Genomic DNA, 144,179 nt, shown 5'->3' with positions numbered 1-144,179 from the left:
ATACAACCTTTAGAGCTATCACTCACTGTTGAGATTTAATTAAAGAATAGGCAATGCAGCTAGTCCCAGAGTGTTGGATTTAATTTATAGTTCATATTTGAAAATCCCAGCTGATCATGATGCTCAATCAGGATTTAGATCAGGGGTCTCCAAACCGGTCCTGGAGGGCCGGATCCATGCCAGAATTTTAAAATAACTACATGTATCTCAATGGGGATATCCAAAAAATCTGTCATGAATCCGGCCCTCCAGGACCGGTTTGGAGACCCCTGATTTAGATGTTTAATAGCCTCTTGAATCTGGGTATCAGTCAGCATTCCTTTCACAAAGTCTTGGGGACATCCTGTTGGTGGTACCAAAGGATATTCAATACTTGAAATTGCATTCATTTGCACCACAAGGGATTCCCAATTACTGTCAGTAATCATTGGCATGTTCTTGATTGATTATTTACAAATTTTCATGACGTCTTTTTTTATAATAGCCCTTTCCATGATTATTCAGACCTAACTTTTGGTTTTTTCTTCTTACCATTTACTTAATTTCTTTCTGCTTTTTATGCCAACATATCTCAATTTTGCTTTTGTTTAAGGATTTTCTTAGCATATTTCGTTTACCTCTACATTCAAAGTGAAAGCTATTTTTATTTAACCTGGGAACCCCAAACTTTACGGGAACTTTGACTAATTCAAGAATCTATTTTATTCTTTCCTCATAATCAAGCACTATCCGAAGGAGGTTTCTGCCTGCGCAAGTTACATTATTCTGTACGAAGAATTAAACAATCTCCGAATTGCTCACTTTGTCACCACAAGATTTTAAATTGGAAGGCTCTACTCTAAGAGGCTGGTAGAAAGTGAAAGGGGGGAAACAGTTTAGCTATGGCAGTGATTTTCACAATCCCTAGTAAGGACATCAAAACGTTTTACATGACAAGAGGCCACCCACATTTGTATAAACTAAAGTGTGCCTTATTTTTCTCCTCATAGATGTTAGGGATTAATTCTCAGGAAAGTGGTCATCTAACATATTAAGTCCCAGTTTATTAGGACAATAATTATACAGTATTTTGAAATGCAGTGTTTTTTTTCTTTAGTATCTCCATCAGAGTTTTCCAGATCATCATACATATATGCACTTTCAATAATTTTAGCATTTATATTGCAATCCAAAATAAGTACAGCTTCAAGAAGCATATCATCAGGATTGTTTGTATAATAAATATAACTGGCAGTTTATTTAACACAAAGCATTTCTTTTTTTTAATCACCACAATTAGTACACTATGGGAACCTGTTCCTGATTTGTAGGATTCACATTTTAGTCATTACTAATAATTGTTGAGATGGCCCAGAAGACCTTCTTTTTGAATTATGTTGTGTAATTCGAGAACTCTGTTTAGCTTGTTAATCTCCTTTAACATTAGTAGTAAATGGTTTCTAATGGCCTGCTACTCTTAGACTGCTGATTTCACCTATTGAAACCAAAAATGTTGCATGAGACTATGCTGAGCATTACCTCCCATATGTTCTCTTATGGGTTGTGACCCACTATTTCAGATTTACTCTTTTCCCAGTCAATGGTGCCCCTTTAATTTTCATGTGTGGCTATGATATCATTCCTTGTTCTGGGAGACCGGTATCGGGTAAATAGGGTGCCCTCTTTAGGTTCTTTCGCCACAAAAGAGATCGTACAAAGTGTTTGAGTAATAGAAAGGCCCCAGTATCATCACCAAGCCACTCCAGTTCATATACGAATGGCACCTTTGAAGATAGCAAGTCACTCCATCTGCCCTAGACTTCTTCCTTTTAACAAGGAACTTGTCAATCTTCGGCTGGAGAGTTTGATCCATTGAGAATGCCACCTGTACCTGAATTCCTTTGGCGGTGCCTGTGACTCAAATACAGTAACATACGGCAATGTCTCAACAGGAATCAATGAGGGGATGTGATTCAAGGAGTAAATTAAGTTGTGTACTAAATGAAAAGGTGAACACTTTGTGCTTGTGAAGAAATTGTAAAACGGCCCACGTGAAACAAGACAAGAAAAAAAAGAATGCTACAGAGTATTGGACAAGAATTCAAAACAAAGTTATGCATGAGTCAATACATTTATGGAAGAATTTATTAAATCATGTCATAATTCATATTCCAAATTTAGCTTGTGCAAGTCTTGACTCCTTGCATTCTTTTTTTTCTTCACTTGTTTCAATTGCGTCGTTTTAATATTTCTTCACAAGCACAAAGTGTTCCCCTTTTCCCTTAGTACGCAGCTTTAAAGCATGGTTGATGCTGCATTTTGATTTGTAAAGTCCAATTTGTATGCCTTTGTTGACAATATAATTGCATTCAATCGTCTTACTGTTACTATTTGTCCTTATTTAATGTATGTATTGTAATTCATTTACTCCTTGAATCACATCCCTTATTGATTCGTGTTGAGGCATTGTCGCATGTTACTACATTTACCCAGGTCTCTAATGAGATCCAAAGGTAACAGGGTTGATCTCATGTAGAAAATACTGTTAAATTGAAATGAATAAACTTGCCTTAAGGAGACAGTTGAAATTAGAGCTCTTCTATGCCAGATATATTGTGCATTATCTGTACATTGGGGATACTGCTGTTGTATAGAAATGACATATGTGATTTCTATAAGTTTATAATGTATTTATTGGAAGTTATGATGTAAATGTTTTGCCATTGGTGATCTGTTATCTCTTATGAGTTGCACTGGTGTGTAACTCTGGTTTTGCATCTAGTTTATCTGACTTGTATTGTTTTAGTACAGGGTAAGTTCAAATTATGGCCCATTCCCCACATCACAAAAGAAGCTCTAGAACAGGACCTCTCCAGATTGACAAATATGGGAGTTACACAACCCATTGAGTGTTCAGAGTGTTTAGTTTGTTATACTCTGGCTACCTAGCACAGTCCCTTAGTATAGAATGTACAATTCTCTCTCCCTTGTCCCCCCTCCCCTTTCTTGGTCTTGCCCAGGGGCAACCAGTTTAGAATGTTGATAATATTATCATTTGAGGAAAGCTTGAAAATGGTAATAAAGCATGTGTTTTACCTTTATCGACTATGTGTGTATTTGCTTCATTCCTGCTATAGTCAGTCCCCATCCATGCAGTAATTAGCCATGTCGTGTTATCCCAGTGCTGTTGCTCAGCCGTCGAAGTTTCCAGTTCCCTGTCTGAATATGATGATTATGAGATGGATGCAAGGGTTAGCATGGCAATGCTATTAATGTTTATTAGGGGTTCAGATTTTTCCCAACTTGAAAATATGTCCCTCTGATCCCTTCCCTCTTCGCTCTTGGACTGAAATCCTTTTTCTTGATTTCAGGTAGTTTTTATTTTATGAAAAGGGAACATAAAAAAAAACATGCAACAGAGGAATACCAAACATATAAAGTACAAGAAACAAAGAATAAGTACAATGGGCTGTACATTCCAGGGATCCACGAAGCTGGGCGTCATGAGCAGCAATGTATTGGTACAGGCTATGTGACTCGTTAAATAGAAGAAGGAGGGGGTGCCAAATAGGGTACATTGCAGAGGAACGGTAAGTAGATGGGTGGATCAGAGTTTAAATACAACTGCCAGGCGATAAGTTACAAACCTATGGGATGGATTGTACTGCAGGTAACAGTCCGCTGGTCGGAGAAGTACAGAGAAGAAGAGCAAGGAAGGAAAGAGTAAGAGATTGAAAGAACAGCAGAGATGAGGTGGCTTCTCTGGGCATCAGTGAACTAATCACTTGATATGGCACCGGGCAAGATCCTAAGTGGGGTTGTGATGGTGGGGCGGGCCTATGGGGGTTTGTGTTCCTGTAGAAAAGTGTCAAATGTAACTCAGAACTGTCTTGGACTTGAGAAGCCGTGTATTTTGGAATATAGTGCGTTGTCCACATTCCTAATTGCACAAAGTAAGTTCCACCACTTGTCTTAGGCACTAACAGAAGTTGATTTCCAATTTGAAAGTACCGTTTTTGTTCCCAGGGACAAGAGGAGGTCAACTAACAAGGCTATGAGCGGGTCTAAGAGCAGTGCGTTCTGGTTAGCGTGAAGTCCTAGCGCGGCTGTAAGGAAGTCAATAACTAATGGGCTCTTTGTGAGCTGCTGTATTAGCTTTTGGATTTTTGTCCAGAGTGGGCATGATGAGTTGCATGTGAATAACATGTGAGGTCACCTCCATGTCAGCACAGGGCAGAATCCTTCAGTCCCTGTTGTGTTATCTATCTAGGGTCCAGTAGTTTTTATGGATAGACCAGAATCTGGCTTGTGCTATGGCAAAAGAGGTTTTTCAAGTCAAAGGGGGGTTTCTAAATGTTTTGCCAGCACGTGTCATTAGCATGCAGGTTGTTGGGTGGCAAACTGTGGTTCCCAATTTTTTTTAAATAGTTCCAACGATTGCCCATTGTAAGTGTCAAAACATTTGTATAAGTGGTAGGCAGTTGTCAGGAATGTCATATCTAGTGTTCTTTCCAAGAAAATAAACTTTAAGTTTGAAAGGCTTAGTTGGTATCCACAGTGGTTAAGGCATAGATGTTTATCTAATATTCAATTAGGCATTTCTTGCAGCCTTTTTTAGGGTTCAGATATTCAAAGCATCTGAGAGTGCGGACGTCATCTTGGGAATATCTAAGGGAGCGCTCTAGTTGTTTCTTTGCGCGTGCAGTGGACGAACTGCATGACGCATGTGTGTTAGAATCTAATGGTGCACTTCAACTGAATAATTCAAGGCTGTTAGCCGTGTTTCATGTAGCGCTGACTTTGAAGAAGTTTTTTGTAAATATTGAATCTCTCTCTACAGAGAGAAATCGGAGTCTGAGTCCAGAAGAAGTTGAAAGAGAGCTGCATCTCAATCTCACGCATACTCATACTCTCAATCCAAAGGAGGTGTCTAAATCCGGATGAAGTTGTGTGAGAGCACAGTGTCGTTATCTCACGCATGCTAAAAAAACACAGAAGAGATTGAAAACGTTTCGTGATTGTGAGGCTGTCGGAGGAACTTGCAAGTAGTGAGGACCGACGGAGGAGTGGAACTTCCCAACTGGCAGACGAGAAGGCACATCTCTGCCTACACAGTATCTTCGTTTGGCAAAAATTCAAAAGCTGCTGCAAGAGTAAGAATAGAACAAGAACCATAAGAATAAGCAGAGCTCTGCAGTGATCTGATACATAGAATGAACTAGATGCTTTGAGACTATTTTCTTTAAAAAGAAAGACCAAAATTAGAAGTTAAAGGTAGAATTTGTGTTAATTTTGTTCCCACTGCAGGTGCTGACCGGTTCCAAGGTTCAGTAGCAAAACTAAACAAGAAGAGTAGAAAGCTGAACAGAGGAGGTAGAGGAACCCAAGAGGCAGTCTCTCTTTTCTTATCCACTATGATGAGGACCAGAAAAGGCCATAGAACACGCACCACCAGTTGAGGAACCCTAAGACAAACAGGGAAGACTGGAGGGGACTCGAAGACGGAGAGCATCGGAAGAGTGGGAGGGGGACTCGACCACAGTAACCAATAAAGAACAGCATATACACACATTGATAGATTTTAAGTGACCTGCAGTGTGGGCACGGCAGGGGGGAGGTGTGAGAGGTTCAGTATTTCAGGAATAGATGTATGACTAATAGATAATACACTAATTAAACCGAACAATGGCTATACAAACGAACGGTGGAAGGCCAGCAAAACAAATGTATAAGTAAATGGACAAGTGTTATCATGAAAATGAAAATAAAATGTTTTTAAAAAAAATAATCAGACTAAAAGAACTCAAACGTTCTATTCAGAACCTAAATAGCCAACTCAATGCTTCTTCCCAAACTCTGTTTGACACAATATGAATATAATCAAATTCAGTGTCAGAGAACGCAAACGTGGATTGACGTAACCAAAGCAGGCCGATTGTGTTACAACAACAAACCTGGTAAAGCTTTAGCTAGCAATCTGAAATATACGAAAAACAAATCAATCATAACAGTCATAAAAATACCAAATGGTGATATCACAACATCCACCTCTGACATCATAGGTTGAACAGATAAAATGACATGGAGGGTTGTTCTCTGTACCTAGTAGAGTAGGCAATGTTACAGGGAAGATTTGTCTTTATGGTCAGCAAGGGCATCATTAAGGAAGGTGTGATTTTTTAGTAGCACAACGGATACTCATATAGATCCTATAACGTAGACAGTCACCTATAACTTATGATTTTTTTCTAAGGTCCTGAAGATTCGTGAGTCACTGCACAATTAAACGAGAAACATGTTGACCATTATGATCACACACTAACTGAGACTCATGTAGGAAACATTGTATTCCAACGAGTACCGGCTAGTTTTTTCATTTTAACTAGAGAAGGAGACCCCCAGAATAAACTTGACACTGGTACTCCCAGCTTTATTTTAACTCACCTACACGTCTATGATGGAGCAAGGATTCGCACGTCACGCGACTTGCTTGTATTCATGAACCTCGAATAACGTTAACGTCATAACCAACAAGTTTGTCTTCTTAATATTGCACTTTTACACTACACAGGGGTGTCCCAGTGACGCTTGCCTATGTGTTTACTAATCCTAACTACGCTTGCATATTACATGGTCGCTGCTTTGCAGGAATACAGTCTGCTCATGCGTCGGTCATACCCATGTGATGTGACGCACTCGCAGTTCTGGAGGGAACTTGTCGCTCATGCGCAGTACTGCTAAAGATGGCCGCTTTGTTTCTCACATGCTCTTCGCTTGAACTGCTGCTTTAGCCCAACTGTTTTACTCTGCTTAACTCCTAATGCTATAGTTATTATAAAGTAAGGGGTGTAGTATAGCCAATCATGGTATACAGTGTATTAATTTTTTCTGTGTTTCTAAATTGTTTTCGCTTACTTTTCAAGTATCGATCCTTGTGGGCCTGGGAGAGGAGTTCAACTCCATCTTTGAAGCCTGTGTGGTACTAATCACGTGATGGAGGAAAAGAGAGTCTTGCAGCAGTGGAAACCTGCCAGCTGGCTGCCGAAGCTGAGATGCTCATGGGAACCTGAACCATGCCCCAGCGAGAAGACTCAAACTCATACCTGCATTCGTTACATTGTAATGTTGTACTGTGTGCTCTATTGTATTCTATAAATCTTATTCCATGGGAACTGGAATGTAGAGGGTGGGTTCAAAATATTGAATATTAATTATGAGAATGTCTTAAATCAGGAGGTACAATGACCTAACCACCTCCCGTGTTCAATCAGAAGTTGGGGATCCTTACACTGGCAACATTGGTGGGTGGTACACTGACCCGAAAACAGTATAACTAGCCTAGGTTTAGCTAGAGAAATTGTCAGACTTGTCCGAATAGCTGACCTGTCACTGACCCTACGAACTCTATAGGTGATTGATACAGAGAGCTGCGGAGCACTCTGTCCGTAATTTCCACAAACTCAATCGGAGTTTGGAAACCTTAAGTGCTGGCGAAGCACTTTGCTGGGAGATTCGAGAACCCAATCGGGGTTATTAGCAGATTCCTTGCAGAGAGGGAGTAGCGCAGGCGTTGCATCCCTAGCTGCAGGTGTTGGTCGTACCCTTTGGTGAGCCTGGTCCTGATCCAAATCCTGGGGTTATCCTGTCCTGACTGTCCATGAGCTGTACCTGCTTGCCTACTGGCATCCTAAGTCCTTGAGGGTCCTTTTCCGCCTTTCCCAACTGACCCTTGGCCAGGGTTAGTCTCCATCCTGTTCTAGGTAATTATATTCTGTGTGGGTGTTTGTCTTTCTGAACTTTTCTCTCTCTCATCTTAAATAAAGCAAACTTGCCTATGTTATTTTCCCTATCTTTATATAAATTCTGACTTTCATGCAAACATTTACTAGCATGTTCCATATTTTCTCCCTACCTTTAGTCAAGCACTGAACTGTTTACACATATATGTTCCATTCTTACCCTCCCTATAGGAAATAAGCATTTGTTGATGTAGAAACGTTCATGAGTTTCATTTTTCCCTAACCGTTACCATATTGTGAAAGCTTGCTTGATTAGTATGTTCCCTTTCTTTACCCACCTTTAGTGAAGTTGTGAAAGTCCTGTTAGACTAAATAGCGTGTTCCTTATTTTTCCCTCCTTTTATTCTTCAAATCTTAGATGATTCTTACCTTGATTCATAGCTACACTATATTCCTGATCTTAGTCATTGATAGTCTGATCTGTGTAAATTTCATTCTCATGGCATATGAAGAAAAGGATGATTAGATAAAGGTTTTGAAAACTTCTTGCGTTTGTGGTTATTAGAAGAGTACAAACATTATTCAAATGTATATGGTATTTGTTTTGTGTTATCTTCCTACCCTCTGATAGCTCCTGGTCCATTGTGATCTTAGGTACCTGTGACAAGGAGTGGTAAGTCAGGTACACAGAAGTAAATAGAAAGCGACACATTGTCAGTGTCACTGTACTAACAGACCAGTGGTATCCCTTTTTTAGGTCTCGTCTAAAGACGCGCGGAAGAGCGTCTCCGCCGAGTTAGGTCTCGGCTAAAGACACGCGGAAGCGCGTCTCCGCCGAGATCTTTTGTCAGCGACTGTGCTTCCCAGGAGACAGTCTCGGCCACGCGCATCCTTGGAGGCGATTTGAAACGTGACCGCGCGCTGTGGCCAGGCGCTGTCTCCTGGGAAGCTCAAGCACCACACACGCATGCGCATACACACACAAGCGCCCATGCACGCACGCACATACATACATACATACAGAGACACCCCCCCTGACACATACACACACACGCGCACACACACAAGTGCACCGAGGCCCCCCCTCCCCCGCCGTCACCGTCGCACACATACATACACACACACACACGAGCATACACACACACACGTGCACCAATCCGGCCCCAGCCTTTTGGAACTTACCTTACCTCAGCACGCGGCGCCCAACCTCCTGCTGGCGCGGCCCCGGGGCTCTACACCGCTCACAGGAGCCCCGGGTCGCGAGACGCAACGACTCCGCCTGCCTCCTCTTCCGGTCTGAACGTGGCCCCGCCCCCGTCACAGGCGACCGTGCCTGACTTCCGGGGCGGCCGCGATACTAAGAGACTGCATATTTCCCACTTAGAGGTTCTCCTTTTGATGCGTATTTCCATGTAGACAGGGATGAGGAGTTTAAGGTAGGTCATACCAGGCCAGACCAGTCACATTTTCAGAGTAGCAATGAAAGGAAAATGTACACCGCATTAGAAAACAACACAACACGATGGAATGAATATCAACGACTATACCCGGTAACTACCATAAAGTCTGGCCTGGCATCAGCGGCGGCCACAACAGCTACTCGGGTTTCACCGTATTTGTTACTTATATAAACTCACCTCCGTATTGCCACGCTAAGACCAAGGGGATATTACCGCCTGCAGAATGTAACTATTCATTGTAGCTTATCCTAAAGCATTGCAACTCAGATAGTATGAGTTCATACAAAGTCCCTCACAGCGGATGGCAGTAGTGCACTAAGCCCCCCTACACAGAGTAATCTGCACGCGCCGCCGAACAATGTATTAGTTGCTCCATAATGCTTCTAAGAGCATTTAGTACACTCACCATTCCAGGGCCGAGCACGCGGGACTGCAGCATTCGGCGTTGGTCCAACTGTGATACCCCCGGCCGGACCGTATGAAGACAGCAGGATTCTAGGCTCGCACAACCTCGGCCAATAAACTGTTGCTGCCCGGAGCATTGCGCCCCCAACGTGAACCGCCTATGTTGCTCTGCAGCTCATCGCTGATCCAGTCCCCTGGTCCCACAGCAGAGTGGTGAGTGGTGAGTGCAGAGTGGTGAGTGCAGAGTGGTGAGTGGTGAGTGCAGAGTGGTGAGTGGTGAGTGCAGAGTGCAGAGTGGTGAGTGCAGAGTGGTGAGTGGTGAGTGCAGAGTGGTGAGTGCAGAGTGGTGAGTGCAGAGTGCAGAGTGGTGAGTGCAGAGTGGTGAGTGGTGAGTGCAGAGTGGTGAGTGCAGAGTGGTGAGTGCAGAGTGGTGAGTGGTGAGTGCAGAGTGGTGAGTGCAGAGTGGTGAGTGCAGAGTGGTGAGTGCAGAGTGGTGAGTGCAGAGTGGTGAGTGCAGAGTGCAGAGTGGTGAGTGCAGAGTGGTGAGTGCAGAGTGGTGAGTGGTGAGGGCAGAGTGGTGAGGGCAGAGTGGTGAGTGCAGAGTGGTGAGTGCAGAGTGGTGAGTGCAGAGTGGTGAGTGCAGAGTGGTGAGTGCAGAGTGGTGAGTGGTGAGTGCAGAGTGGTGAGTGCAGAGTGGTGAGTGCAGAGTGGTGAGTGCAGAGTGGTGAGTGCAGAGTGATGAGTGCAGATTGGTGAGTGCAGAGTGCAGAGTGGTGAGTGCAGAGTGGTGAGTGCAGAGTGGTGAGTGCAGAGTGGTGAGTGCAGAGTGGTGAGGGCAGAGTGGTGAGGGCAGAGTGGTGAGTGCAGAGTGGTGAGTGCAGAGTGGTGAGTGCAGAGTGGTGAGGGCAGAGTGGTGAGGGCAGAGTGGTGAGTGCAGAGTGGTGAGTGCAGAGTGGTGAGGGCAGAGTGGTGAGGGCAGAGTGGTGAGTGCAGAGTGGTGATTGCAGAGTGGTGAGTGCAGAGTGGTGAGTGGTGAGTGCAGAGTGGTGAGTGTAGAGTGGTGAGTGGTGAGGGCAGAGTGGTGAGGGCAGAGTGGTGAGTGCAGAGTGGTGAGGGCAGAGTGGTGAGGGCAGAGTGGTGAGGGCAGAGTGGTGAGGGCAGAGTGGTGAGGGCAGAGTGGTGAGTGCAGAGTGGTGAGGGCAGAGTGGTGAGTGCAGAGTGGTGAGTGCAGAGTGGTGAGTGGTGAGGGCAGAGTGGTGAGGGCAGAGTGGTGAGGGCAGAGTGGTGAGGGCAGAGTGGTGAGTGCAGAGTGGTGAGTGCAGAGTGGTGAGTGGTGAGTGCAGAGTGGTGAGTGCAGAGTGGTGAGTGGTGAGGGCAGAGTGGTGAGGGCAGAGTGGTGAGGGCAGAGTGGTGAGTGCAGAGTGGTGAGTGCAGAGTGGTGAGTGCAGAGTGGTGAGTGCAGAGTGGTGAGTGCAGAGTGGTGAGTGCTGAGTGGTGAGTGCAGAGTAGTGAGTGTGCAGAGTAGTGAGTGTGCAGAGTATTGAGTTTGCAGAGCAGTGAGTGTGCAGAGTAGTGAGTGTGCAGAGTAGTGAGTGTGAGTGCAGAGTGGTGAGTGCAGAGTGGTGAGTGCAGAGTGGTGAGTGCAGAGTGGTGAGTGCAGAGTGCAGAGTGGTGAGTGCAGAGTGGTGAGTGCAGAGTGGTGAGTGGTGAGGGCAGAGTGGTGAGGGCAGAGTGGTGAGTGCAGAGTGGTGAGTGCAGAGTGGTGAGTGCAGAGTGGTGAGTGCAGAGTGGTGAGTGCAGAGTGGTGAGTGGTGAGTGCAGAGTGGTGAGTGCAGAGTGGTGAGTGCAGAGTGGTGAGTGCAGAGTGGTGAGTGCAGAGTGATGAGTGCAGATTGGTGAGTGCATAGTGCAGAGTGGTGAGTGCAGAGTGGTGAGTGCAGAGTGGTGAGTGCAGAGTGGTGAGTGCAGAGTGGTGAGGGCAGAGTGGTGAGGGCAGAGTGGTGAGTGCAGAGTGGTGAGTGCAGAGTGGTGAGTGCAGAGTGGTGAGGGCAGAGTGGTGAGGGCAGAGTGGTGAGTGCAGAGTGGTGAGTGCAGAGTGGTGAGGGCAGAGTGGTGAGGGCAGAGTGGTGAGTGCAGAGTGGTGATTGCAGAGTGGTGAGTGCAGAGTGGTGAGTGGTGAGTGCAGAGTGGTGAGTGTAGAGTGGTGAGTGGTGAGGGCAGAGTGGTGAGGGCAGAGTGGTGAGTGCAGAGTGGTGAGGGCAGAGTGGTGAGGGCAGAGTGGTGAGGGCAGAGTGGTGAGTGCAGAGTGGTGAGGGCAGAGTGGTGAGTGCAGAGTGGTGAGTGCAGAGTGGTGAGTGGTGAGGGCAGAGTGGTGAGGGCAGAGTGGTGAGGGCAGAGTGGTGAGGGCAGAGTGGTGAGTGCAGAGTGGTGAGTGCAGAGTGGTGAGTGCAGAGTGGTGAGTGGTGAGTGCAGAGTGGTGAGTGCAGAGTGGTGAGTGGTGAGGGCAGAGTGGTGAGGGCAGAGTGGTGAGGGCAGAGTGGTGAGTGCAGAGTGGTGAGTGCAGAGTGGTGAGTGCAGAGTGGTGAGTGCAGAGTGGTGAGTGCAGAGTGGTGAGTGCTGAGTGGTGAGTGCAGAGTAGTGAGTGTGCAGAGTAGTGAGTGTGCAGAGTATTGAGTTTGCAGAGCAGTGAGTGTGCAGAGTAGTGAGTGTGCAGAGTAGTGAGTGTGCAGAGTGAGTGTGCAGAGTGAGTGTGCAGAGTGAGTGTGCAGAGCAGTGAGTGCAGAGTGAGTGTGCAGAGCAGTGAGTGCAGAGTGAGTGTGCAGAGCATTGTGTGCTGTTGAGTGCAGAGTGCTGTGTATTGGCAATGTTAATGACAATGCCCATTTATTTTTGATTTAAAGAAAAAAAATGTCATGAGCAATGCCAATAGCTCTACCTTTAATGATGCTGAGACCATTGCATTGCAAATGCTTGTGTTGTGATATGCTTTCAGATTATCGACATGGTCGCTGTAGCTTACTTTAAAGGTTATGTGTTCAAACACAGGTATTTCAAAGGTTGTATTCTCTAGTTTTAAAATCATGCCAGTGGGCAGTCAGGGCAGGCCGTTGGTTCCTTTCGCAGGAAGGCAGCGACAAGGCCAGAAAGCAAGCAGAGCTGTAGCAGACGTAGTAATTCTCTGCAGTGTTCTGTCAGAACTCGCTGTAGCAAAAGGGAGGGCGCGGAGGGGCCCGGAGGGGCCTTGCTGAGGGAGGGGTCAAAAGTAGACGAGATTCCACACCCCCCTTCTCACTCTGGGGAACCATGGGCCCCTCCTGCTGTCAACAGCAGAATTGCCAGCCCATACGTGCATCGAATCACTGCCAGTGTTTTCGGGGTAATAATCCTACACAGGTGAGATCAGCCTGCAGTGACAGCCCCTGGGCACAGATCTGTGCGGGCAGCGGGGAGGCTCATTGAGTTACATGGAGGCTGGTACCTGTAGCGCTCTAGTGCTCCGAGGGTCTCAGGTTGAGCCCCCGGAAGCACTCCGCACAATGTATCACTTTCTGGCCAGGCGTGGCTAGAAAGCTTTAAATAAAGGGACCGAAGTGGCACGGCACTTCCGGTCCACACCAGAGCTATAACTGTGTGTGTGTCAATTTATTGCGCTCAACAAGCGGCGCAGCGCTGCAGGCCCAGCTCGGCCCTTGGGGGCCTCACACTGGCGACGAGGATGGGATGCCCATAAGTTAAACGGCGCCAGCCAGCGGCATTTACCTGCCCGATCACCAGCCGACTTGATCGCCCAGCCGCGGCACCGGAGAAGAACATCAGCGACGGCGGCCACCACCGAGAGCGGAAGCTACATCCCAGAAGCTACACACACCGGTAAGCAGCGTGAGCAAGGAGCTGCGTGTGGCACCGGCGGCAGCGACGGCAGGAAGGCCCAAGACAGAGACGCGCGCCGAAGGAAGCGACCCGGCGGCAGGCCCAGCGGTGCCGTCACCAGAGAAAGAAACCCGGGGAGAGCGCGAGGCCGGAAAGGCGCCTCGAACAAAATCGAGCGCGAGGCCCCGTAGACGCGAGGAAGACCCAGCGAGGCCAACCACACCACGTGGCGACACAGCCAAACCCAAGTGCGCGCAGGCAGCGCCCCATCACAAAAAGAACAAAAGAAGAACAAGCACAAGCAAAGACAATCAGCCGTCTGTTGCACACCGGTCTGAACAAACACAAACAAGCACAAGCAAGTGCAACCAACAACCTGATAAGCAGTGGGTCACACAGGCACCAACAAGCACGAGCAAGTGCAACCAGGGATACAAAAAGCAGTGGGTCACACAGGCACCAACAAGCACGAGCAAGTGCAACCAGGGATACAATAAAGAGAGGCCCAAGAGGCAAGCGCCCAACCACAGCCCAGCACCAAGATGACCACAAACCCAGGAGGAGCATCTGGGGGAGCCGGCCAAGCTCAGCAAGCAGCGCCACCAGCACCAGCAGTAAATCTCGGAACACAGCCACCAATGCCATCAGCCCACTCACAGATCCAGGCACTACCACCTTTCAGCGAGCTGATAGACCACGGGACAGCGGCCCCCAGATGGGCTGTGTGGTTAGGACAACTCAACAACTACTTCACTGCCACCAGGGAGAAAGATAACGAAGTCAAGAGGTCCCTGCTGTTACACTTTGGAGGCACGGAACTATACAAGCTATTCAAACATCTCCCAGACACAGGAGATGACGATGACTATGACGCTGCAGTCAATGCGCTGAACGCACATTTCGACCCCCAGCTGAACCCGCACTATGAGCGATTCAAGTTTCGCCAATCCAGACAAAGGGAAGGAGAAACCATGGATGCGTTCCATGCGCGATTGAGGGATCTCATAAGCACGTGCACGGACGATGACGAAAAGAAAGAAGTAACCGCACAACTCATTCAAGGTTGCCGCAACAAACACCTAAGAACACTCATCCTAAGGCAACCGCGCATCACACTTGAAGAAATATTGATCCTGGCCAGATCCCACGAACTATCAGATGCCCGTGCAACAGTGATGGAAGCAGCCCTGAACCCGCGGGCAGAAGCAGGAACCGTGGTGAAGACGGAAAGGGTGGATGCAATCCGCAACACCAGTCGGGGAAGTAGAGGAAGATGGCCGACCAGGACGCCGCGCCGAGCATCATGCGGATACTGCGGCCGAGACGAACACAACCAAGATGGCTGCCCAGCACGTGGCAAGACATGCTCAAAATGCGGAATACCCAACCATTTCGCAAGCGTGTGCAGGGGTGGCTCCCGTGGAAGAGGGGCGTCCGGGAGAAAATCAATCACAGGAGCGGTGAAACAGCTATCGCTAGACGACGCAACGTCGTCTCGTTCACACAAATCGCCGAGGCAATCCCAATTCGACGAGTCCTCCACAGAGGATGAAGACGAATGCTACTATGTATCATTCGTAAGTGAGCTAAAGAAGCGGCGGAGACCACAGCCAAAGTGCCAAATACACATCGACGGATCCCCAGCAACTGGCGTCATCGACACGGGAGCCACCGTGAACGTCATGGGAATCCAGCACTATAAAGCACTGAAGCCAAGACCCAAGCTGGTCCCCTCGAAGGCGCGCATACTAACATACGGCAGCCAGGAACCTCTCCCACTACGAGGGAAAATGACGGTCCAAGTAAAGGCAGAAGACAATGAGGTGACGACAACGTTCCACGTAATAGACAAGGAAGCAGACCTGCTCGTAGGCAGCAACACAGCGGAAGACCTCCGCCTCATTGCGTTTGCAAACGCCATCAAAGCGCTACAAACAGAAGACATCCTGGAAATGTTCCCCACACTATTCGAGGGCCTCGGCACAATCAAACGACCACCGATCAAATTGCACATCGACCCCGCCATCCAGCCGATAGCCCTGAGGCACAGAAGGATACCTTTTCACTTGCACGCAGCCGTAGAGAAGGAACTTAACCAACTTGAAGCACAAGGGGTAATTGAGAAAGTATCGGGACCGACGCCGTGGGTATCCCCAATGGTGATAGCCGAGAAGCCGCGCCAGCCAGGCAAAATCCGCATCTGCATAGACATGAGGGTCCCCAACAAAGCCATTCGTCGGGAACGGCACCTCACCCCAACAGTAGATGACATCCTGACGGACCTGAACGGGGCCCAATGGTTCTCTAAGTTGGACCTCAATGCAGGATATCACCAGCTCAGGATAGCGGAGGAGAGCCGCTACATCACAACATTCTCAACACACCTGGGGCTGAGGCGATACAAGCGACTAAATTTTGGCATCTCATCCGCAGCCGAAATCTTCCAAAACACAATCAAGGAGATCTTAACAGGACTTGACGGAGTGCTGAATGTCAGCGATGATATCTTAATTCACGCCAAAACAAGTGAAGAGCACCACCGAAGACTGAAGGCCACCCGACAGAGACTCGCACAGTATGGCGTCACTCTCCACAAGGACAAATGCCAGTTCTTCAGGAAATCAATTGAGTTCTTCGGATACGTATTTGACTCAGACGGAGTGAGGGTAGACCCCCGCAAATCACACGCCATCAAGAACGCTCCAGCACCGTCAACCGCATCTGAAGTAAGGAGTTTCTTGGGAATGGCACAATACTGTGCCAGATTCATACCCAATCTGGCCACAATCGCAGAGCCTCTAAGAAACCTGACGAAGAAAGACAGCTCGTGGAAATGGACGGCAACAGAGGACAAAACATTCCACCGAATCAAAGAAGCACTACTGGACAGCACAACAATGGCATACTTCAACACTGCAAGACCCACCGAAGTACTAGTGGATGCCAGCCCAGTGGGCCTAGGAGCTCTCCTGTCGCAAGAATCCGAACCAGGGGTGTGGGCCCCACTGGCCTTCGCAAGCAAGGCCCTGACAGCGACAGAGTCGCGGTACTCGCAAATTGAGAGGGAGGCGCTGGCAGTAAAATGGGCGTGCGCCCATTTTCACCTCTACATATCTGGTCACCCATTCAGAATGGTGACAGACCACCAACCGCTAATTCCCTTATTCCGGGGTACCGCTCCACACCCACCGCCAAGGATTGAACGCTGGGCGATCCAAGTTCAACAGTACCAAATGGACCTAGTGTACCGACCAGGGGTGAAAAACCCGGCGGACTTCCTGTCTCGCCATCCCCCCGCGGAAGAGTCCAGCAATACAGATCCGGAAGTCCAGACCGAAGAATTCATCAACATGCTAGCAACAGGCGCATGCCCCTGCGCGCTGACCGCCAATGTCATCATCTCCCACTATGACAACGATGCAGTCGTCAAGAGAGTAAAGGAAGCAATACAATCCGGAACGTCGGTAAACTTCCTGAAGGATACCCATGGGTGGAACGAAGCAGACAGGACACGCCTGCAACAGTACTGGAAGGTTCACGATGACCTCAGCTGCGCTGACAATGGCCTCCTACTGAGAGGAACCCGCGTGGTCATCCCCAAAGCGTTGCAAGAGAGAGCAACCACCCTGGCACACGAAGGACACCAAGGCACCCGCAGAATGAAAGCGAGGATGCGAGAGAAGATATGGTTCCCCAACATGGAGGAGGACATCGAAGCCTGCGTGCGAGAATGTCGGGCATGCCAGATCACAAGCAGCCCCGAAGTACCAGCCCCAATAATCACGGAGGAACACGCCCCATCGCCATGGGCATGGCTAAGCCTGGACTTTGGCAGCTTCCCAGACGGGAGAGTCACAGTAGTACTAGTGGACAACTACACTAAATACCCCATAGTGGAAACGGCAGCATCAACCAGCTTCGCGAACATTCGCCCCATCCTCAGCAAAACCTTTGCTCTGTTCGGCATCCCGATGGTCATCAAGACGGACAATGGGCCCCCGTTCCAGGGGAGTGAGTTTAAAGAATTTCTGAACAACCTTGGAATAAAACATCACCGAATCACCCCGCAATGGCCACAAGCTAACGGTGAGGTTGAACGCTTTATGAGGACAATAAACAAAGTACTGCGGATATCCTCCGCGGAAGGGAGTGACCCGGAAGAAGCACTGCAAGCCTTCTTAAGGGAGTACCGCAGCACACCACACAGCACCACCATGCAGTCACCATGGGCGTTGATGCTAGCCGGACCTCGGAGAGACTTATTACCCATGGCTGACAGTTGGGCTCCCGCACCGTACTCACCAGCAGACACCCAAGAAAGGAGAAGGAGGACAAACGAGAAGGCAAGCTGCAAGAGGAGGGCCCAAACAAAGACCCTGAATCCGGGAGAGACTGTGCTAATCCGAACACGGAGGCCAGGAGGAAAATTCAAGACTCCATTCGAACCGGAACCCTGGGTCATCAAGGAAACCCACGGAACAGCAGTCACAGTCAGCCGAGACGGAGAAGAGGTGACTTGCAACGTATCGTGGTTCAAGCAGATACCCGCTCCGAAAGGACAGAGCTCAAGTGGTGGCATACCAGTAGCGAGGGAAGAGGGAGAGGATACAGCCACGAACGATAATTCGCGCCTGCCCCCGGACACCGCAGAACAACCATCTCTGCCATCACCGGGACCTCCTCGAGACCAGATCCCTCCGAGGGGCAAGTGGCAATATAATCAGACTGGCGGATTTCGCATGTTGAACTGACTGTTATAGTTGTTTTGAAAAATCCAAGTTGGGAAGGGATGTAGCGCTCTAGTGCTCTGAGGGTCTCAGGTTGAGCCCCCGGAAGCACTCCGCACAATGTATCACTTTCTGGCCAGGCGTGGCCAGAAAGCTTTAAATAAAGGGACCGAAGTGGCACGGCACTTCCGGTCCACACCAGAGCTATAACTGTGTGTGTGTCAATTTATTGCGCTCAACAAGCGGCGCAGCGCTGCAGGCCCAGCTCGGCCCTTGGGGGCCTCACAGTACCCTCCCTATCCATCAGGTCCATCGTTCGTGGGCCTTTGATTAATGTGGTTTTGTTACGACCTCACAGGCGCTCACGTGTCTCCCTGATTGGAGAAACGTGTTTAATTATCTTACATGTTTTAGTCACGACATAATTTCATCGTCCATGCTCCTTTGAGAATGGGCACTCCTGCCCTCCCGATCAATTTTCGTTTGTCTCATTTACAGTCCGGGGGTACGGTCATCGGCACTATGCAGCCCCCCCCCCCCTTTTCATTAATAATACAAAAATAATTATAATTATAATGAATGAAACCTGGGCTGGCTGTGGCTATCAGGGCTGGGGCAGGTAGAAGCACTTTTCGGAGGGGCAGCTGAGTGCTGGGCGGGTAAAACTATCCCAGCAAGTTATACGTTCCTCGACACATCGATAGATTGGACTCGGTTCGAGATCATTTAATTGTTGCGAAAAGTCAACCTCGAGCAGGTGGATTCACCTCTTTCCACCATATTCGTGCTTCAATACTTATCAGCTTGGGCGTATAAACAGCTCACGAGTTTGTTGTCCTTCACAAGGGTCGAGCACAGCATTGTCGCCTCGAGCTATGTAGGCCACCTGGTGGCGCTGCAGCACCGTTTTACCAGTACTAGGCCGGAAAGAACACTGCAGCACAGAGATTTTCAGAGAATATGGCCAAGGCACGCTAAAGGCCAGGTGAGCGGAGAGCCCTGATTATTTCAATACACACTAGGCCATTCTTATAGCTTTCCCATCCAGAAATCAGACACCACACACTACTGGCTCGCACATGATCTGAGATAGTGAAGCAGTCACTATATCCACAATTTCCTTACTGTTTCAGACCAGGAAACTCCTGTCACACTCTTCCCTCCCCCCTCCATCCTTCTCTTTGCTACAGTCTTTTCTCTAGCTTTGTTGCATGCTTCCACTATACTTTGCTTCCCCCTTCTTTCTTTTATCTCTCGCCTTTTCTTAGTCTTGACCTCGGCTCCTACCTTTCCTCTCTTCATGAGCTACCTCTCACCTTTATGTTCTCTCTGCCGCCATCTCTCTGCTTCTCTAGGTATTCTTGCCTCCATTTGCTTGGTGTTTCCTCTTTTTTCCCTCCTACTTCCCCCCTCTTGTCATTGTTTTTGACTTTATCCACCTGTCTCCCAGTTATTCTTTTGACTTTCTCACTGCTTGTTTTCTCTCTCTTCCCTCCTGTCTCCTTCTATGTCCCCATCCCATGCTCAATAAAGGATAACCCCTAATAAACCAGGGATGCGAAGTATTTTGCTAATTAAACCTGCTATTGTTATATTTAACAGTCAGGCAAGTTTACAGTGTATGATGAAAACTTTGACATTTCCAAAGTAAAATAAGTGTTTACTGAGCTGGCGTCCCCTTATCAGCAGGAAACAAGAGGATTTTGTTGGGCCAACACTGCCATTTTCAACTTTGCATCTAAGTTGGGCAATAGACCCATTGGGGCCCTCTTGTAGGTCTAAAAGGCCAAGTGTATTATTAAGGTGGCATATGGTAGCGAGATTTGGGGCTATATGGAACACGAGGAACCCCAAATTGTCAAAAACATATTTTTAAAACACCTAATATGCTTCCCACAGAGTATTCCCTCTATTGAAGTCCACAAAGAACTGGAGAGGGTTTTTCTTCCTGACCTGCTCTCTTACCCTCCCCTATCACTGTGGATGAACTTGTGGCTCAGGAAGGGAATTGCCCTAGGTAAAGATATTTTAAACGACTGCCTCTGTTTGGATTGTTGTCACCATGTTCCCTGGCACAAGTACATCAGGGATTGCCTTACAGATTTGGGAAGGGATGATCTATTTCCCAACCCAGAGAATATGTGTAGAAGAGATCAGTGTTGGGTGAAAGAGAACTTCTTTAAAAAATGTCAGCTGGATAGGGAACAAGGAGAGCTGAGGAAGGCCAGAGTGTGGAGGTATCTTTTATAGAAAACTGTGCCATTGACTGAGCCCTATCTTTTTTGGCTTAAAAGTACCCACGATCGATTTTTACTGACTAGGTTCCAATTGGACTTTTTTCATTATCTTCTGGCCCATCCGGTGGGGCATATAGGAGTCGGAGTCTCCCTCCCTGTGGCTTCAACAGGAAGCCTCCACAGACCATGATACATTTTTTAATGTTCTGCAGTTTATATGAGGTACCAAGAAGACTTACCTCATTCCCATTTTAAAGAAGGCAAATTTCAGGCTGGTTAGAACTGCTTTTATTATTTTACAAATGCTTCCCAGTAATTAAGTGCTATATGTCCTTAGCTTCTTGAAGTCTGTGGTTAGGCTTATATCTAGTTGTGATTAACTTATATAACTGTGGCTACCAAGGAATGTTGTGACTGTTATATACAATTTTTCATAGCCTGTTTTATTATTCTTGCAATTTAGGGGGCTGGTGTCTATTATCTGTACCGTTAAAGGCATTGAGAACTTAAAACATCCTCATTTTGACCTTTTGGATATAGCCCGTTCCATCATTTTGTAAATCATGGAACAGGGTAAGTGACCTGTACCACTACTAGTCCCGTATATGTTGTACACTGTGTGGCTTTAACTTAACTTATTTTTGTTTTCCCTTACTCCGTAAACACTCTACATAGTTTTACATGAAATTTGACGATCTCAAGAGAAATGTAGGCGGCGGTATTGCATAGCGGACCCCTAGTCGAGGTTTTTGCATTTTCCCCCTTCATTCTGATCTTAGCTCTAAATGTAACAAGCATTTACAATGCAATGGTCTCGGCATTATTAAAGGTAGAGCTATTGGCATTGCTCATGACATTTTTTTATTATTTTTTTTTTAAAATCATAAATAAATAGCATTGTCATTTACATTGCCAATAGCTTAATCGTTAAATAAATGGCATTGTCATTTACAATGCCAATAGCTTAGTCGCTCGCATATGCATAACCTATTGCATTTACACCCACACAGAGCCACACACACATACACACAGAGCCACCCACACAGAGTCATTCCCATAGAGCCACCCACAGACACAGAGCCACCTACAAAGAGCCACCCTCACACACACAGAGCCACCTACACAGATCCACGCTCACACACACAGAGCCACCCACACAGAGCCACCCACACAGAGCCACCCTCACACAGACAGAGCCACCCACACGTAGAGCCACCTACAAAAAAATCTACCCACACAGAGCCATCCACACACAGAGCCCCACACACACAGACCCACCCACACACAGACAGAGCCACCCACACACAGACAGAGCCACCCACACACAGACAGAGCCACCCACACACAGACAGAGCCACCCACACACAGACAGAGCCACCCACACACATACAGAGCCACCCACACACAGAGATCCCCACACACACAGAGATCCCCCCACACACACACAGATCCCCCCTACACACACACACAGATCCCCACACACACACACAGATCCCCCCTCACACACACACAGATCCCCACACACACAGAGAGATAGATCTCCACACACACACAGAGATAGATCCCCACACACAGAGATCCCCACACACACACATTGATCCCCACACACACAGAGATCCCCACACACACACATAGATCCCCACACACACACACAGATCCCCACACACACACAGAGATCCCCACTCGCACACAGAGATCCCCACAAACACACAGAGAGATCCCCACACACACAGAGCCACCCTCACACAGACAGAGCCACCCACACGTAGAGCCACCTACAAAAAAATCTACCCACACAGAGCCACCCACACACAGAGCCCCACACACACAGAGCCACCCACACACAGACAGAGCCACCCACACACAGACAGAGCCACCCACACACAGACAGAGCCACCCACACACATACAGAGCCACCCACACACAGAGATCCCCACACACACACAGATCCCCCCCACACACACACAGATCCCCACACACACACACACACAGATCCCCCCCCACACACACAGATCCCCCCTCACACACACACAGATCCCCACACACACACAGAGATAGATCTCCACACACACACAGAGATAGATCCCCACGCACAGAGATCCCCACACACACACATTGATCCCCACACACACACAGAGATCCCCACACACACACATAGATCCCCACACACACACAGAGATCCCCACACACACACAGAGATCCCCACACGCACACAGAGATCCCCACACACACACAGAGAGATCCCCACACACACAGACGATGGGCAAAGCCAGGGAGACGTTTTCATTTTCTACATTCATTCCTCTGTATTTTCACCGTCTAATGTGTAAAGAAAAACCTGGAGAATAATTTTGTACATTCAATTTGAACAACCAACACACAGGGCCACTGACACTATGCAACAACGGAAGATTTAATTATGTGGCATCTTCTACCTACAGCAAGGCAAAGCAAGCTGCGCATCTGCTACCTACAGCAAGGCAAAGCAAGCTACGCATCTGCTACCTACAGCAAGGCAAAGCAAGCTATGGATCTGCTAGCTACAGAAAACAAAGTAGGCAACACTACTCAGACAGGCTCAAGACATCTTGCTTGTGGAAAATTCAAACTATAAACATGATCAAAATACAATGATAAAAAAGTGAAGACCACGGAGACAGGAGAATATACAATGCATAATATAGAGAGCAAAGAATAGCTGTACAACATATCACCCAATGTAACGAAGAAAAGGTGCATACCTTGATGAAAATATTCCTAGCGCTGACAATGGAGGAGACATTCCAAAGGTTCCTAGAAGATATGGAACACATTCAAGTGCTAGAACCCAAAGATGTTCTAAATGACAAATAAGTGCAGAGTGATTGCTGCTGGATTGTAATCTCACAGAAATTGTAGTATTCAACCTAATGTTATGACAGTCCATCAGGGCACATATTATATACAGTGACCATTCAGTGCATGAGTAGTCTCAGATGCCAGAGATAACCATTGCCCAGACACTACCTGTCTAGCAAACAATGCTCAACGGTGCTAGCTGGAATCACTTTGACTAGGTCAGAAACCTTTTGGTGAGCAAAATGAACCTCATCCTTCCTTGGTCCTCATTTCAAAGATCTCCGGTTGGTCAGTGTTGGGCATTATAGTCTGCTTAGTCCTTTGTTTATTTCATTTGTGCTATTTGTAGTTTTGTATTTTCCATTTCGAGCTCAGGGCTACAATTACCAGCAAGAATAGTAAAAAAACAACAACAACTGTGCTAAATAAAGGAGCTGCTTTCAGCTGACATGAGAAATTTTACCAATACATATGCGGAAAAGTAAGAATCGACTGCCATTTTTATGAAGCAATTGAAATATGTGGCCTAACTTATTTCACTGTATGGAGCCTTAATTAGTGCTTGTCCTGCAGTCGGTTTCAGTGCAGCAAATGTGCCATTGAGACATATCTAGAGTCAGAGCTAAGGAGCGCCCTGCAAGGGATGCTCGCTCGTGTTGGAATAGTGGCGCCTGCTGCCCTGGCTGGCTGCCCTTGCGGCTCCCTTGCCTGGCATGTTATTCCTGGCTCCTTCTGCGAGCTGTGAATAAACACAACAGTTTCTCTGGCAATGTTTGCCTGGAGCCTCGCCTAAACTTTAAAACTTCACATTGGGTGGGCCAAATCTGTAATAAAAAGCTAGAGTCTGCAAAGAAGCGCTAAAAAAAAAAATCTCCCTGCATTGCGAGGAGGACTAACAGGAAAACAACCACCCGGGAGGGGCATACATTTTCCGTTATTACATACAGGCTTTTGGCTCGTATGCTAAGACGCCGTATGAGTAATGTGAAGGACCCTTCTTTGTGGACATTTTAAAAAGTAACCTTATTCGGGAGTTTTGAAGATAGTTTAATAAAATGGTTACCTGTCGAGAAATAAACTAGCTATAAGAATGCGCGTGATGTCAGTAAGAAATCTAAACAAGAACAAAGACTAAAAACAAACATGACTTCCATTAGTAAACTAGATGCAATGTTTACAGTATCCACAACAACAGACCATACACCCTCCTGAGAGCGGAGCGCGGGGGTGGACTGCCAGAGAGCTGGAGCAAGACTGAAGGAAGTATAACATTTCCAAGTGACTGGGGGCTAGCCCCAGAGTCTATGACCAGAGCACCCAACATCTGTATTAAGACTACATCTCATAAACAGGGATGGCGGAGCCTGTGGGACACCAACTGACTTATTAAATCACATGAACATGCAAGACGGATCCTGTGGGACACCAATAACTTATCAACACAAGCTATGCAAGGTAACAGAGACGATCACACAGTAAAAAGCTCCCCAGCGAGGTAAAGCAACCACTACAACTGAAAGGATCGAACAACGGGAACCCACCACAGGCACGCAGCTGGTGGAAAGCAGTGCCCTCCGATGGGCTGCTGAGAACGGCACCACATAGCAAGCGCCGTAGGGGCTTGTCGCAAGTGCGAAAAACACGGAGAAATGCGGGGAGTAGCACAGGCGGTTAAAGTGGGAGGGAGTAACGGACTCTCGGGGCGGGGCAGATGTACCTGGGAAACCCGCGAACAAACTCCGCGCCCAGGAGGCGCCAAACACAGAACACCTTGCTAAGTGAGAAGGGGCATGCAGTCCTCCATAGGTACACCCGCCACAACCTTTGATCTGAGACAACCACCCGCCATGGGATCCGAATACATGGGGGAGTCCCGAATAGACACACCCCCATCAGATAGAATTACCAAACAATAAAAGCAGCCTTCGTAGCACATTCACATGGGACACTTATTTTTGCTGACAGCTGTAATCCCTTTTGCAGACCTGTGGAATGGTGTCTAGATTACTAGAATCCACCACAGAGCAAAACAAGAAGAAAAAAAACAGCACAAAAAAAGAATGGCGGCTGCAAAAATCCAAAAATTTCGGATTCGGGGGCGTATTTTTGGCGTTCTGAGTGACGGGTGACGTCACAGTCGAAAGAACGCAGAAAACACGCCCCCGAATCCGAAAGAGACGGGGCTTTATTGGAGTGAATGCCCTCTCCTCCAATGGCTGGCCTCCGTTTAGGAAGCCAGCCAATGGAGGAGAATGGAGGAGAGAGGCGGGTTCAAGCCACCATACTCCAAAACATTAAATCTCCTCCCGGAGACTGCGCAAGCGCAGCCTACGGTCCTCGACCTAAAAATATCACTAGGATGTTTTAGATTTTAGACTTGGGTTTGATGATAAGCCACACTGTCACCATTTTATGAACCTTTTTTATAACTTACTGGAAATCATACCGTTGTCTATTTATTGTACTGTAATATTGTTCTCCTCTTTGTACTTTTATGGTCTAGTTTTAGATCAAATAAAGTTTATTATGATGATGAAGTGTTTACTGTTTGCACGCCATCATTTTATGAAGAATATCATTTAACAATTCAGCAAAATGTCCTTCTTTTATTTGCTAGGGAACCCCATACAATAATTAAGCATGATGGAAGCTTTTCATTCTTGTGATGTAATCTCGCGAGAGAGTACTTGTGGTAGTTGGGAAGGGCAGATTTGCATCTGTGCTCTTTTTCCTCTTGCACGTTTCTCTGTCTGCTTCACTATCTCTCAAAAGCAAACAGCACCAATATAATTATAGCCAGTTAAGGAGAAAGGTTTATCCAGGGATCCTTAACTTACATTTAGGATTTCAGTCTACACCATGGTAACCTTGCTGATATAGCCTGAAATACATCCCCTAGTGCATGGATTGCAGATCAGATCACCCATATTGATTTCCTCCTCACCATGAGGAGCAAAGCACAAAACAGCTAATCTCTTGTCTACTAAATGTTTGGTGCATTTGTGTATGCTTTTGGGCCTAGATAATTTGCTGCCCACAGTAATAGTTGTGTCCACCTCTCTGTGTTTAAAAAGTGAGGTGTTTGGTACAGAAAGGATGCTGCTACTCCTCAGCCCGGGCTTATCAACATTCACCAGCTTTACAGTGTAAATATAGCCAGATTAAGACCAAAAGTATTTTTATATCTACGAGTTTTACTTTACGAGTTTCAAATGTCACACAAACAATGCCACAACACACACATCCATGCTCCATAATTCCGCTACACATAAATCCTCTAAACATCACACTATTCCACACTACACAATGCCACAACAAACAATTCCACCCCAACCCACTTAATTCCACTCCACACCACATACATTTACTCCACCCCATAACACATAGCTAAAAGACAACGCCTATAGCTCTCAGATTGCTGAGACACACAGGCTTTGCTAATTGATTTTGTGAGAAAATAGGCCACTCCCATCTTGAGCCCAAGCACTTTCAAAAGTTGTCAACTAAATTCTTTGCAAAAATTATTAAAAATAAACCTTTGATATACCTTGACTAGGCTTCATGTGCTCGCTACAACGTTGCCTGGCTACCTATATCCCACCTTCAACTGCCTGGATACCAATGTGTTAGAATTAATAATCTGGACCGCAAATACATATATTTGTGCCATTCCAATAAAAATAAAGGTGGTGCAGTAACTTTATTCATATTGTATTGTATATAACTTTTTTCAAAATTAGTGTAAAAACAATCACACATGCATACATTTATTATTATGGTGCAAATGTCAAAGTCCATTTTAGTACCACAGTTCATAGAAATCGATGTGAAAAAACGTTGTTTACTGCCTGTCGGATTGCATGTTAAAATGACGTCACAAAACCGGCTAAGCTAATAGTTATGTGGCCTCTTCAATATGATTTTATCACTTTGCTCAGATGTAAAGCCTTGTATACTGATTATGTTTAAATATCTTTTTAAATAACTGATACATCCAAAACTGCAGGTCTTAAACCATATATGCAGATGTGCATTGGGAAATATGCCAATTCTCCAGATGGGGAGGGGCAGATTGACACGCTCAAGGCTTTAACTTGTATGAGCCATCCTCCGTCCCCATATTCAACAATAAGAACAATAAACAGCATACTAGAGCTTTTGCTTCTTCATATTACATATATACTTGTATTAATCACTAGTGATGTTCTGGAATAAAAACATAACTAGTGTTTTTGATCAGGAGCTTCGCGGACAGAGTACTCATGGCATTTGTAATGAAGTTCCCTGTCTGCCAAACACTAAATCAGCCCTCACATTTCCTCACACGTCTGTTGTTAACTGCGTGTCTTACCTATTACTACCATGCATCTAACAACAATAACTACCATGCATCTAATATACAAAAACATGTGTTACCACCCAAACTGCATGAGTTGATATATGGTGGCTCTTTTGCTAGGTACAGCATTCCTGGTCTAACTACGTATTTCCGGATCAATACTGAAACGTATCAACATTTTTGTACACAATTATTACACAATTTGGGAAAGCAGTAAGAATGCAGTCATAAGTGGAGATTGTGAAGATTTGGTGCAATGTTTGAATGTAATCTGACAATTTATCCCGTGGCAATGGAAGTGATAAGCCTTAGTCTGTGGGGTCACCAACAATTTGATTTTGAACTATCACTAGCTTGTAGGCTACCTCTGAACATGATCATTTCATGTGAACTGTTTTTAGAATGTACAGTTGCCCAAATGCTAAGGTAAACATTTTGTGCCTGGTTCTGTGAGCCTTGGGAAGCTGACAGTGCAGGTCCATGCAGCCCACTCTCTTCTTAACAATTCTTTAGCTTTCATTCTTTCCCTACTTTCGTTTTCTGGCATACTCTTCTTTCTCTTTTCTAACCCTCTTTATTTTTCTTTCTCACCTTTTTGCATTTTACATTAATTATTTCTCTTCATTTTTCCTGTATTGCTTTATCTGGTACATCACTTTCTCTTTTCTTACCCTGTCTTTCTTTTCTTCTTAAATCTTTTTATTGGTTTTTAAACACTTACAAAGTCAAACCAGTGTAATACAAAACAAACATAGCAGCTCACTTTCAATGCGGATTCAATTGTTATGACAGTTTCCTTGTCATGATATAATCTGTCTCAAGATTGGTATGACCATTTGCTCCCACTTCCTTCACACTCTCAACACTGAGTGCGTACAGTTAGAAAGTGACTCCACTGCACTTCTACTGTGCTTCCAAGGACACCCCTTTGTCTTCTATACCATTTCCTATATCACATCGCAGATGTCTATACCTTCAAGCCATTTGATGATGGGTGGGGTGACAGTTGACCTCAAATAACGCACAATGTCTCTTTTGTCCAGTAGTTGACCTAGAAACACCCTAAACCCTCTTCCCACTCTGACATTATTCCCAATAGTGCTACTCTGAGTTCTCTCATCAGTGGTGTGCCAGTCACCTTTTCTTTTTTTTTCAGTTTAGTAAAGTTTTATTTTGTTTAAGAAAAAAGTACAGCATAATATAACAGTATATAAAAAATCAGAACCAATATGAAAGGACAATGAGAAAGAGATGGAGAGGAAAAATGGTTCAGATGGAGTATGAAAAGAAAGAAAACGGAAGAAAGAAAGTAAGAGAAGAAAAGAAAAGAAAAGAAAAAAGAGGGGGAGAGAGAGAGAAGAAGGGAAGGTTAGGGAGGGGAATGAGAAGATGAGAAGGTAGAGAAAGGCAGCCAGATAAGATCGGATTTAATTTTTAAAGTGACAGAAGAAGAAGAAGCAATTGCAATTCTATGCTCATCACATATGAAATTCCACCATGTATGCACAGACAGTTTAGAATTATCCTTCCAACATGACAAAATTACTTTGAAAGCAGTTGCAATGAAAAGATCAAATAATTTAGCATTATATGAATGTAAGTCTAAAACATCAGATAGGGAACCTAAAAAAACGTGCAGCGATGAGAATGGTTCAGAAAGATGAAAAATACGCATGCAATAATCCCAAACTGAGCTCCAAAAAGCAAGAACAGAGGGGCAATCAAACAAGAGGTGTTTGAGTGTGCCGGGGTGAGAGGTACAGGACCAACAAAGGGGGGAGGAAGAGGAGGAGAATTTTGTTATGCTAACAGGGGTAATAAGAGCTCTATGGTATATAAAAAAAGTGATTGAGTAATTCGAGCTGAGATCGAAGTCTTAAACAATTTACACCATAAGTGGTCCCAAACATCAACAGATAACGAGAAAGATAAATCAGTTTCCCAAACAGTTTCAGTAATAGTTTTAGGTCTATGACCAACATTATCTAATAACAGTTTATAAATTAGAGCGGCTTTGGGGATTTGTTGGGTAAACAAAGGATATAGAGGAGTGGAGGGAGTAAGGGAAGGAAGGAAATCAAAAGTAGGAAGGGTAGATAAATTAGATAAAATGGCGGAAGTAATAATGTCATATTCTTTGCGAAAATGGACAGGTAAATCAAACATGGTTTGCATTACAGAAAATGAAATAATGGAGGAATCAGAGAAAAATTGATATACAAATATAATATCCTTTTCTTTCCAATACTTGAAATAAAAAGATTTACCCTTATACTTAAGATATTTGTTGTACCACACACTAGATGAGAGAAAACATTGTAAGGGGGATGAATCTTTCGAGAAAACAGTGTGCAGCAGAGTATGTGAGTATTTCAGTACAGGGTGGTTAGTCAGAAATGAACAATTTGACATAAAAAGAGATTGTTGGACAGTGAAATCTTTTAACAAGGACCGTTCAATTTCAATCCATCTGGGCATAGGAGTATCATTGAAATTGAAAGCCAATGAGAAAGCTTGCTTTATTAAAAAGGCAGAGTGGTATGTTTGAAAGTCAGGAAAGCGAACTCCACCTTCAGATTTCGGGCGTATAAGTTTATGTAAAGCAATACGGGGTCTTTTATTATTCCACAGAAATTTGGAGCAGATGGAGTTGAGCCGTTTGAAATATAATTTAGGGATGTTCACAGGAAGCATGGAAACAGTGTACAAAATATGTGGGGAAATCATCATTTTAATGGTGTCTAATCGACCCCACCATGAAAGGAAAAGGGGAGACCATGATTGAAGGAGAGATTGAATTTTTTGGGTAAGAGAAGTAAAGGTCAATTTAAGTGTTTCACGTAAGGAAGAGGAGAACCAAATACCTAAGTATTTGATCTTGAAAGGACACCAGGCAAAATCAGTTGATGCAAACATATATTGGTAGCAGGATGAAGTTAGGGGTAGAACCTCAGTTTTAGAGAGATTAAGCTTATAGCCAGAGACAGAGGAGTATAAGCGGACTTCTTCTAAAAATGGAGGAAGGGAAGAAACAGGGATAGCCATGTAAACCAGGACGTCATCGGCATATGCCGAAATTTTCGTCTCAATCGACGACAGTCTGAACCCATTAATTAGGGGGTTAGAGCGGATTTTAATGAGAAAGGGTTCAAGGCAAAGAATAAATAGTAAAGGGGAAAGAGGGCAACCTTGTCTTGTTCCTCTAGATAAAGGGAAAAATTTTGAGAATTGATTATTGACAAAAACGCTGGCACGAGGAGCTGAATAAAGGAGTTTAACTAAAGAGATAAAAGAGGAGCCAAAGCCAAACCATTGTAATGATTTAAACATGAAATTCCAATTAATATGGTCAAAAGCTTTCTCAGCATCCAAGGATAGGGCAGCTAGGGGGGCTTTAAATCGTTTACTGTGTGAAATAATATTGGCAAAAACACGGGCATTGTCAGCAGCAAGTCTACCTTTCACAAAACCAACTTGATCCGTGCTGATTAACAAAGGGATAAGGGTTTCAAGGCGGGCAGCTAAAATTCTGGCAAAAATCTTACAATCGTAATTAATCAGTGAGATGGGGCAAAAGTTTTTACAAAGAGAATGGTCTTTGTCAGGCTTGGGGATTATGATTATTAGGGCATCCAAAAAGGAGCCAGAGGCTTTGGCATTTGCAATAAAGGAGTTGAAAAGTTGTAAAAGATGGGGGACAAAAATAGAATGCATGGTGGAGTAAAATTCAATTGGGAGACCATCTGGGCCAGGGGCTTTCGATTTCTTTAGGGAGGTAATTGCCTTGAGAATTTCCTGAGGGGTAATTTCAGTCTCTAGTTGATGGAATTCGGTAGGGAGAGATGGGGGAGGGGGTAGGTCTTTGAAAAAACGGGAGAGGTCATCATCATCAGGATGAGTATCATCAGTATATAAGAGTTTATAATAGTTATGGAAGACTTGTGCAATATCCTCGTCGGAAGAGACTAGTGTGTTGGTTGCTTCATTGAGAATAGGGCCAATTGATTTTCGTTCAGATTTAATTTTGAGATAATTTGCTAGCATTTTGCCAGCTTTATTCTGACCCCCGTGAAATTTAGATTTAATCTTCAAAAGGGTGTTACAGGCTTCAACTGTGGCAATTTGATTGAGGTCAGATTTGGCTTTGATAAGTTGGAGGAGAGCGTCAGGATTCTTGGAAGAAAAGTAAGAGTGTTCTAGAGTCTTGATGTTGGAGAGTTGGGCGGTATATTTAGCCCGGTTGAGTTTCTTTTTTTTAGATACATAAGAAATTGTGAAGCCTCGTAAGGCAGCTTTAAAGGCATCCCAATTATTCGAAACTGACGTGTCATGAGGTAAATTGAGGGGAAAGTATTCAGAGATAAAATCCTTAACTTTAGACATAAAAACAGAATCGGAGAGGAGGAAAGTGTTAAATTTCCATCGATTAAAAGAGGAGGAGGTTTGGGTTAGGTCAAAAGTGGCATAAACAGGTGCATGATCCGACAAAAAAATAGAACCAATTTCGGACTTCTGAATCGCAGGGAGAAGGGATTTGCTGACTAGAATATAATCGATTCTGGACCGGGTGTGGTGAACATTGGAGTAAAATGTATATTCGAGTGAGTTCGGATTGCATGTTTTCCACACATCGAAAAGGGGATGTGAGGCAATGGCTGATTGAAAGGATTTGTGTGTCTTATCAGGCTGGAATTTGGAGGAAGATAATCTATCTGAAAAGGGATCTAACCATTGGTTAAGGTCACCAGCTATGATAATGTTAGGGCAGTCAATGGAGGAGATGAGGATTTTGATGTCAGACCAAAATTTAGGATCTGGTCGGACAGGCCCATAAATATTCAGGAGCACCATAGTTTTGTTTTGTATAATCACTTTGGACATAACCCAGCGACCTCCATCATCCGCTTGAGAAGAGAGAATTTGAACATTCAAACCTTTACGAAATAGTATAGCAACACCACCTTTTTTATCAACAGCAGGAGAAAATACAACTTGACCCACCCAAGCCCTCTTAAGTTTCAACGATTCAACATCTGTACAATGAGTCTCTTGGAGAAAAGCAATCTGAGCATTTAACTTGGATAAATGGGACAGTACCTTTTGACGTTTAACAGGGTTGCCAAGACCACGAACATTCCACGTTACAAAATTACACATGATGGAAGGCAAGAGAGGAGGGTAACATCTGGGTCCAATACACTGCGGGTGAACAACTACAAGGAAAGACGATGGAGACAAACATGTTAGAAATGAGAATCAAATACAAAATATGAACAAAGGCAAGGAAAATCAGGTAAATATAGAGAGACAGTAGACGAATGAGCATCTCAAGCATAAGGAAAAGAGAAGGGGAGCAATGAAAAGTACGGGAGGAAACAATAAGTAAAGAAGAGAGGTACACAAGAAAGAGAACGAAACATAAATGAACAAGGGGAAAACATGCATGGCCTGTGAAAAGAAGAAGAAGAGAAGAAAGAAAGAGAAGGAGAAAGATAACAAACAGATCAGGGCAAAGAAGCCAGATCTGGGAGAAAAGAGAATACCAAGACATTTGGAGCATGGAGACGCCGGCGAAGGCGCCAACCCCACAGAGCGAGGGAAACGCGGGAATATAGATAGGAGATAAACAAAAATAAGAGAAGTCGTAGTAAAGAATTACAAGGAAGAGACCAGGACAAGGCCACAACAGTCGTCAAGACATAAGATAAGTGAATGCAAGAAATAGAAAAGAATTATTTTCAGTCATTAGTGCCCATAATGGAAGCAGAAGCAGATACAGTTTGGAGATACTCTCGAAGCTTCAGAGGATCATCAAATGTACGGGAACGACCGTTGTGAGTTATTTTGCAGAGACAAGGATGTAGGATTCCATACTGAATGTTCAAGTCCCTGATACGTGGTCGTAGATTGAGGAACTCCTTGCGACGTGCATTCGTAGCATTTGATAAGTCCTGGGCAATAAAGATGGTATGGCCCGACCATATGAGGCGACGTTTTAGTCTTGCAGCTTTAAGAACAGTCATCAATACGGTGAACTCAAGAAAAAGCAGGATAATACCTCTAGGTTTGGTTGGGTTGGACGTGAGACGGCCCAGACGATGAGCACGCTGTATGTTTAGAGGAGTAGATTCTGGTTGGAGTTCCAAAAGTTCATAGAGGAATTTGCGGATGAAGGACACCATGTCGGCCCCCTCAAGGGACTCCGGAACACCATAAATACGGAGGTTATTCCTCCTGTTACGATTTTCAAGGTCCTCTGTGTGTAGTTTCAACTGCTGAATCTCCTTTTCAAGAATAGGAATTTTAGTAGATACATCCTGGACATCACTGATGCGTTGTTCTAGTTGCAGAACCTTGCCCTCCATGACAACCCATCTATCTTCTATCTGCTTGAGCTTCTCGTTAGTTGCAGACATAAAAGGTTGTAAGCCACAAACCTCTTCTAAGATGGAATCCAGCACAGGGTTCGGAGAGGTGCGAATTGGAGATGGAGGATCATTCTTAGGGCGTTTTTGTTTGGTACCAGTGACAGACGATCTCGCATGACCCGCGTCCTGAGACATTATGCCAACAGAGGGACACACTAGAAGGACCGCAGGGATGGAAGCCACACCACAAGAACTAAAAAGCTGAGACCCTATATGTGGAGCTAGGAGAGGCACTGGAAGGAAGAGAACATGTATGAGGTAAAGAGGAGCAATGGAGAAGCAAAACCTCAAACCCACAGAGCATGCGTCGAAATGGAGTGAAAATTAGTTCAATATGCAGGGAAAAAACCATCCAGTAATAGGGCAGTAGAAAAACAGCAAAGCGTTCATAATATATAAGACCCAGGGGGGTCAATTGACATTCCACAGAGGATTATAAGCATGTGAGAGGAAGATATTGAGCATTGCGCAGGAAACACCACAAAATGGCCGCCGCTATGCAGTAACAATGTAGTCAGAAGCTATGAAGAGAGTTGTGGCGCAAAAAGTCATAAAGGTGGAGCAGAGTAGTATGCTGTGTTTCCCCTCGAACATACCTTGTAGCAATGTGCCCACATGCTGAAGCAGGAGGATTACAGGCTGTTGAGGAGGCAGAGTCGAGAGGAAAAACGGGACGCGAGCTCAGCGGCACAAAATGGCGGCCGCTCGCGTCCCACAACAGCTGGAAAATAAAGATCGGCAAAACCTGACAAAAGCGGCAATTAGAACAGCCGCCGCATCTCGCAACACACAGGGACCATGTTCCGCCGTGCGGGGATGCGTGTAGCAGGTCTCCGAACTCGGCGAAAGTATCGGGAAAACCTTGGAAAGTCCCACGTCGCCTCGGAGCTCACGGAGGCAGCGCCATCACTCGCCGGCGCGTAAGCCACGCCCCCCGCCAGTCACCTTTTCTAATGTCGTGGGAATCCTGTTCTAGCAGGTTTGAATACCTACTTCAAAAAAGGTCCACTTCTTTCATATATATTTTTGGATCAGCATCCTTTTATCATTTGATATAGGCAATCGACTGAATACATGAGAATAAAGGGTGAATTTTTGTATACATTGATCCATAGTCAATGGGAGAGGTGTGGCACAGCAGCCAGAGCGGCTTGCTCCGGAGCGCAGGGTTCAGGGTTCGATTGCCAGTGGCAGCTCAGCTCAGCATCATGTGACTCTGGGCTATAGCTCACTTAATCTCCCTGATGACCCCCAGCGCCTTGAAACACTTAAGGGGCTGATGTGTTTGTAATTTACAAATAGGAATTATTATGGTTTTGAAAATGTAATTTTATTCAGACATCCACTTGATAGTTGTATTTTGTTGGTTTATTTGTTGATGTACCCTATGCTTCTCACGATTCACAATATAAAACAATCTTATTTCTTAATATTCATCATAGTTGACGCTTGCTCTTTCTCACAATTGATTCTTATGATGATATGATTTCCACAGATTCATTCCTTTATGATTCATTTGAATTGTCACCTCTAGGGCTCACACAATTCATTTTACTCATTTTTTTTGTATAAATGATCCCCAAGTTCACAAGGGGTGATTGGGTTGTCCATATTTTTTGCTATGTGTAGTTCCCTGCACACCAGCGAGTCGAGGTAGATATATATGCCTAGATATTTAAATGAGGTGCTCTCATATTGGATTTACTTGTCACTTCAACAGCACGGTTCTATCTTACCCCTCCGCAGACCTAGTGTGATTTCCCCTGCTTTACTCTAAAGCCTGAAGATTCACCACAGACCCTAAGTATATGCATAAGACATGCACTGAATTGTCCCAGGCGCTGCACATATAACAGGTCATACTCTGATCACTTTGCTCTTCATACCCTTCAGCAGTGCTTAATTTGTGCCGGTGCTTTCCGGTGCTTAGCACCGGCACTCAAATGTCAGGGCCGGGTCTACGGCGCGTACACCCACATAGATGAAAGTTTTGTATAAATAAATATATGGTATCAGTATAAACCTTTTTATTCTCTTGTACTTTACTATCTGAAGCCCCAGGCCTGGCCGGCGGCTGCAGCGTGTTTTTTCATGTCATCATGATCATAGCAGTGTGTGTGCGTGTCTGTCATAACCACCGGCGTCACGTCACTCTCTCAGGGTGTTTATTTTCGGTTTTGCGAGTCGAGTGAGTGCCCCGGCCCCCCCCCAACCCCCTCCCCCCCTCGGCCAAACTCACATTTCTTCTGCACGTGAGCCATGAGGTGGTGGTAGTACTGGCCCCTCCCTGCTGCCGATTCCTGCCCAGGCTAAGAGAGTGGAATAATAGTATTCAGTTAGGCGAAATATAAAATATGTGCCAGGCAGCAAGTTTCGTTTCATAATGGCAACTTGTTGACAGTTTCTGTTTGAGTTCAGTTTGCCAATGGGTGGGCGGGCCGCAGAACTTCAGAACGCGCACAAATGTATTTGGGCGAACTGGAGGTTGGGAGGGTGGGGTGGGGGAGAGTGAGCAGACCAAGAAACCGAAAGAGTGTGAAAAAGGCCGCTTTAATGAAACAGGTGCACATTTACACAACAATAACCTCGGCAAATGCCTAACAATCTAAACCTTACCAAATTTGTTTGTATACTTTTCAAACCCCCAAAACCCGCCCCCGCCCCTCACCCTCCAACGAACCCGCCCCCACCCGTACATACCCAATCACATAATAAACCATACCACAATCCCACAACAACATTATAACTTCAACATTTCCCAAAGCCAAAACTCAAAACCCCAATTACATCCCAAGCCAATCCAGATCCCCCAACCCATATCTCCGAACACAAACTCAACCTGTACAACTTCCCCCAACAAATCCAACTTCAAAAACTATCGGGTCCCATCATGGCCCAAAACTGGCAAACCAAAATAATCCGCCCGCACCTGTTCCAAGCGACAAAGCATAACAACATAGAGAAAACCCCTATGTCCACCTGTTGCAACCAGCCGCCAAAATTAATTAATAAATGCAAAAGAAAAGAAGAAGAAACAGCAAAGAATCGCAGAAAGGGAGGGAGGGTGGGACAAAAACTAGCTGCAAAACCAACCGGCCACCAGGTCACCTAAGCCTAAAATGGTGACCGGGAAGAGGAGCCCAACCTATTTATAGGCTGGGCTCCCAAAACAACCAAAAGAAGCCCAAAAGAAGCCCAAATGGAAACTGCTCGAAAAAGAACCCCACCCAAACCTCCCAAACAGCCCGGGGGAGGAGACCTCCCAGGGGTCGGCTGCCCTCCCCCAAGCCCCCCTTGGGAGGGAGGGGTGGGGGAGAGTGAGCAGACCAAGAAACCGAAAGAGTGTGAAAAAGGCCGCTTTAATGAAACAGGTGCACATTTACACAACAATAACCTCGGCAAATGCCTAACAATCTAAACCTTACCAAATTTGTTTGTATACTTTTCAAACCCCCAAAACCCGCCCCGCCCCTCACCCTCCAACGAACCCGCCCCCGCCCGTACATACCCAATCACATAATAAACCATACCACAATCCCACAACAACATTATAACTTCAACATTTCCCAAAGCCATAACTCAAAACCCCAATTACATCCCAAGCCAATCCAGATCCCCCAACCCATATCTCCGAACACAAACTCAACCTGTACAACTTCCCCCAACAAATCCAACTTCAAAAGCTATCGGGTCCCATCATGGCCCAAAACTGGCAAACCAAAATAATCCGCCACCCAGAAAGCATTGGGGGAAGAGGCCGAAGGAAACCCCCCACCTTTCTGCCCCCCACAAATAAACCAAATAACTGGGGGAGGGGGGGGTTGACACGAAGCAGAAAAACACCAACAGGATATACTACTCACCCAAGAAATTCTGAATCGTCAAACAGCGAGACAGTACCTCTCGCAATTCAAGGAGATATAAATCCATCCCCATTCTAGACAAATGGACTCCATCACCTTTAAAAAATTCAACAGCATCGTAACGAATGTCACTATGCACAATGCGCCCGAAGCCTAAATCCCTACAAAACCGAGAAACCTCAAGATTGAGTTTCCTACGAGATTTATCAATGGCCTTCGGTTTCACAGCATTCCTCCAAAACCTCCTAGGAATCAACTCAGTCCACAAGACGTGGCACCCTGACCAATGCTGATGCAACAAAGAAAGATCTTTTTTCATAGCACGAAGAAGAACAACATCCTTAACCAAACCCAAATCATGTTCCCCAAGATGGATAACTAAAACATCTGGACAAACCCCACCTACCAACCAAGAATTTAGGGCTGGACTCAAGTCTTTCCACAACATACTCCCCTTCCCCTTCCAAACAACATTAAATAAACGATCATTAAACCACAACATCGAGCCAAAATAACTCAGACGAGCTTGAAGTTGCGCTCTCTTTATGAATGAATGCCCCACGATCCAAACAGTTAAGAACTCGGCGCGAGGACCAGCCACGGAACCTGAAAAAGAAAAAAATATCAGAGAGGCAAAACAGAAGCAGACGCAAGCGCTCCCCCAGTCTCCCGTCTGACATAGCGCTGAAAGCAGTTTTAAGTCCAGCGCCCCAAGCCCATAATGTCTTCCCTCGACCAACCCCTGTTAAAGGTCTCGGTTGAAGCCCCAATCCTAAAAGAGTGTGTGCCATATAAAGTCTCATCAAGGCCAAGATGACGCAGCGCTTTTCGCAGTACCATGCACAATTAATAATTGGTCACTACAGAACCATCCAGGTGTTGAAAAACAGGATGCTCAACAGCACCACCCGAAAGCTCCCACCAGCAATGAGCCCACCGCAAAGGGCAAGTCTCCGGGGGGGAAAACCGCCTCCAGCCAAATTCCTTTGCCTGTATTCCTCTGATCCGTCTTAGAATGAGACAGCCAAATATGAACACCCCTAACCGACAACTGAACATCCACCCACAAAATACCTTTTGAAACTTTATTGCCCAACAGCTCAGACACCCGAAACGCTCCAAAAAACATCCATACCATCAAAGTGGCAAAAAGACAAGCTTCCGTCCTATCCGAACACACCACAGGCAACACTGATATGATACTGAACAATTTCTGCCAAGACAAAGGGGACCTCAGCGCCCGAACACTGCCCCGCTCCCGAGACCACCCTTCCAACATTCTCCTACCCAGCTCCCCAGCCGATGGAGCATAGCCCCACAACAACTTACCCATGAAAGAAACACCCGCTAACTTACCAGCAATTGTAACTCTGGATAAACCTTTATCCATTAACCACAAAATGAACTGAACCACGTCTTCTGACCTCTGCCAAAGAATCTCCCTCTTACAAGCTCCTGAGGCCAAAAACTCATTCCAAGCCAACTCATATGCCAACTTAGTAGATGGAGCCAAAGAACCTAAAACCAGTTGAACAACCCTGTGTTGCCTACCGTCCACAGATGCTCCGGCATGGGAGTCGGCTCCTCGTCTGCCTCCAAAGCGAGCCCACGGAATCTCTCCCACTGTGAACGAGACAAAGCATCCGCAATGTCATTGTCCACACCAGGAACATGCAGGGCCCTAAAGCAAATGTCAAATTTAAGGCAACCTAGCACAAAAACTCTGAGTAGTTTGAGGATCTGCAGGTCCTTAGCAGATTGTTTATTGATCACTGGCACCACAGCCATATTATCAATTCTGAAAAGAACCTTCTTGTGAGCCAAATCCTGGCCCCACAAAGTAACTGCCACCACAACCGGGAACAATTCCAAAAAGGCAATGCTCCTGCCTCCATTCTTCCAACTCTCCGGCCATTGTTGTGCACACCACTTTCCCTGCCAGTACAAACCGAAACCCTCGCTGCCAGCCGCATCAGAGAAAATCTGAACATCCCACAACCAGTCCACCTCCCTACATAAAGGTACACCATTGAAAGAATGCAAAAAAGTGACCCACATACGCAAATCTTCCTTGACCCCTGCTGACAAAAGAACTCGGTGATGTGGCAAGTAATGGCCAGAGAGAGCCCTCCCCAACCGCCTACAGAAAGTTCTGCCCGCCCTGACCACCCTACATGCAAAATTAAGGTGACCCAGCAAAACTTGAACCTCCCTCACCAAAACTTTCTCCTTAGACTACATCACCCCCACCAATTCCAACATTTTTTGCTTCTTGTCCAGTGGTAGACGCGCCTGCATAGTCTGTGAATCAAGTTCGATTCCCAAAAAAGACATGGTCGCGCAAGGACCCATGGTCTTTTCAGGAGCCAGTGGCACACCCAAATGAGCCATAAGCGTTTGAAACGTTAACAGAGCATTCTGGCAGTCCAAAGAATCTGCCGCACCCACAAAAAAGAAATCATCCAAGTAATGTGTGACCAACGTATGTCCACTTTGTTGAGTGAAAAACCATTGTAAAAACGTACTGAATGTTTCAAACACTGCACATGACATGGAGCAACCCATTGGCAATGCCTTGTCCATGTACCATTTTCCAAGGAAATGGATACCCAGAAGACTCCAGTCCTCAGGATGGACTGGAAGCAGTCTAAATGCCGATTTAATATCGCATTTTGCCATTAAAGCAGAAGGGCCTGCTGTTACAACCAATGCCATAGCCACGTCAACAGAAGAATAGGACACAGAGGCAGCTTCATTGTCGATAAAATCATTCACCGACCCACCCTCTGGCCAAGACAAATGTTGTATGAGCCGGAACTGCCCAGGTTCCTTTTTGGGGACCACTCCAATGGGGGAAACAATTAGATTCTCTAAAGGCCAATCATCAAAAGGACCTGCCATTCTGCCCTCACACACTTCCTTATTTAACTTTTCTTGGACCACAGCAGTATGTTCACTTGCCGACTTCAAGTTCTTAGACCAACGCCTCAAACGAGGACCCTCGTAACCCAGATGAAAACCATCCTGAAAACCTGATAATAAAAACGTCCGCAGCTCCGCAGGCTCATAGTCCTGCAAAGCGGCAGCCAGATGAAAAACATTAACCGGTGTATGAGCCTTTGGGCCCAACGCCAGTTGACGATTTCCCTCCCCTGGGAGCTGGAGGTGGCTGTGGTGTAACATAAGATCCTGACCCCTGCTGTGGCCCCTGGTGACCACCGGAAGGCCTAGGTCCCCAGCATCTCGACAAGGGGTGATTTTTCCGACCACATTGGGAACATTCATGCCGGAACTTGCAAAATTCTCTATTACACGCCCCTTTATTGAAATCCCAACATGTGCCTGAACTGGACTGCGCTGGCGAACTGGCCCCCTCGCGCCTGAAAGGGGCGATAAACCAAAGGAAAACCACTAGCAGTAAAAATAGTCTTACCACTAGCAGAGGAACCCATAGTATGCTGCCAAAGATCTGTGTCTAGCTCCCCCCATTTTGCCTCCGGGTCCAGGCCATGCGCGCCCTGAACTCTTCATCATACTGCGCCCATGCAAAATCATTCCTTGTTATTTGTGCTTTCCGAATAACATCCATATATTTAAACAAGGAAACACAGCGCTCAGGGAACTTTTCGCAATAGACGCTGGCATAGATTAAAAAGGCCGCTGTCCAGTTCTCAATATTCAAAGGGACCTTAGGGCGCTTAGCCAACTCGTATTCCTCTTCTTTAGAACCTTCTTTGGCCCGGACCTCCCTGTGTAACAATTTCAACAGTTCCACGTACTCACCATTCCATATCCTTTCTTTGGTGCTGAGCATTAAATGAGCCCCCAAGGGCTTAGTAACACCCATATAGGGCAATTTTTTGATCTTCAACTCTTTACTATGCAAGACATTTTTGGGCATGTCCAAACCAACTGTGGAAGTACCACTGTCCACTTTTGCACTTACTCCTTTATCCTCATCAGCCGTACCCACACTTTGGTCCTTCACAATGCGACCCTTATACAACTTACCATCAGCTCCACCAGAAACCAAATCCACCCCAATCCCAACAGACACCATTTTAGGTTGCACATGATGTTCTACATTCTCACCTGGACGCAACAAAGGAGGCTGACTTGGCTCCGTCCTCCATGCCGCACGCGAACCGTCATCCGCCCTCCGAGGAGCCCTCACCGAGGGGCCGAGCACTCGTGGTCTGGACAACTCCGCATGACTCTGCACCACCGGTGCCTGTAACAAACTACGAGAGACATGAGAATGCCCCCCCCAGACACAACTTCCCGCACTTCGCCCTCCTCAGGGCTATCCTCATCATAATCCAGAATTAACGACTCCTCTAACTGGGGAGGAGCAGGTAACACCACATTACTCTGAACATTTCAAATGTTTGTGAACGTCCACGGGCCTTACCAGCCCTCAACCGTGACCGTGGCGGGGAGGCCGACTGTACGCGCCGGTACCCTCCTCCGCTATTACCACTTACAACAGCTTTTACAACCGGCAAAACCAAATTATAACCTCGAAGAACTTGAGGCACAAGAGAAGTCGTGCCTGACCTGCTCTCATGAACAGCGCTGTAATCCCTCGATGAGGCCAGTAAGGTCGCGCTTGACCTACTTACACTGCCTGTGGTGACTTCCCTCGTTGGGGCCATCGAGGTCGCGCTGAACCTGCTTGTGTTGGCCCCGACGGGATCCCTCGATGGTATGGGACGTGCCGCGCAAGGCTCCACCCTCACTTCACCTTGGCGTGACTGGGCTGCCTGCCGCCCTACCAAGTCCGCTGCTCCAGACCGATCTCTAACCTGTAAAGAAAAAGGCCGGACTGATGTGCCGGGTCCCTTACTACATAACACTCCAGGAGCCGAAGACAATTCACCTGCCGCTCTACCAAAACCCTGACCACTCTCCTGAAAAACAACAGAACCAACAGGGCCTTTCCCTTTAAGAACAGCGCTCAACCGAGGGGGAGAGGGGGAAGGGGCGCATACCTCTTCATCAGTACTACAATCTAACAAAGCCTGAATAAACTCCGAAGCCGGACCTTGTACCTGGGAACCCTGAACCACCGACCCCCCCAAGGCACCCGAAACCCTATCCCTCCTACCCACTTGCAAACCTGGAAAATGCAACTCACCAGACATAGCAGGCATACCCCCAAGGCTCCCACTCCTCTGCCGGACCGAGGCGTCCCCGAGCCCCTCCTCCCAAGATGGAAAGACATCCAAACCGCCCCAGGACCGAACCCTGACTCCAGATTGATGCTCACTCAAAGGTTCCCCCACAGGAAAAGACCCTTCCACCCGCCCAGCTCCCTCAAAGCCCCCCATCTGCGCCCACTCACCCTCACCCACCGAACCACTGCATACAGAAACCACCTCACCCCTAACCGAGACCGAAGGAGAAAACAATAAGGGGCTAACTTGACCCATATCTGCAGCAGCACCCCCAAAATCCCCAGACAAATCAGCAATTTCAGGACCTGCAGGAAAAGAAACTTTCTGTATGCGAGTAGGCGTAGGTAAAATGTCATTCTGTACGTCCACAGGCGCCGAAAAATCAGCCTGCCTGAGACCACTCTGATGAGAAAACACCTCAGACACAGTATTAACCTGACCGCTTTGTAACGGTCGAGAAGCCACTGCCTCGCGCTCCAAAATGGCCTCCGCCCCTCCCCCGCTAATGACGTCACCAACCGTCACCGCAGAGGCCGAGGCAGAGCGACGCGTGCAACCGCGCTGTCTAGAGGCACGACGACCTCGCAATACTGGAGCTGAAGTAGCTCTGTCGCGTATTGCCGCCGCTGATAAATCACCCGGTGCCGTCTGAAACTCACCCACCAACCCAGGCCCACCAACAGCAAGCCCCACCGCACCCGCCGGCTCAGAAGGCCCCGAACCACTCCCCCGGCATGCCCTCACACCCGGGACCGCTCTCCTAGTTCTGGAGCGGCCCCTTTCACTTACCGCCTCCTGACGCCGTCGTTTAGGGGAATAACATGCCGCCACAACCGCCGACACCCCTGCTGACGCCAAACGCTGGGGACGCTGGGGCTCGACCTGCTCTCGATCACCTATAACCAAATCCAAGCGGCCCGCCTCGCTAAGCAGACGAATCGCTTCAAGCACTCGATAATCTTCGCCAGCCATCACGAACCTGAATAGACAATCACTACAAATTCGAGACTGAAAAGACCTCCAAAAACTAACCGACAAAAACTAGCTGCAAAACAAACCGGCCACCAGGTCACCTAAGCCTAAAATGGTGACCGGGAAGAGGAGCCCAACCCATTTATAGGCTGGGCTCCCAAAACAACCAAAAGAAGCCCAAAAGAAGCCCAAATGGAAACTGCTCGAAAAAGAACCCCACCCAAACCTCCCAAACAGCCCGGGGAGGAGACCTCCCAGGGGTCGGCTGCCCTCCCCCAAGCCCCACTTCTGATGGGGCCGGGCCGGGGGTAGGCAGGGCCCAGCCAAGCAGCGCGCGTGGTAGCACGCAGATTTTTTTTCACTTTGGCTCAGGCAGGCAGGCTGCCACCAGTTGCCACGCCCCAGCATAAACTGCGCACTGGCAGTTACATTCGGCAAATCGCCGGCAGCTTCCCACGTCACGGACAGACGGCCCACGCCACGAGTCATCCACTGCAGTGCTGTGCACATTAAGTTAGCCCGGTGCGGTGAGGCCCCGGCCCGATGCGACCAACAACGACGACGAGAGCCACCTGGGCTGCCTGTCCTGGCTGTGTGACTGGTCTGGCCACTGGTGCAGTACTGGTCTGGTGGCGCACTAGAGACTGCAGTGCGGCGATGGTCTGGTAGTGGTAGCAACCATAGCAGGCAGCACGACACGCAGAAGTACCACTGAGTCTGAGCGTGAGTAGCAGTCAGTGTGTGCACTGCAGTGAGCCAGTGAGACAGCGCAGCAGCGCTAGCTAAGCTAGCAGCAGTGTGTGTCCTGCCGATTGGCCCACCACGAATAACGGTAAGAAAGAAGAACGAAGTGAAGATCGAAATGAAGTTAAGCAAAGCACGGTCGTAAGCACCTAAAGTTTAGTTAAGCTCTGCAGCAGTAATTGAAATAATTGTTGTAATTTGTAGCATGTAAAGTAACTAACTAACTAGGTAAGCTAAGCGAAGCCAGCTGAGCTAACTAAGGATGCCACTGCACAGCCCACAGCCAATTTATGCCGAAATAATGCGGCGTCACCATCCAGACACTGAACCGAGAGCATAACGTCTCACAACCCGCTACTGACAGAACAACACTTTGGACTTATTCCATTTACACAATGACCAGTCACACTGACTTATTTCCTATGTTGTGGGTTGGCACGCATATCCAGTCATTCTCCAACTGGCTGACATGATGATATAGGCTTGAATTTTCCTAACTTTCACTGCCAGGCAGTCTCTCTTTTTAGCCCAGGTCGGCCCTGCACTTCTTTCTGTTTAGCACAGTGCTTAATTTGTAAAATATGAAGTGCAGGTGCTGAAATGTTTGTCGGAGGCCACACCCACTTTTTACTGGCTCCACCCACTCCCCCCACTGGCTCCACCCACTTCCTCTATTAGCTCTACCCACATCTTCAAGTGGCACTGCTAAAAGTCAAATATAATACCTGATCTGAATTTCAGAAAGGGAGCCTTCGTAAGGTTTTGATAGAAGGTTCCTCGTGAACCATTTTGAAAAAGATTAAAGCAAATGGGCTGTTTTTGGGGAAAGGACAATACTGGGAGGGTAGGGCATGCCATTTTTAACAGAGTCTATGATTTCAAAGGTAGACTGTCCCACCAGTCTTGGCACTGAAGTGCACTACTTTTGAGGTGCATGTGCACATACGATCAGGACCAAGGCGTCACTCACACTGAAAGAGCCAATAACTGAAGGGGACTGAAGCAACTTGGGAATGAAAATGGAACAGATGATAAGAGAAGAGGTCTCTGTGTATATGTATTTGTTAAGTATACTTTTTTTAATACAGGAGGCTGGTGATGCTACAGCGATAACTGTTTCTAGTCCAGATCGCATACAAAGATGTTAATACATATTTTAGACATAGAGACAAATTGTGAATGTGATTACAAGCATATAGCTATAGCATATATTAATAAACTTCAAAATCACAATGTTTGTTGCTGCAGTGTGTTTCCTTCAGAAACTTTTAGCCAAGCATCTCTTTGAACCCTATAAATTCATGTTATTTTCTGACTTTACTTTACAACCCTTGAGTAGACTGAGGCAAGCCGCTAATTAATTTATATCCTGGCCTGTGCCTACCCAAAAATGAATGTATCCTCATGTCACGTAACTGGTGCTCCTGTAATACATCCTCTGGGTCAAGTTCACGTTATATAAACCTGCCAAAAAAAAGACAAGTTCCATGATAGAACTGGCCTTGTCAACGTCCCTGTTCTGTACACAAGATGTTCAAAAAACTAATATTGGATTTGGATGCAATATGCAACATTTGAAAATGGTCAGTGGGATTTTCCTTCAGGGTTGTCACCTTTTGCTTTGAACTATGATACTTCGGATTTCACTCGTCCATGATCAGGCCAGGGAGCGCATTGAAAACGGATACGGAGAGGGACTGGGGGGGGGGGCTGTTCACAAAATGGCAGATACACGCAGTGACGTGGTTCACCCAGGTGACAACATCAGGGCAAAGAGTAAACACATACATGAGCGCGCGAGATGTGCTGAAGACAACATGGGGGCTGTGCCCCTTTAAACCTTGCGTGCATAAGTTGCATGCTATCAATCTTAGCGCCGAACGGAGGTGACAGCCAGTGATCCTTATCATCCTTAGCAAGTCACTTCACCTCTCTCTGCTTTTAAGTTGTAAGTAACCAAAAGCTGCTGGTGCTGGAGTGCAGAGCCAGAGAGACAAGCTAAACTCCAGGAGTAAGATCTGAAAATAGACTGACTGATATCAACGTAATTCTGTTGTTGAAAATATTGCAATGATATTGATACATATGATATGCCATGCTGAAATGAGGGGTGCCATGGTGCTTGTGGTGATGGTTGCATGGTGCTTGTGGTATTGGTTGCATGCCCCTCAAATGATAACATTATCAAGATTCTAAACTGGTTGCCTCTGGGCAAGACCAAGAAAGGGGAGGGGGGACAAGGGAGAGAGAATTGTACATTCTATACTAAGGGACTGTGCTAGGTAGCCAGAGTATAACAAACTAACCACTCTGAATAGTCAATGGGTTGTGTAACTCCCAGTCCCAGGAAGACTATTGAATACAATTATATTGTCAACAAAGACATACAAATTGGACTTTACAAATCAAAATGCAGCATCAACCATGCTTTAAAGCTGCGTACTAAGTGAAGAGGTGAACGCTTTGTGCTTTTGAAGAAATTTTAAAACAGCGCAATTGAAACAAGTGAAGGAAAAAAAGAATGCAAGGAGTCAAGACTTGCACAAGCTAAATTTGGAATATGAATTATTACGTGATTTAATTTAAGTCTTCCATAAATGTATTGACTCATGCATAACTTTGTTTTGAAGTCTTGTCCAATACTCTGTAGCATTCTTTTTTTTCTTGTCTTGTTTCACTTGGGCCATTTTACAATATCTTCACAAGCACAAAGTGTTCGCCTTTTGATTAGTACACAACTTAATTTACTCCTTGAATCACATCCCCTCATTGATTCCTGTTGAGATATTGCCGTATGTTACTGTACTTGAGTCACTGGCAGCGCCAAAGGAACTCAGGTACAGGTGGCATTCTCTATGGATCACCCTCTCCAGCCGAATATTGACAAGCACCTTGTCAAAAGGAAGAAGTCTAGGCCAGATGGAGTGACTTGCTGTCTTCAAAGGTATTCCCATCACCACAATTACAGTGGGAATAGTAATTTTTACCCCTACGCTATCCAACGCTTTCCCTACTGTTGCACTCTCATGGAGTGTGAATAGTAATTTTTACCCCTATGCTATCCAACGCTTTCCCTACTGTTGCACTCTCTGGAATGGGAAAAGTAATTTTTACTCCTATGCTATCCAACGTTTTCCCTACTGTTGCACTGTCTGGAGTGGGAATAGTATTTTTTATCCCTACGCTATCCAACGCTTTCCCTACTGTTGCACTCTCTGGAGTGAGCAGAGTAATTTTTACCCCTATGCTATCCAACGCTTTCCCTACTGCTGCACTCTTTGGAGTGGGAATAGTAATTTTTACCCCTACGCTATCCAACGCTTTCCCTACTGTTGCACTCTCATGGAGTGGGAATAGTAATTTTTAACCCTATGCTATCTACGCTTTCCCTACTGTTGCACTCTCTGGAGTGGGAATAGTAATTTTTACTCCTATGCTATCCAACGTTTTCCCTACAGTTGCACTCCCTGGAGTGGGAATAGTAATTTTTACCCCTACGCTATCCAATCCCTTCCCTACTGTTGTACTCTCAGGAGTGGGAATAGTAATTTTTACCCCTACGCTATCCAAAGCTTTCCTTACTGTTGCACTCACTGGAGTGGGAATAGTAATTTTTACCTCTACGCTATCCAACGCTTTCCCTACTGTTGCACTCTCATGGAGTGGGAAAAGTAATTTTTACCCCTATGTTATCCAACGCTTTCCCTACTGTTGCACTCTCTGGAGTGGGAATAGTAATTTTTACTCCTATGCTATCCAACGTTTTCCCTACTGTTGCACTCTCTGGAGTGGGAATAGTAATTTTTACCCCTACGCTATCCAACGCTTTCCTTACTGTTGCAATCACTGGAGTGGGAATAGTAATTTTTACCCCTACGCTATCCAACGCTTTCCCTACTGGTGCACTCTCATGGAGTGGGAATAGTAATTTTTACCCCTATGCTATCCAACGCTTTCCCTACTGTTGCACTCTCTGGAGTGGGAATAGTAATTTTTACTCCTATGCTATCTAACGCTTTCCCTACTGTTGCACTCTCTGGAGTGGGAATAGTAATTTGTACCCCAATGCTATTCAACGCTTTCCCTACTGCTGCACTCTTTGGAGTGGGAGTAGTAATGTTTACCCCTACGCTATCTAACGCTTTCTCTACTTTTGCACTTCCAGGAGTGGGAATAGTAATTTTTATACTCCCGCTATCCTACGGTAATAATATTGTGTATTTTGTATTAATGTTATGTTAATATATATATATATGTTTTAACATATATGATTGTATGTTTTTTTAATAAGTTAAATTAATTATTTATTAATTTTAAGGTAATTTAAGAATTTTAAATATATTTTAGCTATTTATTGTTAATATTTTTAAGAATTTCGATATTTTTACAAAATATATATTTTTAAACGATATTTTGGGTACGATATTTTGGTACTTACCTGTTTGTAGATAGGAATTCGATATTTTGTCTGTCGATATTTTGGAATCTATATTTTGGGTAGTCTATATTTTGTCCCTCGATATTTAGTCAGTGGTCCCAGATTCCTGTGGTGGACTGCACAAAGCTGCCTTAAAACGATCTGATGAGGGTTACTGATCTTACATGCTATATGTACACCACTACACATTCATTTTCCCCAATACTCCTTGTAGAAAACCCATCCATCATGCCTCCCCCATAAAATAGTGACTTAAAATGATATTCCATTTTTACTTAACCTGCATATTTTCACCAAATATCCTCAGGAAAGTATATACTATATTCAAAAAATGCAAATGTAAATACACCATCTGCTTTGAAATCAGTTATACAGCAATTCTTTTTTTAAAAAAGTTAAGGCAATAGAATGTGGCTGGAACATTCTCCTGATGTTGTCATTACAGGGGCCATGTCCCCCTAACCAAATCTCCCTGGCTACAGGTCTGCCCTTTTCGAATGGTGTCATGTGACCTCAAGGGAGGTAGGCAGTGGCTAGAGGACAACTACCCGCCACTCTCCCCGGTTTCCTTTCCCAAACAGGAAACTTTAAAAAAAAATTAATCCTTTGAGAAACAGGGTCTGTTTAAAAAAATAAAAAAAATACGTTTGGGTATGGAACACAGATGGGAATCACTGTTTATAGTCAATTGCTGGTGGTCACAAGTAGTGAACTTCCTAGCTAATAATCATTTGACACATCGTTCTATGACCCCATGCCACTGGTGATGTTATGATCTATCTTATTGGAACGTGGGTTGCATCACAGAATGAAAGACTTTTCGCCAAAAAAATGATGTGCAAGTTGGACTCTGCGCGATTTACGATCACTTTTTGTGACCAGCCCTTTGGTGCATCTGTCCCTAGATTTCTGTATTTGTATCATCAAAGGTACCCTAATAACTTGTCCGGAAAATGGAAACATGTATCTAGCCCATTGGTCAATATTTGATTAGTCAGCCTCCTTTCGCTCTATCTCGGAGCAGTGCACCAAAGCATTTTGGAAGAAAATATGTTCACATTTTTCCAATTCCACCTATCTTACACAACTAAAATGCAGCGATTGTTCTGTGAGAGCAACCATGTCTTAAAAGGTTAACTAAGACTGTAATTTGTATAATAACAAAAAACAATTAAAAAGGTGCAATAAAGGTTTTTGAACAAAAAAAAAAACAATTAAAAGTGATATATTTTTACTGACCCACTCTTATGGGAAGGGGCACTATGGGTTTGCTGGAATGAGAAAGACAGTGTAACAGTCCATAATATAGATGGGCATTTTGTCTGAAATCCTGGAAGGAGCACGAGGGTGGTGATATTTAAGATTATTTTTGGTGGGCCGGGCTCATACAGAATGATCTCCATAGGAGTGTCGGCTCAGCTACCGAGTTTGCCAGCCAAGATAGATGCACAGGGCAGTCGAGTGTGCTCGCGACACACGTCCTACATGGTCTCCATGTTTGTCACAGATTTGTGCGACCCAGTAATCAGGAAATGTCATTGTTTTCCTTTGTAATGTGTCACCTGTCACCTATTATGCCCTGCATTACACGTGCGTGACAGTGCATCCACGCACCGACTACCCTATCAGGAAACAGTTTTATTCTCTTTTCTGTATTTGTTATATTTCATTAAAGAGTTTCATGTGGCGCTACCATGCTCCTTGGCCTTTTTTCTACATCGCTACAAGCACTTGGGAAGAAGTGAGTGCACATAGGTGTACGGAGATACAGGCTGGTGGGGCTAACAGAGGAAGGGTTCATTGGCTGACCAGAGTGGCTGCTGTGGGGAGGTTCTTGGATGTTGGGGGATAACAAAGGAAACTTAGGGCAGGGGAGGAAAAGGTCCTTGTGCATTGTCGGTGCTCCCAGTCTGGCGAAGTGAACTTTACTTAGTCACATCATCAATTAACCAAAGTGATATTGATCACGTGGTATCTACTTTCATTAATTAAAAAATGAACGTATTGTTCATTTGCAGCAGCATGAGTATACATTAAGATAACGTCCCACAATTGCATTAAGGGGCATATTTACAATTACTGGCGCATCCCTGCAAATTAGCAGGGATGCGCCAGTAATTGTGTGCCATGCCTCCGCCACCCATGATGCGCCACATTGTAAATGCGGCGCACCATGGGGCAAAAACGGCACAGATGCGTCACGCATCTGTGCCGTAAAGGTGTTGCATTGCTGGAGTTGCGTCGCATGCGCGACGCAACTCCAGCAATGCTCTGTGGGCCCCATTCTACTAAGGCTGCGTCAAGCCTTACGCCTGCTTCAGGCAGGCGCAGGGTTTTGACGTATCATTGGCCTAAAAGTGACTGAGTGAAATCTTGTAGATTTCACTCAGCCACTTTTAGGAGGCGTTCCTGCACAGGAAGGCCCCGCCCCCTGCGCCGGAACGCCTCCTTAAGGCGCAGGGCTTTACAACGTGACGCCTCTCCCAGATGCGTCACGTTGTAAATAGCCCGCACCATGGCGTATCTTTTGCGCCGCCGCTGCATCACAAAAGTGACGCAACGGCGGCGCAAAAGAGGCACAAGGGGCTTGTAAATCTGACCCTGTGGGGCAGATTTACAATAACTGTCGCATCCCCAGGGATGCGCCAGTTATTGTGCGCCACAGCTCCGCCACCCATGGTGCGCCGCATTTACAATGCGGCGCACCATGGTGCAAGGAAGGGCAGATGCGTGACGCATCTTTTGGCGTACGGGCGGCGCATTGCTGGAGTTGCGTCGTAAGCGAGACGCAACTCCTGCAATGCACAGGGGCCACCCAAACATTACATGGTGCGTCAATCTTTACGCCTGCTTCAAGCAGGCGTAAGGAATTGACGTAGCAGCTTTGGGAAAGTGACTCAGTGAAATCTTGTAGATTTCACTGAGTCACTTTCCAGGGGCGTTCCTGCGACGGAACGTCCCCCCCCCCTGCACCGGAACGCCTACATGAAACCTGATGCAAGTTTCATGTGGCGCAGGGCCTTACACCGTGACGCATCTCCATAGATGCGTCACGTTGTAAATGCCTCGTAGGGATGCGCCACGTTTACGCCACCTTGCGTGACGCAACAGCGGCGTGAACGTGGCGCAATGGGCTCGTAAATCTGCCACTATGTTTTTAGGCGATTCAGAAGGTTAGACAGCAGAGGGTTTGGAGGGGATTGCCATAAAGACCAAGCGATGTGACGGGGAGAGAGGTCAATGCACCTTCCAGGGTGAGTCATCTGTTGACGTCAGCTTGTCTTCTTCCGGTGACTGGAAGCAGTGACCCAATGTTCCTGCCCTGGATGACACTGGACACGACATTGCCGACCCTCGACTCACATCCTGCGGAAATCGGATTTCATCTGCTCCTGTTTGTCTGTCCTTGGATGGAAAAATCCTGTGGTGATAAGGAAGTCTGAAGTCCAAGTTTACCTCCAGCACCTGGGCTTTTATGAAAGGGCTCACTCCCAGTCGCATCTATTCATCCTTCCCTGGCCGCCGTGAGCCATCGATCCTCGGCTTCAGAGAGACAAAGATCTAACGCAGGCAAGTACATTTTCCCCGCCATGTCCCGAAAAACTGCAATTACCGTCCTACAGAACTGGGCCATAACTTTCTTTTCCTCCAGCAGAAATCCTTTCCAACCTGTCTTTCGAATATTGCAGTCGTTCCTTTCAGAGTATCCGCTTCCCCCAATTGTGTCCTTCTCTGCATTTCCTTAGTTTCAATGTCCCTCCATTCCTAAAACCAGACAAGCCACATGTTGAACTTACAGAATATGCCAAGGGAGGCGGGCTGGTAGGATACAGTGACTTTGTTCACATCAAGACTACTTTTTTGTACCTGCTGGCAGTCTTTTTTCCACCAAGGACAATATTAATATTATTATTATTATTATGCAATTTACTTATGCTTTTAAAAATATTGTATACGATTATAAAGCAGTTTCTACAGAAAACTCAATTTGTTCTAATTTGGGATTGACTAACCCAGCCAGTAGTACCAGTAGTATTTTCTCTGTGCATCCTGGTACTTGTAGTTTTGCTTTCTCTCTTTAAAATAGAAAACTGAGAAGCGCCAAATACAAGGAAGCGAGATCGGAATGACCATCTCATACTTGGTATGAAAGAGACCGAGATGTTGTTTATCATACAGGGAAAGAAGGACCTAATGTGATGCCAGTGCATTGACTGAAATGAAAGCTTTCAGTGTTGAAACTACCTCTTTCTCTCTGTGTGTATTTGGTCACATAGATAGTGTGTTGGTATTTGCTGCCTTGTAGCAGATGCAACAGATCTTGAAGATGATGTTGCAGGCTTGATGTTGAGGCTTGTTTAGTTCTTCCAGTTTGAGGTCATGTGGTTGTACATGAAGCCTTTGTGAGTTGGTCAATTGCCCGTAGGATGCTCTTGACTTGAACAATGAGATGATGGGCAAGTCAGCAAGCTGACTCTCACAGTGGCTTGGAAGTATGCTTTGGCAAGCTTAATTTTTATCTAGTGACAGTGGGATACTGGGTACCAAATAGTTTTTTAGTTTTTTTTTGGCAATGTAGCTACTATGGAGTGTTTATAGACAATGATGAACCCATGTGGGTTTGCTTTTGCTTGGAGTTATGGTGTGACTCCTTCTAGGTTCACGACAGAGAGACTTTATTGGATCTGGACTTGACTGAGGCTACTCGAGATGAACATGCCCTCTGCCATTGAGAGACGTGTTATCAGAAAGCCACCCAACATAGGTCTTGGATCAGATCAAAGATATTGTTAAAGTCTTGAAGAAAGTCCCCTTCGGGTTAATGTCATACACAATATACAACAATTTGCCTCATACACCCTTTACACACCAGTCAGATGAAAATGAACAAAGAGGAAATGTACTCAAACAAATAAATAAAAACATAAATAAAAAAGTACACAATTATTCATAAATTCATTAAACCAAATGGGGGCACAGCATACAATATATTCTATTTGATTTCTGTAATTCTTCCCCAATATATGCAATAATATTAAAAACAATGGCAATTATAACCAGACAAAAAATCACATTACTTATACTTCAAAAAGAGAGACACTAATTAAAAACGGAACACCACTTAAAAAACAATTGGGAATACAACAAGGAAAAAAGGTATTTCTATTTTTAAAGAGGCACTACATCAGTCAGACATAGATCAATTATAATTATTGAAGTTATGATTCCAACCTTTTCATTTAATACAATTGTCTCCTCAGACTTAACGTTGTTTCCTCTTTTAGAAGCATCAATGCGTTTCGGTGGGCAATTAATATGCAGCCATCACCTTCTTCAGGAAAACAATATATTAAACAATATATTATTCCCAATAACAATATTAAAATCTGTAACAAATGAAGACAATAAAACTGAACAACACTTAATGACATAAACCACAAAATAGATACATAACCTCATTGTTCAACAAATTCAAATCACTGGTGGTAAGAAAATGGCAACTAAATGGCAGCGACACATCCATACGTAACAGGCAGCCATACAGCACACCCATTCAATAGACAGAATTTAAGACAAAGGGGCATGAAGCCTTCATTTGTAATGACAGGAGCCACTGCAAATGCAGTATCGAAATCTATCAGGCTCTTTTGTGTGTCTCACATAGGCATTATAAGTCATACATCTTGTCAACTTTCTAGTAAGTTCTGTTATCATGGCTGGCCAGGAATACATAAAGCAGCCCGCCCCATGCAAATAGTAAAGACCAGTAGCTAGAGGGTTGACCCTTGAGATAATTCACAGTTGACCTTCATCCACTGGTTCTTGGAGGTAAGTAAATGATGATGGAGCCTCAGTGACCTGCTGAACTGATTTTTGTTGACAAGTGATGTAGGATTTCCATGGAACTTGAGCCAACCACATAAAGGAATATTTGTCGGTCATACATAGTGGCTTTGTACTGTCTGCATCCCATTTGCCCCGGAATTGTGGGGAACCTATGCCGTTAATGCTTGAGAGAAATAGATTGTTGAGTTCCACATTTCCTTAATGCCAGGGCGGCTCTAGGCTCATGGCGGCCCTGGGCAGGGAGCGTAGGTTGGGGGCCCCCGGAGTAATGCAGGCGCGGAGGCCAGTGAAGAGGGGGTGGTCAAGGTGTTTGGAAGTGGAACAGAGCCGGAAGCCGCCAAATCCCTGCCAGGGGCCACCACGCAAATATGTATCCATCCTCAGAGGATTATTATATGAACCCTTTCGGCGCTATTGACGGAACCGTTCCGTCACGCCCCTCGGGTGGGCTGTGCTTGTGACGGAACGGTTCCATCACGGCCCGCTCGCCGCCGGGCCTGCGCGGCGCATTTCATTAAGCGGGCGGGCCGTGACGGAACTGTTCCGTCACAAGCACAGCTCACCCGCGAGACGTGACGGAACGGTTCTGTCACCCGCGCAGGTTAGCAGCGCGCCCCCTGCGACCGATAGCGCTGCGGTGGAATAGCCGCCGCCGCGAAGGTGTTAAGGATATATATTGACATGGCGGCCCCTGGGGTTTGGCCGCCCTGTGCAGGTGCACAGCTTGCACATGCCTAAGGCCGCCCCTGCTTAATGCCTGTATAGAAATCCCAGTTTCATTCTGTTAAAGATCTCCCCAGGTTAAGCACTTGCTGCTGCAAGCTGAGTGAAATCTGCACATAACAGCTTCTGAAGCCAGTAAAGCACTCTCAGCCTTTGATCCTCCTGAGGTTCATAAAAGGGTACAATTCAGTTGTGTGATAACGACACCTTGCAATTAAAGTGTCAAGAGAAAATTCTTTGCTTATGCTATAAAAATGGTCGATTCAAACTTTCAGTTAGCAGTGATGCCACAGTGTTTTCGATGTCTCGACGCGTAATTGCAGCTTCCCAGAAGCAAATCTTTATGGGGTCAGTAAAGATAAACAGATAGGCTGGCTGTAATCCCAGATACCGACAGAACTGTGGCTGGAGACAAAGTTAGCTTCCCTACAAAACCACAGGATTTAGGCGGAAAAAGGGGACGAGGATAAGGTTTGTGTACTTAATGGACAAATTACTATGGGCCTCATTTATGAGGCTGTGTGTCACTTTTACGCCGCAGGTGCGTCACTTTTTGTGACGCACCAGTGGCGTAAAAAATGCGCCTTGTTGCGCCATATTTACAAAGTCACGCATCTAGGTAGATGCGTCACTTTGTAAACCCCTGCACCACATTATACCTGCGCCAGGTATAATGTATGCATGGGGGGCGTATTGACGCAAGGAAGGGTCGTCGAAGTGACGCAGTGAAATCTATGAGATTTCACTGCGTCACTTTTAGGACGCCGTTGCGTCAAAAACCTGCGCCTGCCTCACAGCAGGCGTAAGACTGACGCAGGCCCTTTCACATGGGGCTTGCCCCATGTGAAAAGATGCATTGCTGGAGTTGCATCACTTTTGTGACACACTCCAGCAATGCGTCACTTTTGCGCTTACAGATACGTTAGAAATACTGGCGTATCTCTAACTCCTTGAGACATGATGCGTCATACATTAAATATGACGCATCAGGAATGTCGCAAGGAGTGCGCACTGAGAAGTGACGCATCGCTGCTTTCACGCAGCGATGCGTCATTTCTCATAAAGGACGCCCTATGTATCTTTTCCCACTTAGTAGTGATGCCTCTGCGCCTTAGGCCACCCTACAATCAGGCATCTTTTGACGCAAGAATTAAACCTTCTTGCGTACCAGTGGCACAAAATCCGGAAGCGTTTGCTTTTTAAACCTCCTTGACCCTCCTCTTCCAAGTCTCAAGACTTTGAGTTGAAGCAGAATAAATACCACAAACAATTGCAGCTCGCATGCAGTGGTGCACACAAACCTATAGTTAGATCCTCAGGTGTACTGGCAGATTAGTGCTTCAGAATGAGCGGTAAACTTGGTGAAGAGTCAGTCAGACTTTCCCTGTCATGTACAGGTAGTGTCCATATCAGCTTGCATTTTTATAGGAAACGTCATGACAGTAGTCTGCATTGTCCACCTTTTCAAAGAGAACATGACTCACAGCAGTTCTTTCATTGCCCATCCGAACTCAAGAAGATTAAAAAAAACAGTACAAAAGGCCAAATGAGAACAATCGTGGAATTAGCTTTTAGTGGTATCCGTAGTATGGACATTAGTGGTGCATTTCACTCATGCAGCCAAAACCAGGTGGCACTTGTGCTGTCCTCCTCACAGGGGCAAAGTGTGATCCTCTTCTTGTTGTAAGGGGATGATGTGTGGCGTTTCCTTTGCCGCTCCAAAGTGAGGGAATCTAAGGTTAATGTATATGTACTTTCTTTTCTTGGAGGCTATGCTATTCCTCTCCAGGGGGCATATTATCAAGGGGTTTTATCTCCGCTTTTTTGGCTTTAAAAGCCAAGAAAGCGGAGATAAAATGATTTCCCTATTACCTAGCTGTCGCTAACACCAGTTAGCGACAGCTAGTAGGAGATAGCGACCATCTTGGGCCCCACTTTGCATTTCAGTGATATTTATCACTAATGACATGCAAAGTGGGCGTGCCAAGATGTTAGTGACTGAAAACAGTCACTAACATCGCTATCTCCTATTACCAACTTTTGGAGATATTCGCGCTAAGCGCGAATATCTCCAAAAGCTAACACCTGCCCTGAGCAGTTCTTAGCCATGTTATCCAATGGGAGGTGGATAACATGGCTAAGAGCATTAGCTCGGTAATGCATGAATATCGCTGACTTTTCAGCGATATTCGTGCATTGCAGCGATTTTTATCGCATTTGCGATAAACCTTGGTAATACCAAGGTTTATTTGCGGTACAAATCGCCGCAGCTCAGCTGTATATTTTTGTCTCTAACCAAGCAATAGCGATAATTATCGCTATTGCTTGGTAATATGGCCCCAGGTGCGTCAACTAAAATCTTTCATTCAGACACTTGCTTGGACCCTTCAAGGTGTCAACTCTTACCAAATAGTGGGGCACATTATCAAGCCTGGGCGATAAAATTATCGCCACTTTATTGGCAGGAAACTGGCGATAATGGGCTTGATAATATGCTCTATGGAATTCCAATCGAAGCTCATGTTAAATGTGAAGGACATCGATTGGGATTACATAGAGCATATTATCAAGCCCATTATCGCCACTTTATCAGCAGTTTCCTGCCGATAAAGCGGCGACAATTTTATCGCCCAGGCTTGATAATGTGCCCCAGTCTCCCTTTGGTTCAGTGACCGCCCCCCCTCTGCACCAGTAAAGTTGAGGCCATGTTTGCACTGCAGTGTTCAAGGGCAGGTCAATCAGTAGACAAAGTTACTGTTCAAGTTTGGTCGGTACAATAAAACCATTCAATGGCTCATAAAGGATGGATCATTGCAGGTATCTTTGAAACCGAAATATCATTTTACAGTTGTGCAGCTGCTGAAAATTAGTTCTCGCGCTTCGAGCTATAAAGGAATGTGAATCCGATCACCCTTGTGGTTACTGGTTTACGAAAGAAGGACATGGCTGTGTGTACCGTGTGTCACAAACTGGTTGCGGATACTGTTGTAACTAAAAAAGAAAACGGAGGAAAAGCTGTTTTGAGCCTGAAAAGTTTTTTTTTTTTTTTTATTTCTGTAATTTTTTATTGATTCTCCAACTTAAAACAGCACGGGGTGTTCTGGTTTTGTAGTGAAAATTACAGAATAATTAGAAATGAGCTAGTGGGTTTTGGTAGACGCTCTATTGTGCCCCTAACAAAAGAGAAATAGACAAAATTCAGGGGCTACACACCCTCTCGTTTGCTTCACCTACCTCAGTTTCGAAGCTCTGTTTATGAGAGAACAAAGGTGTGGTAGCAGAAATCCCTCTGCATTCCCCCCATGTTTGCTTGAAACAAGCAACATGGTGGTTGACGTTTTAAAGCCACGACTCAAAATCCCAGTTTTTTTCGAAAAAGAAAGAGCATGTTGGACTTGTTCTGATGAAATAAGTGCCCCAAGATTCTCTAGCGCAAAACATTCCAGTTGAAGGTGTTGTTAAAAAATATACATACTCTCTAGAGTAATAACGAGTAACTGATCAAATAAAAATGCTGGCACAAGTCACAACCCACCAGAAAGCAGGCGGATTTTTTAGAAATTCTGGCTGTGCCGCCTTAAAAGGAAAACATTGGCCGTACTAATTTGAATGTCTGATTGTAGTACAAGAACACTCTTAAACATGTGTCTGATGCAAAATGCAATGCAGGTAGCCATTGACAGGTAGTCATTTACAGGAAGTTCCTGTACAGCCCTGGACCTGATATTTACGTCTGTCTGCTTAGTGTGGGCCAGAGTCCAGGACCACAAAAAAGCAGAACTATGAGAAACTCGAATTCTCCAGCTTACCACGCATAGCACAGAGTAAAAGTGTACAGCGAGTGAGTGAAGATCTGTCAGCTATGAGGGGGCGTGGCTTTGCACTCTGCAGCACGGAGGTGACGTACCCGACAGGGTTGTTGTGCTGCAGCTCCAAAGAGATGGAGGCCAAATATAATAAAAGTTATTCGAAAAAAAATGAAAGGTAGGTTGCCGAATGTATTGAATACATGTATTTATTTATTTATTTGTTCAAATAATTTATTGACAGTAAGACAAGGTGACCTTACAAGGTACATGTTATAAATCATGTAACATCACCATCCTATCTTGCTTTGAAAATGGGAGGAATTGGACTAACAGTACATAGGCAAATCATGGAAGGGAGCAATATGCAATAACTGAAACACATATGTTGAATACATTTTAAACTAGAGTTTTAATGAGGCTCAAACAGGTGGTGACTTTTTCCACAGAGAACTGGTGAGAGCTTTTAACTGTTCAAGCAAATAAACGGGGTTCGAGAGGAGAGATGAGGTCACATTGTCAAAGCACTTCTCATTTGGTGGAATCTTAACAAAGGCGGGTTGACCCTCGCATTTCCCGTGGTATCTTGGGAGCAGGAGGAAACGTTTATGCCTTGCTTTTTTGTATCAAAAATCCTGCTGTACCAAAGGTTTCATTTGCATCTTCCTTGATACAATAATCGACCAATAAGAAGAAAACTGAAATCGGCAAAACCTAGGTTTTCATCCAATAATGTGATGTAGAGCAGTGATACACGGTTCCATGCCAAAATAATTTCTGTTAGCCCTATTTGGTATTATTATTATTATTAGAAATATTTTTAGAGTGCATGGCTACCCGAAGGCATCCCAGCGCTAACAAAGGCAACAGACTGGCAAGCTAATAGTTAATGGGTGTGGTTTTGGACAAGCCAGGTCTTAAGAAGCTTCTGTAAAGAAAAATGACTGGACTCTGAATGGAGATGCGGAGGAAGAGCATTCCACAGTTTAGCAACATTATAGGAAAAAGAGCGACCACCACCTCTCTCTCTCTTTTAATTCTAGGGACTGAGGCTAGGCAGAGGTTGGTTGATCATAGGCATCTATTTGGACAATATGATGGTATTGCTGATTGAAGGCCCTCTCCCCCAAAAGGACTTGTGGTTTATGCATAGAGATTTGAATTTTATTCTCTCCATGATTGGCAGCCAATGTCAGGCATTCAGTGCGGGCTTGGCAGGTTGGCTGTTGGAGGTCTTAAGCAGCATGCATGCTGTGCAATTCTGAATGACTTGCAACGTATTTGTGGTTGACAAAGGGGTGACAAAGGGGTCCCTACGTACAGGGCATTTCCATTGTTCAGGGGAGAAAGAATGAGAGCCTGAGAATCCATATTTTAAGGAGGGGGATAAAAATCTCAAGGCAAGAGTCTGGGAATTCCATATGGCCACCAGGAAACAGAATACTCTGCTACCTTATTGAGACTTCCTTACCTTTGTTATCTTTAAGAGCAAGGCTAATGAAGGATGATAGCAGTAAGTTAGTTAAAACTAGAGTCCTTTGCCATATATGGTTTAAACCAAATGTAGACAGATTTAAAAAAATTGTTCATGGACATAGATTTACCAAACTGCTAGGGGTAGCGGAAGTGGCATCACATGGCCTTTGACCGAAGATGTCATCACAGGTAGTGATATCAGAAGCATATTTTTTTTTATCTCTTTTTTTTGGCACCATACATTGCACACAAAACACTCACATGAGGATACATTCACCCCCCACATTGGGATTCTCCAACCACCACCCTAGTAGTCCCTCTGTCTCGACATAAATGCTATCGCTCCTGGTTTTTCTCAAACCCATTCCTCCTGGCTCAGTTGAGCATTAGATGGGAGAAGTCATACCTGGTGGACCTCAGGCATCCTTGTGCCCTCAGTACTATATTCTCATCTTACCCACATATTATCACGTTTTTGGGGCCCTCCCCATCTTTCATACACCACTCTCTCTGCTTCCTCTTTCATTCTTTTGAATGGAGCCGACGGCTGCTTCTAGCTATTCAGGATCAGCGCTTATTGGCCCTTATCAAGGAGGCCTACACAGTCACATTAATTTGTGCACCTGCAACTCCAATGTGCCACAACTCCATTTTCTGGACCAAGCCTGCACTGTACTTACAGGAAAGACCAGGGGGAACTCAGGACCTTTGCTCCCAAGACCGTACCTCATGTTATGCCCTGAAGAAATTCATTGTATATGAACGAAACGCGTTGGCTGGTAACTTTAACTGTTTGGATACTTGTGAAAATAAAGGATTTACCAAGACAAAACAAACAAGACTATATGACTTATTGAGAAACTTGCTTTGCTTCAGAGTAGTGCACCACTCCAAACTTCTGGTTCATTCTCTCTCTGCCTAGCAGCTGGCACCCAATGACAGCAGGTGTTGGAGTTGTTATGGGCACACCCATTCTATCATAGCAGCAAAATACCCACGAAGGGAACACATCAGGGGAGTGCGGTTACCGTGTCCGCCGTCGTCCGCAACAGTTCTTAGCATATTTTTTTTATCTCTTTTTATTTAGGTGGGAGAAGTCATACCTGGTGTACTACAGGCATCCTTGTTCCATACGTACTATATTCTCATCTTACCCCAAACTTTATCAAATTTTTGGGGCCATCCCCATCCTTCATACACCACTCTCTCTGCTTCCATTCTCCTGGTCTTTCCCTCTTGCCACATAGCCTTAGTTGGTTTGCACCTGCCTCCACATTTTAGCCACATCCCATTTTGCAAGCATGCCAAAGGCTCACAGCACAACACAAGTAACAGGGGTGACAATGGGCACCCCTGTCTCATGCCTCACTCCAATGCAAACGTTTCAGAAAATCATTCCATTGACTTTCACTGTCGCTGAAGGCGCCTTGTAAAAAAAGGCCACCCACGCACAAAACTGGACCCAAAGCCAAACCTCTTCACTGACTGGAGGTACCTACACATGGCCCTAGATTTAAAAGCTTCTTCTGTGTCCAATGACATGAGGGTCCTGGGGCCTGCTCCACTCAAAGCCTATCCAACCACCGGTTGAGGTGTCTGAGGTGAGGCATGTCACCCTCCCTGGTATTAATCCCGTTTGGTCTGTATGGATAATGAAGGTTATGATCCTCACCACCATAATTGCAAGTATCTAGGCTAGGAGTTTGTTTTCAGTGTTCAAGAGGGAGATAGGCCTGTATGAGGTACACTGATCTTCTGCTTTGCCCACCTTGGAGATTGCTACAATGGTTGCATGATTACGATCTGGTGGGAGCTCTCATCTGACCCTAGCAGCATGAAACATTCAGCAAGTGTGGCTTAAGAAGCCGGGGCCAGGAGTTTTTATAACTCTACTGGTAGGCCGTTAGCTCCGGGGTTTTTCCCTGTTTGCATGCTCGTCAATGCTTCTCCTAGCATTTCTAACGTCAAGTTTTCTTCCAGTGTGTCTCGGTCTATGACAACCAAGACTGGGAACTGAACTTTTCCCAAGAACTCCTCAATCTCCTGCTTCCTGTGGTCACTCCATGCTGTGTGGAGCATTTGTTTGTATTGCGTGAATGCCTGTGCTATTTTTACATCTGAATGGGCACTTCCCCCATTTCTATCTGCACCTCAGCCACTGAGCTTGTCTCCTAATCTCTTATAGGTAGGCAGCCATACCAGGAGATGGCCAGTTTTGTTCCCGGTATCTTATAGTTTTTGCTGTACCCCAAAGTAGTGTTGACAGGTGCGTTGTATGCAAGGTAGTGGCATTTTTCCATAGTAGCGTCCAGCGTATGTATATGCTTGGATCCTTCCTGTGTACCCAGGTCTCTTCTAACTTGAGAAGGCGTTGTTCTAACTATTGTACCTGGTTTCCCTGTGTTTTATTTTTTAAGACTATGATATTTTGAGCTTTGTCTAAGACCACCGCCTTGTAGGTCTCTCAAAGCATGATTAGGGAATTCACTGACTCCTTGTTTTTCTCAAAATATAATTGGGAACCAGTGGCATAAGTGACAGGCCTGAAAACCAGAGAGAACCGTCAACTTTTTAACTGCTCGCTGATCAATTGCAGATCCCTACGGAAACATAAATTTGAAATCTATGATTATTTGAGGGATGCCCAGCCGTCCGTGTTATTCTTCACTGAGACCTGGCTAAATGAGGAATCAGCTCCTGATATTCATGAAGCCTTTACTCAGGATTATGGTATTATCCGAGTTGACCGAATTACCAATACGGGCGGAGGAATTGCCATTATACATAGGCTACCTATTCAGTGCACCTTAGAACCTACAGAGATTGCGAAGTGCGAAGCAGGGACATCAAATTGTTGTATAAAGGGGTTCCTGATTTATTGTCCTCCTGGGCCCCATACACGCTTTGCGCCCAGCCTGATTGAGCGAATAATAATACAACCCGCTTTACGCTATGCCAAATTGCTGTTGGTGGGGATCTGAATTTACATTTTGACGATCCATCTAATAACGGCGCACAGGAGGTCTGCCAGGCATTGGCTGGCCTTCATTTGATGCTCAAATCAGAACTTCCTACTCACCAACTTGGCCATTTATTAGATCCGATCTTTGCCAACTGGGATGCTTTACAAATTGCACCCCTGATCCCGGTTCCGTGGTCTGATCATTTTGTGGTCCCCTTTGTGATCATGTTGCCCCAGTTTGATGTGCTATATAAAATGGGTACCACAAAACCGTTGAGGAAATGGGCTAAGTTTTCGACGCCTTGCTTTAATATGGCCCTACAAAAGGGTGGGCAACCTGGGGGTACTGATATCGTGTCTGCATGCGATGCACTTGATAAACGCATCCTGGAGGCACTGCAAAGTACGGCTCCCTGGTCCTCGAGAGCACCGAGTAGGCAGCTTAAAACCGCTCCTTGCTTTAGCAATGAACTCAGAATTGCTAAATCAGCCTGTAAGCGTCTCGAGAGGGCTTGGAGAAGGAATTTTGATGTACCTACAAAAATCGAATATAAATCTAGCCTAACAAAATATCATGCTATGATCTGGAAAGCGCGGGTCACAGCAACAGGATCGGGACTGCTGAGAACTCTTCGAAATAACTTTTTCCTATCTTCAAAGAGATTACATCACTAACAAGAGTGACAGCTCCTGACACTAGCTCAGTTGACTCCTGGAAAATGATAGTGGATTTCTTCACGGAGAAGGTGGGTAAGATCTACTCCACTTTCCCTGAATCAGCACAACATGGATGCATTAAGAGTAAGGGGATTTTCAGGATACCAGAGGCGGAATGCCTCTGTGATTTTGTAGTCCCCAGTGAGGACATACTTAAAGAAGTAGCCCTCAGTATAAAGTCTGGCTCACCTGGACATCCGGCCTCCCCTAAGATCTTTAGCGGGAGCTTAGCTGTATTAGAGCCCTAAATTAGACATCTTCTTGAGCTCTCTTTCTCATCTGGAGTGGTCCCTAAAAGATGGAAAGAGGCTATTGTCATTCCCCTAAAAAAGAAATTGAACATTAGTATGAGTCAGCTGGATAATCTTCGTCCCATTTCCCTCCTGCTTTACTTTGCGAAAATAGCAGAGAAGGTGGTAAACATTAAGCCTGGGCGTAGTTCGCGCAGTGGGGCTACGCGGAGCTACGCAAAGTGGGCACAAAGCTACGCCCACCCGCACACTCCGCGTAGCCCCACTACACGCCACCCGCCTCCCTCCCGCCCTCTCTAAATCACCCCCTTAAAGTGTAAAATGGCATAAAAGTACGTTTAAATCACTTACCTGGTCCGCGGCGCGTCCCGGGGCTCCCTCTTCTATTTTGCTGCACGTTGTCAATCCCAATGCGCATGCGCGGCAGCCCGCGCATGCGCATTTGTCACGAGACACGCATTGGGATTGACGACGTGCAGCAAAACAGAAGAGGGAGCCCCGGGACGCGCCGCGGACCAGGTAAGTGATTTAAACTTACTTTTATGCCATTTTACACTTTAAGAGGTGGATTTAGAGAGGGCGGGAGGGAGGCGGGTGGCGGCCAGCTACGCACCGTCTGCGGAACGTGTGTAGTGCTGGCAGATACGCATGCTACGCAAAATGCGTAGGAACCAGCACTACGCGCACTCCGTGCACGGAGCGTAGCTGCCCGCCCAGGGTTAGTAAACATCCAACTGACTGCTCATATTAATCACCATAACCTTCTCCATCCTACGCAATTGGGCTTCTGTGCCACTTATTCTACTGAATCAGCACTGCTTTTATCTACTGAAACTATCTGTAGACATGTAGATGCGGGACAGATGGTTGCTATCGTCCTTTTAGATCTCAGTGCCACATTCAACACTGTTGCCCATCACACGCTACTACAGTGCCTTAGGGAAGGAGGCATGGCTGGTACGACGATGGAATGGTTAAGTTCCTTCTTACTTGACCGTAGTTTTCAGGTGTTACAGAAACCTTTCCTCTCTAAAAGCGTCAAGCTGGACCAGGGGGTCCCACAGGGCTCCATACTTAGCCCGACTTTCTTTGATCTCTACATTACCCCCTGCAGAGATTGTAGGGAAGTTTGGAGTCAGTGTGGTGTCATACGCCGACGACACACAACTTGTGGTGACTCTTACTCAAGACTCTGAGGAGGCAGCCTTAAACTTCTCAATGTGTGTTCAAGAGTTGGCGTCTTGGATGGCCTTTAATTGCCTTAAACTAAATGGCAGTAAAACAGAGGTTCTAGTGATAGGTAAGCCCCCCTTGATCTGGTCCTCTGCTTGGTGGCCTCAAACCCTGGGCCCAACTCCATCACATAAGGACCAGGTAAAGAACCTGGGGATGTGGCTGGACACCAAACTCTCTTTTGAAACTCATACCAGGTGAGTGAGTGGAAACTGTGTTGGGGTCCTGCGCACTCTCCAGAAAACCTTAGATGTACTCCCAGTGTCAGCAAGGAAAACAATGGTCCATGCCCTTGTGACATCTCGTTTGGACTATGGGAATGTTCTGTACCTAGGAACACATTCTAAATGTATTCAGAGACTCCAGCGTATCCAACAAGCCTCATCCAACAAGACCCTGGCTTCCCTGCATTGGCTCCCGGTGAGGGAATGTGTTCTGTTTAAAGCTATGTGTGTCAGTCATCGTATTCTGCAGAAGAAGGCCCCCTCCTATCTGCATGACCTTCTCACCCCGTATATTCCCACGCGGGGTTTACGATCTAGTGGCACGGGTCAGGTCAGCATCCCGATCATCAGAAGTGCCAGGATGGGTGGGCGCTCCTTTATCTTTTTAGCGGCCTCACATTGGAATAAACTTGCGACAGGGCTTCGGCGGAATAATCGGAGACTATTTTCCGGAAAAAGCTCTAGACGTGGCTTTTCCCACCTGGTAACACTACTGTTTGACACCTCTTTGCTTTATTTGCTGCCTGGAACGGACTCTTGTTGCAGCACGGGGACGCACTAGTTAGTGCAGCCATGCGCTTTATACATTTGATTTGATTGATTGATTGAATCAATCTAGAGGGAATTAGCAATATCCCAATCTTTGAGGGCCCATGCATCCAGTCTCCATGTTGGCGTTTTATTGTAACTGCGGGTTGCCAGTGTGAACAGCAGGGGGAATAGTCCAATATGCCTTAGGCTAGGTACTTGACATCCCCCACCTACGCACGTCACCTGCCGGGACGAACACATAGTCCAGACAGGAGAGAAATTTGTAGACTGCCGACAGAAATTAATACGGTCTATCCAGTGGTTGGAGTCGCCCCAGATGTCTGAGAGTCTTAGGACATGCAAGAAATGTGCCAGACACAAGGGGGGTCTCACCTGCAAAGCAATATCTATCAGTTCTCAACTCATAGCTGTGTTGAAATATCCACCCAACGATGTGGAGGTCCATGTCTAGGTCTATCAGTACGTGCCTATCATGTCTAGGAATTCTGCCTGCAGACTTGGGATACATAGACAATGAGGGTATCTCTCCAATTCCACCTCCCTTTTACTGCTACAAAGATCGGTGTAGAAAAAGATCTTGAACGTAGTAGGTTTCGAAGAGAGGATTTATTTATAATAGAGAACAGCTTAACAACCACTAATGGGAGACCGGGCAGACACGGCCACTCTCCACAGGACTTCACCACTAACTCCATAGAATCCCACAATCGGGAAGAGAGGGGTTTATTTCTTGGCCTTTTGTAAATCCTGTGTGGCCCAGTACAGTGTAGCAACTCCTCTGGAGGCATTTACATTTATTGCCAAGCAGATGAGTTTCCTGCAGCAACTCCGGGCTGGGAGGTTATCTGTAAATATATTGCATTACCACTCCTCTTTTGATCTTGCATTCTAGCCCATTGACATTCCACAGAAGGATCGCCCGTGGTTCCGTCATGTGATTTGTTCTAAGTGGTGTGTTTTGCATTGTGGTTGTCTACTGTCTGTAGTGCTAAGGGGACCCCTGGATCCCTGTGCCAGTCCAGTCCAAACCCTCTATGATGCGCGCCATGTCAAACTACTGACATCACAAACTCACCCAGCAGTGCCCCCACCCCACTTTTCCATCACAGAGTTTCTGAACTACCCATTTCTCCAACATTAGAAAGGTCGAGCGTTCACCCCGTACCTATCTCATGGTATCAACTGCTCAAACTACAAGCATGCACAATGCTTTGATGGTGAAGTCTAATCATTAGTGTCTGAGGCAGCTCCAGGAGTTTAATCTCGACTCAGCCCAGGGGGCTCATTGCCAATGTCTGTATCTGATGACACCACTTCCGATGTAGCTTTGTGGGAGGCTGGATTCCTCACCCGTCCTCCTATTCTTGAGGTCCTTCGGCAGCCCCTGTAGATTTGCCATATTGCTTCCCCCATGACCTCTCCTCAATCTCTAGCTGTAGCATTTCCTGACGGGAGGGCTTCACACCCATTCCCAAGCCCGGTAGGATATACTGTATGTTCATGGTGTGTAGTTTCTACTTTTCCTATTCATATGATTATATCTGTTGCTGCATCAGTCTCTTGTAGTCTGTAAATATTAGGGTTAACTTGGATTCATGCTTTATTTCCCTGTGGCCCCTAACTGTCTAAAGTATCTAGTCCCTATCTCTACAATTCAAGAACTGGGTGATCATCTGTCTGTCTAGGGTGCCCCTGGGGAAGGGGGCCTGCTGACCACAATGCCAAGGCCTGGTGTGCCTGTTCATTAAGCAACCATAGTAAAAATTGATCCGCCACCTAGATGCTCTGCCAAGCCTTCAGAAACTGTCCTGGATGGAACCCTCCACACCTTCCCCAAATCACAGGAACCCGTTATTGCACTCAGACCACCAGCTCTCTGGACAGGCCTCTCATTGTCTGGGTCATCTGACTCAGTTCTTTAACGGTGCCCTCCAGAACTGCCACCTCTGCACCTACCTCTCCGATCTTGCTCTCCAGTGCTTGGCGGGAGGAGTCTAACACTTTTAGGACAGCGTCCGTATTTGGGTGGGATATGCCACTGATATCACAACTCTGTGCCATGTCGGGCTTGTCGGTTGCGATTTCTTGTGAATGGTGTGTCACCGGCTTGGCAAATTTATCCAGTTTTCCCTGTTTATGAAGGGGCTTGTCTGTGGCTATCGTGGCCAAGTTTGATAGGCCATAATTGTGGGTCCTGGCCAGTCTGCTGCTCTCATTCTGGGGAACAGGCTGCACAAGCAGCCAGAATATTGCCCTCACTCTCTGTCTCGCACTAGACTATGACCCTGTCCGCCAGAGTGCTGCCATCTCCACTTGGGGCCTCTGTAGTATCTGGCCTCGACCTGCGACAGCGCCAATCCCCACTATGGGTGGGACAGTCGCAGCAGTTTCTCTCCCATCCTCCTGCAGGGATATCGGGATCTGTGGTCCCCCATTTATTGTCTCTTCCCCGCTATTCATTTTTCTCGTGAGTTAGAATAGGGTAGGAGGGGACCAGGGGCCCCTCTCTTTCTATCTGTGCAATTCTCTTGGCCAGTGGCCATTGGTCGTCACTGTGTCCAGTCCGATTTTATATCTCCCCACCAGGGCCCCCAGACCTATCTGCCACTGAGGACCTTCCTGCTGGCTGCTTCTTCTTTCCCGGATCTGCCCCTCTTCTCCATGGGGTCGGGGGTCCAGAAGCTGCACTTTGCTCAGTGCTTGGCATTATGTGGCTCCACTCACTGAAGGGGCCGAGGTGCCATCTGTCATCTCCTGGCATGCAGAAGCTGGCCTGCTCAGCTGCTGGTCAAGGGCTTTTTCCGCTAGGCCATGGACCCCCAAGCTGTTGTGGAAGGCTGGGGCGTACACTCAAGGTGTCTCGTCCCACCCATTGGACCCCCCAGCAAATGCATGTTGGGGGAGGAGAGGCATACCAACGTGCCCTTGATAGTGCCTACGACTCACAGTGCTCCCTTCTTAGCCTCTGGATCATTGTCTCGGCTTTGCTGCCAATTTAGCCTTTTGGAGAGGTCCACTTTCAGCCACCGTAATTGCTCCTGCCACCATCTCTCGTTGCTGATGGTCGGTTTCCCAAGGTCTTAGACCCCGGGAGCAGACTGTGCCCCACAAGCACTCAGATGGCACAAGGATTGTGCAGGATTGACTGTGTTGGCTTAGTAGTGATAGGGCTGGGTTCCTCACTACAAATCTACTCCCGAACCCTTGGTTAATGAATCTTTGTTACCTGCTGAGAAGTGTAGAGGGGAGAAATAACTCATTAAGGTAACTTAACAACTTTAAGGAACCATGACTCTGAAGAATCATACACTTCGAATTACAATTTAGTGGTTTATTATAAAGCAAAAAATGACTGGACATACAGACACCTCAAGACGAGGTTATAAAAGTACATTGGAACTAATACAAATCTAAGCCTACGGACATGATAAAAACGCTGGATCATAAAAATAATGACAAAGTCCAGAACAAAACCGCAGGCAGCGATTGCCTCCACATCGAGATCAGTCTTCATTTGGGGTTGGTAAGTGAAAAGCATTAGTCTTTCCTACACTACTACTACAGTGACATTCCTACTTAGCATTCACCAGGCAAGATCAGGAAAATGTGTCAGCTCGTGAAGACTTCCTAAGAAGTGCACTCACGTTGTATGGGTCAAGTAGCCAAAGCTACAGAGCTCGTTCTAAGATGCTCATTCCCTCTCCATCGATCTCCTCACCTCCTTTCCTGACTCAACCCCCTGGGAACTGTCCCTAATTCAAAATGCTAAACACAAAACACGCCCACTGCCTGCATCTGGATCACCTCATCTCGCTGGGCACTTCTAATAGGTGACATCCATTTAGTTTCGATACTCCCAGCTCCTCCGTCAATGACCTTTATTCCCAGGCCTCCTTCAGTGAGAATGAAAACCGCCTCCCAATTATCAGCATTCCTTGCATAAAAGTATCTTCTCCTCCCCTAGCCTAACTCCTGAAACAAAAGGCATTATTCTAGCTAACAAAGACGACTTTCTCCACCTGCAACAGAAGCGTGAGAACAGAACAAATTCAACGTGCATGAATTTTAGTTTACCCTTCTACGAGAGCCATCAGGGAGAATACATTTCAGGCCTATAGAAATTGGTCAACATAAGAATGAATCACATAGGCCCTACGAAAATGCACATGAACGAACAGTTTTACTTAAGCATTTCTAAATCTGCATGTTACGTAAACAGAATGAATGCACAAATCATTATAAGCAGCCTATAATTTCTACACATTTAAGCTCGAGTTGCCACATCGGTGTGCAACTTTAAACTAGAGCACGTTTATCTCTATACATTACATTATAAGTGAGCATTTTCGTTAACCAATTGCAGACAAATGCTTACGGTTATATTATTCAAATCACCACTGGCACGTTTATTTCTTTACATGGCACATAATAATTCTAACATTTCACTCTCATATGTTATTGCCAAGTACATTCTAATGAACAAATGTTAGCACAACAAAAGAATAAATGTAGGTGCAGACTACCCGTGATTATGATGCACCGCTAAAAATAAAAGAGCAGCATCGCGCTCCATCAGTCTCCCCCTCTGATGACAAGTGTCATCAAAATCGATCACAACTCCCTGTAGAAAGAAGCAACCTAAACAGCAGTCGTAGCCGGTCTTCCCTGTCTAAACATTTCTAAGCTTTTGAGATTCTCATAGTGACTGTCCTGCAGTCTCTCCATCTTCCTCTCACGCTCCCTAAGAGATCTCTCTACTTGTTCTGCCTTGTGCCACTTTCAAGCCTTTAGTAGTCCCAACAAGACAATCACACAAACCACCACTATGATGATGAGCTTCAAGATGTAACCAGGTATTCCCTTCCCAAGGTTGGTAAACTAACTTGCAATTTGCCAAACCCTTTCCCAACCTTATTCCAACCACCCTCTGTGGCCAAATCATGCACCTCATGGTGAATCTCAGTGATGTTACTTATATACTTCTTCAGATCTTTGCTGTTGTCCGGTATATAAGTACAGCACTGTTGGACCCTCAACATTTTACAGACTTGGCCCTCTTTTACTAACAAAACATCTAAGGCAAAACGGTTCTGTATCACCATAGCCCTTACCAACACCATCTCTCCATCTGCAAGGAACAAAGACTGAGCTGTATTCGCTGACAACTTATGCACAATAGTTGACAACCTTCTAATCTTTATATCATTCAGAACCACTACCAGGCTTGGTATCATTGCTCCGAATACATCTCCAACAACATCTCCTGCACTGGCACCTCGCTTTTCTCTATAATGTAATCCACCTCCTAAGGGTCCCAAATACTCCACATGATAAATCTTGGGGAACACCACAGCCACGTAACACTTGCCATACCAATGCAGAGGCAACCTTCAATAGGCATTTTTCCCGCACACAAAATACACATTTGGCATCATTTGCACAGCATCTTGCAAGATTTTTTCACAGTGGCTTCAATTGTGAAAATAATATCACACATGCTCTGTCCCACAAAGACCATATCATAGTACATCTTTACCTGTCAGATACAAAGCTTCCATATCTAACACTCTTGGACCATAACTCCCCCATGCCTTGTGTGCCAGTTCTTCCTTGGTCCATTCAAATGTTTCTCCTCTACTGTTAAGTTTGACTGTTAGTTGTCTAAATCTATCTTCCACTTGATCTATAAACTTCTTCTCGATATCTGTTAGTATGCATGTCTAATTATGACGATGTGCATAAGCTGTATCTAGTGTAAGGGTAGGTATGAAATACTTTCCCAATCTATCTTTTTGCTTGTAGTAATTGTACTTATTCAAGTGCTTGTAGGCTTTAACTTCTGATAGCACTGCAACATAATTAGAGAAATAGTACTCAAAATGACCCTTACCGTAAAACATAATAAGTAACAAACTACAAGTAATATCATATGTCAAGGGAAGGTGGTGATAACAAATACCCTCCTCCACAGATGCAGGCAACTGCACACACACATAACAATCTCTCACATCCATCGTGCTCACATATTCATATAGCAGCTTTGCATAGAAATTAAGCGTGTAATCACCTTTAGATAAATCTAAGTGTAGCATACAACTAGACTGATCTAGCATAGCCTTTTCAGCTCCACCGGTACCCTCTTTTGTGCTAGAAGTAACAGGTGTGGTTGTCCCTTGTACTCCCACCCCTTCAACTTCAGCTTCATGTGAAATTTTTACAGACACAGTAATAACTACTGCTATCACTATGATCATTCATACTATGAGTGTACCTATCACACACTTAGACCTACGGTTCAAATTTCCAGACTCCATTTCCAAATTGTCGGTATATCACAGCAAGAGGATCAATGTAAAGTCTGTCTCCTCCTCAGATTGCTGTTTAACCAGTTCACACACAGTTCATTGAATTCCTGGAAATTGATTCAGAGCTTGTTGCACCTTTTATTTACACAGTTCAAAAAGACTTCCTTGGCCCTCTTTCTTCTACTACGGAAAGTCCCTAGATTTATTCTTCTTCCACTCAAGCCTAGGTTATCTTCTTATAAAGCAAACTTTATTTACAATTCACAGTTCAATCAACAGTCTCTTATAAGCTCAGAACCAATTTCAATAATGACACATTGTAGAATCTCTAGATAAACAGCTGCAATTTCCTGTGCTGGTGGTTTATATCCAAAAGTTGGAAAGGAAAAATCTTGCAGAATCAAAATTCACTGTCAGCACACCCTTTATTTCCAGTCCATGGATGACTAGCTCAATATCAATTTTCAGTTCTGGGATTCTGCTCACTAATCGTGAAGACCTCGGTTTCCCAGTCCCCACTGTTCCCAGCATCTGTGATCAAATAGGTCCACTCTGGGGCAGAGTACCTCTGGCATGGTACTCTTACTCTTCTTGACCTCCTTGGGCTTTCTTGTGCTTGTTCTGCATCACTTAGCTCCAATTCAGATGTTTCATACATTAGAGCAAGATCTCTTTCAGATGCTATTCTCAAGTTGAGCCTCCTCTGTCTCACAGGCTATGATTCACTTACAAGCTCACTTGCAAGCTCTGAGTTTCTTCACTGCACCCGACCACTTTGCGCACCAGTTCCTTCAGCTGAGTCTGACTCTATACTACTTACAACGTTATCGTCTCCCTCAGAGTCAATCCCTGGACCTTGTGTAGCATGTCCCCCTCGTTTGCTCTGGTGGGCAACCAACTTAGTCAGCAACCACCACAGCATGGCTCATCCTCTCCTGTGGCTTTGCAATTACAGCTGGATTTTCTTCAGGAAGAGGAGCTGTCTCTTCCGAGGGTACTCAAACTCTGCAGGTATGGAAGGAGTGAATCCAGTTCGGCAAACCTCCACACTTCACAGCCGTGTTAGTCACCAGAATCACTTGATACAGACGTCTAGAGCGAGCATCAAGGCAGCTCTTCCTCACGTGCTTATGAACGAGCACCCAGTCCCACGGGCACTAGTCGTGGCACAGATCCTTTGAGGTTGGGGCAGTCGCAGCTTCAACCTGGTGAGACACAGAATGGACGACATCAGCCAGTCACTTGCAATAATCAAGGATGAAATCATCTGTGATATTTATCAAGACTGTAGACGGCACTGCTGGTAAGCGCATCGCCCTTCCAATCAGGATCTCATGAGGCGAGAGACCTGTCCTCCTATTGGGGATACTACAAATACTCATCAGCACAAGGGGCAATGTATCAGGCCATTTCAGAGACATGGACGGGCATACTTTTGCCATTCGCATCTTGAGAGTTCCATTTATCTGCTCCACAATGCCAGATGCCTCAGGTCTGTAGCTACAATGCAGTCTCTGGACAACTTGTAGGGCAGCGCAAAGCAGCTTCATAATCTCTGGAAATGTGTTCCTCTGTCCGTATCCAATGAGGTTGGTAACCCGAACCGAGGAATAAGCTCTCTAAGCAATAACTTTGCTACTGTGAGACTATCACACTTCCTTTTTGGGTAAGCTTCCATCCACCGTGAGAAAACACACAACACAACCAGAATGTACTTCAATCCATTGCACCTGGGCATCTCCATGAAATTAAGCTGGATCCTGTTAAAAGGTCCCCCAGAAGTCCTGATGTGACTCAATGCAACCACTGTTTTCTTTCCAGCATTCAATTGTTGACATGTAACACATCTGTGACACACTGCCTCAATCGGCCGTTACTGACTGGTATTTGCCTACCTACATCTGGCCCCATGACTCTGAAGAATCAAACACTTCGAATTCCAATTTAGTGGGTTTATTACAAAGCCAAAAATAACTGGACATACCGACACCTCAAGACGAGGTTGTAAAAGTACATTGGAACTAATGCAAATCCAAACCTACAAGCAAGGTGAAAACGCTGGATCATAAAAAGAATGACAAATTCCAGAACCAAAACGCAGGCAATGATTGCCCCCACATCGAGATCAGTCTTCATTGGGGTTGGTAAGTGAAAACCATTGGTCTATCTCTACGCTACTACTACTGTGACATCCCTACTTAGAATTCTCCAGGCAAGATCAGGAAAAGGTGTCAGCTCGTGAAAACTTCCTAAGAAGTGCACTCACGTTGTATGGGTCAAGTAGCCAAAACACAGAGCTTGTTCTAAGATGCTCCTCCCTCTCCATCGATCTCCTCACCTCCTCGCCTGACTCCACCCTAATTCAAAATGCAAAACACAAAACACGCCCACTGCCTGCATCTGGATCACCTCGTCCCACTGTGCACTTCTCATAGGTGACTTTCCATTTAATTTCGATACTCCCAGCTCCTGGGTCGATGACCTTGATTCCCAGGCCTCCTTCAGTGAGAAATAACACCGTCTACCAATTATCAGCATTCCTTGCATAAAAGTATCTTCTACTCCCCTAGCCTAACTCCTAAAATGAAAGACGTTATTCTAACTAACAAAGACAACTTTCTCCACCTTAAACAGAAACATGAGAACAGAATAAATCCAACATGCACATGAATTTTAGTTTACCCTTCAACGAGAGCCGTCAGGAAGAATACATTTCAGGCCAACAGAAATCGGCTAACATAAGAATGAAGCACATAGGCCCTATGAAAATGCACATAAATGAACAGTTTTACTTAAGCATTTCTAAATGTGTATGTTACATAAACACATCGAATGCGCAAATCATTATAAGCAGCCTCACTGGCGTAACGAAGATTGAGGGGGCCTACCTGCACGGTATGAAGAGGGGCCCCCCCTCCGGGCTCTATCAGGAGCTCTCTGTCCAGAGTTTAGTGTCGAGGGGGCCCCCTGGAGCTTAGGGCCCCCCTGCACCGTGGGGGCTGCAGGGGCCTGTGTTACGCCCCGGAGCTGCCTATAATTTCTAAACACTTAAACTAGAGTTGCCACATTCGAGTGCAACTTTATTGTGGTGCACGTTTATCTCTATGGATTATTTTGTAAATGAGCAACTTCGTTAACCAAATACAGACAAATGCTAAAGGTTACATTATTCAAAACACAACTTCCACGTTTATTTTTTTACATGGTACGTAATAATTCTAACATTTCACTTTCATTACCCAGTACATTCTAATGACCAAATGTGTCAGGACTCACAGGAGGTTTCCTCCTTTTAACGCAACGCTGGCTACCATCTCCCCCCTACTAAATTATCAATATATATATATAAGAGAGAGAGAGAGATGCTTACAGGGCTGCTGTCTGCATGATACATGCTCTGTGCTTGTCTGGGTACCTCGCACTGCGTATGCCTTTGCGTTAGATGGTCTGTGTGTTCAAGAGAAGGTTGCACCCCCATGCAGCTGGCTGTCCCCCGTGATCCCTTAGACACACCAAAGAGGTACAACATTTGCAACAACAGCGTAATATTCACTGTGTGTGAAAAAGAATACATCTGTTACTGCTACCCCATGCTACATGCGTTACCCAAGCTTTCAAGCATCTTTACAGTATACAAAATCCAAATTCAGTGGCATGTTTGCGTAGAGTCGGAAATCCTCATTCAGGGTTTATCACCATATTTGATTTAATAAGTATCTTCAATAAAAGTGTCAGGCAAAGTTCTGATGTCAGTACATTTCCATTACATAGACTCAGCATGTTCTATTTCACTTTATTCACAGGGAGTACGAGCAAGATTGCTTACAACTTTCCTGCCCCCCAAGTGGACTCTTCTTTTCTCATTCCATTATAGAGGCTGAATTTCCAGAATGTGGTTGTATCTGGCACCACTACTGGGCCTTTACTTTCTTTTCCGCTGGTACCGGGAGAGGCAGTTGGTACCAAAACTGTCGGATAAATATGTCGTGATCACTGGTTGCGACTCCGGGTTTGGTAACCTTTTGGCACGGCAGCTGGACATGCGTGGGATGCACGTTCTAGCTGCATGTCTGACGCAAACTGGAGCTGAGGAGCTGAAAGACGCCACCAGCCAGCGACTGAAGACGGTCATCATGGATGTCGCCAACAGCGAGAGTGTGGATGCAGCCGCCCAGTGGGTGAAGCAGCAAGTGGGCGAAAAAGGTACAAATGAATTGAGTTCCTGTTTGTTTTGATCGAATTTTCACCTTCAATTTAATATTGAGGATTCAAAATGCTTTCTCTTTACCATCATTTTAACACATGGGCTCTTAGTCAGTTAAATGTTCTCAGAAAAAGTACATATTTTAGGAACATTTTGACAATTAACCTTCGAACTTCACTGTTCAAGACCAATTGTTGGAGGTTCCTCCCCTTTAATTTGGATCTACCCAAACCATAAAGTCTCTTTTTAAAACTCCAGCAGCATTACTCTCTCAGGTGGGACTAAGTGGAGTTTCTTGCAGGCTATACCAAGTTTGGCATGTCCTTTAGGATCCATTGATTACCTCAAGACTGTTTAATTTCCAACAGTATTCTCAAGCATCAAAGGTTGCACTGGGCACCGAGGTCTGCTGATTCTTTCGGTAAAATAATGGTGAATTTAATGTCAATATTTTCGTTCAGAAAATAGGTTTTGCTGATCTTACTGTGAATCATGGTTGTGTATATCTGTGCAAATTATTGCAGTTAGTACTGAGGTCTTTTACATTAAAGGAGCAGAAATGTATGTATGGAAGAACCTTATTTAGCTGCGTCTCGCAAAAGGACATAGCTAGTGTATAGTGGTTGCTGAGCCAAACTCGTCTGAGGTGCACATTGACTGCTGTGGAGAAGTAAGGGCCATAAACTGTAGTGTACTGTAGCATTTTATGAGACACTAAAAGGCATGTAGAGGGCCAAATAAAAATCTACTTCATATATCGTGCCTGGTTGGTAGAATGTGGGTTTTTAGAATGCCTACGTCAGAGGAATTTGGTATCATGGTTGAGGAATGACGCAAAGGAGGTCTAAGACATATATAGTTGCATTATCACATACTTACCATACTTGAGTATGAGGCTTCGCCATTAGGTGAGAGTTGTTCGCGGTGAGTGGTTTTACTGGGCAGAATGTATTTTGATTTAGTATGCATTGTTATATTTTTCAAATAGTCACGGTAATGCTACAGTTGTGTCTTGCTTGTCAGAGTACACGAAGGAACTAGCGAGTTAGAGTTAATGGATCAAAGGATAGCTTGCACATTAAGGCCAAGTAGTTATTGTGTCACTTAAACAGTAACAGGATGTGTTTCAGGTTGAATGAAGTTTGTTACATTTACTACCATAAAGCATGGGACTAAGGTCAGAGTGAAGCTACCGGGTGTGGTTGAGAAAGAATCGTTGAAATATGGAAGAGATATGACAGTGAAAGAGGTGAGTGGTAAGGTAATAATGCTGTTCCTAACGAATCAGTGATCTGAACTATGTAGTTAGAGTGAACACAGACAGACAGGGCCTTGACAAAGTGGAGCAAGGTTGTAGCATTCCTGGTTCTTTGAATTCATTTGAGAAGGAAAGTCCTGAGTGAGGTGCTGGCCTGGTCTTCTTTGAAGGACCGCAGAAGTATTCAGGTATCACGTAACTTGGAAAAAAACAATAGGTAAGTAACAATCTTTATTGCTGATTAATTGAAATCATTGCAATGCACATCCATATAATACATTTTCCGCTTTCCGCAATTTGATAAATGTTTGGTATTTTATATTTAACTTTTTCAGGCTATAGGTGTTGTACTGGTAGTGCATAGGTCTGAACAAAATTACCAAGCGACTTTTAAAAAAGACAACATTTGCCTGCTTTTCACCCGTGGAGCAGATTTAGCGTTGCTCCGCAGGTGCAAAAAAGCTCAAAGTCGAACACTGTTTTCTTGGGAGCACTGGAGAGACCAGGCAATCTCATTACAATAGTGACCAATGCCCGGATCCCGGACAGTCCGGTTGAACGCAGCTCACCCACAAGCATTTGTCTGCAGGGACCTCGTGCCCATCTCGCCACCACACTTCGTGCACTGCCGGAGGCTGGGCGGGTAAATGAATGTAATACATTTACTATTTTGAAAGTTACATTTTCTGGCATTTGACAGTGCTGGATGGCACATAAAAAATTGTTACGTGCTCTCCTCAATGTTCAATGTGAGGAACAAGAACATGTTGTGTTTTTGGGCATTTCTTCCTGCACTGGCCTTGTTTTTAATCCAGGTGTGGAATTTGTCCAAGTTCTACATCCTGTTACTGCGAATTCAAATAAATAAATTGGCCAGCACTGGTAGTTTAATGTTGTTTTGTGTGGTATGTATCTGTGTTCTCCACTGTGTCTGTTCATTAAACAGAGAGATGTGTTTTGTCTTGACGTGTATGTTTGTTCCACCTTTGAACGTGTTTATTTAGAATTTAGAATGCATGTATTTTAACTAATTTGTAATAGGCTGTGAGTTGAGTTCTCCTGTATAAAGAAGGGTATCAGAGTTGCCCTGCATGGACCCAATACATAGAATTATGGATGGGTGGCTGTCAGTAGCGAGGTTGTTTTGCACTGAGGGGGTTCTAAGTTACACCAAATACTTAGCATCAGTGGAGCTTGAGGTCTCTCCGTTTCTCAGTTACTTGAAACCTAGAGGTGGAAAAGAATAAGTTACTTACCTTCGGTAACAATATATCAGTAAGAAATATAGGTTAGTTATAGATTCCTTACCTTAGAATTACCCCCAGGCATCAGACTGGATCCGCAAAGTTTTTCGTCAGCAGTACCCCTGCGCATTGGAAGGTGGCGTCGGTCGACCGCGTTCGTCAGCGTTGTCGCTGGGATGACAATGCGGTAGCTACATAGACGCTGCCCACGTGCGTTGATGTCAGTTCTGTACACGACTTTCCACACCAGAAGCGCAGAGCCATGCAAGACACTGACCACTGGTGCACAAAACTAGGGCCCTGAAAGCAAGTACTTAAGCCTAGAAGTCAGTTCCCAGAACAGGGAGGATGGGTGGGGCGGTAAGGAATCTATAACGTATGTTTCTTGCAGATATAGCGTTACCGAAGGTATGTAACTTGTTCATCTGAAAGAAACAGTCAGTTATAGATTTCTTTTTTTTAGTTCAATAAAGGTTTATTAATGTAATAAGAAGCATAAATACAAATACATTGAAATAAGAACAATTGTGGGGGAAGAAAGGGGGAGAAAAGAAGGGGAAACCGAAAGGAAAAAGCAATGTACATTGTGAGGATGTAGAAATAACAATATACTTTCATGAGTAATAAGGGTAAAAAGAAGAGATACAGCAGTAATACAATAAAAATAAATGCAACTGAGGATAGTTAAATAATTATGTGAATAAAGAAAGTGGGATGAAAAAAAAGGGTATCAAGGCGGTTTAGAAACTTCTTGTTGAGCAGGACATAAGCGAAAAGAGCGAGTCGTACAAGAATCTAAATACATAGTAACAGGAAGCCATAAGTCTGTGCGTTTAGCTGCCATCTGGGCAGGAAAAACAAAAGCAGTATCAAGCCTATGATTATGACAAACATTATACCACCAAGCTTGAAAAGAAATGGTAGAGGAGGACTTCCAATGAATCGTAATTTGCTGAAATGCTCAGCTAGTAGTAGATCAACAATACGAACATAAAGATCAGTTACCTCCCAACAAGGGGAGAGACTTCCCAAAAAGATGTGAACGGGAGAAAAGGGGATACATGTGTGAAAGATAACATTAATTTGTGCCCAGACCTGTAACCAAAAGGCATGTACATTATTACATAAGAATAACATATGAAATAAAGTTGCGTTTGGTGAGGAACAGGACCAACATACATCTGGGGTGGTAGGGAATCGTTTGTGGAGGGTAGAGGGAGTTTGAAGCAATCTGTTATAAATGAAAAACATAGATTGCGTCAATGATGCCGCCCTAGAGGTTTTGCGAACTTTTGTCCAAATCTTGTCCCACAGAGATATAGGCCATGATGTGGAGAAATCAGTTTCCCAATGCTCCTCCACCTTAGATTTAGGTCTGGGGAGTATATGTGAATGAAGGTGCTTGTAAATAACAGAGGCTTTGGGAAGGGCTTGTAGGGTAGAATGAAGTGGGAGAGTGAGGTTCGGTGAAACAAAAGGAGGAGTGGTTTGCACGAGTCTTGTATGAACCTCCATGACCGCTTCTCTAAGGAGAAGATATTTAGGAGCAAAAGAGGAGGGTAAATCAAAGGTGGAAGAAAGGGTGCGGAAAGACAGGAAAGTGGATTGTGAGAAAAGCTGCGAAACCCAAAGCAACCCCTTGGATCTCCAAGATTTCCAATAAAAGGGTTTACCTCGGATCAAGAGGTATTTATTGTGCCAAATAGTGGATGAAAGGAAATCGACAATGGTTGCAGGCGGAGAGGGATTAGAGGACAAAAGAAGTTTGACAGTGAATTTATGAATGAGAGTAGGAATCAAAGAGGGTTTGCGTGAAAAGGAGATATATTCAGCAAAGGAAAAAGGGGAGAGGAAGAGGCGTTCAATTTTGGCCCATAAAGGGCAAGGGGACTCAGGGTCTTGTAACCAAAAGGACGCTTGTCGTAACAGAAAAGCTTTATGATAGGTCGGGAAGTCCGGAAAATTAACTCCTCCCTCAGAGGTAGGGCGAATGAGTCGAGCAAGGGACATTCTGGGCTTTTTATTATGCCATAAAAAGGAGGACAAGACCGAGTTAATTTTCTTGAAAAATTTGGCTGGGATAGAAACGGGGATATTGGAGAGTGTATATAAAACAATGGGTGAAAGCATCATCTTAATGTTGTCTAATCGACCCCACCAAGAGAGGTAAAGAGCATGCCATCTGGCAGTGAGGTCAGATATTTTCTGAGTGCATTTAGTAAGGCAGAGGGAAACAGTATCAGGGATGGAAGGAGTAATATATAAACCTAAATACTTAATGTGGGAAGAGCTCCAGGTAAAACTGGAGGCGCTAAAGTCAGGTTTAAAAGTGAATTTCGTCAGGGGAAGAATCTCACATTTATCATTATTGAGCTTATAGCCAGAGATTGAGGAATAATGCTGTACTTCCTCCAAGAAAGCAGGGATGGAGACTGTGGGATTGGAAATAAAGAGCAAAATATCATCAGCATAGGCAGCCAGCTTAATGGAAGAATCTGCTGTCTGGAATCCATGAATGTCGGGGTTCTGGCGTAATCTGGACAGGAAAGGTTCTAAAGCAAGATTGAAAAGAAAGGGCGAAAGAGGGCAACCTTGGCGAACTCCTCTACCAAGGTCAAAGTAAGGAGAAATTTGACTATTAGCATAAACTGCAGCCCTCGGGTGAGTATATAACAGTGAGATTAGGGAAATAAATTTAGGGCCAAACCCAAACCATCGGAGAGTGTGGAAGAGGTAAGGCCATTCAACCCTGTCGAAAGCCTTTTCGGCATCTAGGGCAATAGCCGCGAGGGAGTGCTGAAGGTGGGACGATTTTGACAGTATGTTAAATAAAAGCCTTGTGTTGTCAGTGATGTATCGGCCTTTAACAAAGCCTGATTGTTCTTCACCTAATAAATCAGGAAGTAGATGATCCAGCCTCAACGCTAATGTTTTGGCGTAAATTTTATAGTCAATGTTAACAAGGGATATGGGTCTGTAATTCTTACAATATTGCACGTCTTTGCCGGGTTTGGGTATGAGACAGATGTGTGCATCCGAAAAGGTCCCCGAGGAGGCACCTAAATCAGCAAAGGAGTGGAGAAGAGAATGTAGCTTTGGAAGCAATAATTTAGAGAAGTGAAGGTAAAACTCAACAGTGAAACCATCAGGACCAGGGGCTTTATTAAGTTTAAGACGCTGAAGTGCGGCAAGCAGCTCTTTCTGTGAGATATCAGTCTCCAAAGATGAGAGGTCAAGAGGGAAATGAGCAGGAGGTTGAATAGTAGAGAAGAATTGTGACAGAGAATGGGGAGATGGTTGGGTGTCAGATGTGTATAAGGACTCGTAGAAGCGGGAGAATGTAGCCAGAATGTCTGCATCTTTGTGTTGTAAGTGTGCATCGGCATCATATACAGATTCAATAGACATCTTGTGGTGTTTGACTTTCAGGTAATTAGCAAGGATTTTCCCGGCTTTGTTCTTACCACCATAAAACTTAGCACTTGACTTGAGTAAATATAAGGAGGCATCTTCAGTAGACTTTTCATTAAATTTAAGCTTGGCAGCGATCAAAGTTGTCAGACTATCATTAGAATGGGAGGTGAAATAGGCGTGCTCCAATCGCTTAATGTCAAGAAGAAGGGTTTTAGTGAATTGGCGAGCAGTCTTACGTTTCTTTGCGACATAATTAATAATGAAGTCGCGTGCGGCGCTTTGAAAGCGTCCCAGACTGTGTGTTTTGAAATGGGCGGAATATCGTTAATCAGAAAAAATTCATCAAAAAAGGCGGTAAATGATGCGGAGAATTTGGGATCTAAGAGGAGAGCATTGTTAAAACGCCATCTCCTGGGTCCATCAACTTTAGGAAGCAGATCAAGGCTGACTATGACAGGGGCATGATCTGAGAGCAAAATAGGACCAATTTCCGCTGAATGAAGTGTTTGGGCAAGATCATGGGAAACAAAAATGTAGTCGATCCGCGATTACGAGCGATGGCATGGGGAATAAAAGGTATATTCCTGCAAGGTCGGATTGCAAAGGCGCCAAGAGTCAACAAGCTTATGTTGGGAGATAGCTTGAGTGAAAAGTTTATGCGATTTAGTAGGAATATAGGTGGCAGCAGATTTCCTATCTATAAATGGATCAAAAGGTTGATTACAATCTCCCGCGAGGATGAAATTGTCATCCATAAATTGGGTAATTTGTGGAGAGAATTCTGCCCAAAATAGGGGTTCACCAGTGGTGGGGCCATGGACATTAAGGAGAGAGATTGGAACACCTCTAAGTGATAGTCTGACATGTATCCATCGGTCATTAGTATCAGAATCTTGGGAAATAACAGTGAAAGGGAGAGACCTGCGACATAAAATTGCAACACCGTTACGTTTACCATCACCTTGAGAGTAAAAAACATCACCAACCCATCCTCTCTTAAGCTTAGCAGATTCCGTGTCAGAGAGGTGGGTCTCCTGAAGAAACGCAATGTCAACATTCAATTTAGCTAGGTGAGATAAAATGCGTTGACGCTTAATTGGGGAGTTGATACCCTTAACATTCCAAGAGATGAGATTCAAGGACATAGCACATACATTAAGTTAGGAAAATCGTGATAGATGCAAAGATAATGTAGAAAGAATATGCAATAGAGTATAGCGTATACAAAAGTAAGAAAAGGATTCATGAAGAAGAAAGAATAAAAAGAAAATGAAAAAAAGGTAGTAACAGAGAAAGGAAAACGAGAGAAAAAACTGGTAAGATCATAAGAATGTACAAAAAGATGGAGCAAAGTAAAAACAAGAAGAAAGTTCAGGCATAATAGGAAAAGAGGAAAGAGAAAGCAGAAATGGCCACATCCTGAGAATAAAGAAGTTATGACTTGTACACAAATATGAAAACGAAAAGGAAGGAAAACTATCAAGTAAGAAGGAAGAGCGATAATAAAAAGAGAAGAAGAATGTCCAAAGAGAAATATATAGAAAAGACAAAAATAACACCAAAGGAGGGGGGGACATACAATTAAGAGATTCAGGGTAGTGAAATAAGAAGAGGCATGAGAAAAGGAGAGTGGATGAGCAGAAAACCAAAAAGAGAACAACAGGCAAATGGTAAAAAACACTAGGAAGAAGGGAAAAACAGGAAACTTACATAACATCTGGAACAAGACAAGGCAGAGGGTGGGAGGGTGAAGGCCACGTGAAGAATGACGACGCAGCCACAGCTCAAACAGGGAGACGAAGGAAGGGAGAGACCCAGCAGATCTCACGAACACAGGGAAGGAACCAGAAGAGCCGGAGAAACAAAAACATCTGTGTAAAAAAGAGAACAAGAGATTTAACATATCAAGAAACAACATTCATACAGTAGATATTGTGTAACATGAATAACCATCAAACAGTAACTGCAGAACAGAGAAGCAACACCATTGCAATGGCAGAAGATTATTTAGAGGTTGAGGCTGAAGCAGTATCCATTGTCTCAGCAGAATACGAATAGAGAAAACTTTTCAGCTTCAAAGGGTCATCATAGGTGGTAGTCTTGTTATTAATGGTAACCTTAAAAAGGCAGGGGTGAAACAATCCATACTGTGCTCCCAAAGAACGCAACTGGGGACGAAGAGACAAGAACTCCTTACGTCGATCAGCTGTTGATTTAGCATAATCCTGTGAAAAGAATAAGGGGTGACCAGACCATGTGATGCGAGACATAGCTCTTGCTGCAGATATAACTGTAAGTAGGTCAGTATACTCGAGAAAGTACATAATCACACCTCGTGGTTTCCTCATTGAAGCAACAGAAGAGGATGTGCCTCTAATTGAGCCTAAACGATGCACTCTTTGTATGTTAAGATTAGTACCTTCTGGCAAGTGGAGGAGCTTAGGTAGAAAGGATTTGAAGTAAGCAATAGGGTCAGACCCTTCCTGTCCTTCCTCAAGGCCATAAAGACGTAGGTTATTCCGCCTGCTTCTATTTTCCAAATTTTCGATCTGCTTGTGTAGAATTGAAACTTGTGCACATATTGGATCTACCTTGGAAACAGATGATTGCATTGATGCAACGTTGTGCTCAAGTGTAGTAATCCGTTCATCCACAGATAGCCATTTGTCGGAAAGTTGCTGCATTGTAGTTTTGGTCTCTTCAATAAAGGGACGCAAGGCTCTTATTTCATCCAAGAGTAAGTCAATAGTAGTAGTAGAGGCTGTTTGAGAAGGAGGTGAAGGAGGAGTTTGTTTCAGTCGTTTGATTGTACCTGTTTTGGTGACAGGCAGTAATGAAGTAGAAGGTAACGAAGTCTTTGTAGAGACAGCGTCAGGCAAGTCCTCGATCGCTAAACACTGATAGCGGGATCCCGTAGGACCCAAGACCTTCTTAACAGTGGTGGAGGGTTTACGCAGGTCTTTATGCAGTCTTCCCATATAGAAAAGATACAGGTTAAACGTATGAAGAGTATAAAAACAAATTGACGTAAACTGGCTAAAGCGAGCAAGAGCAGAGCACAACAAATAAGTCAGGGAAACAGTTTAAACATAAATGAGTAATACGTCATCAGGCCTAAAGGTACAGAATATCAGCATGCGTCCTATGAACAGGCATATAATAGTGATGGCAAATGAATTTACACAAATAGGTTATTCATGAAAAAGAAATGCAGCACAGAGCATGAGGTGAATAATAGGTGCAGACTTGTAAGAGGGAAACAGTCATGGCACTGAGTATTTGATCAAAAGTGCAAGACCACCTGTGAGCAGTAGGTGGCACATGAGTTCCAATAAGCTAAAATGCCAAGAAAGGAATTAGTCAGAGAGTTGTGAAGAAAACACGAGGAAGCTAGTTGACGTTGCTTTGAAAGAAGGGCCAAAATATGTAGCGCTGTTATTCAGGAAGCGCCAAAGCACGATGAATCATGAGCCAAGATGACAGTAGCGCTGAGGAGAAAGTCGTCGTAGTACTGTGTGAAGAAAGTAACCAGAGCGCTAAACTTAACAATGCTCGAAATTTGAGGCAGTGACAGCACGTATGGTGAGGCGCATTGCCGAAGGCAAGCGAGAGAAAGCACAATCACGTCATAAATCAAAACCGCTATGAGAGTGGTTCCGTCAGCGGTGATATAAAATGGCGGGCGCAATCTGTCTGAGGAGCGCTGCACTCACGTATGCCAAAGGAGCCTTGTAGACGACAGCAGCAAGGGAAACGAGGGTTCCTAGTATCGCCCCTCACATTCCGACGTCTTCTCTCCAAGTGTAATGCAGCTACTGCGTGCAAGAATCACGCCGGGCCTCCCGTTATCCGTGCCTCCCAGAGAGAGCTACGGAAAAGCCGCCATCATCGTCGGGCGCTAGCCACGCCCCCCCAGTTATAGATTTCTTACCTTGGAATAGATAACCAGCAATACCAACCCCGGAGGTGGGTCTGCGAACTAAGTTCACACCAGAAAGTCCTGGATAACAGAACGGCCAAAGAAGCCGTCTCTCTGGACTTGGCTGTCCAGGAAGTGATGCTTCCTGAGCGTGTGCAGCGATGCCCACGTAGCTGCCTGACAGACAGTAGCAGTCGGTAGTGGGAGTGCTGCCGGGCGGTGACGTGGGGCGGGGGAGGGGCAGGGCGGGGGTAGTAAACCACGGAATAGGGCCAAATACTCCCACTACCGACCGCTACTGCTGACAGATGTCATTAAGAGGGACTCCCCGTCCCAAAGTAGTAGTAGCTGCCCTCACCCTAGTGAAATGGGCGCGGAGCCCCACTGGAGGCTCCTTCTTTGCCAAAGAATAGCAAGCTTTGATGCACAGAATGACCCACCTGGAGATGGTCCATTTGTGCACAGCCCGACCATTCTTAGCGCCCACATAACCAACAAAGAGCTGGTCGTCCACACTGAATTGTTTGGTGCGATCCAAGTAGAAGGAAAGTGCACGTTTTGGATCCAGACGGTGGAGCCTCTCTTCCTCTGTTGAAGGATTTGGAGGGGGAATGAAGGTGGGCAAAGTGATGGTTTGGCCAATGTGGAAAGAAGTAACCACCTCAGGAAGAAAGGAAGGTTTAGTTCTGAGGATGACCTTGTCCAGATGAACAGCCAGAAAGGGAGGCTTGGAAGAAAGAGTTGTAGCTCATTTTCCCTGTGCACAGAGGTGATGACCACCAGAAAGGCAGTTGTCAAGGTTAAAAGCCTGAGAGGACAGTTATGCAGTGGCTCAAAGGGAGCGCACATAAGATAGGTAAGAACCAAGTTCAAGTCCCACTGAGGCATTACGAAGTGAACAGGAGGAAAAAGATGAGTAATGCCCTTAAGGAAACGATTTACAACAGGGGACTTGAAAAGAGAAGGCTGATCAGGAAGCCTATGGAAGGCTGAAATGGCAGAGAGATAGCCCTTTAGAGTGCCCAGAGCAGAGCCCTGCTGGGCCGAAGAAAGAAGGAACAAGAGAACCTCAGAAAGAGGGGCGGAAAGGGGATCCACAGCCTTTGCTGTGCACCATGCCACAAATTTGTTCCATCTGCAAGAGTATACCATCTTAGTGGAGGGACGCCTGGCTGCCAAGATTACATCACAGACTTCAGGAGGCAGGTCAAACACCGTCAACTGCTGCCGCTCAATCTCCATGCAAGTAGGTGGAGGCTTGACAGGTTCGGGTGGAGGACCGTCCATCGCTGCTGCTACAGAAGATCCTCCCAAAGAGGCAGTCTGATTGGAGGATCGTGGCCATGTGTTTCAGCTCGGGATACTAGACTCTTCATGCCCAATCCCGGTCCACAAGAATGACTTGGGCCCGGTCGCGCTTGATCTTCTTTAGCACTCTGGGCAGAAGTGGTATAGGCGGAAAGGTGTATAGAAGACCGCAACTCCACTTGCGATGAAAAGCATCGCCTAGCGAGTGCCGCCTTGGAAATTCAAACGCGCAGAATTGCTGACATAGCACATTCTCATCGGTGGTGAAAAGATCTAACCAAGTCTCTCCCCACTGCTAAAAGAGACCTTTTACTACCTCCGAGTGAAGACGCCATTCGTGATCCATCATGCACCTGCGGCTGAGTTCTTCCGCCCTGGCGTTCAGTGAACCTGCCAGGTGTTGAAACACCAGGGATATGCCCTGAGGTTCCATCAATGTCCAGAGGCGGAGGGACTCTTGCCATAGGGTCCATGACCCCACCCCATCCTGTATGTTGCAGTACCACATAGCGGTGGTGTTGTCTGTGAACACCTGCACTACTCTTCCCAGGACAGAGGGATGGAATGCTTTGAGTGCAAGACGGATTGCCCGAAGCTCCAGAAGGTTGATGTGGAGCCCGGGCTACGCCGGAGACCAGAGGCTTCTGATCCCCACCTCTCCCATGTGGCCACCCCATCCCAGAAGGGATGCGTCTGTCACCACTGTGTGTTCTGGTTGGGGAAGGGAGGGGGATCTGCTATTGACCCAATCCTGGTTCGTTAGCCACGACTGCAATTGTCGTGCAGTGCCCTTCGAGATCTGGACGTAATCGGACAGATTCTTCTGATGCTGCGCCCACTGGAACTTCAGGTCGTACTGCAGAGCTTGCATATGCCACCTGGCATGATCTACCAGCAGGATACAGGAGGCCATGAGGCCCAGCAGCCTCAGGGTCATCCTGACCAAAACCTGAGATAGAGGCTTAAAGATCGAAATCATAGCCCAAATATCCCGGACTCGCTGTTCGGGAGGATAGACCCAAAAATGCATCTTGTCCAGAACCGCGCCGATAAAGAGGAGCTTCAGAGAGGGAGTTAGGTGTGACTTCGGCATGTTGATGGAGAACCACAGCGAATACAGGAGGTAGGCCAAAGTCTGGAGATGGGAGACAACAGCCTGGGGCGAGCCTGCCTTTAACAGCCAGTTGTCAAGATAGGGGAAGTCTGGAACCCCTGATCTGTGCAGATGAACTCCAACCACTGTCATCACTATCGTGAACACCCGAGGGGTGCTGGTAAGGCCAAAGGGGAGCACAGTAAACTGAAAGTGTTCATGGCCTACCGTGAACTGTAGGTAACGCTGGTAGGCCAGCAGGACGTCCTGCAAGTCCAATGCTACCATCCAGTCTCCAGGGTCGAGGGCAGACAGGATCTGAGCCACGGTCAACATTTTGAACTTCTCTTTCCGGAGGAAGCGGTTGACATCCCTGAGTTCCAAGATAGGACGCAGGTCTTTGTCCTTCTTGGGCTCCAGAAAGTAGTGGATATAGCAGCCACGACCTACTTCTGGGACAGGAACTCGCTCGATGGCACCCTTGGCCAGGAGTGCCGAAACTTCCTGTTGGAGGAGGGCCAGATGATCCTCCGACATGCGATAGTATTGAGGTGGCATGGATGGAGAGATAGTCTCGAAGGGGAGGGAGTAGCCCCTTCGGTCTATTTGCAAAACGCACCTGTACAACGTGATGGTACACCAGTGGGGGAGGTGATCGCGAATCCTGCCGCCCACTGGTAATTGTTGGCCCTTAAAGGTCAGACTAGGAGGGTTTGGAGGCTGCTGCAGAGGGGGCTGTGGTGGACTGGCCCACTTGCTGGCCCCCAGAACCACGGCGTTGGTTCCCACGTCCTTAGCCATGCAGGGGCTGAGCACCTTGCGCTGGCCTGTGGCTCAGAGTGGGACATGGCGGGGCACCCCTTCCGTAGCCACGAAAAGGGAAAAAGCAGACTGCGCAGGGCGGGTGGTGGAGAGGTCCAAGGACCTGGCCGTAGCCCAAGAGTCCTTACAGCGCTCTAGCGTGCTGTCTGCTTTGTCACCGAATAGGCGACGGCCGTCCAAGGGCATGTCATAAGAGTGTATTGAACATCCCCGGAAAAACCAGTCGACCTCGACCAGATGTAGGGTTGAAGGGCGACCGACGTGGAAATCGTCCTGCCTAATGAATCGGCGGTATCCAGCCCACAGCGGATGGTAAACTTCGCTGCGTCTCTCCCTTCGGCAACTGCTTGAGAGAGTACAGCCCGGGCCTCCTTCCAGGCACTGAGGCAGCACTTGCACAACTGTATCCTACACGGAGTGGGTGTAAATGCCCAACAGACATGCAGTGTTTACCGACTGCAGTCCCAAGCTGGAGGAAGAAAACATCTTCCTAAGATGGTCCAGCTTGTCTGATTCCCTATTTTGTGGAGCGGTAGGGAATGCACCCTTGGAGGTGGAGGTTTGGACCACCAAGCTCTCAGGGGTGGGATGTTGGGATAGGAAAGTGGAGTCGCCCGGGCCGGGCGGTGGCGTAGAGCAATCATCCTATCCACAAGAGCTCCTGTGTTGGGCCTGGACGAGGTGCCCAAAAGGATGTCGGTCAGGGCTTCATTAAAAATGGCAGCAGGGGCTCCGAAGAGCTCGCCGCCGGTTGAAGCACTTCTGTCAGGAGGTTAGTCCTAACTGCCACCGTAGGTAGGTCGAAGTGGAGAGCCTTGGCCGCCCTACGCAACACCACAGCATAAGACGCCAAAGTCACACCTAACTCTGTAGCCACCGTAGGAGGAGACAACATGTCAAGATCTGGTGAGGTATCCAGACCACTGGCTTCCCCGAGTTCCTCTCTCCAGTCTGGTTCATAACCCAACTGGTCAGTCAAAGGGTCTCCAGACCCCTCCCAGTCCTCCTCACCTTCCTCTGGCTGCTAATCTGGTCTCAAAGAGCCAGCGTAGAACAGAGGCACAAAAGTTCCCGCAGGCATCCAATCAGGCATTGGTTGACGCCATTTCCGGCTCCATGTCTACCTTGAGGTGGAGGCCGGGGTTGATGTTGGCTGGGGACACAGCCGACTCCGGCTGCGGACGTGGTGCCGGTGGAGTTGGCGCCGGTGGAGGTGTTACAAGGTCGACAGGCGCTGATCCGGATCCAGGCCTGGATTCAAGTTGACCCTCCGGTGCTGAGGCCAAAGCTGCCAGTGTCGAAGACCCAGGGCCCCCAGCCAAGTCCACGGGGCCCTAATACGCGTCAGCGGATTCGGGCTGCCCAAAGATGGTGTGCACCGCTTTGTAAAATTGACAAAGCTGGGCAGGGGTTGGTCTGGTCCCGGAAAGGGGGGAAAGCCTGAGTCGACCCATCAGGCTCCGCATGCTGAGCCGCGGGAGGAGCAGCACCCGCATCCCTCTTAACGCCGGTGGACGGACAGGAAGAAGTCGAAGAGCATGATGCTTCTTCAACTTTTTCTTGTGCTTTGACTTACCTGACCCTGAGTGCGAAGACTTGGAAGAAGAATGATGGTGACTGACGGTCCTCGAGAAGCTTTTGGGACTGCTCCTGCAAAGACTTCAGATTCATGGTACGGCAGTCGGGGCATGACTTGGGGTCATGGTTGCGCCCCAGGCAGAAGAGGCACACCCCGGTGGGGATCCGTCACCAACATCAGTCGGTGACAGGAACCGCAAGCCTTGAAGCTGGGCATCCCTCGTCCACCAAAAGGAGATGGACTCGAAAACGATGTCGACAAAAGTCAAGAAAATGTCAGTCATAACAGTGACTGGAGGTACCGGTCTCTCCGGATCTGCACTAGCTTGCACGGAAACAGAAAGAACTAAAGTCAGCGAGCGAGGGCGGCGTCTATGTATCTACCGCAAGTACATCCTGGCGACCATGATGCTGACGATGAATGCAGAGTCCCCCCACGCCACCTTCCAAGTGCAGTGGTACTGCTGACGAAAAACTTTCAGGATCCAGTCTGACGCCTGGGGGTAATTCTAAGGTAAGGAATCTATAACTAACTGTTTCTTTCAGATATTACCATTATTGCCATCTACAATTTTATGTTTGTATGCCCGCCCAAACCTTTTCCATACATAGCTGATCTTAGGGATTTGTAGGATAAGCTGACTAATAGAGGAGCCGGGGCAAACCTTGCAAACCAAGGCTTCGCCTCCTTCATTCCTGTTTCCCCATATATACTTAAAAAATAAATTTACATTGTGTTCTTCTTTCGGCCTTCTCTCACACAAATACACACAGGAATATGTCCGGTGTCTTGCCATCCTCTCACACTGCCCAGGGGTTCTTCCTTTCTCACTGTTCCTAATTTCAGAAAAATGTAGCACGTAGGGGGAGGGGGAATGGATAATTTTGGGCCCAATTCCTCTTGTGATCTGTTATTCTCCACCACAGTTTCGGAGTCAAATTTCTTACGTGGCTGCCATTGTGATAAATTAACTAACAATGTAATACATGCATAAATTACACATTAATGAACACTGGCATTTGCCTTACTAGAGTTTTAAGTTTAGATTAAATGATGCCATCTTAGAGCAATTCCGAAGTTTTTCTTAATTGCAAAATCATACATGGATTTGAGATTTCCTGACACCTAGGCCGCAGAAAGGCCAGATAGACTACTATAAAGAAAGACCTGTGAGCCTTATTGACTTACTAAGATACAATCTTGTTGGGAAATCTCTGTTGACCTTTAAAGAGACACCATCCTTTTAGGAAAAGACCACCTCACCTTTAGGCCTACCTATTCTTGATTTCCCTGTTTATAATCCGTGTCTTCCTTCTTTGCAGGTCTCTGGGGCTTAGTCAATAACGCTGGCATTGCCCAGCCTACTGCACCTAATGGGTGGCTGAAGAGGGAGGACTACGCACGGGTTCTGAATGTCAACCTGCTGGGGACTATCGACGTGACCCTGAAGCTGCTGCCTCTGCTGAGGAAGGCCCGGGGCCGGATTGTCAATGTTGCAAGCATCATGGGGCGAGTCTCCTGCTCTGGCGGAGGCTACAGCATCTCCAAGTTTGGAGTGGAGGCGTTCTCCGACAGCCTTAGGTGAGCAAATGCTCGTGATTATGGCTCTCACTTTTCCTGTAGAGAGGGCCTAGTGTGATGCAGGAAGCACCCGAGTCTGGAAAGTTCTGGAGTGTTGACAGTTTTTGAAACAAGTTGTGGGACAGTGCGGTCTAATAAACGTTGTTTATTATGGAACTCAGACAACTTTAATTTCACCTGTTTAATTTTCCCAATTTTTTAGCTCATATTTAAGTCATTCGCTCTCAGCTTCACTTCTAAAATTGGGAGCCCATAGCAAGGGCGGCTCTAGGCTCATTGCTGCCCTGTGCAGGGAGCATAGGTAGGGGGCCCCCGGAGGAACACAAGCGCTCAGGCCAGTGAAGAGGGGGGGTTCAGGGTGTTTGGAAGTGGAACAGAGCCGGAGGCCGCCAAATACCTGCCAGGGGCCACTTCGTAAATGTGTATCGCTCCTCAGAGGTTTATTATATTAAGGATATATATTGGCATGGCGGCCCCTGGGGTTGGGTGGCCCTGTGCAGGTGCACAGCTTGCACATGCCTAAGGCCGCCCCTGCCCAAAGAAACAGACTCGATACAAGCATTAATCACTGTGTATCCTAACTAGACAATTAAAAACTGGAGAAGATATGTAAGGAATAATTTCGGCAAAAGCTGTGAACACCTGGCAGTGGAAATAAAACTATTAACCAGTAGTTGGCTGAGTATGTCAGATGCTTTGGATACCTTAGCCAATTAGAAATAAATAAATGCAATCAATTTAAAATGATGTTGAGAGGCCGAGGAGTTGTTTGGATGACTCCAGTTCATGTTGACCAAGTTCAGGATATAGTGGCCCTGGCAGCAAGCTTCACAAGAGGGAGGAACTGAGGGTGGAAGCGGTAGAGTGAAACTTAGGTATTCTGGCTTTAGTGAGAAGGTAAGGGAAAGCATTAACTGTGGCTCAGGGAGGTAGCATGTCCGATCTCCCGCACACATAGTTAAGCTAGCCTATAAGGAAGTCTTTAGAATGCCCAATAGTCTGTTGTGATGGCTAGCCTACATAAGCAACACGTCTTGGACTAACATTGAGACACTGAGATCCAACAAAGTAAAGCAATATGGGTTTCCAGAGATTTAGCTCACAAACACACTCCTTACTGAAATTAAAAAGATAAACCATGTTCCTGTGGTTTCAGACATATTCTATGCCAAAGGCTGCATATCCTTAAGACCAATGAATGAAGGAGGCACATCTATCTAGAAAGTCCCAGGAAACATAGGGGAGTTGTTTAATCATCCTTGCAACAGAATGCAATAAAACAGGTCGTAAACTGTCCTATAAATATTAGAAAAACTTAGAAGCTCGTGAAAGTAGATTTTGGAGCAGGGGGTGTGGAAGAGGGACATTTTCCAAAAAAGGGAGGCGTGAAGCTAATAAGTTTGATATTCAAGCCTTTCTGGGAAGACTTGTCACGTGAGTCAATAATCTTGTAGGCGGTCTTGCGCTAATAAAGGACCTCATGACTCCTTGCCTAAGAAGACAGGGCATCTTCAGTGGTCATCCTTGTTAGGTTTCCCTTATCCCTCTGCCCTTGTCTTCTGCATATACTGCAACTCTTAAGAATCAGATTGGCTGAAAGGGATTCCGTTTTTCACTCAGACGTGAAAAACCAAAGACAAAAGGATGCCTCCCTGTATATCACCTACATTTTGATCTCTTTTTTTGTCATGGAAGTAATATACTTCCAATCCATGGAAGCAAGCCGACTTGAAATGGAATGACTTTCTACTTGGTGAGGATGGAATAATACAACTTCCTCTCCAGCAATGTTATCTAAAAACCAGGTGATGGGTCAGTAGGCGTATCTCAACCAAAATGGTTGTGGGGCTAAAAATCAACATTAGGGAGAAGTGACAATTCTAAGGAAAGTCACCCTTAGAAATCCAATGTCGAAAGAGCAGGCTGCCTGACAAGAACTGGTCTGATATGTAAACACAAGATATTTTGTTCCTCACTCAAGGAGCTTTCCCCTCAAACAAACCGGATGTCAAACCAAGAACATGATATTAGCAAAGTGAAAAAATAAGATTCTACACACTCTCTTAATAATCATCTTCTAAAATATAGTAGTTCCTGAGCTTTGCTACAGCCATTCAGCCCCTCCTGTCTGAGAGTAACTGAAGATCAGTTTACCAAGTGTAGGTCTTCAATACTGTCACACCTGAGGATGGCATCTGTTTTGCTACTGCTACACACAAAACATGCTTAGATGGATTCTATTTTTGCAGTAAACAGGACAATGTCGCAGACCTGCTTACCAGTGTTGGGGTGGCGTCTGAAGCAGGTATCAGTGGAGAAGAAGGTAGACTAATTAAATAAGTTGCTTTAGGTGGAAAAGGGTGCATACCAGCTACGGGCGATACGCAAAGTTTGGCGGTGCCAGTGCGCCACACATTTATTTGTGTGCCCTCCATATACAATATCTAGCTGACCACTGTAGACTAAAGTGTTCAACAACCAGCAAGTGAAGCAGTCACTTCTGGCATAAAGGGAGCCACAACCAAGTCTATGGCTAGCAGTTGTGGTTTAGAATATGGAGATACATTGTTGATGCTGCATAAAAAGTATAAAGGGAGAGCATTAAAAACATAGTTTCATTGGTAAAGCAATTTTAGAAACCTATGATAAGGATAGGTCCTTTGAGAGTTTGATGTTCTAACTGAATAATGATTTCTTGCTCTTGTTGTATGAGTGGTAGGTTCAGCATCAGGGGTGTGTGGGGGGTGGCTGGTGGCTGTATAGCTTGAACCTTTCCAGAGCTCTCCCTAGCGAGAGACACTAGGGCTGCGAGCGATTTTACTGGCTTTTACTCTTTGGCATATGTACTGATGATTTCATGTGAAAAACGGCAAAAATAGTGTTTTTACGATTTTTTTTAATTGGGGGTTCTAAATTGTGATTTTAGCTGGGGAATTGAAATAGGCACACTGACACCTTCTTTCACGCTGTATTTTCTTTGCCCTGCCTCGCCCAGCCGTCTTTTGGGAACTGCTGTTTGTGGCGGTGGGCGCCATCTTAGGTAGGGCTGGGGGTGCGCTCTAGTCGCGCCGCCCTCCCGCCCTCCCAGGCTATTTAGAGCCGGCCTCTCAAGCCCTCGCTGCCTTTCCAGAGCTCTCCCTAGCGAGAGACACTAGGGCTGCGAGCGATTTTACTGGCTTTTACTCTTTGGCATATGTACTGATGATTTCATGTGAAAAACGGCAAAAATAGCGTTTTTACGATTTTTTTTTATTGGGGGTTCTAAATTGTGATTTTAGCTGGGGAATTGAAATAGGCACACTGACACCTTCTTTCACGCTGTATTTTCTTTGCCCTGCCTCGCCCAGCCGTCTTTTGGGAACTGCTGTTTGTGGCGGTGGGCGCCATCTTAGGTAGGGCTGGGGGTGCGCTCTAGTCGCGCCGCCCTCCCAACCTCCTCACACACTATATAATGTGTATTCCGGCCAGACGGCGCAGCGGGCTGGCGCAGCGGGCGCGCCGGATGCGCGCCGAAGCCGCGCCGAAGCCAAGCCCGTCTGCGCCCGTCCGAGCCTGGACCGAGCCCAGGGCCACCCCCTATACTTCTCTGGCGTCATCAAGGTTAGTTTATACTGCAATTGAACTGCACAACTTAAACAACACTTTACAGAAGGCGCATGTTCCCCCCACATGCTTAACAGCTGATCCCATTGGAGGGCCATTTCTATGCACTCTGTGTACACATAATAATTCGATAACTCCAACTCCAAAACCCTAGAAACTGATACATGCTGCACTAGTTAATGTCCGCTCGCTTCCTTGCCATAGAATTGACATACTAGAGTTACTTAACACTTACGCTATCGACCTCCTATTTCTTACCGAAACTTGGGGAGACGATGCATCAGGACCTGATTTCAAGGCTGCTATGCCAGAAGATTATTGTGTCCACAGGCAGGACCGCATCTCTGCCCATAAAGGCGGAGGGATTGCAATAATATATCGCAACAGCCTCCGCGTTAAAGCTATTGATTTAAAACACAGGAGCTGTGAGGCGCTTGCCTTTACGGTCACTCTTACTACTAACCAAACATTCACAGGCACTCTTTTGTATCGACCTCCAGGCTCTCGTTCGATTTTTCTCTCACAACTTCATCAACTGAGTGAGTTAGCCGCAGACCACAAACACTTTACTATTCTGGGAGATTTTAATTTTCATCTCGAATCCCTGTCAGATAGAGACACTGACCAGCTTATTAATGACCTTCTTTCTGTAGACCTTGAACAACTGATAACAGCTCCAACACACAAAGCATGACACACGCTTGATGGCATTTTTACTAATAACCCCTACATTATCATGAATAAAATACTTCCCTTAACATGGTCTGACCATTTTGCCATTCTATTCGATATTCAAATTAAATCAACAGCATTTAAAAATACATCTCAGAACCCTCATCTTATCACCAGAGACTGGAAAAATTTAGATTATAATCAACTCACACAGACTCTTACTGATGCTTTCATGGGTATAGACATGGTAACTGACTCTAATATTGCAGCTACCACATACACTTCTATTCTGGAGGGGGCTTTTTCTACATTAGCTCCATCCAGAACATCCAAACATAATAGGAAGACCCCTTTGGCCCCATGGTTTACAGAAAATCTTAGACTTCAACGACAACATTGTCGTAATATTGAGCGCCATTGGCGCAAACATTACAACCTATCAGACAAAGCAACATATAAAGCTGCTCTTCATAATTACAAGCAGAGCATAGCAACAGAAAAAAACATCTACTACACCACTCAAATAGATCAAGCTAGAAGCAGCATGAAGAAACTGTTTGAAGTTGTAAACCACCTCGCCGAACCACCCAACCCTCTTACTGAAACATCACAAACTCTTTGTAATGTACTGGCCGATTTCTTTTCTGAAAAGGTCACATCTATATTCAAAGATTTTACCCCAAATTCTGACATTACTGATTCTTCTAACAGTCGGATAAATCCCACCTCGACAGCTTTAACGGAATTTACCAGAATAAACCCTCAACTCATTTATAAATTAATTCAGTCAATTAAATCCGGTTCTCCATTGGACCCTTGCCACCCTTCCATACTCAATACTATTCCTGACATAATTACTAAACCACTGACACATATCTGTAATATTATGTTTTCTACAGGTTCTTACCCTACAATTTGGAAAAACACCATAATCAGGCCACTCCTCAAAAAACCTTCCCTGGACCCCTTACTGCCTTCCAGCTATCGTCCTATTGCTTCACTGCCATTCCCAGCTAAGATCTTTGAATCTGTCATGATCAAACAACTGTCTGACTATATTCAAACTAATGACCTGTTAGATGACACCCAGTTCGGCTTCCGACAAGGTCATGGAACAGAGACTGCCTTGATTAAGGCGGCAGATGAAATAAGGGCCACGATGGACAAGGGTGGACAGGCTGTCCTGATTCTGTTGGACTTGTCGGCGGCTTTCGACACGGTCGATCACTCTACTTTGATCGGCCGTGTCGAGGCCATTGGTATCAAACATAGAGCCAAAGATCTTATCACATCCTTCCTGGCTGACCGCAAGCAGGCAGTCAAGTTAGGTACTTTCACTTCACCTACTTTCAGCCTTCCGTGTGGAGTCCCTCAGGGTTCCTCGCTAAGTCCGACCCTTTTTAATATCTATGTTTCGGACTTAGCGAGGGTAATAAAAGAGTATAACATCAACCTAACAACTTACGCCGACGACACTCAGTTGGTATTATCCATACATAAAAATGGACCTAATGTTGCAGCAAACTTCAAGGACGGTATGAGAGCCATTAGCAGTTGGATGGCCTCCAACTGCTTAAAACTTAATTCATCTAAGACGGAGGTCATGCTCTTTGGAAGTATTCAACCTTTGTGGTCCCCTTTATGGTGGCCAGAGGAACTGGGAACTCCACCTCAACCGGTCAGCAAAGTCAGAAACTTGGGAGTAATATTTGATGACAAACTCCTGTTCCATCATCACGTGAACGCTGTAGTATCATCATCTTTTAACATCTTAAGGAAAATAAAGAAACTTCTTCCATATCTTCCTATAACTGCAGGCAAAACACTTATATCTACACTGGTGTTTTCACGTACTGATTATTGCAATGCCCTCCTCCTCAATGCACAAAAAAAGGTTATTTCCAAATTACAAATGATACAAAATGCTGCTGCCAGAGTCTTATTGACCATTCCTAAATACAGCTCGGTCTCTGGACATCTGGATCAATTGCACTGGCTTCCAGTCAGAAGTCGCACGAAGTTCAAGGCCCTTTGTATTGTCTACAAGGCAATAAACAACACGGGACCCAAATTCCTTAAAAATTCCTTTAAGCCTTTGGCAACTCTCAGAACGCTTCGTTCCAACACGGCTCATCTGCTGCAGATACCCAGAACAAAGAAAGTTAACTGGGGAGACAGATGTTTTACTATAGCTGCTGCTAAATTATGGAACTCCCTCCCTCTTAATATAAAAACCAGCCCATCTCTGATTGTCTTCAGAAAGCAACTAAAGACTTGGTTGTTCTCTCAACGACATGACTAACTATAAATCAATCTAACTTCTGCCTAGAGATCTAACCACCGGTATCAGTTCCTAGCCCCTAGCGCCGAGACACCCACGGGTAATTGTAGCGCTTTAAAAATTGCAAAAATAAATAAATAAATAAATAAATCTTTCCTTTGCCTATACTAGCATAGGTGGAACATAGAAACATTTATTAATGTTATAATGAGCTTCACATTCTAATATAGACTAAGTCTATATTTTGTTGGAACTCAAGAATAATGGTCATTTGGTGTCAAAATAGTTCAGACATAGTATTTGTTTAATGGCTGAGATATTTCCTTATGTTGTTTTCAAGATATATCATGAACTGTACTCACTGTAAAGACATAGAAATCTGACAAGTCTCAGGCAGACATTTCAATTGAGAACATTATTTGATTTGAGTTTCTGCTGCCAGTGGTTGGCATGAAGACAGACAAGACATTAGGAGAAAATGATCCATTGAATGAACAGTGCGCGCTCTCCAACAGTACACATAAGGCAGTTCTGTAGTACCGAAAGAGAAATTTACTAAAACTGCATAAAGCTCTAGAGCACCTGCTGGAAGCTGCGAGAGAGAACTTCAAACCATTGGCTTGAATCTAATCCATCACACTATAGATGGAGGCATCAAATATCAAAGGTAGACGAGTTCTGTGTGGAACACATCTACCTTTGATTCCAGTAATCTTTGGACTATTGCTTGCACATGTCACCATTACACATCGGAATGCGTAATTATACACTATTACTCCCAAGAGCACAGATGTTGCGTATGAGATTTAATCGTTGAACCCTTGTTCCGTTCTGCAGGAGGGAGCTCAGTGCATTTGGTGTGAAAGTCTCCATCATCGAGCCTGGTCATTTCAAAACCCCCATCATGAACCCGGAGTCTGTTGTCAAGAACCTCCAGTGGGTCTGGAGCCGCGTGCCTGAGGAGATTAAGACGACTTATGGAGAGCACTACCTCAATGCCTGTGAGTTACCAGGATAGAACAAAACAGATGCCAGTACTGAAAATCACTTAAGTATTATTCCATCACCGGAACCAAAGCAAATTTGTCCAAGGTTCCAAGAAACATTCATTTCTCAAAAGAAAATTATTATTTATGTATTTATTTATTTATTGTTGTGAGTGACCAGGAGGCTTTTTTTAGTGTGATCCCTTAGATTGCATGTGAAAATGAATGTGACTTCTTTGAATGCACCAAGTAGGTTTTATGAGTTCTGCATTTGCATATGATGCTGAAGTTCAACTCAGAGGATGACTGGGGAGGCTTTGAGCTCTTTGGGTGAATGGGTGAATGACTATGTACCTGATGTACCCCAGGTGCATGATAGGGGGGTTGTGAGCTCTTTGGGTGTTTTAAAAGGGGATCTAAGATCTTTGGGTGCACAATAGTTTGAATGTGGGCACTCAGTGTGCACAAGATGGCAAATGTCAGTTCTTTAGGTGCATAAAAATGTGATATGAACTGCTTCTCAGGTGACGGTGCTGTCTTGGAATGCACAAGAAGGGCAAATATTTGCATTACTGTTTCATGAGAATGTGAACGCCAATCGGGCAAAATACATTAATTGTGGTTTTCCTGTGCATGAGAGCAATTGTGGGCTCAGGGTGCACTGGAGGGCCAATTTGTGTTCCTGGTGTGCACAGAGGTGTGAAATGTAAGATATTTATGTTCTCAAAAAGTTGACTGTGAATTATTTGGCCACATGCGACTGTGAATGTAAACTCCGTTGATGCAGTAATGGGTGAATATGTGCTCTTGGGTACAATGAGATGGTGATTACAAGTTCTTCTGATGCAAAATGTCTTACTTAGGAGTCTTTTAGGTCTTCGAGATGATGTATGTGGTCTCTTTGGCTGCATAAGAGGGTGAACATAGGCTCTTCAGGCACACAAGAGGATAGATTGTAGGTCTTTTGCTACATAAAATAATGTGAGCCCAATGTATATATTACTGTAACGATGAGCTGTTCGAAAGAGAAGGTCATGCGTACTATTCGGGTGCTTGATGTTGAGAATGTGAGACCCAAAGTGTCAGTGTGGAATAAGTCTGATCTACAGGTGCATAAGATTGACTGTGCATTCTTAAAGTGCACAAATAAGTGAATGTGAGCTCTTTGGTTGTATGAAGGCCAGTACTTTGGGCAACTGAGACACTGAACCCAAGCACTTCAGATACATGTGTATGCTTCAGGTGCGTAAGAGGATTAATGTTTGTTCTTCAGGCACACAAACTAATGTAAGCCCTTTGTGTGCACACATGGATGATTGTAAGGTCTTAACGTACACTAAACGGAGAATACTAGCTCTCCCTTTAGATTACATGAAATTGTGAACATGACCAGGTAGGGTGCATGAAATAATGAATGTGGGCACTTACCTTGCAAAAGACTGTTAATGAGCTGTGCGCTTGCAGTCTCACAGTTATGTTTGTCAGTGCTGCCTGCTTTCCTGATATAGTTTGCCAGAGGCAAGCCCTCTAGTTTGTTCTAGGTAATACAGAGGAAGGGCCACAAACACCATACTCTACCTGCTCTCATGATGTCTACGGGGTTTCCCAATCCCCAGTCCACGCACGCCCTAGTGATTCAGGGGGACCCAGGCATCAGAAGTTCCTCGCTTTCATGAGCGATAGAGGCTGACACAGGCATAACACTGGGTAATGCATGCTTACTTGATGTATGATGTGTGAGACACCAAACTAAGTTTGAAGTTATGATTCAGGCAATAAACGTTGTGTGCTCTAGTCACTCAGAGTGACACTGTCCTCAGACTACTTCATCTCCTGAAATATACAGGACTAGCGGCCCGCCCGACCTTGTCCGGGGATGAAAATGAAAGTCTAGAAAGTTCTTTTTTACCTGTGTAGTAGAGCACGGCATACACAGTAACGCTAGGTGTCCATTGCAGCCGAACATGTGCCTCCGCTTGTCTAGCCAGTGTGAGGAAGCGCCATAGTGATAGGTGCCTCTGCAGCGCCAACGTTTAGCGTGTGTGGATGCAGTTTTGCCCCTTGGCCTCATAGTGTCCAACAGCCGTCACGCGATTCTGTACGTGTGTCACCAACAGTCCGTTACTTTTTTAATAGCGCCCCAGCGCTCAAGCGCCTCTGCACCCGCAGATGAATGCACAGATGTTTTGTCTGTGTGGGCGCTCAGAATCTGTCAATTGTTTTGCTGAAGGCGCTGAAGGTGAGCGTGTGCTCTGCTGTTTTGTGACCTTGCCGCGGGAGGCGAACGTGTGTGTCCGCTCCCGCCGACACCTATGATCGGTCCTTGCATGCACAATACGCACTCCACAAACACGGCGTGGTGCACTTAGATGCCACACAGCGCGTCTACGTCAAACGCCCCAGAACGCTATCCCCCCGCACGACACGCCCACTGCAAGCATACGGCCATCGCTTTACCGCACAAGCCCACGCCCACAACCGACTACTTTGTCCCTAACGGTATTTTTCCTTTGTAATGTATATGTTGGGCTGGTGTATAGCCTATGTCCATCTGCTTATACTCACCTTTCCAACGCTGCATGCGGAGCTCCAGTTGGCGCTGTGGTTCCGGAGCTTACCCGCCTCAAAGGTTTGGTCTCTCTCTTTATTATATTAGTATGGATGAGAAAGGCATGAAACATTGTATGCTCTTTGAGTCAAGATGTCAAAGTAATCAAACAGTGTTGTAGCTTTATGCAGCTTGAGAGGGGCTTGAAACTGTGTATGCTACTATGATATTCAATGTCACAAGTATCAAAGCCCACATGTTTTTGGGATGCAGAGTTCAACAGGCATAAAACTGTACATGTTCTCCTTCTATAGGATGTCACAGGACCCAAACTGCTCCTTATCTTGTAAGGATGATGATAGATGGGCTTCAAACTGTGGTTGCTCTCCTAAGTTACAGTGTATCAAGCATGGAACTGCACATGCTCTGAAGATAAAGGCATACATGGAAATGACACTGCTTGTATGTAATAGGGTGAGGTGACACAGTCATTAGGGTATTATTGCTCACCAGCAGAACTGCCCATAAACATGAGTCCCTGCACCTAGGGGAAAACAGAAGCGTTGTTAGGTATTAATACACCGCACACTGTACGCCAGACTGTTTCGTGGCACTGTAAACTAGCAAAGGCGAACATAAGTGAAACTGATTTTTCCTTTCATCCACAGATTGTGAATATGCCAGGACTTCCCTTACCAGTGGCAGCGAGAATCTGACCCTAGTGACCAACTGCATGGAGCATGGGCTGACGGCGCAGCACCCCCACACTCGCTATTCTGTCGGCTGGGATGCAAAATTCTTCTACATACCACTTTCTTATTTGCCAACGGCCTTAGCGGACTTTTTGCTAACCCCTTCTGTAAAATCTATTAAGAGGAACTGACCTTGAGTCACCAGCATGGGATATCCAAAGCCACCCTCAAATAACTAAGACTCAGCAGAGAGGTTTGAGTGTGTAGAGCATTCTGGAATAGGGTGTTGCCTCCAGACACCAGCCTGAAATGTGACTAACCCTGCCTCATCTTTATGAACCTTCAGACCCTTCAGAAAAAGTGCTGTCCATCCATAAGCATGCGCATACTTATTCACTGCACCTCTGTTCTAATTACCTTGGATACTAACATCTGGATTGTAATATTTTAAGTAAGGAAGCGTGCACCCGTTTTTGCTCCTGAGCTGCCAACTTTAAACTCTTTGTAGAGCCAATCAGGAGTTAGATGTCACATTTGCATCATGAACTTTAAACTATGTACAAATTAGATCACAGTAAGTTGCGGGGACAAACTAGCTGGAGTTCAGTATTTATTAGGGAGGGGATGTTGTCTATGAGATAGGTTATCATCTTTGCAACCAGAAGTCGTTCTGTCTCTCTATGTGGACACATACCTTGATGCTGGTCAAATTATTAGCTGCCTGTACCACTGCTTGAAATTTGGAAGCACCTTGACATGGATTAAGTGCTGGTAGTTTGTGCAATATAAAAAAAGGTCAATTTACTAATGATGCCTTGAGGAAATGGCCTTCTAACTATGATATTAAGAGACGGAATTTTGCTTTACTTCATATAAATATTTTACACAGTAATTTTTCTCACTGTCACTCGCCAATACAATTCTACATTAATAATATTGGCCTTCCCCACCTTAGACTGTATTCTATATGCTATACCTAGGAAAGCTATACTACCCATGTTGAGAAACAATACGCTGTCTGTAATAAGAATCATATCAGGTGCTATATCTTGAGAAAATTAATAAAATATGTCTTTTTAAAAAAAAAATCATTAATATTGTTGGATACTTCAAAAGACATTGTGTTGCCAACGACAAATAGGTTTGATGAAACCCATCCCAAAAAATGATCGCAATATTCAGCATTCCCTAATTTGTGAAATGTTACCTGAGCAGTGCCCTTCAGCATGAACACAACTTCTCATGTCTTTTTGGTTCCTTCGTTGGTTGTGGTGGCTCATGATTCGCAACTTTTTGTTGCAGATCAACAAAAAGATCTAAGTTACTTTCTTTACGTAACTATTGGAAAACTGAATGTGAATATAGATATTATAACCCCAAGATAACATTGAATGATACCAAAAAGCAAAAATGACAAGTTTTTGAATAATAAAAGTAGATGGCAACGCCAACAAAAACAACAAAAAGCAAAAAAGAAACATCCGCCATCAGTCATTCATTCAAAAATTTGACATAGTGCCAGTTTGATAGGAATCACTCACTGGAAACGGCAGGTGCAGCAAATGGCACACACAGGTTACTTTCTTAAATAGTACTGCAAAAATTAAACTGATAAATGAGAAATAATTGACAAATTCTCATAACATTGATTCATAATAAAAACAGAAGTGCCAAATTAAGAGCAACAATGGACAAAAGCAGTTAAAGATTTTAACAGAATCATCAGTGGAATATGTTTGTTAGTTTAACTGGTTTTGTAATCCTGATGTATAATCGAAAGGCTCCCGAAGGAGTCATTTAGAGAAAGAATTTGATGAGTAAATAACTTATAGTTGGTGTCAAATCAATCCAATAGTTTTGGAAACTGTAAATGTTTTGCAAATATTAAAATGGTCTACTTCAAATCCTTAGCTGGGCAAAACATAGCATTATTCTAAAGAGAGGTAAAATCCGCTGGAATAGCATTAGTAAGTGTTGATGATAGTAAAAACATGCATGTTCTCTTCTTTAGAATCTTTCCTTAGCATGCTCATGTGCGAAATTATTGTAAAGACAAAACAGTCTGGAATAGATCAAACCTTTGACTCCTTCATTGTACAGACACCTTGGTCCACATGCCTACCCACCATACAGCAAAAAAATGCAGAATGTATAACTTCATCACAGCCACTAGTTGAGTAGAACATTCTCTAGACAATTGCCAGAAGGACTTGGGGTTTGTCTCTGCAAATCTTGCATCTCTCCTCCCTCCCCATGCAACCGTGCTAAAAAAAACTGTGGTGTTTTCTCATCTGTACTTGACTGTCAGGTTGTACCCCACCCTCCTCTGCTCTCTGCCTTTTGTAAAACACTCCATGAATTTGTAGGACGGACAATAAATAATATTGCCTGTATATGGTAAAGCTGGACCCTAGAAAGCTTACGAAGAACAGAACTATACCTTCAGTCAAAAAGGTGAATAGTTTAAGGTATCCTCAGCATATACTAGTCGCGCCTGCTGTTAATACAGAGATATGCAGGTTTATTTACAAGTGCTTTTTGGTGTGAGTTATTTGAAGCAAGCGGATGGCTAGATAAAAAGCCACCAAAATTGGACTCATTGTTTACTGAACTTATGAAAAGCTGTACTACAGAATGGGATATTAAGTTTAGGAGTGTGTATTGTGGTAAAATTGAATATATGTAGAAGCCACCTAAACAAATTACATCTAGTGACGCATTTATATTGTATATAGAATTGAAGGAATGTACAACTGTAATAGTGACACTTCAAATCGGTACCTAGTGATACAGTACTAGTGCACGAGATAACGCTCAAAGACTAGCTATGCTTCTTTATTTTTTATCTTTCAGATAAATTAAAGGATTTTCCATTTAACTAACTAGTCTTACGTGTATTTATTTTGCATTAGCCTACCTAAACTTAGCTTTGTTCTCTTTTAGATAGGAGGCTGTTTGAGTGCCTACTTCCAGTTTGCATGGACAACTAACTTAGGTCTTAGGTAACTGCTTGTCGTATTAGATTTCAAGTGACATCATATAGCAGAATCACATATATAACAGTATCAATTTGAATCCTGCTATTCAGACATCCCATACTTCTAATGTAAGTAAATAATGGATTTTAACATAGCCAAACCTTTCGATGTATTTAGGTATATATGGTTGTCCATTTTAGTTCATTCAAAAGAAGCTATTTAATGTAACATTAAGACATTTTATTGGTTTGCATTAGAATTACGGTTAGTTTCATGTAATGTATTTAATGTGAGGATAATTACATATTTAAGAATAATTCAGATTATGAATGACTATTTAATTTCCAGTGTATCAGTGGTTCACAATTTTTGTCATTATCTAAAATTAAATTGATTAGTATTATAAATATTTCCCATTTCATAGTCCTCTTCAATTTAATGTAAATATTCCTATATTTAAGTACTTAACATATGTTAAGGCTCTCATTTGGTGAAATTTCATACACAAGTTAAAATACATAATTATGTAATACAGTTAAGGGCTAAAGTTCCCTATTTATGATGTAATGTAATGTAAATTAATTTGCGACATTTGTTAGGATTTGGATTAGTATAGAAGTGATGAGTCAAATTAATCCTAGTTTCAATGTTAGAGATAAGGGGTGAAGATAGGAAAGTAAAGCTATGCAGGAGTATTCCCTGACAAAGTAATGACAAACATCTCTTTTAAATACAGCACAGCTCAAAGATTTGGATTGTTTTGCTACACTAGAGAATCAAATCTGTGATGACATTGCACTTTCAAACGTATTTATGACTCATTAAATATTTGTGTTCTTCATTCCGGGAATGGCCAGTTAAGTAATTCCTGGATATTGTATGCAGCGCTGACAGGTTAGCATGTGGGGCAGTTTTGTGTTGGAAATGTAGATTCATGGCTGCATGTGAACTGCTGCTGTGAGGCACACAATGTGGCACAGAGTATATCATATCCATACATTTTTAAAAACTCAAATCCAAACATACCACATTCATATATTGTAAGATATGAATTGACTTATCTGTGCTCGAGCAGCAACAAAAGTGGAAGATGGCTGCCGGTTCTAAGATTAAATGCAAGTTCAATGTTCTAGAATTTTTATAGTGTTCTGATTCTAGTGTTTGTTGCTGCTGTGTTTGAGAGCAATAAAGGTAAGATGCATAATATTAGCCTCCGGGCCTTGCAATAAAATCAAATATCACCTGGCCAACGCTAGGTGCTGCACACATACCTTCACGCGCTCCTTAACACTATCCTTCCCGTAGTCACGCTAAATGCGTTGCCAATTTCAACTTGCAACAATAGCAGTGGCCGATTGGCTTTGTAAGGTGTTCATGCCGGTGGTGTGGGTGTCACATGTTTGGGAGGCATACTGGAGAAAGCACTGTAGAGGTTGTCCAAATGTAGAGCACATTTTGATCTATTCAATGCAAACCATTTGTTTTGGTGCCCAAGCCTATTTTCTGTCCCTGTCCCACCCAGGGTAAAATAACGGTAGAGACCTCTGCTTGCTGCAGATGAACAAAGCCTGTGATGTTTGCATGTTTAAAATGTTTGTTAATGGACATCTGTTGAAGTCACAATGTCAGCATAGGCAGAAGGCCATGTTGACAAAAGAACACGAATTTGGCAATCACAGTGAACTTTGCAATCACAGTGAGCCCTTGCAGTGCCAATTCACTTTAGATGAGGTATCATAATTAAAAAAGTGCCCTCTTGTGGCCATTTTCAAAATTATACTTCGCCCTAAAACACCTATTCTGTCTGCATGGAGTCCAAGAATCTGTTATCTTTGTAAATTTTCATTTGACTTTGCCTAAACGAGTAGATACATTGGAAATTGTGTAATTCCTCCATAAAAGCAGAATTTCCAGCATCAGTGCTTACTGATTGATCAGCTTTTCAACTGGTAACATTCACAGATAGCGAAAAAAATTAAATTTTGATATGAAATTTAAACAAGGATTTTTCTCAGCTAACTATGAAACTTATTTGAACAACATTCAGTAAATACGTTCTCTCTGTGTATTTAAATCAAAATCATACATCATAAAAGAAATTGGACCTACTGTTCCAACCCAAAAAATGTACAAGACTCAATTAAAGCAGTAATAACAGAAGATATAAAATCATCAGCTTTATTATTAACATCACCTACAATAAGTAATTGTGAAGTGGAAAGAGCTGTCCCGCCAATGACATTGGCCAGATCATTGCAACACTAGTTGCAAGATAGGAGGATGGGTAGAGGGGTGCGATAGACAACCACCCCAGTAATCAATAATGTGGAAATTGGGGCAAAATGAAACTCCATTATTTGTAACAAAAAAAAACCATTTACCACATTCTGTCAGCATTTGAGATGCTAGTGAAAATGGCTGCCACACCAGCACCTAGTTCACATCAGTCTACATGTCAAATTTGGAAGAATCATACACCGCCATAGGGATTCCAGGAACAGATGTATCATGGAGCCAGGCCTTCATTATAAATAATAAGTCATAATTAGATTCAAGGATGAGTTAATGAATTTCCTCTCTGTGTATAGCCACCGATCTGGTATTAAGAAGGAGGCACTGTACATCATTGGGGAGGCAGAAGTCAACCTGGTAGCGCGTTAAGTGTTAAGTGATTTAAATGACTAAGGACCTGATCATGATGGTGGTCGTACAAGCACCGGACCACCATCGTTGCAGGATGGTAAGCCCCTGACTAGTAGTCGACACTTCCATCCAACATATTATTATGTGACTGCCCTGTATGCGATCATAAACATGGGTTTTTCCATTTGCGGTTTGTGGTGCGGCCTGGAAAAGGGCAACACATGACATCTGGGACCGTGCCTTGTTCAAAGTGGCAAGTGGGGTACCCGACCAACTGCTCTTGTTTCAGTTTTTCTTGGGCTAAAAGATGGTGCCTCCCACAAGGGTCGAAGAAAGCTTACACCATTTGTGGTGCCCTGTTGGCACAGCGAACAGTGTGCCGGGACAGCTGTCACAAGTCTACATCCTGATGATTTTTGATGGAAAAGGTGGTTTGGGAAAATGGATAGCTGGGCTATTGCTCTACTTGCCGTTACAAACATGACCCCTAGGCAGCAATCACATCCATTGGGCCCTGTTGCAGGACAAGAGGAAGCTTGGCAGCTAATTCCTGACTGCGCATTGAACAGGCTGCTGGGTCAGCTATCCTGAGGCCCACAGGTCCTTGAACCGCTACCTTTGGTTATGCAGGGCCAATATCAAATTGTGCTGCAGTAGCCTTCACAGAATTCTAACAGGATGGTACTGGTCATTTTTCTTGAGGCCACGGATTACATGTACTGCGACACAGAGGATACCTTTAGAATGGGCGAGTGTGGAATCTAGGAATCCACAAACCATAAATGCTGTCTGGGATTGAGCTTTAGATATTTGCTGGACATCTATGTCTGGATTAGATGCAGGTAGTGTTTGAAACGCTAGAGGTCTATATCATCAGCATATTGGTAAATCTTGCTTCTGTTACCTGTGAGTAGAGACCAAGAGGGCTCCATGTAGAGGCTGAAAATGGCAAGAGACAGTGTGGAACCCTGAGGGAGACTGCATGTGATCAGGATCAATTGAAACCTGAAGTGCCCATGGTATAAACTGGTGTTAATTGGAAAAGTAGGAGTAGAACCAGTGAAGTATATTACCAGTGAATCACATTCAAGACTCCAGAACAGATGAAGGCGTGATGGTTGAGTGCGTGGAAGGCAGCTGAGTGGTTCATCAGTATCAAAGGCAGCTGTTCTCTTCATCTGTGGTCAGGATGGCTTTGTCTATGATATGTTAGGTAGTGGTCTCTATGCTGCAGCGCAATCTTGAGTCAAGTTGGTAGCTGTGAAAGAGGTGGTCAGCATAGATGTGATTTTGGGTGGATCGGACACTGTTTTTTATGATGATCCTGCTGATGAAGAGCAGGTGAGTGATGCGTCAGTCAATGGCAAGGTCATAATGGTCTATTATTGTAGATGATTCTAGGACTCTAGTTAATGTTCCCGATTTCATGTCCTTATGTGGCTATATCAAATCATACCCTTATACAGGCATAAGAATCATACCCATATTAAGACATAGCCAATGCAGTCCAAATACGGCAAGGCTACTTCCATAGACTCCTAGAAAGCACAAAGTGTTGTTGAACAAACCAAGCCTCCAGCAGCCCGGGAATTCCCCCTGCTTCTGTATTGATTTGTCCTAAAACTCCTGGAGTCCTGAAAGAACTATGAGTTCTTAGTGACGTCTTATGTCCAAACTTACGTCAAATTTGGCACCTTCCATGTATAAATATACCAGCATCTGCCTTAAGCAACACACAGTGGTTTGGAGCAGATCGGCTATCTACTTGGCCGACGCCCTGCTGATGCGAGTGCCGAAGGAAGTCGACCCTCCCAGCTGACACACTGAAAGAGACACTGTCTTTTCTCCTGCTGAGAAATCCAGCTCCAGTGTTTCCCGGTCACCCTCGCGGGTTGCTGGGAGATCGAGTCCTCAGAAAGAGATACAAGACCTCCTTCATTCTATAACCAAGGTACGGGGCTGATTAGACCCACAGAGAATTCTTGATTCAGATTCTTGGCAAAAACTGTAACTCATCTACTCCTTCCCTGTACTAGGCTTAGGTTTAGGTTAGGTACACTGGGGTAGGCGTATCTTAGAAACACCAGTTGAGTACGTTTAGTCATTATTTTATCGTTGTATGTATTTTATCCATTTTAAGTATCTTATGGCTTAGAGACCATATAAATGCTTTTACAGTATTATTTCATAATACTTATTTTACTGTAGGCACTTTACTTTATGACAAGTATTGCAATTGTGGCAATTCACTTCTCTTGCATGAGAAAGTAGACTGCTCAATAAATAACCCTTTTTTTGAAAACGCCCGTCTCTCTATTTCCCTGCACTTCTGGTGAAACTAAGCATGTACGATTGACTGAGTGAAATAGCTATCTATTGTTTCCGCGACATATACTCCTTATTCTGGGGCAGCAAAGTTGTCATGTTTATGCGGTTGTCAAAAACTAATCCCTTCTTGTCTATCCAGGAAAGTTAACACCTTCTTGTTTACTCAAGAAACTTTCTAGTGACCTCTGAGCTAGCTGGCACACATAATTAGGTCTAACATATTCAATAGAGACCTTGTCGACCTCAGTCCTACGTCTACACTGTCGTTTATGTTATTCCAATGCGCAGAGCCTATTGGGAATATAGGAACTACACTACACTATTGTAGATCTATTTAGGCGTGGGAGGATCTAGCTTATCTTGAGAGCTTCTAGGAAGATACTCTAGAGACAGAGAGAGGTCGACATGGAAAGTGGCCAGTAGGGGTGAGAGAGCCCCCCCGAAGTGCGCTTTCATGAAGGACAAACGTAAGACATCATCTTTATAACAAGTGGTTTTGAAGGAGTGGAGTATGTTGGCGAGACGTGTGAGAGATAGGGCTTTGAAGGATGACCACTGCAAGATTCTATGAGAAGTGATGGGTGTAAGAGGAGAAGCAGGCATCGTACTGTCAATGTGCTGTCTGATCTTTCCTATTTTTTCTCAGAGATAGAGGCTGATGGCATTACACTTTTCTCTGGCATGTAGGATAGGGGGGTCAGGTGGGGGTTGATGCAGTGCTTGATTGTCTTAAAGAGCATTTTGCATCTGAAGGCCGTTAAGAGATACCACTGAGCGAAGATGTCCTGCACCACCTATAGGTGCAGACGCCGCATGTGATCGGCCAGCCAAGCCGGTTGAGTTCCTCCACCCTGATGTGAGAGAGTCTGCCTGGTGACTGACAGTCAGGCAAATTATGTGATGGTCCAGGCATCAAAAAGCCTTAGCTTCCAAACAGAGGCTACGAAATGCCACTCCACCATGCTTGTTGCAGTACTACATGTTGTCTGCCAGCATCTGGATCGGCCCACCCTTGGTAGACGACAGAAAGACTTTGAGTACCGACCAGACGGCTTCCTGCACCGGAAGATTTAAACTGGGCATCGGCCGATGGGTCTTTGGCCGAAGCCAGTTTGTGGGATGTTTTTTGGTCTACTAAGGACTCCAGCCCTGGTGCACAGCGTGAAAGGCTGTTGTTAGTCTTAAGCTCTTGCTCTTGAAGTCAGACCAGCTGGCTAATGTCAGAGACAGAATGACAAAGGGCTGTCCTGCTCCGACTGTCACAGCATGAGGTGTGTCTTCCTCCCTCCAGGTGTGACAGAAGCTGCTGATTGGAAGCCATTAGCACTTACTTTGCAGGGGACAGCAGCAGGGGATAGGACTGTAGCATGGGGTGATGGGGTTGGTGAGGGCCAATAAGGGAGTGACTCAGTTTATTTTTGTCCTCCTCCACTCCATGCAAGCAGTGGAGATAAATCAGTCTCTTCTCTTCTGTCAGATATCAATTACTGAAGTCGACTGGGACAGGTTGTGGCCTTAGTTGACGTTGAAACTGGGAAACAAGGCTCAAGTCCCAGCGGGAGTACGACATCCTGCTATTCTGGGCAAATCACTTAATCTACATGAAGGAAAAAAACATATATGACCCTCTGTAATGTTACCGGATGCTCACGGAAAGCACTCTAATTTCCGGTGGGCCTAGTTCATGCTAAATAAAACTGCATGTAAGGAAAACAGCACTTTCTTTGTTTATTTTTGCATTTACACACTAGCCTTATTCCCTTTCTCAAAACGTAGATGTGATGCCGGCCGCAAGTAAGACAAAAAACACAAATGCACCTTTCAGCAGTCTCTGAACATTGGAGGGCAACTCTTAAGTACTGCAAAAATAAAATGAATATCATAAAAAAGTGATTGTAAAAGATAGTTTAGGTCTGTGCCATATTATGTTTCCCAGTGAACATTAATCAAAACATCCACAGCAAACATATGGATAAAAAACATAATTGAAAGTGAGTTCCTATTATTTTTGATAATTCTGTGCTTCTAAAGTATATTGTTTTCATTGGAATATTAATTTCCTATTAAGTACTTGCCCTAAAGCTTTAAAATACTTTTATAACAGCAAATGTGTGTCATCATTTAGCTCCATTGTCCTAACTAAACAGTGTGTTACGAAAGGTTGCGATCTGCGAAGTGGGTCGCTTTTCTTTTGGTTGCCCGGGCAGAATTGTGGCCCCTATTCAACCCTGCCTACCACCCACCACGCCAATCATAGCAGCTGGAGAAAGCAGGGTGGACATTCACAAGCTACTTGTGTCAATGGAGACTGAATGGCAGAAAGCTACCAGTGCCCGGTCTGGACGTAGGTATGTGGTCCCCAGGCCCTCCCATGTATGACACCTCTCCTATTGAGGAAATCAGGAAGGTCTCAACAAGATTTACTTCCCATTGCTATGATTTCACAGATGATTCTGGGCAATGGAGTACCACAGTGTGACACTCCAGTTCAGATGTAAAAAGTTGTTGCTTATCCAGTTTTGGATGTGAGCCAACAAATTGTTGGGGTTTTGCAAACACACAAGAAGCCGGGTATGGTCAGGATACATTCATGAGGCACAGACATGAACAATAACTGATTGTGCCAGAGCTCTGACATCCACCTTAAAAAGCAGCGGTGACAGTGATGATCTTTGAGCTGCCCACGTGGCACATTAAAACTATGAGAATGAAGGAGAAGACAGGGCTGTGTATGGTTTGTCAGGAATGAAGCAAATCACCTTACTGTCTGAGTTGTAAAATAGAGTGCTCGAATGCAGCAGACAGACCCAAACAGATCACATCTCCAAGTCCCCATCATCCACTCTTGTTCTCAGCTTTTCTATAACTAAGCATAGTGCCAGTGTGTGACACCACCCATTTCCCTTTGGGCTGCCCTATGTTCTAGATATGCCAAAGATTTTGACGAGTCAACATTAAATAGCAATTTAAGGACTGATGTCTGGCACATTTCATGTTGATAGTGCGACTTAGTACTCTCCAAGGGGCAGATGTACGACCACGTAATTTTGCGAACCGTAAATTGCGCTCAATTGAGAGTCACAAATATGACATGAACAACAGTGTCAGAGACACTGTTAGCGATTCTCAATGGGGTCGCAAATTTCATGCCTCATCTATATTCATGAGGCACTCGCAATTTGCGACCCCATTGAGAATGGCTTCCCTTCCAGGTATGGTGGCCTGCTGGGCTCAGCAGACCTACATGTCTGGGAAGGCTTTTAAATAAAGCAGTTTGTTTTTTAAATGCAGCCCGTCTTCCTTAAAGGAAAACGGGCTGCATTTAAAAAAACTTTTTTTTAATGTTTCCATTTCATTTAATAAGGTCAGGTAGTGGTCCCTGGGACCACTGCCTGTCCTTAAAACATATTTTCCACTGCATTTGCAAAGGGGAAGGGGTGCACTGGAGACCCCCTCCCATTTGAGAGTGCATTACCACTCTCTTGAAGAGGGCGGAAAATTGCGAGTGTTTTGCGACCGCCATTGCGATCCCAAAACATTCTTACATAGGGTAATGAGGCGCAATTAGGAATGGAAGCCCTTGGAACGCCCCTTCCTAATTCGCGGGTCGCAAATCCTATTTAGCGAATCGCAAATAAATTGCGACTCGCTAAATAGGGTTTGTACATGGCCCTGTAGGTTTCTACATGTGCAAACGGGTCACAAACCTGTTTGCGTATGCAAAAACGGGTCGCACATCTGGCCCCAAATGCCTAAGCACTTGCTCAACGAAACAGAAGCGTTCGGTGAGGGGACAAGCTAGTAACTCTAATATGCAAAACTGTCTAGTTCTTTTTATTTGATTTTCCTCCCCTTCTGTACTGTATGGCAATTTGTTGTGTGGCAACTCTTCTCCTCCAGGCGCTCCCACTGAGTTAGGGGGTTGGCTACCCTTTTCACTCATCCAGCATGAGTCTGTCAAAATTAGTGAGTTATAGTTTTGCTCATCTCGAGGGTTCACTTGACGTACATGGGGTTTTGAGTTCGCAGCCACTCCTGAGAAGCCCAGTTCGATAGTCTCAGCGCTGCACCGTCGGTGATTTCAGCTTGCAGCACGCTCAGTTGCACTGCTGACTCTGCCGCTCCTACCCCGGAAGAGGAAGACGATACCGCCAAGCGTCTTTCGGCAGCTCTGGGCAGCGTCTCGCGCTCTCGCCCATAGCCCGGTATCGGGCGTGAAGCAGACCGCGGCCTCACAATTCTGCTGCGTCACGTCTCTGCTCCACCCCGTCATACAAGTTCCCAATTTCCCTGTTGTTCAGCGGCTTGAATTCGGCACGCCGGCTGGGTCGCGTCAGAAGGCGAAAGGAAGGTGAATCCAAAAAAAAAACGGCAGAGCGATCAATGCAATACAGAACGCCACCGCTGCTGCTGCCGGCCCCACCACAAAGGTAAGCGATCCTTTCAACTTGCCCAGTTGAGCTTTCTGTGGGAGTTATAGAAGATTTTTTTGGGGGCTCTTAGATTGCCCTTTCTTTTTGCAGCGTCTTTAGCCGTTTGAAATTATCCCATTTCTGCCTTGGGAAGTGCTTATCGGCTATGCAGTTTCTGGTTCATCCGGAGCTCGCGACCGAGCGTCTCAGCCGGCCGCCATCTTCCTCCTCCTGCAAACCCCTTGGTTTTTCTTGCTACTGCAGAAAGACCCCTCAACACATACTTTGGTTGAAACTTGCTGCAACTATACAGCCTCACCTTTGACACAGGACAGTAATTGCAGAAACAGAAGGGAAGAGGGCCCCCCCCAATTTGTCTATGCAACAAGATCAAGATCAAGGAAACCACTAGTAGAAACTGCCCCTTTATCAGTGCTAGGGAGAGCCGAACAGGGGGCTGGAAGGTCTTCATACTGCCTCAGGAATCAAAACCTGTCTAACCAAAACTTACTGCCAACGCTAAGAAAGTGCATGACCCCGAGGAGCACAAAGAAAAATCTAAAGCACCCTCCACGATTAGAGGAACTTTCTGAAAGTATAAAAATCAGATCTTCTAAAGCGAAAACTAAGGGACAAAAAATTAAGATTACACCATCTTTAAGATCATACTTTAAGGTGCAACAAGTGGTGCAAATAAGAGGAGGAGGTCAACCTCCAGCGGCTAATACGGCAGATACTGTTCCCTCATCAGTTTTAGACCCTGATAGGCGGTATCTTAGCCCTACTTCTGAAGAAGAAGAAGAGGAAATCGCAGAAGAGGGGGCAGAAGAAGGAGTAACTATGCAGTCAACTTTGTCACAACCAATACAGGCAACACAACCATTACAACCCTCACAAGCAGATAAGAGCACCCCAATGGCGCAGCAAGCTGAAACAGAGGCAGACACAGAGCTACAAGAGGATGTATCGGGGTAGCATGACATGGACCAGATGGGTGCAAGTAAGACAGGAAGAATGATGGAGAAGTGTATGGACAAAATGATGGACAAAATATTGGGGGAAATGAGAGAAAAATTTTCAATATCAGAAGGAAATCAAAGCAAAATCCAAGAGGTTGTTAAAAACCTAGATCAGAAATTAAATGAATTAGGGGTGAGAGTTACAGCTGTTGAAAACAAACTTGGATCTTTAAGTAAAAAGGTAGATGTAAATCAAAGGGAAATACGACATTTAAACGATAGCGAGAGAGCTATTAAAGAGAAACTTGAATCTTTGGAGAACCAGGGAAGAAGAAATAATCTCAGAGTGTTGAATGTTCCTGAAAATTTGGAAGGGTCAGATATTAAGGCTTATGTCGCATCTCTCCTAGAGGAGTTTTTCCCTTGGACAAAAGACTGTGATTTGACTGCAGACATTCAACGAGTCCATAGGGATCCATTTAGGAAAAGCAAGGAGAGAAAAGCCCCGAGGAAAATCTTAGTAAACTTCAGAACCTACTCCTTGAAAGAAAAAATACTAAGCGAGGGACTGAAAAGTGGAATCCTTAACAAAGACAACTGGTCTTTTCGAGTCCGATCAGACATATGCAAAGCCACACAGGACAGACAATGGGAACTGGGGCAACTTATGCAGGAGCTAAAAGCATTGGGAGCGAACGTGCTATTGAAATTCCCAGCGGCCTTGAGAATAATGTGGCGAAATAAAATGCACAACATAAGGGAGCCAAAAGAGGTAGAAAACCTCATTCAACAAATAAAAGACCAAATCGAAATTGAAAAAGCCAATAAGGAGTAATGCAGGTAGGAACTCTTACCTATGTAAAGACCATAAGAAGGACCTGGAAAACCATATGAAAAAAAAAGGAGAAAAAGAAAAAAAAAGAGAAAACGGCTGTAGCGGGAAATCAAACACAATATAAACATCTATCTACTAAATATAAAGTAAATATTGGGAAAAAAATGGGAAGTGCTTGCATAACAAAGAATAAAACAACTTGTGAAACGGAGCACGAAAACGGGTGGAAATACCACCTGAAAGAAGAAAAAGGGAGGCTTCCTCAGGGTGGGGATTTCGAATCACACTGTATTACAAATATGCAAACTTTAATTGCACACCGGTGCAAAATAGGGAAAAAAATGAAAAAATATCCTCAAAATTGGTAAATAAAAGGAATAGTACGGGAGTCAGACGGTTGTCTCAATCTCAACCCCAAAGCAAGACAATAATCAACACGAAATGGCAAGAGAAAAGATTGTAAAGATTCTTTCATGGAATGTTAATGGGCTTTGAACTCCCAAAAGGAGAAGAATAATTTTGGAATACTTAAAAGAGATAGAAAGTGAGATCATCATTCTCCAAAAAACCCATCTTGTAAGGCCCGAATGGACTCAAATGGTAAAAAATCTCCACTGGATCGGTACAAGCATACACACCTCACAAGACTGCAATATAAAAGGGGTGGCAATCATTATCAAAAAATCCTTGAATGCTAAATTGGAATCCGAAGTAGTTGACAGCAAAGGAAGATGGGCGATGGCTAAAATCAGGATTGAGGGCTGTATACTCACGATTGCGGGATATTACGGTCCGAATATGGACGACCCAGCGCCTCTTCAAAAATTATATTCAGAACTTTTGACATCTTCAGCTCCGATTATTGTAGGAGGAGATTATAATATTATAGCGGATCCTAAAACAGATAGATTGCCCCCAACAAAACAAATGAATTTACCAAAAATGAGGGAATGGCTAGGGATCTATAATAAAGATTTAAACCTGGAAGACATGTGGAAGTTAAAAGGAGAAAAAAACTACCCGTATACCTTTCACAATAAGAAATTAGGCCATAAATCCAGAATAGATTTCTTCCTATTGAACAATTCTCTCCGGGACAATGTTAAATGTATCGAACATCTACCAGCACATTTATCAGACCACTCTGCAGTACAGTTAACTCTCTTACTACCACAAACACTCATGCCTCCCAGGTGGACTGTTGATCGATCGATTCTCAAGGATGAACAAAGTGTGGACCAGCTCAAAACAACCTCCCTTCACTATTTTGCAGATAATGCTGTTGGAACGCCCAAAAGAATAACGTGGGATGCCTATAAAGCGGTAATAAGAGGTAAATTACTTAGCTTGGGAGCATACAAGAATAAGTTAAAAAAATTGGACATCAGAAAGATGGAAACAGAAATTAAAGAAGTAGAAGTACAACTAGGGAGTGGCACATCTCTAGAATCAAGAGAAAGATTAGAAGAGAAGAGTCCCAAACTAAAAGAGAACTTGGCGGACTATCTGGAGAATATAGTTCAAGATAAATGGGAGAATAGCAAATTAGCAAACTATGAGTATGGGGAAGGTTGCGGAAAAATGTTAGCCTGGAAAATGAAAACGGACCAAACTAGAAATACTATATTAAGTATCCATACTCAAGTTCAATCATTAACTTGTTCAGACGATGTCTCAATAAGGCAAGAATTCTCAAACTTTTTTACCACAATATATAGAGAAGATATAAATCCATCGGATGAGGATATCAAGAAATACCTTGAGAGTGTACCCCTTCCAAGCTTGACGGAAGAAGAAGTGGATTCCCTGAATAGTGAAATCACACCAGAGGAAGTAAGAACTGCTATAAGTAATCTAAAGAGAGGAAAAGCCGCGGGACCTGATGCTCTTCCTAATGAATTTTACATAGCATTAAAAGAACCACTAATCGAGTATCTAACAGAAGTAATGAATAAGACCTATTTGGATCACGATAAGATACCCGATTCATGGAATGACGCAACGATTAGTATTATATTAAAACCAGGGAAAAACCCAAAGCTATGCGAGTCTTACAGACCGATATCACTACTCAATTGTGATTACAAGTTGTTCATGAATGTAATAGCTAAAAGACTATCAAAAGTAATGTCGAAATTGATTAACCTGGATCAGAAGGGGTTCATAAGGGGCAGACAAATTCAGGAAATTACACATGAGCTAATGGTAGCAATCGATGTTGCTATCTGCGAAAAACTACCCCTAACGGTCATTACGTACGATGCAGCTAAAGCTTTTGATCGTGTTAATTGGGCTTTTCTAAATAATATCATAAGAAAAAACAACTTAGGGAGAAATTTTGGCCACATGGTGAAGGAAATTTACACGAACCCAAGAGCGAGAATAGCAGTGAATGGGAATCTCACCAGTAACATCGAGATTCAGAGGGGTACTAGGCAAGGTTGCCCCTTGTCCCCGTTGCTTTTTAACCTATATATCGAACCCCTGGCCTGCTCTATCAGAAATCACCCACTTATAACACCCTATAAATATCAAAACTGGTCAAAGAAAGTGGCATTATACGCAGATGACCTGATGGTGTTCACTGATAATTACAACCTCTCAAAATCAGCAATTGATGATACAATGAACAGCTTTGGCAAGGTTTCAGGATATTTGATCAACAACAGTAAGACAGAGGCAATGAGCTGGAACACTAACCCAAATTCATCTTTCACAAAGGACAAAATAAAATATCTAGGTATCACTATAACAAAAGACTTGGAAAAAATTCCACAACTAAACCTAAATATAGTGGCTAAAGAAATGAGAAGACTTCTCAATACCTGGTCAGGTCTACCGTTAAGCTTTCTGGGCAAATCCAATGCAATAAAAATGACAATCATTCCCAAATTCACATATCTCTTCAACACCATTCCGTTAGAGTTTAAAAAAGAAGCCCTAAAAAAAATACAAGGAGAAATATCTAGTTTTAACTGGTCAGCAAAAAGTACAAGAATATCTTGAAACAAACTCAGGAGAAGAAAGGAACAAGGTGGAATAGCAAGCCCTGATGTACATGAGTATTACAGATCTTTTCAATTTAAAAATTATAGAGTTATGCTAAGGGAACATCACGCTTACCCAAATTTTCTACAACATTTAACGAAAGGAGAAGACCACTTCCTCTTCAAATTTGGTCATCCAAAATTTTTCAAAAAAGTAAAACTGAAGATCTTAAACAACGCTGTTAAACTTTGGAGCCAGATAAGAAATGTAGTAAAGATACCACATTATAGCAATATGGCCCCAATATGGGACTCCCCTGGCACGCCGGAATGTTTAAAAGACTAGTTATCTAGGCCACTTAGACAATCAGGAATTGAAAAATGGGGACAACTTCTGGTTGAAAATGCCTTAATATCTTGGGAACACCTGCATACAATCACAGAAGGAAAAGTATCAAAGTTCAAATTGTATCAATTGAGTAGCTGGGCCAACACCATCCCAAAAGGGGCAATAGACATGGGCAACTTCGAAGAAGAAATGATAACAGAAACCCCAATAAAAAAGGAAGTCTCGAAATGGTACTGGGCTCTAATTGAATCTGGAGAAGAGGATTTAATAATACCGGAAAAATTATGGAGAAAAGACCTACCAAACGAAGTCATGGATCTAAAGCTAATTTGGAAAAAATCAGTAGAAAAATGCTGGTCATGTGTAAAGCCGGCAGCTTTAAAAAGAAACCATCTTTTCTCTATTCATAGAGCATACTGGACCCCAAAAAGACTGTCAAAATTTAAAGGCGCGCCGATAAAATCATGCTGTAAGTGCGGAGAAGAGAAGGTGAATGATATTCACATGTTCTACTGCTGTCCAGCACTCGCGCATTATTGGCAAGAGATTGGTAAGACACTAACAGCGGTAATGGCAACGCCTATAACTGTAAGTACGCTTTTAATTATTTTTGGGATCCACTCTACTACCCAAACAGGCATGATAAGGCTAAGTAAACACCAAGAAAGTTTAATATTTGTTCTGATTTTGTTAGCACAAAGAGAAATTTGTATTAATTGGCTAAAACCGGCACCACCAACCCACGAAAACTGGCTAAATTCTGTAATAAAAACCTGCAGACTAGAAAGAATAGGGAAACGCTCTAAAAGATCGCTATACTGGGAGATTTGGGAAAACTATTTCACTTCTAGATGACAACCTAAAACTTTTCTTTTTTTTTCTTTTTTGGTATATTCCAATGATTAAAGCGGAGACAATAATTCCAGGCAGGATTTGAACTCTGCCGAGTAGCCTTATAGGCTAGCTCTTCCCTGGAACAACGGAATTATTGTGTACGATAAAGGTAAACAGGAGTAAATTGACTGGTCATAATCAACATTTCGGGAAACTCCCCTTGGACCATCGATAGACACTTTGGGGCAGTGAAGGTACAGCTCTCGCAAAAACCGTCAAACTCCCAAACACCTTCCTATCTACATATTCGCAATATGAGGAAAAAACAAAAAAAAACAAAAAAAACTGTCTAGTTCAAATACGTCAGAAGTGAGTTTTAGCTTCAATTCCAAAGTACGCGTGGTAGCCTTCACGCAGAATAGCCTCGCTGGCAGCATAGGGTCATTGCAATCTTTAGTGCCTCTGGAAACACCTCAGTAAAAGTCATGTTCAATACAGACTTTACGAGGCAACAGACTACCTCTGAACACCCCAGAGCTTAATATCAGATGAGTGGTTAAGTCTATGAGCAGAGTATTAATCAGTACTAATGTGCTGGACATATTAACTTTAGCTTGTGCTGGAGAGGGCCATATAGCAAATATGCCCACAGGACTCTACCTGAGGCAATATTTTTGCAGTTGTTAGAAACTAATCCGTTCTTGCTTCTAGTGACCTCTGAGTTAGCTGGCATACACAAGTACTTTAGTTTAATGTACTCGATAGCGACATACTGACCTCAGTCCTATGTCATAACTATAGTGTATATTATTCCAATGCGCAGAGCCTATCAGGGATATAGGAACTACACTATATGGAACCTAAAGGTTTGGTAAGGCACTCATTTAACGCTAGATACTGAAGTAACTCAGTCATTCTTTTCTCAGAGACCATATACTCATAATACTCCATAAGACATCTGGAGTGGGTAGGGATAATATCCGCCATAGCTGAGTAGGACGAAAATCCTATGTATTAGCTGTTTGGTTTGTTCAACGTTGAAGGATAAAGTGTTCCAAAATATTGTGCACCTTATCTTTGTTCCCTTGAAACTTGCTCTGCAACTTTCATTAAACAATGTCTCTAAACAGGGATAATAACACCAAAGCCGGTGGAGCTGCAGCCGACCAAGTCGCAGCAGCTTTTAATCATACATGTTTTAATGAAACCGATGAGAATGCTATAAGCATTCCCCCAAATTTAAGGAGAGCCATCACTCTAAAACTTATAAAACATGGCCTAACACTAAGAGGTGGTAGAGCAGTTTTTGTGATAGAGTCACATGAATCTCACCAGACAGAGGTATTCTACTCATGGATAATATTCCCAGAATCACATCCAGTAACTAAAACATTTCACTTCTACAAAGATGAACCACCTGTGGAATATATTCCTTTTGAGGATATTGAAATTCCACTCACATACCAGGAGCATAAGCTCTGGTTTAAAGGCACCCTAAAACATTTAAATCACATTACCAGGCTCGGTCCACTAGGTAGACCAGGAGCAACATGGCGGGTTTTAGCCGGCTATACACCACATCTTGACATTGAAGAAATGACAGATGTAGAAATACTGGCTCAAATCAAAGAGTTAATCAAAATTATGTCATGCAGACTCTCACAGTCCAACCACCATTAGTTATTCCACAACAAACCTCTCACCAGGGGAATACACAAAAAATCACCCCACAGACTTTACACGCAGTCATGGGTAAATTACCCGCAAAACATGAACAGATTCCATTCTGGATAGCTCAAACAATTACTGAAATCGAAGCGGTATTTCCCAATACCAGTCCCTATGACAAACATAGAATTCTAACAATTTGTTAGAATCCCCAATGGGGATAACACCACATCTGGAAGACTGCACCACTTGGGGCACATTCTTCGCTGCTATCTACACTAAATCACATGGTGTTTCATCTATGCCAATAATACCTGACACCCTGAAACAGATTCAAAATGAATACTGGGCAGAGCCTGCTCTAAATTTAGGTATGAGGTTACTGAAAAATTTCAACCAGGTCTCAACAATAATATTATCTAATATTAAAGGAGAAGCAGCATCAGTGGCAATCCACCAGAAATTAAGGGAATTTGATTTAACAGAACAACCACAAGAACTAGCCAGAAAAATTGAAAAATCCTATGAAGAATTAGGCAGAGACAGTTTGGGTGTGAAACCAGTTAAACCACAACTGTCTGAAAGTCCTGAAAAGGCCTTTACTAAAAACACTCCTACCTCTTCTAAAAAGAAGTTGGTAAAAAACAAAAAACATTCAAAAGAGAAGGATTCTCAACCCCGAGGTAGGTCTTCTAAAAAGGAGCCCTCCGAAAGGAGGTATAACCTCAGAAATAGGGATAATTTGAAAAAACCTGACAGGTATCAAGATACTGATACACGTTCCATCTCGTACCTTTCAGATATGGTCACAGACATCCGAAAGAAGAGGACGATCAGATCAAAAAGAAGAACGCGTGAAGTCCAAAGACGATCAACACGTTCAGAAAAACAAAACTCAATTCTCAAAAAGAATGTAGCAGGTCTAAAGATCAGACATGCTGAGGATTTTGAGAACACAGCTCAAGAATGGAGAATGTGCTCAGACAATGTTGGACAGCGCAGCAGAAGTATCAATAGCTCGCCAGAACCTGAAGGGACTTCTGGAGATAGTGGACCTGAATGAAGAAGTTCAAGTTGAAACTGCTGACACCAGGGTTAGCTCTCTACATAGGTTATATGAAATAACACTCCGGATGGAGGGAGACATACCAAGAAAAGTGACAGCACTCTTTTGGGAGCGACTTTCAAAGGGTTATGATACACTTCTAGCAGAACGGGAATGGCCACCAGAATTTGTCAGAGAGTGCCCACACGGCAAAGACATCATTATGCCAGCCTTCTCCAAACATGTTCCAATACATTTAAAATATACTTATGCCAGGAAAATGGCAGTTGCTCAAGCACCAGCATTATACAAAAATCATGTAGGATGGGATGAGGACTCACCTCACCATACAATCAAGTTAAAAAATCAACCACCTACACAAAGGCAGTATCCAATTAAGCAAGAAGCTAAAAAACAGGGCAACTTAAATACCAAGGGGTGATTGAAACGTGCACCTCATCAATGAACAATCTTTTGTTTCCTGTTTCCAAACCAGACAGTACATATCGTCTAGTTTTGGATAACAGACAACTAAACTCTTGTTGTAAAACATTTGCAGTGCAAAATTCACACAGTACAGCATTAATGAATAACATTGTGCGTGAAAAATATAAACCCACATTACATATTTCTAACGGTTCTTTTGTCAAAACATTGCACCTGAAAGTAGGTATTTGACCGTTTTCTCAATAATGGGGACCCAGCGTCACTTCTGTTGTCTCCCTCAAGGATTTAAGAATAGTCTGGGGTTATTCTCAGCAAGGGTAACAGAGTTACTACAAACTTATGATGACGAGGCATTGTCATATGTCGATGATATCTATCTGTCAGACGATGACCTGAACAGGCACTTAAACAGGGTGAACACCATTATCCTGGGTTTAGCCTCTGAGGGTTATAAATTAAATTTTAAAAAATCAAGAATTGCCCATCTCACCGTCCTCTTTCTAGGATATTAACTATCAAGTGAAGGCAAAAGGATGGCAGCCAACTTTTTTAGAAAAGTGTGCTCTGCTCCAACCTCCGAAAACACTGGAAAACTTACAGTCAATTTGAGGTTTCCTGAATTTAAACTACGCAGAAAGGGTTAAACCTCTCTACGAATTATTCAAGCCTGATCTTAAAACAATAAATTGGACAAAAGAACACACATAAATTTTGTGTTCACTTCAAACAGACATGTTAGCAACAAAACACTTACAAACACACGTAAACTTACGCAACTTAGTGATCCGAATCATTCCGGGTCAATGCGGATTCACCTACTCAACTTTTAATGAAGGTGAAAAAGTACCAATTGCATACAAATCACATTTGTACAGGCAAGCAGAAATGAAACTTATATCAACAGAAAAAATTCTGATAGCCGTTGAAGCCGCTTTAGCAAAAGAAAGAGCCCTAGCACAGGGGAAACGCATTATGGTCGTAACTCCTGTACCAGCCTTAGAGGCAGTTACAAAAGCTAGCATTCCGAATGCAAAAGCTTTATATCCAAGATGGATAAAATGGGTTTATTCTCTTGCTGCAACTGATGTTGAATACGTTTTGATCCTTATTTGAAAACACAAGCATTCCTGCACTACGAACACGAATGTCCTCTGCCTACTGATATTCTACCCGCTACGAGGGTAAACAATCTTATAGTGCGGCATGTGCGATCGTTAAAGGTCATATGTGCGATGGCAAATTCAGACCTATGGTCAAGAAAACGCAATCTCTAGGAGATTGTACAGCTCAGCGAGCTCAACTACGGGCATTCATAATGGCACTTGAAAATATGGATCGCGAATTCCCCACACTCATAGTGTGCGATTCTTTTTACTGTATTCAATCATATAATGAATATTTACAGAATGGGCTTCAGAATGGTTTCAAAGATGCAAAAGGTGGCACAATCCAGCACAAAACGCTTTGGGAACAAGTAGTTCAGTTGCGAAACGGACTACAAAACACTCACATGATACACACGCTGAGTCATCAACGTGATGGCGTTCACGTTGAAGGGAATTCATTGGCTGATGAAGCCACGAAGGGGTCTGTGCAAACGACTTCCATAGCTACAATCACTTGTTCAAAAACAAAAATAGACAGTGAAATAATACTGGCTGTCAATGCTTCAAGCAAAGGAAGCGGTACAGCGTTACCTAAAAAGCTTCCACTCAAATACTCATATACAATCGATGCGAACAATTTTCCGTTTGCTCGAATCCCTGGAGTGGGGGATAGGGTAATACCAAACATGGAACATAGACTAGGACTAATCCTATAAGCACATGAAGGGTTCACCTCTGCTCATGCAGGTGTTTCCGCCACAGTGTCATTAAAACAACAATACTGGTGGCCCGGCATCAGGGAACAGACCAGAAACTATGTACTGGACAGTGAAATATGCCAAAAGATGAAAGTCTCTACTGTGTAACGTCCTGCACAGACGCCCCTGTTAATTTCAGTAGAACCATTAGTGTGTGTTTACCTGACCACTGCGGTCCCTTACAAAGGGATGGTAACTATAAATATATCATGGTTGCAGTGGACTCGTGTTCAAGGTTCCTTTGAATGTGGCCTCAGCGCTCGGCCGACGCTCGAACTGTTATAAAAGATTTATGATTCTTTACCGGCACATATGCAATAGGCACACTACACTCTGACCAGGACCCTGCGTTTAGCTCACAAGCTTACAAAGAAGCCATGGCCAGTTTGGGCTTTGAATTGCGGTACTCTTCTCCATTCCATCCTGAGGGAAATTCTGTTGTGGAAAGAAAAAACCGGGACATAAAGCAGTCTATAACAGCTAGGGTATTACGTTCTGGTGATGGGTGGGTCAAACATCTATACGGGGTCCAACGTACTCTAAACAATTTGCCAAGAAGTTCTCTAGGGGGTATCACTCCATATGAGGTCCTATTTGGGACAAGAATGTTGGTTCTGGATCTTGATTGTCATGGAACAGTTGTGGGAAATAAGAAATTTGATATCAAAGATCGTTTAGCTGTTTTACAGGACTTAAAAGAACGAAGATCGAAACAAAGCAAAGTGTTCCTGAAGCCAACCACCACTGGGAAAAAAACAACCATCCCAGAAAGCCCTGTCTGGATCCAAAGCTTGGTGATCTAGTCAGAGAAAAGATTCTGGACAAGAAGGAGTTTGGGCCTTCATACAGACAACCAGTACCTGTCCTAGCAATCCACGGAACAAGAACAGTTTTACTGCCGCCCCTTGCTGGTAAAAAGGAGAGAAGATTTGTGTCCATCGACCTGATCAAACCACACTATGTGGCCAAGTGGACGCCGACAATGTAGCAGGCGCACTCTGCTAGATACAATCCAAGAGGTTCAAACTGAGAGACTCATCACCTTTGAAGATTCTACAGTGAGAAATGAAGGACTAAGCAGCAATGATATGGAACTCGTTCCTCTTGAGACCCAAATAACAGTTCGTCCTGATTCACCTGTCTACAACGAAGTAACAAGTGATCAAGTGGTTCCAGCGATTTCAACAAATCCGGATGCAATTCCAACCATTGACAGAACTTCCTCTGGCTATTTCATTAACTCTGATACGTTTTCTGAGGATCCCAGCAAACCTGAAACGACGCCACCACAAAGAACTTTCAAAGAACAAGCGACAGACTTTTTTCATCTCCTGAAAAAGACTTATCTGGTTTCACCATGGATTGAACTATGGATTGTTTTCAGAATATTCTTCTTTCTACTTTGGCTAGCTCTGGTAATTACTCTGGGTATGCTGATAAATGGAAGATATATTCAAATGGACACAGCAAGTAAAAGAGTAAACTTACTTCTCCAGCCACACAAATCATCCCATCGTGAAAAAAGAGACTTGTCAGCAGTGAACATCACAACCGTTCCTATGCCAGATGTTATAGTTTGGGACAGAACTGAATGTGACATTTTTGGCCCGTCGGAGCTGTTGAAGATTCTACACTTATTCAAGATTTCATTAAGTGACTTCATTACCTCTAGTACCTTTTCTGATGATTGGAACTTCAAGACTGTTAATTACATGATGTCGGATCTAGAAATGTCTGCAGTATGCACAAATCATGACTGTTTAGAGGGTTCATCAGACTATGAACAAATGTATTGTTATAACCATTATGGTCATCATTTTTTGCAAAAATCTGCAATACCTAGAAATGTATATATGTATAACCAATGGGAACATTGTCCTACACCTCCAACAGCAATGAAATTTCCATATTTTTCAGGGTTCATTGTATCCAATGCTGAATCATTTTACTTTAAAATGTGAACAAGACAAGAACGAAAAATATGTTGACCAATACAAAACAGATTTATTCTGCAGCCTTTATTGTCCATCTGTCTAGACAGGGTTTCGACTTTTGGAAAGACAACATTGAGACAAAAACTATCTGGTGTACAAAAGATTGGCAAGTGCAGTGGGTAGAAACTGTGTTTAGAGCCTGTATAATCCCTGAGCAAATTATGTTTTTGAATGACACTGTCCAACAAACGTCTTGCCTTGGGTTAGCCCAGAACAAAGGCATGAACACACCGACCATACCTATACCTGCAAGTAATAGCACTACACGGAGGGAGGTTGACGTACATAATATTTTGCATCACAACAGATCAGATCCAGAATGGAAAAAAATGGTTGCTCTGGCCCACAGACACAAATATCTGTAAAGATTAATTCCTTAAAAAAACACAGGGTATCACTATCAATAGGCCAGACCCAAGATATGCTGAAAGACAGCATCCTGGGGTAGTAACAACATACAGTGTAGGGAAACTATGCCTTGATTGGCTCCAGAAATCTACACTTAAGGATGTAAAACAACACTTATCTTTACTTAAGGATGGCGCAGACCTCAGGGAATTCTTGCTAGTACCAAGAAAAGTGCATCAAAAACGTTCCATATATGCCGGTATCTATGCTGCTTATAACTAAATAAGGAAGATTACCAAAGCAGAGACTGCAGAACGAATACAAGAAATTGATCGTATTAATTTTGAGAAATCTCTCTCTGTAGAAGACAATGGGATAACAACTCTGTTGTCCAGGATATATTCATTGGAAAGCATTGTATCTTCTGTCATAGACATCATGGAACAAGACTTGGTCATGTTGCAACATGGTCAGTCTCAAATACGCTCTATCATGCTATTAGGCTGGACGCTACAAAACTTGTGTGCAGGCTATGTGCCTTGGCGTTTAATCAACACTACGTCACTGTTTTCAGAATTCAATCTCACTGATAAACAGATCAAACTAGCTCAAAGGGGAGCAGACTATACAGTGCTGAGCACGGAAAAACTCGAAACATTACCATTCACAGTGGCAGAGAACCCAGCTACTTAGTGGATCATACATGGTAAAATTACTCTGCCTGTTACAATTTTCCATTTTCAGTATTGCCTAAAACATATACCAGTAGGCAAATATGAAAGGTTGGGCAAAGAATACATCAAGACATCCTGGAATTTACCATATACACACATGTTGGAGTGGGGGGGGGGGGTGAACTGTTTCTTAGCGATTCTAACTGTGAAAACGTACTAAGCGTTTCTCTCCTTTGTCAGGGTATTAATTTACACGGGGCCTGCGATGGTTCCACTACTATCTTATCCTGTCACCTGCAAGGCTCACCAGCTGCAGTGATTAATACAATGTTTGGACTACTTTCAAATGCAAGTTACCGAATGTTGAATGATCACAGCTGCTGTGGCATTTTTCCAGGTATCCCATATCTAGTAGCTGTTTCATCCGCGGTCACTTGCTGTATGCAAGTATTGTTTCCACAAACTACGATAGCCAGGGAGTCGCCTTTATGGCCTTTACTGAACAACTCTTCTATACAAATTGATACTCTAAGCAGAATGAAAGCCATTCTTTTGCAACAAACTGTGCCACTGACCTCGGCCAAAAAAATCTATGATCTACAAGTCGCAAGGACTTCTGCCTAGATACATGCCCTTTTGAATACAAACTGCCCTATACATTCCTCAGAAATGTTGGAACGTATCTTAAACATGTCTGATACGAGTGGTATTGTACATCTATTTAAGGACGTATGTTCAGGACTGTTAGCACCTTTTCAAGCAGTCCTCAGAATACTTCCCAACTTTGTGCACTCTGTGTTTGGCGGACTGCCACTACTTTTTGGACTCGTTGCAGGGATTCTATTTTTGCTCGTACTGCTCCGATATGGCAAGCCAAATCACTAATGCCGCTCCAAGCACCATAGAATGAGCTCTATTGGAGATGAAGTGTCGTGAGCGCATCGTCCAAATTCTAGGTTTACCTCGTCTACGAGAATTAAATACTACATGGTTACTGTCATTTAGACCAATCTGGCAAGATTGCATCTTACCTGTTCTACGCTGCCTGCTTTGCGGTGAAGAATGCATGCTAGACATCTATCTAACATTCCCATCAGTCATGCCTATGGATGTCGATACTCTGCATGACCCGGTAACAGCCCATGCTCTGTGTTGTCCCCTATCATGAAATAAACAACAAAGAAGCCGGGCAGTTTGATTTCTTAATAACAATGCACCACCTAGTGAAATTAGCTACCAGGCTGAACAACCATTTGTATTGAATTAATACATTTTTTAATATAAAGTTATTTTGCAAAAAAGTTTTTGGCATCAAAATGAAACACAATATTTACACCAATACAACAATACATTCAATCAAAAAAACAACATATACAACTCAGTGAAAAAACAAAATAATTGTCACAATAGTGTTAAGGAAGACAACTATAGTATGCCTCAAATGACTCAGTTGTTGAAGTGGGCGCAATGACGTGGATTGAGGTGGTTACCCTACCTAGCACTTCTTCTTTTTCAGATCTAGTTTGACCTTTCATGTTAGGTAGACCTGAAATGCGGCCAGAACCGCGTGGAGCCGAAAGCCTGACATTTTCACAGCTGCAGTAACTGGTTTGGTTTGGCAGCAGACAAGTTGACTGCCTGTGCTTACTTACTGAGCTCTTCACATGCAAGACTTCCAGATTCGCAACCTGACTGACTCCGAAGACTCAGTTTTGAAAAAGACCCTGACCTAACGTCACTCCGGACATCGCCATTAAAACAAGAAGCAGAGCGGGAAAGCGCCATCCAGCCCTGCAGCCTCCCTGTGTCCCAGGAGGGATTGACCGCCAGCTCGCCAATTCACAACTTGCAGCACCCGCTTCGCGGGTGCCGCTGCGCGGCGACTGGCGTGGGGTTGAGGCTGCAGGCACACCAGAGAATAACACCCGGGAGAAAGAGAGACCAGCGGGAGGCGACCGTGAGCGCGTGGGGCAGGGACTCCAAAGACCAGGAGTCCCCGCGTTGCACAGGTGTGCACGGCCGCGCCCACAGCAAGACACGCCCCCAGCCGGCCAATCAGCGGTAAAAGCAAACCTGTCCAGAGGGCAGTGGGACTCAGTTTTGAAAAAGACCCTGACCTAACGTCACTCCGGACATCGCCATTAAAACAAGAAGCAGAGCGGGAAAGCGCCATCCAGCCCTGCAGCCTCCCTGTGTCCCAGGAGGGATTGACCGCCAGCTCGCCAATTCACAACTTGCAGCACCCGCTTCGCGGGTGCCGCTGCGCGGCGACTGGCGTGGGGTTGAGGCTGCAGGCACACCAGAGAATAACACCCGGGAGAAAGAGAGACCAGCGGGAGGCGACCGTGAGCGCATGGGGCAGGGACTCCAAAGACCAGGAGTCCCCGCGTTGCACAGGTGTGCACGGCCGCGCCCACAGCAAGACACGCCCCCAGCCGGCCAATCAGCGGTAAAAGCAAACCTGTCCAGAGGGCAGTGGGACTCAGTTTTGAAAAAGACCCTGACCTAACGTCACTCCGGACATCGCCATTAAAACAAGAAGCAGAGCGGGAAAGCGCCATCCAGCCCTGCAGCCTCCCTGTGTCCCAGGAGGGATTGACCGCCAGCTCGCCAATTCACAACTTGCAGCACCCGCTTCGCGGGTGCCGCTGCGCGGCGACTGGCGTGGGGTTGAGGCTGCAGGCACACCAGAGAATAACACCCGGGAGAAAGAGAGACCAGCGGGAGGCGACCGTGAGCGCGTGGGGCAGGGACTCCAAAGACCAGGAGTCCCCGCGTTGCACAGGTGTGCACGGCCGCGCCCACAGCAAGACACGCCCCCAGCCGCAACGCCCCATTTAAGAATAGCACAACACCGCCTAGCGGGACGCGAGCGGGACGCCCGGAGCGAAGCCCGGGCAAAGGGCGGGCCCTCTGTGGCCCTCAGGGGCCAGAAGAGGTCGGGCTGGGCCAGTCCCCTAAAAAGTGCCCCCCCAAATATCTCACAACCGGCCACTACCATCTAATATAGCATCCCCTGCAATGAGGAAAACTGCAAAGAAGACCAGGATGCCCACTCTAAGATCGAGCACAAAAGCTAAATCGGATCATCCACCATCCCTACCGACCTTAACTGCCATTGATAAAATGCTTAAACAGACCATAGGGGCGGTTTCCGACGCCATAGCTAATACCGAGAGGAGATTATCTTTACCACCTGTAACCATCATCCAAGACACTCAGGAACCACTCCTCAACTTGTCAGAAGAAATGGAGAACTCGGTAGAGGAGACCTACACCAGCCGGCCTATAACTCCACCATCTTTCGCCGACCTCCCCTGCGCCCAGGCCGTCGCTGAAATCAGCAGGGACAGTCCTGGCGCACAATTAAGCAATCAAATAACCACAAAGGATTTACACGCACACACGGAGGATAAAACGTTGCATAGGGATGGCCGCAAACAAGGGAGGAAAAAAGGCCATGTAAAGTCCAGCAACCATAATCTGGTCACACCCATTACCCCGCCTACACCAGGAATTCCATGCTGGATAACCAACATGGTGGCGGATTTGAAATCTGACCTAGAGCATTCCATCACGGTACTGTTAAAGCCCCTTATAGCAAAAATAGACAGATTAACATCATTGGTCAATAACAAGGGGATAAACCTGAAATCTCATCCCGTGCAGGAACGAGACGTGACAAACCCCAAGGCCCCTGCTACAACAAATCTACCGAAAGATAAGGCCTCACTAGTGCAAAATGGTGCCCCCAAAAACAACAATGCTAACAACACCAGCGGCACGCAGAAAGGAGCTAAGGAACTACAGAAGGCCGCCTCCACCCCACAAGCAGGTAAAAATAAAAATAAAAATCAATCATTAAGCGGTAACAGTAAACCTTTACCGAGCTCTTCATTAACACTTGAAGAAAACAAGGCCCAAACTCCGAAGGCAGACCCTAAGATCCTCCCCACTCCTACTGTGGCAACCAACAACGACAAGAAAACAGCCACACGCTTCCGGACAATTAATCTCCCCCCTGAGGCACTACCATTTGTGGTTGTCCTAACTGGAGTGCCCCCATTAAAGGAGGGCCAAAGAGAATCACAAATTGAACTAAAAAACAAATGTGCTCAGTGGCTGCAAATTCACAGGCCCTTACCCCCAAACATCTATGGGGAAATCCTCTCAGTAAGAAGGGGCGAGTGGATTGGCAAAGGCACCAAGACCATCGCAGGAGATATCATTACGGTGAACTTCAGAGACATGACAGCAGTCAACTTCATCTGCAATGCCCCCCCGAGTTATACCCGCTCACAAATCCACCCGGTCCACCTATCTTATTTCTATCCCCTGGCACCTCAAAGGCCCAGGCAGAATTTCATTCAGAACAGAACATCTCACCCGGGCTTCCAATATGGCCCCCCCCAATGGCAAAGGCCAAATCCTGTATTCCCAGTATTTCCTACTTATGATTCCTCATTGATGCAGTACAACCATTGGAACAGGTTCAGTACACTCGAAGGGGTGGACTGACAGCGAATGACATGCTTCCCATTACCAAATCAAAGCAGGAACGAGCCAAACCTTACATCACTAGGGGATAAAGAGGGAGCAACCCACAGTCAACTTGACCTCATGGACCCTGCGAACACCACAGAAGGCAGGAGTACACCACCAACCAGTACCCAGGGCACAGGGGAGGGGACATACTATGAGAACAAAATCGTCAACCCCCCCGGGCTGCAACCAAGCAGGGCCGTCGCACCCACTAAGGACAAACAATTAAGACCACCGAAAGGCGAAGGTAGAGGGATACTCAAGGCAACAACATATGATAACCTACTTATAGCTACCTGGAACATCGCAGGGCTTGCGACAAAGTTCAAATCTCAGGACTGGCTCAGCTATATAAGGAAATTCCACATCTTGTGCCTCCAAGAGACCTGGGCAACTGAACCGCACGAATATAGCATGGAGGGCTATAAAAGCTTTTTCGTACCCGCAAAAAAAGCTACTTCAGGAAGAGCGAGCGGGGGGCTCGCGATTTATGTCCATCTAGACATTGATGGTACCTGGTCCAACACTAAATGGGTCACACGTAACCTTCAGGTACTAAGGTTTACTTCGTCAAGCCTAACCTTCTTGTTAATGAATTGGTATAACACACCGGCCATAACGGAGAAGGGAGCAGCTATAAAAGAACTTGAGACCTGTTTAAACTTTTTATCCAAGACACCAGAACCCATGAATTTAATTTTAATGGGAGATTTTAATTGTCATCTTTGTGAAAATCTGTTACCTGCCAATAATGTCTGGTCAAATTGTACAATCATGAAAGGCCCACACTTCACCCATTCATCAGAGGGCTGGGACCTAGAGAGATTAATGAAAAGGAACAATCTTGCCCATACCATGGATCTCGCCATTTTAAATGAGAGAGGAGAACTTACCCCGACTTTCAAAGGCAGAGGCTGCTATTCTTATATTGACTTTGTACTTGTCTCTGCCTATCTAAAAAGACTTATCAGCACACACCTCATAGAGGCTAGTAGCTTCAGTGATCACAATCCGGTGATCATCAAAATGGAAGGATTTGTCTTCACAGCGGCTAAGGGAAAGGTCGCATTGGAAAGAGTGGTAGACCAGGGTAGAAGAATCAAATGGGCCAAAATTGATGGGAACTGTTTCTATAAAAAACTGCTATGTGAAGCCTCAGTATCGATCGACAAATGTCTCGACCCCTGCGTAACGGGAGGTGCGGTGGTGAAAGCATTTGAAGAAATCGCGCAGGTAGTAAATAATTCCCTTCGAACCAAGGGAGGGAATAATATCTCCTCAAATCCCCGCTGGTTCGACTCCAAATGCACAAAGGCGCTGAAAAACCTGAAGGACAGCCTACATGCCCAACCAAGGGACAAAATAAAGGTGACAAGGAACAGAGCCGAATACAAAAAAGCCGTGAAGGCACGAAAACAGAGCATACAAAACCAGGCCTGGGTAGATTTAAGGGACGCCGCAGAGAGAAAGGACGCTACTGCCTTTTGGAAAGTGATCAATGCCCCATGTTTTCAGGACCAAGGCGCCCCAAAAATTTTGAATACCATCTTGCCGGAGCAATGGCAGAAACACTTCCACAGTCTGTACAACCATTCAAATCATACACCCCAAGAGGAGTTTCTGAAGGTTCATCAGCCAACTAAACCAAATTTCACCTTAAAGGAGGTTGAATTGGGAATAACCGGCCTAAGCAAAAACAAGGCGCCGGGCCCGGACGGAATACCACCAGACTTATTCCTAAGCAAACCAGAGCTATGGGCCCCGTTACTCACGAGGGTGCTAAATGAGGCAGCGGAGGTAGGCCTCCCCCAGTCCTGGTCAACGGCGACCATAGTCCCTATCTACAAAAAAGGCAATCGGGACGACCCCCAATGCTATCGACCCATCTCACTCATTGATGTAACAGCTAAGGTCTTGGGTCGAGTCATCCTATCAAGATTGCAAGATTGGGCAGAGGAGCACCAAATCCTATCCGAAACCCAATATGGCTTCAGGAAAGGCAGATCCACCACCGACCAATGCCTAAATTTATATCTCCTGATCGCAAAATATACCATCGCCGGGAAGGGGTCGATACATATGGGGTTCATGGACCTCTCCGCGGCTTTCGACCGGGTAAACAGGAAAAAACTCTGGGCCATGCTAATGGATCTAGGCGTGGACCACTCCCTAGTTGATACCCTACAAAATTTACATCGTAACACCTCAGCATGCGTGAGATACAGTCAGGAAGGAAAAAAGACCGACTCCTTTAGTTGCAATAGTGGAGTAAGACAGGGGTGTATCCTCGCCCCATTTCTTTTCTCCATTTATATCAACGCACTGGAACAGGACCTTCTCAAACTTAAGGTTGACTCACCCCAAATCGGTCATCGAGCAGTACCTGTACTACTTTATGCCGATGACGCGGTTTTGCTCTCGAGAACACCTCTGGGTCTACAAAGATTAATCGACGGGTTCGTCAAATTTATGGACAAACTGGACCTGGCAACAAACCTGGAAAAGTCCTTCATCATGACATCAGGGAAACTTACAAAAGGATCTTTTTCTTATAACATCGGGACACACAAAATAGACCAGGTCAAGTCCTTCACATATCTGGGGGTATTATTCGACCACGACCTATCGTTTAAACCCCTGATTGAGAAACACTCGACCAAACTGGCGGCCGCAGTAGGAGCAATTATGGGGTTCGGGAAGAGACTAGGGAAATGGTCCCCGGAACAAATCATGACCTTATACAGATCCATTTGCTGTGCAAAAGTAAGCTATGGAGCGGAAGTGTGGGGCTTTTTGGGGAATAAAATCCAGCCACTCCAGACGGAAGAAAATAAATTCCTACGAAGAATACTAAAAGTCCCACAGAGTGTCTCGGCCCACATCATACACGAAGAGCTGGGAGAACTCTTTCTGGAGGATAAAATTAAAATTAAACCCCTTCTGGCTTGGGTGAAGGTATGGACCAACCCCGAGGCGGCCCTAACTAGACAAATTATCGAGGACTGCCTCAAAAGAGACAAGGGCCATGCAATCCCCTGGCTGAAATTTGTTAAAGATTCGCTAACAGAGATTGGTTGCTCTGAATATTTTTTAGACCCCGACTCTCTAATTCCGGAGTGCAAAACCTCGATCAAAAAACTTTTTCTCGCACAGCTGAAATCGACAAGGGCAGAAAAAGAGAGGCTCAAAGCTACCAACCTCGCTTACAACAATCTTACCCCGAAGCAAGGTATGGAACCTTATCTAAGGGTCATGCACAATGCGCAGGATCGCTACCTCATAACCCGATTTAGAATCAATATGCTACATCACATCCTTGCAGTACCATCTGGATTTACCCGCACAGTGGAGGAGAAGGGTACCTGCGGCTGCGATCATAGATCTCCGCAGGATACCCTTCATTTTGTCCTACTGTGCCCACTCTACGCGATACCAAGACGTAAGTTCCTGGTGGGTATCCTGAAGGAGCAAAGATTTAAGCAAGCGAAACGGGCGTTGAGATTCCTAATGGAAGCAGAGGACGCTTATACTTTATTCTGCACGATAAATTTCATTCGGACCGCAACAAGACTGAGGACCACCAGAGACATTGTCCCTTAAAAAATTGCATTGAACATTTAAATTCACTAAAACTATTCTGTCCCTCCCATTAAGTATATAAAATCTTAAACATTCATATCTTTTAGACTAAATATTTTTTAAAAAAACATTGTTTTTTAACCTGTGTATGTTGTATTTGTGCTTTTATGGTGTCTTTTTAAGAACCGAATAAAGTTTATAAATTGAATTGAATTGACTCAGTTGTTGAGGCACCAGTCCTAAATGCAAAAACACAAGTGGGCTAGCAACTTCTTACATTGGCCTACTTGTAAACACCTACACAAGATACACATACAGATTTATCCTAGAGTGCTGTGACAGGAACTAACACCTAAACTACTACGTAGTTTCCAAGTGTATTAGTTGGTTCCTATCAGGCCTATAATGTTTTGTATCTTGGAGGTAAAAAACGCCGACGCGTTTCGAACCCAATGAAATTCTGCGGGTTCTCCTCAGGACATGGACTGGAGGGTCGTTGTCGCTTGTCGGTGAAGGGTTACAGATGCTCCCTTGTCAGTATGCTTATAATGCGGAAGCAGCTGTCGGAACACAGTGGAAACTCACAGTAGAATCCCTCGAGGGCTCCCTTATTGCGGGATGAAAGCTTGTTTGTGCTGCGCGCGTGTGTGGCAGCAGCCGCCGCCGCACGGGTTAGTCAGTGAGCGGGGGCAGAAGACATTTCAGTCCGACACCTTACTGCTTCTGAAAAGACAGACGCGTGTCTTTTCAGAAGCAGTAAGGTGTCGGACTGAAATGTCTTCTGCCCCCGCTCACTGACTAACCTGTGCGGCGGCGGCTGCTGCCACACACGCGCGCAGCACAAACAAGCCTGCGGGTGAACCGAAAACAAACTCTTGGGACGCTCACATTGTAATCTGACATAGTCTAGTCTCCACTAGACCAATTAAATACTAAGCACGAATGTTCTCATGAAACTATGTTACTCCAGATATGGGGGTAGAGCTTTGAAACCTTTAGCAGAACGCAAAGCTAGTGGGACACCTCAATGCTTAAATCAAGTGTAGCATAGGTATGTTCATAGAAAGACAGACCTAAAAAGGAAACGCTGAGGTTTCCCTGAAAATCTGGGTTGCATCTATGCGCCACAACTGGCTTGTTTTGGTATGACCATACTACAGGCTACACCCATGACATCTCCTAGGCCAGAGGAAGTCACCTGGAGGGGCTGAGACAACTAGGCTCTTATTGGACTTGTGCACAACAGAGGGCAGTGTTAAAAACTGTGCAGTTCTATTCCCGAGGCTCATTATGCAATCTGCCTATTCGGGAGATGACCAAATAAATGTAGACAGTAGACAGTAAACACATTGTTTTCTGTCTGTATTTATCTGTAAACTGCTAATTCCTCCATACAGGGACCTTAAGCCACAGGCTTAAGTACCAAGCAGCTTCAATTGTTAAATCTTGCAATATATGCAAATGATACATCTGCCTTAAATGTGATGTCACTTCCGGTCGTGATGTCACTTCCTGTGACCACGCCTACCTTGGAGGGTCCCCCCACTTCTTTTTTTAGGACTTGTGCCCTGAGAAGGACTGTCATACCTGACCTGACCAAGTAAGTGATTCGGGGCCATCGGGTGTACCAAAGCAAAGCCGCCCTGCTGCACAGAGTGATGCTGCAGTGCCCCCTCCCCCCTTTGTAATGAGAGCTGAGTTACGTCATGTACTCCTTTGTTTCATCATATGTTCAGCTTTTGTCCAGGCGTTTACTCACGTACTTGTATGCACGCTCTTGTGTATCTTATAAAGTGTTTACAGTTATTGCATGCGCGCACAATGTAATGCATTTCTTGTGTACATATGAATGTGCATTCTCGTGCCTGCTACTCTCCTTGAAGTCCGAATCCTGATAACAGACATTGGCAACTCGGACTTCAAGGAGGATAGACGCACTCCAGTGGTGTTCCGCTTTGGCTTGAAATTAAGCTTATTTAAATAACCTGTGCGAGTCTCCCTGCCAGTCAATTCTCGTGTAAGTTTCACCCCCCTTCATGGAATGCCCTCATCGGAGAGAACAGCCTCCCTTCTGCATGTGAAAGCAGCAGGGCCCCCAGTTTCGAGAAAGACTAATGTCGTTTTGTAAAGTACTGTGCTGCAGTGCCACCCAGTGGCCACTACAGGTACCACACCTAAAAAACGAAAATAAAAGTGGCCTGTTCCAAAATAGGGCGGCCCGACGTGGCCAAGAAAACATGCTGCCCTGCAGCCCGATAAAGTATTTATGTATTTCATTTTATGCGTTTCAATATAGCGCGGACTTTACCCGAAGGTATCAGAGTGCTTCACAATAGGAACAGTAGCTTTACAAGAGGAGAAAATTACAAGTGGGCATGTTACAAAAGCAAACGTTACGTTACATGAGGTAAAAGTGACAATTGTGCATGTGTTAAAAGCAAACAAAATACAAGAAGAGGTAGCAAACGATACCTTACAAGAGGAAAAAGTGACATGTGTGCAAGTTACATAGGCGTACAAGATACAAGTAGAGGTATAATACTGCAATAAATGGCACTTTCAAAACACAAGAACACACTTGGAAGGCGCTTCTATAGGCATAGAGTACAGAATTTTCTATAGTGGAAGAACTTCCTTCAGATAATAGAGAGGGTGTGATTAGATTTGGAAGTATCTTTGAAGGAGGAGAACTTTGAGGTCAGTTTTGAAGGACCGGGTAGAGGTGGTGGTCCGGAGCTGAGGCGGAAGTGAGTTCCAGATTCTCAACGCGTTGCCTGAAAAGAATTGGGCCATCGATCTTTCCTTTTTGAAAGTGGGATGTTCAAGCAATAAATGTTCCTCATTACGTGATGGTCTAGAGCCTCCAGAGAATTTCAGTTTATTCGCCAGGTAGCGAGGAGAAGAGGAGTGAAAGGCTTTTTGGGTGATACAGGCAGTCTTGTAGAAAGATCTTGCCTCGATGGGAGGCCAACGGAGGGTGGTTAAAATGGGTGTTATGTGGTCGCCGCTTTTGGCCCCATATATGAAACGAGCTGCTGAATGCAGAACAAATTTAAGAGGGGGACAGGTGGGATTTGGGGAGGCAAGCAAGAAGAGAATTGCAGTAGTCCAATCTAGAGAGAACCAGCGATTGGACCAGGGTTTTAAGGTCTTGCTTCGGGAAGAAGCAACAAATCCTCCAAAGAAGGCACAGTTGGTATCGAGCAGACTTTTCAATGGAATTGATGTGGAAGAGTAGATTGAGTTTTTTGTCGAGTATGACACCAAGTAAGTAAAGTTTTTTTATTGCGCAATTATTTAAAATCATTGCAATATGCAAGAGTACAAAAAACAGTAGTAAAAACACTCGAGGCTGTTAAAAACTAAAACAGTGAATGGGTGGGAGGGGAAAGTAAAAAAACAAGGAAAATCCAAAATCGATTACTTGCAGGGAATTATATTCAGGTTTGCACAGAGGGAAAAGTCATGGAATTAATTTCGGTAATGAATTTGACAAAGCGGGTCGCCATTTGAGGCGAGTCCCCCCTCATGCATTTCTCAAGTGCTTCTTGGCATGTCCTAATGCCTAGAAGGCGCCAAATTGGTCTCAGCCAGAATATTCTTTGTGTCCGCAATTGGTGACAAATGCACAAAATATGAATTAGGTTTTCCTCTCCCCGTTTGCAAAACCGACATTGGGAGGAAGCTCCTGTCTTATAGCCTTGTCCAAACTTGTATGCTTTCAGCGGGATTAAGCCAAACTGACACCAAGGGATTTTGCGCTGTCGACAATGATGGGTTTATTGTTCAGTAGATTCATCTGATCCATCCATGGTTGAACCGGAGGAGGAGAAAGTGAGGAGGAGAGGAGGAGGAATTCAGATTTGGAGATTTGGAATCAGTTAATGAGTTAACATCCAGTTTTGAATGGAGTCGAGAGTAGAGTTTAGGATGGAGAGATCGTCAGAGGAGGCCACCTTAAGGTAGATTTGAGCGTCGTCCGCATAGAGATGATAGCGGATCTTGGATTTACTTAGGAGATTTCCCAATGGTTCCAAATAGAGGTTGAACAGAGTGGGTGCAAGTATAGAGCCTTGAGGAACACCCTAACCTACCGCCAAAGGAGATGAAAGACTGTTCGCTAATTTGAGATCTATCAGAGGAAGGAAGCAAACCATTTAATCACAGTGCCCTCCATGCCCATTCTCCGTTGAAGAGTGTTAAGGAGAGTGTTGTGATTGAAAGTGTCAAAGGCTGCAGAAAGGTCAAGGAGAATTAGAAGACAAGACTCCCCCAAATCAAGTATCCGCGGCGCATCATCAATAATAAATGACTAGCATGAAGTAGCCCCTTTGCAGCTAAGGATGGATTTTCAAAGGGACATGCCGCTCGACATGTCTAAATAGCCTACAGGGCCGCAACCTTCATCTAAGCACCAGAGGTAGACAGTGAGGTCCCACTGCACTGTAACACCCTACCAGCAGCATCAGAATCATCTTAGAAGTCTGAGCCGAGTGGGAGATTCCCAGTTCATGTCTCCATTCATAATTGCAGAAACTACAAGAGTGTCACAAAACAAAGATCAAGGACTGAAGACACTGACCCGAGAGAAGAGGCTACACAATGAGGAAGGAACGTCTCCAATGAGAGAATTGAGCGCTACACAACCCCAAGTGGCTGTCTGGCAACACCACAAGCAAAGAGATAAGACGCAAGCTCCGATCAGTTAATGGCCACCACTGAAACCAAAGAACAAGCAGTGGAGCCTGCAGTGCTCGCACCTACCTCTACCAAAGCCCGCTACAGCAAAGATGAGCTCCAGTCTTGCCTGTGAAAGCGGCAGGCCTGTGGCCTCATAAAGCTGTTGGGGCCTGTGAATCGTAGATGCTGCACCACCTGCTGGTGTCTCACCGCACCGCATCTGGTATTGGAAATAGCCATATGCCAACTCTTGGGTCTTCGCCACATTAAAGATGGCGAAAGAGTGTTTAAAGGAGATACTGCACGCCCAATAGTATTCAGTTTGAGCCGCTTCCTCCTATCAGTAGCGATAGTTAGGTAGAGAAATGGCTACAAAATGTAAGCAGATAGTCGGCATGATTGTAGTCTAGCAGCTGAAATGCACTCAAAACTGTACCCTATCGTACCTGAACTAATTGTATATATGTAATCCCTATTGGAACGTGTGTGCAATATGT

The 144,179-nt window shown here is 44.8% G+C and overlaps 1 protein-coding gene across 1 annotated transcript; it reads left to right on the top strand.

Moving 5' to 3' along the window:
• The first annotated feature begins 52,681 nt into the window (after nt 1-52,681).
• On the top strand, nt 52,682-107,392 carry LOC147749084 (retinol dehydrogenase 7-like). The gene is made up of 5 exons (XM_086965962.1): nt 52,682-52,786; nt 77,116-77,515; nt 93,476-93,734; nt 101,128-101,291; nt 104,493-107,392. Exons 2-5 carry the CDS (start codon nt 77,203-77,205, stop codon nt 104,705-104,707), a joined length of 951 nt encoding a protein of 316 aa, XP_086822088.1. The 5' UTR covers nt 52,682-52,786; nt 77,116-77,202; the 3' UTR covers nt 104,708-107,392.
• Nucleotides 107,393-144,179: the final 36,787 nt, after the last annotated feature.

The sequence above is a fragment of the Lissotriton vulgaris genome, chromosome 1_1 (genome assembly GCF_964263255.1).
Source record: "Lissotriton vulgaris chromosome 1_1, aLisVul1.2, whole genome shotgun sequence".
In the NCBI taxonomy this organism is placed as follows: Eukaryota; Metazoa; Chordata; class Amphibia; order Caudata; family Salamandridae; genus Lissotriton; species Lissotriton vulgaris.
This window is presented reverse-complemented; position numbering and strand designations above follow the sequence as displayed.

Bases quoted from the DNA above. Each gene is read 5' to 3' on its own strand.
- LOC147749084 (XM_086965962.1), top strand. From the start codon at position 77,203: ATGTGGTTGTATCTGGCACCACTACTGGGCCTTTACTTTCTTTTCCGC. The intron at 77,516-93,475 runs GTACAAATGAAT...CCTTCTTTGCAG, and splicing joins GCAGCAAGTGGGCGAAAAAG to GTCTCTGGGGCTTAGTCAAT. The intron at 101,292-104,492 runs GTGAGTTACCAG...TTTCATCCACAG, and splicing joins AGAGCACTACCTCAATGCCT to ATTGTGAATATGCCAGGACT.